This window comes from Plectropomus leopardus, chromosome 15 (genome assembly GCF_026936395.1).
Source record: "Plectropomus leopardus strain MGB_pleo_1.0 chromosome 15, ASM2693639v1, whole genome shotgun sequence".
Taxonomy (NCBI): domain Eukaryota; kingdom Metazoa; phylum Chordata; class Actinopteri; order Perciformes; family Serranidae; genus Plectropomus; species Plectropomus leopardus.
In genome coordinates this window covers 14,043,942-14,182,594 of record NC_142190.1, presented here as the reverse complement: position 1 = coordinate 14,182,594, position 138,653 = coordinate 14,043,942, and the positions used below count along the sequence as shown (strand labels likewise).

Sequence of the window (138,653 nt, the reverse complement as noted above, 5' to 3'; positions counted from 1 at the left end):
AAATAGGTACAGTGCATTTTTAGTTTATATCAACACTTACACCAATATAATGAAATGTCAAAAATGTTTAATATGGAGGCTGTGATTGTCTAAATTGGCATGACAACGTTTTTGGGTTGTTTTTGTTTTTAAAACAAAGAAATGTGAAAACTAAGAAAAAAGCGCCCATATCTCCATTACCTTCCCTTCCACTTTGTTTCACAGTTCATTTTTTGAAATGCCAAAAGACTCATGGGACATGTAGTTATTACTGACATGGGTGACATCTAAACCCTGTGTGTTCATATGCAATGCATATACACACATACATTTACACAATTTCTACAGTACTGTATTCACTTTGTAGCAGGTGTTGGAGCCAACGCACAAAAAATACCGGGTTAAAGTTCTTTGGTTTGGGTTATTTTCATAACCCAGTGCTGGGTCAAAAGGGAACCAGGGAGGTTTGGTTACAGGTTTGAATAGGCATTTTGGATTATGTTTGCTACCCAAATTGGGTAAAAATTACTTAATTGTTGAGTTACATTAAGTGTTTGCATTAAGAAATACACTGATGCAATTAAATCATAATGAAATGATGAAACAATAATGTCCCAGGAATTATTGTATTGCCAAGAGTAAAAAAAAAAAAAAAACTAGTCATAATTATAACTAATTGAATTCCTCCATACATAAAATGAACAAAATTGTATAAAAATGTTTAATTTTACTTTCATATTCATTTTCAAAATCTTAAAAATCTACCAATTTATAATTTCAAAGTTTGTTTTTAATTTTAAAGTTTGAACATGATTTAAAATTATGTTCACAAACTAATTACTCATCAGTAAAAATATTTTTGCACTTTGCACTTTGGTGTCTATATTTTATTTTTATTTAACAAGTAATTTGACCTGCAGACCAAATCTACCCAAATCATTAAATAAGTCTGGGCCCTGTGTAAACTTTTCCATCCTATTTATTTTTACTTACAAACATCCTAACTAAATCCAGAAACAGCCCTCTTCTTAAAAAAAAAAATCCACTTAATTTATAAGGCATGTTTTTCAAGGCAGTTTTCTAAAAACAGTGAAACGACAAAAGCATTAAGTAAATGATAAAACATTTATGCAAACAGAGTTACAGTATATAAGAATATATTACTCTTTCTAATGTTTTCCCAAGGCAAAAAAACCCCTTTTTTTAAATCAAGATGGTTTCATATATCACAGCGCAGCTTTAATTACATGTTATGGCAGACTTAATTCATACAGTCACATCTCCATTCAGTCAGGCTTCGTTAGCTGTGATGAAGTACATTATTATCTTTCAGCTCAGTCAATGAGAAAAGACCAGCTCTGTTTTTCCTTCATCCCACTGACTTTATTTCAAATGTTGCAACCTCAAACCTCAGTTACTCTTCCCAGACAAATACATTTTGTCAATCACAAAAAGCTATACTCACCAAAACCCCAAATAAAGGTTTGACACAAAAATGTTAAAACCCTCAACAGCTATACATCACCAAATTAGTGCCATATCAGCCGAATCTCACCAGAAGCCATGCAACAAGAAATGTTTCCGATTGTTTTCTGTGTGTGTTTATAACGACCGAGAGGCAGAGCCGATGTTGAGATATGTGCGGTGACACATTTGTCGCCATCGCAATAAGGGCCCTATAATCTTCCCAATCAGGAAAACCAGAACAAATTAGGTTGTGCAGTGCTTCCAGTGTGCCATCACTATAAATCATCATCATGACCCCGAACATGTACAAGTACACTCCATAACAACAGGGCCTGGGAGAATAATGTTTGTTCCCAAGATTGGTCCACAAGTATTGGATGATATACTGTGAGAAGAGTCCCATTCGCATCTATTTCTCACACACTTATTGTATGGTGGAGTGAAAGTATGTCACAACCATAGGTTACAGGATCTGCTGGGTTTGGGTTTGGCTCTTGTCCTTTTTCATTACAGGGTTTGTTGGCTGTGAACAAGCATCAGGGAAGTCAATGTGATTGTTTACTGTCACAGCGAAAAGGCATGGAGCCACGAAAAACAATTAAAGTTGTGTAAACAACAAATAATATTCCGTTTTTTGTTTATGAAAATTTCTCAGAGGTTAAACAAGACGAAGAGTTTAGAGCCATAGCTGCTGTGAGGCTGTACTTTGTGGCAGTGATTCTAGCATGACAACATGCTCACAATGGCAATGCTAACATGTAGATGTTTTCCACCAATGAGATTTACCTAGTTCACCATTTTCAGCCTGATCTCACTTCCAGGGCGTCAAAATACATCAGTGGGACAGTGCCCTTTTAGCGTTTGTTTGAGAAGCACCAGACTTTCCACAGACTTCATTGTAAACACATCTTTGTCACTATTAGAAGCTCAGAGAAGAGAGCTCAGTTAAAACAGTGTTAAAGTTTGCTTAGAGTTGAGTGAAGAGTGGAAGGATGGGTCCAAAAAGCACAGGACTTAGACCCAGGACATCGGTGTTTGAGACAAACAAACAACATCAGTTGTGGCATTTGTGCCACCAAAACTTGATTTTTTGTAGCAACATGCGCATGCATGCATCTTTTCCTTATCATAAACAAGTAGTTTGTTTATGACAAACTACTTGTTTATGACAAGGACCCCTGACCCCTGACGTGAATCACCTCATGTGACTAACGTCCAACACAGTCTTTCCTAATTATGACCAGTTCTGTGCCCAACTCAAATGCCGACCCCTTCTCATCGCTGACCCTTCTGCATCAAGATATAACGCAATAGGCTGCACTTGTCTTTAACATAGTAATTCTGTGGCATCTGCCCAAGCACCAAAATATGAAGAGTAGAAGTAAGGTTGCATTGCCATTTCAGTCTAGCCTGTTAGCATGCTAACAGTAGATAATAATTGGCACATAACACAAATTACAGCTGAGGCTGAAATGAATGACTTGAGTTTTGCAGATATTTGGTCAAAAAAACATAAGTTTTCACCTGATGGTGGCGCTAGAGGAAAAGTTAAGGGGTCATCAAAGTAATAACCAGAGTAAGTACAGTTAATCCTGAGGGGGTGTGATTATGTGAACCAAGTTTCATGGCAGTCTGTTTCATAGCTTTTAAGCCATTTTGCTCAAAACTATAAATGTCAACCTCATGGAGACACTAAAGGAAATGTGATCAACAAAATCATTGGGATACAACCTCTGGGAACCATGAATGTCTGTACAAAATGAAGTGCCAATCCATTTAGCAAATGTCAGGATATTTCTTAGTGTAAGTGAAAACACAAACTTGTCGGTGGTGCTACAGGAAATGTCAGGTGATCACCAAAGTCATAAGGATTCAACTTCTAGGAAGCACAAAAGTCTGTACGAAATGTCATGGCAATTAATCCAATATTTGTCATGACATTTTATTATAAACCAAAAAATGTCAACCTGCTGGTGAAAGTGGCAGAAAAGTGAGGTGATCACAAAGTAAAAAGATTCACCCTCTGGGGATCAAATGAAAAAATACAAATTAATGTGTGTTCATGGCAATCATACCAATACTTGTTGTCGAGACATTTCACTCAAAACCACAAATGTCAACCTCATGGAGACTCAAGAGGAAATGTGAGAGGATCATCAAACTCTTTAGGATTTATCTTCAGGAGACCACAAATGTCTTTTCATACTGTTGTCGCTATCGAATCATCAGCTGGCAAGACATTTCACTATAAACTAAAAATTTCAACCTGTTGGTGGCATTGGCAGAATAGTAAAGAGATCACCAAAGTAAAAAGGATTCATCCTCAGGGGATTAAATGAATAAAAACAGACGAATGTGTGTTCATGGCAACCTGTCCAATAATCACTGAGATACTTTGGTGTAAACCAAAGAAGTGGGCCGAATGACATTTCCTCCTCCTTGATCTTTTTAAGAGTCTGATTCTGCTTATGTAAACTTCTGGTGTTAAGATGAACAATTGTTTTAAAGTTGTTTTAAACAATCAAAAATATTGTTGAAAGCAAGTAGGTAGGAGGATATTTTATTGGTAATTAAGAACAAAGTTGTGTTAATATGCACCACTGTAAAGGTTTAGGAGAGTTAAGGATTACGGACAACAATAAACAAAATAAAAGAAAATTCACATCAGTTCTAGGTCTGTTTTTGGTAAAAGGCACATTTTATTAAGGCACTCAAAAGCAACAAAAATAAAATCCAATTCATTGCAGCTGATGTTGTTTTCAGTCATTTGTTTATACCAAGTTTTGTAAAGAAAATTTGTGAACTTCGATAGAGAAAGAAGTTATACCACAGAGAAAGAGATAAAACATGAAAGAGAAAAAAGGTCAGAGGAAGTAGTAAAAGGAATAAAAGAGAAAAGGCAAGAGAGTGAGGAAGAAAGGAAAGAAAATACTGAGGAAGACAGACGTTAAAAAGCAGAGAGAGAGCCAGAGAGGACCAGCTCAGTTCCAGTTGGATATCCAATCTGTGTTCTCAGTCTCCGAGTTAAGTCAAAACCATCAAAGCTTGAGGTTTGGGGACTCAAAAGTCGGTTCAATCTCCAACCATTTCCCACAGCCTTTCAAGGGCTGCCAAACGTTTATTTGTTTTGGATTAATGTAATTAACCCCCCCGTTCCCAGTGTCGCACACAAGAAGCAAGTCAGTGAAAAGATTACAAGGCCTCTGCTTCTCATACATCGAGCCTGGCCAACCCGGCACAGTGGCTCAGAGATTTCATATCAGTGGATTATATTTTGCTTCAGCTTGACGTGTAAATCGCCCACTGACAGTTCTCACGAGCACATCAGCAAACACTTTGCAGTCCGGGCAGTAAAAGGAATGAAGAATATTCTGCTTTTTAGCCACACCAGTCACTTATACATATCCTTCCAGTTCTTTTGATATGTTTGCGGCAGTTATTTGAAATGTGTAAATATTTATTTGAGCATTGTTTGCCCTGTCTTACAACTCATATGACTTTACTGCAGCTTTTCAATAATTTACATAATTTTCTTAAAGTAAAAGTTTGATATTAAATTTTAAGAATGAAACACTTGTAAAATTAAGTTGACTCATGTTTAGAGATTAGCCTATTTCCTCCAGAAAGAAGTACAAGAAGTAAGACACCATTAGCTTGTACCCCAAATTATAATATGAAGATTATTACTATATTATATTTTTTTTAAAAAAACTCAACATACCTCTGAGGAATCTATGTAAAGACCAATTCCTTGTGTCTTAAAAAATGATTTCTCAAATATAAATAAGATTCCTAATCTTATGTTTCACCTTAAACCAGTTCATTGTGAGTCAGTCTTAAATCTCTAAATATTCTATTAAAAAAATAAGTCCCTGCCAACTTTTGTCATTGAAAATATAATTCATATTATAAAATCATGCAGTGTGTTTTAAGTGGGTTTTAAAGATCCTTTACTTGGATTAAAAAATGAGCTCAGTCAATAATAGTCTGTATAAATTTTCATGTATAAACCAGGTTTTCACAAACCAACTCATCAGCCTTTTCCAAAGCAGCCCAGAGCCATAACTCTTCAGGCGTCGATATTTTTTCATGTGACAGAAGTCACAGTAAAAATGATGTGTGAGTATGTAAGACATTAGTGTTCCAGCCATAGTAAAACGTCCCATAAATCCTCAAGGTTTTCTGTTTCATATGCAACATGTCCGTTCATGAGCAGAGGAAGAAGAAAATAAATCTGAAAAGTATTGTGAAGATTTGGCGATCAAACCCAGATGGGACCAAATCATTTTTCAAAGCCTGGTACGATGAATAATGTGCTTTCTTGATTTTGCATTTGTGAGAATAATGAGAGGTTTTTCTTAAGGCTGAGAGATGCAAGTTATGGTTTAACCATTTTAACAACAATTCACATGATGGAATTCAGACAGTACATTTATTTTTACTGTTTAAAAAAATACATCTAAAAAAAAGTATCTTGTGATTAAGACAAATGCTTTTTGAGAGTTTTGCCAGGACCAGAGGGAAAATAAGGTTTTTCATTTTCAGTGAGCTACATTTAAAGTCAAGGAGCAACTTAAACCTGCAACTGCAGAGTCTCCCCTCATCTCTCCATCTCATCGCTGTATTGATGTGGTGGAGCTCACACCTTCCACTGAGAGCCTTCATTCAGATTAATTTCCATTTTGTACCTCCAGAGGTCAGTCTCGCTCACCGTGCAGCTGACCGTCTGAACTGATGACCAGCAGAGACAGTCAACAGAAGCAGAAACCTAAAACTCTTTCTCACAAACATACTTATGTGACAAGGCAAGGAAACAGAAACATGTATCATTGGAAGTGTGTGTCATTCAAAGACTGTACCTCTTCTTTGCTAAATAAGTTGCTGTACAGCACAAAATGATAATAGGTAAGCCTACTGATCTCTTTTCCTTTATTGTTATGTTTGAGGTTTTTTCAGCAGGTGAGTTACTGTACAAATGGAGGCCTTAATCATTTTATTTTGACAAACTGTCTGACTCACTAACCAGCACAACTGTGTCAAGGGTACACAAACCTTTGACCCTTAAAAAACATAATTAAAAAAAATAAATATATAACACTTTGATGCTGTTAAAAATTAATATATACTTAATTTTCTGTACGTAATGTTGTTTGATGTGTTTAATTATATTCCTGGCCAAATTAAGACAATATCAAATCCCATTTAAAATATTTTTCTCAATGCATCTTTAATTGAATATGATAACGAAACATTTTTCATCATTTAAAACATCAGTAAGTAGAACTATGTTTTGAAAAGAAGTTTCCTCTGATGTCCAACAAATGTACAGGGAGGAATCCATCAAAGACGAAGCCGAGACAAACAAATTTCCACCCACAGCATCTTTGAAGACCTAAAAGCGATGCAGCCCAAAGACATGTGACAGTTGGGGATGAAAGCTGCATGTTTGTGTATAAAAACGTGCTGTTCTTTTGCCTCAATTGTGCAGCGCCGTCACCAGAATAAAATGTTGGCATGGCCAGTTTCTGTAAATCAGGAATACTTTTCATGTGTACATTTTATATGTATCATATCAATGTTACTAAGGGGACATTGTTGAGATTATATGAGAGTCATCAGAAGTAGAAGGGGATGGTGGATGGCAAACAGCAGACCATGGTTCAAAATTGACAAATAGCAAAAGCGGGTATTTTTTTAAGTTATGTCAGGATATTGTTAGTCGTATTTATCACTAAAAAGCAGGTATCCTAATTCTAACAAAGTCATTTTTGTGCCTAAACCTAATCACATGTTAACCACAGCTTATTTGTTACAACACATAATTTAACAATTAAATGACAGAAATCTAAAGTTTCAACATATCTGCTACATATGAGAAGCTGAAATGTAACAAATGTTGACATTTATTCTGGCGATTGGGTTGACTATGCTTTATTTAATCTTCAGGCCCACTCTATGCAGGCATTCTGGGATATGTAGGAAACCAGGCATGTTAAATTATGTGAGGGTGGAAGCTTCCTTTAATTTAGAGAATTTCAGCATTTGTAAAGTTCTGATCAGTAATTTTAATCACTGCATTTCTACTTGAAAATTTGATGCTTAACATTGAAGAGAAGTTTCTTAGGGATGCAAAATGCATGAAACCACTTAAAGAGTAATTTCCCAAATAAATCAAAAGTGACCGAAAAGGTGTTCCCTGTAAGCTTTCACTGTTTTCTTAAGGCAAACCAGTTAGCAGAGGTCCTCACTTTGAGTCTTTCCATTTCTGCTGCCAGTTTGCTGAAGAGAAAAAAAATTGCCAGGATGTTTTCTTTGTCCTGCACGACACTCCCTGCATTTGACCTTGGCTTCAGATGAGGCTGTTATGGGCTCTCTGAGATGCTAAGGAAATATAACAACATCACAGAGAGCCGGAGGATAAACTGTTTTTTTGATTAGTGCTCTCTGTCTATTACGCCTTTGAGTTCTGTCACTCCTTTCTCGTTCATTCTTTATAGTAAACATCTCATTGCTGCAAAATGGTTTTTAGCTGTTTCGTCAGCAGAAAAAAAAACCCCTAAAGATTAAAGCATTATTCAGCATCTGTTTCCTGCAAATCAAACATTATTTAAAACTTTTATTATATGTAGAAAGCATTACCTTATCAGAAAACACAAACACAGAAAAAAGAGAAAAGATGCAAAACTGTATGCATATAACAGCTTAGAAAACAAAGTCTCACATTGTTGTAAGCTTGAATTTACAGTCACTCTCACCAACAGTACAATCGTCCTCTAACCTCTAACCAGATTTACAGAATTTGGAGCCTCTTGTAAGCCGCACCAGTGGCAGCTCCAGCTCCTCTCTCAGTTTGATGTAAGCATCATATTTTCCTTATTTCAGTCTAGGCTTCATCCTGTTGCATGTTTTACATGTTTTCCTGATCAGGAGGATCAGCTCTTTAATTGGTTTCCCCGTTCATATAAACACTCTGCACAGTGTTTTCATTCTCTGCTCAAAGCTTTTACTTGAATCATCACAGTCCTGAAGAATCCTTTGCATCTGCAAATATCAGCAAGGGATTTTCCCTTTTGACTTCTGTGGATCTTGACATTTTGCAAGTTTTGTCAGTGGTCTAGAATATTTTCTGCATGTAGGAGACAGTGTGAAGTGTAAGTCACTGCATTTCTACAACTTACTATACTTATATATCTAATATAATATATCTGTGCAATGATTTCATGAAAGACACACATTTTTTAGGGATTGGTTAACTAAAGAAGGTGTGACTGGGAACACTAGGCTGGAGCATACAAGACTTGAACAAAAACAGCTGTGCAGGGGAGACTGACAGGGAAGGACACACAAGACTGATAACACTGGTGAACCAAATCAGGGAAACAGAGACAGAGGGACACAGAATCAGGGAAACATAGAGACAGGGAAAGACACACAGAGAGAAAGGGAGACACAGAGAGACAGAGAAAAGGCACAGGTGGTACACAAGGGGTAAAAATACAAAATAAAATAAGAAAAAGAACATCAGTAATAGAAACAAGGAAAAACTAGAAACAAAACCCCAAAACAAAGTCCACAGTATAACAGAACCCCCAAACCATGACACTGTTTGACTGACACATTTTACCGCAATTTTACACACCTTCTTAGCACTGTCATGTATATCCTCAACATCAAGAATAAACATTCATGAAATACGTTTAGAAATCATACTAAAACATTTGGCCTTATAAGTTTAGATCTTGTCTCATGATCATACACATTGTCATGGCACATGTCATTTTAGGCCAGATTGATGTGCACTGATGTTGTATAGACATGATCTTCACGTTCATTATTGAAGTCAGGCATCTTATTTAACTTGACAGACAGGAAATGAGCTGAAGTTAGGGGCCGTCTTAAAAGTGCATGCAAAATGAAAAAGAGTTTTTCAGCTTTTGTGAACAGCTTTCTCCTTTTTTCCCTGGCACTCAAAGAAAACCAAAAGGACAATCAAATTTGTCATTAACTCTTATTTTTCATCATAGACACTTCAGATAAACTTTATTTCCCACACACTTAAGGTAGAAATGTAAATTCAGATAAAAAAAAATAGATAAATTTTTTTGTGAGAAAACAGATACAGAGGGTAGTTTTGCCCTACACCAGAACAGGTCATATTAAATGAAAAGCATTTATCTCCAAAATGTCAACTCATTTCATAGATAATTTAAATGGTTTTGCAGAGTAATTCTTCAATGAGTTCAAACCTTATTGTTAGGTTGTGTAATAGACTATTTCACTTCATGCACCACCTCCAAATGACTGCAAACTGAAAGGAAAATCCTGCAAAACTTTGATGCTGTTTAAATTATGCTTATTAGTAACATATTTCTTTGGTTTGTGTTGTTGTTTGATGTATTTTTGTGTGTTTCTGATATTGATTTCCTGATATCAGATCACACTGCAGCTTTAATTGTGCAAAGGAAGATTACCTCTTCTAGTTTATCTGAAAACTTAAAAATGAACTAAGTTCTCCACTAATTACTACTTCATCCTTGTATCTAAGTTATATTTAAGCATGTGTGTATGTGTTCGCGCTTGTATGTACATGTACATGCACATACGTGTAGCGTGTACACCAGTACATGTGTTTGCTGCTTCCATACAGATGTTTGTCTGCACACATGTATGCACATACTGTGGGGCCAATCCTGAATCCTTGATCTTCAGCTGCATGAACTGGCATGGAAACACACACACACACACACACACACACACACACACACACACACACACACACACACACACACACACACACACACGCACACACACACACACACACACACACAAGCTCACACACCCACTCCCCAAACCTAAACAATGATCCATCATAGGAATCCACATCCTCCTCTGGGCCACATCAGTCCCTTTGCTGCGGAAAAACTGATCCCAGAATCGGCTGCTAACTGTCAACTGCAGGACTCTGAGCCGCCCACTCACCACTAGAAAGAGACCACTGTGGACGCTCGCATTTAATAGGCCTGCCATCAGAGTAAATGGAGGCTTAGTTTGAGAGCGCTCTGATCTCTCTCTGGATTTGTGACGCTCCTCTTTTTTGAAAAACCCCAAGGAGAGCGAACACAATGGTGGATTTGTCGAGGCTGTAATTGTGATTTTAGTTTTAATTTTTGCCCCTTGTCATTGTAGGTGAATTGTCTGGCGTGTCCCAGCTGTCATTGCGGTTTGTGTGCGGTGTGTGTTTGCATGTGTGTGTGCTTGCATACATGTAGATCTCTGCTCAGCGCACATACAGCCGTCACAAGGTGGCTGTCAACAAATATTAAGTAAGTTTTGATCCATATTGAGATGCAATGATTTGAGAAAACACAGTATCTTGTTTCTCATTAAATTCTTAAAATTAAAAAAAATTAATTCAGCGATGAAAAAATGCTCAAGACTCAAACATAAAATTAGATGTTAGAAAACATTAAAGAGCGTGTGTGTGTATGTGGTTATCACTACCCTTGAGCTGCCCATTGCTTCAGTATGGACATGGCCACCCACTCTCTCTGCTCTGTTCGACCATTTATATCTAACTCCACACATAATGGACCATCTGGGGACTTTGTATGGCTAACTCATTAGCATCACCACAAGTTCCTCTTTGTGCCAGTTACAAAGTGATTTCTTTTTTTTCCAGCCTCTTGGCAGCCGAGTCAACCAACATGTAAAGGTGGACGCAGCTAACATAAATGTTGAGATTTGGTTCAGTGGCAATTTTAAACAACATGGTTTTCATGGGAAGAGGCGAACAGGGAATGAGTGTGAAGCCTGGTAGTGAGTTTATTCTAAGAGCATTATAAATCTGTTGCAACTTTACAACTCTTGCAAAGCGGGTAAAGGACAATAAAAGGAACAAAAGGAATGAAAAATAAATCAGCTGTTCTTGATGACTAGTGTAGCTAAAAGCCACTGTTTTTATTGCAGCTTGGAAATACATTTTTTACCCTGCAAAGTAATTTTTCTATTTCACTAAAGACAACAGAGCCAAACAGTTGCTTTATATCACAGCTGAAGAGGACGGGTGTGTCAGAAGAGAGCAATCAGATTGTAAACTGCACCACCACTATCAAATATTTTGTAAATTTCATTGTGGTCTTACCATTGAAAGCAGATGACTGTGTGCTTTGTGTCTTTTTTTTTCCTAAATCCATTAGAGACCAAAACCAACAAGGAAAGATTATGCAAAAGCAATGCAAGACAGAAAAAGTAAAATATCACATTTAAAAACTAAGCAGATCTCTGACATCAAACAGTGAGACCAAAGCAGAGAAGTCTAATCAGATTCAGATTTTGATTATTGACGTCGTGTTTCGGGCAGCGTGTTGTGTTCTGGTGGATGAAGCTCTGGGCAGAACCTTCATCACAGACGGAGTCGGGCCTCTCTGGCTGTGGCCAGCACACTAACCACTAATATCAGGTTGGTTCAGCAGAGGAGAACAACAGCACGGCCACACTAACCAGACAGCTGCAGCTTCCTGCATCACAATATGCTAGAAGAGGGATTACCCACTCAGCTAGCATAATAACAACAACAACAACAACAATACTGATGGCACGAGGACAAATCATTTGCATAATTATACAAAGGTCACTAAACAGCAACAGCTGATACCATGAAAATAATGTATATTATATATAGAATAGGTGAAAGTCACAAATAGTTGACCACAATACATTTTATTTTTACATTTATTTTTAGATGTTATTTTTGGTGTTACACAGATCTATACAAATAGATATATAGATATTCAAATAAAACTGATTTTTATTACAACACAGCAGTGCTTTGAATTAAATACTAACATCAGCATGCCAACGCACAAGTGCAGAGGCTTCGTTTGTGGGGGGACGCATATGAAACAGGGGGTCCTTTGCCAGAAAGTTTTTAGTGTCAGACTCTTGATTTCCTGCAATCTTGTAAATTTTTTTGTACCAATTTGTGTCTTTTCTACATCAAGTTATGGTGTAATTGTCTGCGTATTGTCTGAAATCTACATTTATGCAAACGCACTTATATTGATAATGCTAATAGTGTAATGTTTAGCAGGTAATATTTACCATGTTTACCCTTTAAATTTGATTAATACAGTTGAGTTTGAGGGAAATGTCTTTACTTTTGTCTGTAAAAAGCACTAGTCAAATTTAAATTTTAAAAAAAAGTTTGGGTATTACAAAAATTATAACCACTTGTCATTGAGGGACTGAATATCTGCAGCAAATGTCAACATGATCCATCCATGGTTTCCAAGATAACCTTGTGTCAACCTCCTGGTGGCACTACAACCAGGAGGTTGTGGGCAAGTCGTACACCAAACATTACCATCCCATTTGTGTGACTTGTAAAATACAATGGATATAACAAGACACATTGCTTGTTCTTCTATCAAGATTTCTCCTTTTATCACTATTTTTAAAACCACAAATACCACCATAACTGCATCTCCATTGATGTTACTATGAGTACCACTTATAGTCCTTAATTTCAGGAAGATTGTTCCTATCACAGGGCATATCCACTTCATGATTGTCTCCATATAAAATGTTTAAAACTGGTCCTGCAGCTTTAAATGGACAGAAGAAGACTTAAACAGTGATATATGGCATTAAATCACATAAAAAAACTGAACCAGGACTGGCCTCCTGTATGGCATCATGCATCTTGTGTGGCTTTAACAAACTTCATATTTGGTTGTAATTTTATGTGGAAGGAAATTAAATTCATGAAATAAACCACTTTAGAGTCGGCCTCTTGAAGTTGTTAGAGTTATGTGAGTATTTTTGAAGGATAGTATTTTCTGGAGGACTTTTTCAGGAGTGGGCTTTGAGCTTTGTGGAGGTCGTGGGATCTAACGGCCCCACTGTGGCTAATTTAATGCCTCATGGACTCCCTTTATTATACTGGACATTAGATGCTCAATGTACTGTATCTCAGCCATGAAATTACTGTCCTTAACGTCAGATACTACCACAACTGCATCTACTGCAACAAGCCTCTTCTACTACTGCAACTAGGGTAAATACAATGGAAATGTGACATGAGGTATCAGTACGAATCGAACACAAAGTAGCATAAAATGAAAATATGTTCATTTTATGCTACTTTGTAAATAGGAAAATATTGTACTTTACTGCATTTTTTTGACATGTGCTTTTAACATTAAAAAGTATGTGAAGTGTTTATATGATGCAGTACTGAACTATTAATTTTCCCAGTAATATACTATACAATGGCTCTGTACTCTATAATAATACAACACTTCAAAAGGAGACATAAAGACTTTCACTTTTGATACATTAGGTCAATTTTGCTGATGATACTTTAACATTCTGAATTCACAACTTTTACTTGTATTGGACTATTTTTAGATGGTATTTCTCCTTTTATTTGAGTGAAGGATCTTTCATCTTCCAGAAGTACTTCGGACAGAATAAATGACATTTGTATGAGCAGTAAATTATACATCCACTATTAAATTCAACTCTTTATTAACTGACTGTGCTAGCTAACGTTAGTACAGTACATTACGGCACCTCATCACTTTATTATATGTGATAAGCAAATTAAATAATGTAGAGATTGCTGTGTTTGCTCACCGGGCTTTCAGCAGCAGCCCAACCGGTGACACCTGATGAGCCCGGCTAACTACGACAGTCTTCCATATAATGTACGTTCATCGGTAACTGGGGGAAGGAGCCAAGTGGGTTGATGCTTGAATGGATCATCCGGAGAGAGGTGGGCGTTCTCCACTGTACATCATCGAATGCTCACAGCGGAGCCAACCAATGACAACAGCGTGTAGTTTCTGGCAGATTTTTTAACTTGGGGGACTTCAAGCTTTTTCTAACTGCAAGATTCATAAAGTAACCAGTGTTGCCATCTTGGAGACTTTGTCGCTATATCTAGCGAGTTTTCAGACCCCCTTGGCGACTTGATTAGTCAAAAGCGACCAGCAACAAATCTAGTGACTTTTTCTGGTCATTTGGGGAATGACTGTGTTGACAAAGCTCTGCAAAAAGTATCTAACATATCCTGTTCTGCATTTCACGTTACAACTGAGCTCATGAGAGCCGAGTACAGCGAGGGTGGCTGCCGTCTCCTCCTCCTTTCCATTCATACAGCACTCATGCAGCCAGTCTGACCAGCAGCCCGGCAGTCCAAACCTGCAGCAGACTCTGAGACCGCTTCGAGAGCTGCCTGCCCTGCAAATGAATCATGCGCATGCAGCTCACCACCAATCACAATGATTTTGTATGGTTACAGCAGAGACGTTATGTTTTTGTTTAAATATTTACTTTTTTTTAGTTTCACACCCCAAAATCCCTCACAGTTCACTGTCTCCGTCAGTCTCACTCACACACTCAGTTCTTTGTTCCTCTCCTCGTTCCTCTGGCCAAGAATAAGCGACAAGACCACGTTTTTCTTTTGGTCTACATTCATATATAGTTATATGGCAACAAAAAAGTTTGTTAATACATAAATAGTTACAGTAGTTTGTAAACCATCTGGTCAGTCTTTTCTATTAATTTTGCTTCTCTCAGAATTTCATATAATGCAACTTAGTTGATTACATCATCGAGGTACTTCTAGTTACTTTTGGAAGAACCAATAGCTATTTCCCTTACAGAGGAGTCGGCAACACTGATAGTAACTACATAGACTGCACCCTGCTAATCAAATGTTTAAAGTTTCAGCCTGAATGTCCAGACCTCTTTTTAAAGCAACTCAAATGTGGTTACAACATCTTTTCACAAAACATATATTTGTTTAACCACTTCAGTCATTTGTTAAGTTGAAGCTGAAAGAGAAATGTTATGAAGAGTTTAGTGTGCTGCGTGTAAGAGGAGTTACTCATGGCATAATGATGAGCATTGCTGCCTCATAAATGAATGATACTGGTCGATATTTACTCAGGTAACCTAGCTTGTTAGTTACAATTTGAGGTAGCTTTATGTGGATAATTCCATTGAACTGCTTTATACTTGTATTTTATTATATTTCAGAGGGAAATATTGTACTTTTCACGACAATAGGTTTATTTGACATTAATTTAATCACTTTTCATGGAGACTTAACTCAGCAATTATAAAATTTCTGAAAGAGAGAGCAGTCAGATAACCTTAAATTAACCTCCAGCACTGTAGCTAACGTGACGTTATCCGGCTTTTATCTAACATTAGCTAGAAATCATATATTCACTGTTGATTTCTTCACCTTTGTCAGTGTGATGCCACTTCACACTGTGTGTATTAAACTCTTTCTCCACCTCTTTAAGAAAAGAATCTAACTCGGCTGAGTTATAAACAGTCTTCTAGCTGTATCCAAATTCAGGGTCTGCATCCTTCGGAGGACGCAGCCTAAACGGTCTACGGAGGAGACTCCACACGGAGGCCACATCAACAGTTGTTAAACTGGACAGTCGAGCCTTCAGAGGATTTCCTGGTTGCATCACCAGAAGGTCCTGCCCTTACCCCCCAAGTCACAAATGATTTTTGCTGTCAAGGCCTGCCAGAGAGAGAGAGAGAGAGGGAAAAAAGTACTAAAACAAATAAAAGAAAGAAATGATGGAGCCAGAACTGTTACTTTTAATTTTATTTATGTATATTTTGCTGGAGGAGGAGAAGCGCCTCTGTCAGCGTCGGCAGCTGATTTATCTCCGGACAGCACAGCAGGGCTACAGGGCCGAGCTGGCTCTACATTTCCATACTACTATGCTAGGTGGCTACATGTTTTCATTTCTAACGTCACATATTATAAAAGAAATGATGACGTTTTAATGTCCCTATGTCTCTATGCTAAGTGAAATGTGCCATCCCCGTGTTTAAATGGCTGACTACATCTTCTGAGAAGGAGTCAATCAAACACATGGAATGGCACATTGTAATTAGCATAAAGAGAGAGCTATAACTGATTCCTTTAGCTCTTATTTTAACCCTTTGCAACCGGGCCAAACTGGCCTGATGTCTCTGAAAAACATAATAAGAAGGCAGTGAGCAACAAAAGAAGAAAATAAGTAAAAAGAACAAGTAGATTGCCCGAAAATTAGCAAATAAATAAATAAATGAAATAAAATATGCAAAGTTAAAAAAATATATAATTTTCAATATATTATTATGATGATTATTTGGGTCCTCACTCTGACTTTTTTTCCAGTGTGCTAACATGCCTCAGTAGCACCCCCTCTAATGTTTCATACATGTATACCTCCATGTATAAAATCTGATAGACGTGTCTGTCATGTCCAGATGTACAAAAAAGCCCCTTGGACCCGACACCCAAACCCTACAAGAAGTCTACCATTTTTAATTTCTGGCTTATTTTTGGCAAATTCCACCCCACCTACTTTTGCGAATTCGGCCTACAGGATTAATCAGATTGACTTCAAATTTTGTATTTGGTACAATTGATAACTTTTCATCATGAAGGGGCTACCTTTATGATGAAAAGTTATCAATTATTTCCTTTCGCTAACAAGATAATATTTTTAATCTGTTAACGTCACTTCATTTTTATTACAGCAAAATGTATCAATTGGACTGAAAAAGCAACTAAATTTATCAATCTAGTAGGCTGCCAAAAGTTTAATTTGGATTTGCAACAATAATCATTTATAGAATACAAAGATAAATGCTTTGCATCGGTACAATTTTGCTACATAGAATATTGCGATACCATGTGGAATCAATTTTTTGCATCCCTACTAAACTATGAAATATTCTGGTGTTCAGATGGTCAAAGACTGACTTTTGATGTGTTTAAGTTTGATAACTTTGCATCAAAAGTTTGAAAAGGGAGGCTGGAAAAGCACATGCATCAACAAATCTGATGTCGTGCTAATTTTTCATGCACTTTCTTATTTCTCTTACCACAACTACTGCTAATGTTGCTACTACTTATAATTACAGTTTTCTGTCCCCATCAGAGGTCTTAATTTCTTGATTTTACAAGCTGATAATTTTTTCCTCACTTAAATACAATGTGGGAATTGATCTCACCACACGGGGGTGAAAAAGTGCAGTGATAAAAAAAAAGTTTGTTTCCATTGAGCCAAGCTGCAGCTTTGTGGTTCATCAGTGTATAAGTGTGTGTAGTGCTGGCTGATTCAAATCTAATGTATCAAGCTTTAAATAGCAAGCACATCTCCTCGACTCAGAGAGATTACACTCTTTTCAGCGTTTTTTCTTTTCTTGTGTGTTTGAAGCGTTCTGCAGTGAGAGACTGCATGTGCACGTCCCTGTGTGTGTCTCTGCGTACACAAATGCAAGTGTCTGTCTTTTTGTAAATGTGTGTGTGTGTGTGTGTGTGTGTGCATGCGTGTCTGTGTGTGTGTGTGTTTGTGTGTGTGTGTGAGGAGCGAGGAGTGAATGGCTTGGCTCCACATCAAAGGCCCCTGCGAGTCTCTGCATTAACGAGGCCCTTTGTTCCCTGCCTCCCAGATTACAGCACGTCTCTCCCGTGCTGCCAGTGAGCACAGTGTGTGTGTGTGTGTGTGTGTGAGAGAGAGAGAGAGAGAGAGAGAGAGAGAGTGTGTGTGTGAAGGGCATGGTAACCTGTAGACCAAAGGCCAAGGTCTGATCCTCCTCCTCATCATTATTCTTATCTAATGTAACCAAAAAGAAACCTGATCCATAGAAACTGCAGTTTTTCAGTCAACTTCATGAGATACACAATTTTTGCAAATTTTTTATTGTCATGTTATTATTCACAACACTGTATTATGTAATTATCTGTCTTTGCATCTTATTTCTGCTTCCCTCTCACAGAAAATGCTCTTGTTGGCACTGTAGATCTTATGGTTTACATGCAAAGAGACGTATTACGACATGCAAAAGCATCTTCAAACAAGCAGATGTATGATATAAAAAAGGTTTATTTTGTGAATTTGAAGAAATTAAACCTCAAGACAAAACTTCAAATTCCTACCTGCAAATCACCTCACCTCACCTCAATCAGCTCAGCGATGCACTGTTTTTGTGTGTGTGTGTGTGTGCTTTCGTGGTGACACTGCGTGACGCAGAAGCTCTTTTTGCTGCTATTTCCAGTCACTATCGACACTGTTTTTCATAAGCCGGGCATGATTTGTTAATGCACGTCTTTAAAAAGTTCATGAACTGCAGCGGGGCCTGAGCAGAGATGGAGCTGTTCCAACCACAGCTTGCTTGCTCACTCTTTCCTCTGAGCACACAGGGACAAGAGAGAGGGCTGCATGCAGGCATTTGAAGGGTTATGTTCCAACAGAGAAAAAGACGGTTGAAGACAACAAAAAAACGGGGGTATCTCCTCTTACATGGTGATGGAGGATGGCACTTTAGTAGACAAGCAGATTGTTGGAGCAGATTCAGTGAAACTAGGCAAACAAGTCCTTAGTTGCTAAAGAAAAGAAGAGTTTTATAGATCTGATGAGCATGGTACATTGGTATTTTTTCATGATGCATTGGAAATTGATCTCTAGCTTTTATTTTTGTTATGTGATCTAATGCTGAACTTACTGCTTGTTTTGTTTCAAGTTGCAGTTAAAATGTACATTAATTACATTTCAGATCCTTAGATCTTGAAGTCACAAAAAAAGAGTTTGCATCTCCGTCCACTGATCCTCCACTGAAGACCAGCTATGTGTTTTCAAAGCTCTTTTCCTCCACTGTTTATGTTTGTTGATTTCACCCCCAAAGCCCTACACAGATCTGTGATATCAGCTCATAAATGTTTGATAAGGAGCTAACGAAGAGGTAAAGGGACTGAACTCTGCTGAATCAAAAGAGACAGACACATTCAAATCAGCAAACACTCAGCAAACTTTAACAAGCCTCATTATCTGGCACCAGTTTCTTTTATTATTATTTTTTGCTGAGCCTCCATTTTCAGACAGGAGAGCTGAAACAAGCTCGACCAGTGAGTGCTGTCATAAATGAAGGCGCAGGTTGAGTGCCTTGCTCAAGGACATTTTGATGGTAAGAGTTGTTTTCTCCTTCACTTTCAAGCTGATCAGCTTCTTGGTCTCAAGATGTAACCTTTATTCTTGGTGGTAAACTGTATTTCCACCTCCGCATGCCACTTCTTAAATAAGTGTTTGAAATTCTGAAGTGATTCAAAGGTTTTTCAGCCTCCTGCAGACATCAAACCCACCTTCACAAGAGGTGCGTGGCATCCCGTAAATGTACCACTTAAGTCAACATCTTTCAAATACAGCCTGTCTCTAAAGACATGTCTCAGATAGGGTAAATACTGGTAAAATGCGTCACTTTCTGAAAATGTACCATCTGTGTCATTTTAAATTAAGATCCAAATGCCATATTCCTTTTTATGATACTATTCTAAATAGCTAAAGAGCTCTTCTTTACTGTACATAAGAATAGGAAAGATAGAATAAACACAGGATGGATGACTCTTCCTCAAACACACAGTGACCCACAACCACATTTTTCAAGTGCTACTGGCAAACTGGAACACCGTTATTGGTAACAGACGTGTCTGGAGACATTAGTTTTTTGGGTTGTCAGTCCGTCCCATTCTCATGAATGCAATAAAAATCTAATAAAATAAAACTGGCATTGCAAACACACTCAATATTGGCAGTTTAAGTAAATCTTTTTTGAAGAAAGCTGGCTAACTAAATTGATGAGGGACATATAAAAAGAGAAGTCAATTCTCTTGTTAAAATAATGTGTAAAGTCTCTCTCTCACTCAAACACACAATATGCTATTGGCAAACTGGAATAGTGTTTAAATCACATTTTTTAAAAAAGGTTGAATTGAACATGACTTTTTAAAATTCTGATTCACAATTACATATATATATATATATATATTACACATAATAGAATATGATATAAAATAGAAGTTTATACACGTGAAGATGTAAAGATAAAAATGGTTAAGCTTAACTGTCCCACTTTACCCTTTGTCCCACTTTTTTCACCAAATAAATAAGAGCAAAAAAAGAACAAAATATCTGCTTAATAATTTGACTTTAAAACGAAACCTTGTTCCACTGCACGGAACCAAAACTTCATCTTCTTGAACCTTTTAATGTGTTTTGCATGCAGTCTGGTGGTGGTCCACTTCACATTTAAAAACAATTAAACATTAGTCAGTCATGATCTCACTAAAACCACTTGGAATATTTGATGTTGGAGTAGATTAGTTCACTGTCTCATAGCAGAAACGTAGACACAAAATAAAACTGTTGAAAAGATTTGTTGAAGTTCCACATTGCCGGTTGGATGCTGCCTTAAAGGACATGGTTTTGATTGTAGGAAAACTACCAATAAAAAGCACACAAGTGGTTCCAGTTAAGAGCTGTTCGCTTGGATGTGGCTTAACCCCAATGAAAGGACATGATTTAATTACTCTGCAGCTTTAATGCGCCTGATGTTTCTTTAGAAAGCACAGTATATAATCTTTTTTTGAACCAACTGTGATTCATCTTTGAAAGGGAAAAAAAAACATGTTATAGAACGAACATTTCTCCAACCGGTGTTTGAGCAATGGAAGGGTTTTGTAGAAATAATCTACTTGTATTAAATAAGTTCTTTACGCACTGACAGTAGAGTTGATTTTCAGGTATTTTGCACTCAGTGGCATCATTCATTTTCTTTTTTTCTTTCTTTTTTTTAACAAATGTTTGGGTTCAAGATGGCAAGGTATCCCCCAGTTGGGAACCACTGCTCGAATACAACATGTTAATTTTACTTTAACACTTTTCCAGTTGATATTTAATTCTTGCTCTGCATTTTTAACTACATGTTATGGTAGATTTTTTCATAACCCCAAACTAATTACCGGGATTTTTTCCATTTACACTGTATATTTTTAGCTACCCCTAACTGCTTATCCCATATATTACCCATTGTGCATGTGCACATTACTCTGCATTTTACTGCTTTTTTTACTTCTGGTTCGAAGGCTTCTGTCGGCATTTTATTGTCTCAGTACTTGCACTGTGATGACAACAACGTATAATTTATAATTTGCTTGTGTCTTTAAAGGTTCAGTGTGCAGGATTTAGGGGCATGTATTGGCAGAAACAGTATATAATATTAATAATTGAGTTTTCATTAGTTTATAATCACCTAAAAGAATTGCTGAGTTTTCGTTACCTTAATGAGCCGTTTATATCTATATTGGGAGTGGGTCCTCTTCCACAGCAACACACTCTCAACCAAACTCGTCAGATACCGCAGCTTGGTCAGTGGACGTTCATGTTTACATATGACGCACTAGGTATCCTGCTGCACCTGTTGTTGATGTTCCAGGGTGCCGTGTCAATTTACACCTGTTATATGCACTGTGTCTTTTCAAAATACACTTCTGTTTTCACAGGAAATGTAGTTTCTGCTCATTAGTTGCATATAGTCTTTTTAAAAATAAACTTGTGGCATATCATATCGCCGCAAAAGATGCCTTTTTGCATTGGTGTCTGAGAACACTTATACTTTTATTGCACTCCTGTCATTATCATCATTGTCAGTGTGTACAATATGCATATTTTTGCACAAGTGTTATCGTTATCTTCTCATAACATTATCATTAGCAGAACAGCTTTTCTGCATTTACTTATTATCCTTGTATAGTAATGTTTACAGCTTTCCTTGCATTTTACTTTTTTATGTTCCTCTATTGTGTTATCTACTTTACATGCCTCTGCAAATTGTTCCCAGCAGACAAATAGTGTAGTGAATTTGAACTGAATAAGCTTCTGATATATAAAAGCATAAATATCTTTGCATCAATCACACTTCCTTTATCAGAACAGCCACAGTATTTGTTTTTTTTTTTTCAGATGTATCACTCGTATCTGTGTATGAATGTGAAAAGCTCGCTTTGTGGGGGTCACAGCAGCACTGCATCCTTTTTGTTTTCTGTGTGGGCTGCTTATCTTTTCTATCTGCTCATGTTTCCTTCTATGACTTTTCCTGCCAACATATGATGTGTGATGTCACAACAGTCATTAGGAGTTTGAGATAAAAGATGATGAGAAAGTACGCTCGGGATGTGTGTGTGTGTCACAAAAACTCTGGACTGATAAGGCAGGGTTGTGTGAACTTAAAATACGACTCTGATCTGACAAGAATAATCAAACCGCTCGTAGCAAAACACAGAGTGTATGTGTGTGTGAGAGAGAGAGAGAGAGAGAAACAGATAAAAAAAAAAAGAGAGAGTGTTTGTAGGTCAGGGTGCCTCAAAGTATTTCAAAAGAGACAGCATGTGTACAGAGAGTGTGTTCATTTCTGGATCTGCGTTTTGTCTATCTGTCTGTGAGAGAGACAGACAGGCTATAGCCTATAGCCTTAGGTGAACCTGTGAACCCATGTGACGAATGTGCGTAACTATCAGCACAGATATTCATGGGAAACCGTGTTAAGATCAGAGCGCGGCAAGCTCACGAGGCAGTGTGGCCCGCGTAGGAGAGGTGCTGTCTCTCTGGAAAAACAGCTGTCTATATTTAATCAAGGCGAATAAACAAGGAGTTTAAACAACTCATTTATAATTTAGATTTGCATACATTAAAACTGCTCATTTTAATCTTTTTATTAATATGCATCGACGATATTGTATAAATATGCAGTTTTATGCAAATACTGGGCCCATTTTCTGTTTGTATTTAATTCTGTTTCCCAGCTGTGGATCATCATTTTCATTCAAGGCAACCGACTCAGATTAAGTCAAGTATTAAGTCACAGCATGGGAGTGTATAAATATTTCTCAATTAAAAACTCTGAAGACCAGCTCTGCTACTGTATCAGCATTAAAAATGCATTGGCATTGGGGAGGAAAATGGGGGAAGGCAAGTTACGAGTTTGATAAGACATCAGAACTTCAAGTATACATCTTTGAACTATGTTTTTTTTCTTCGTCTTCCCCTCCTCAAATCAAGTAGTTGCAACAGCTAACACTTTTTTTCTGTTTTGGAGACTGTTACAAAATCTGGGGGATGTAAGGACCAGTCAAAAACATGCAGTGCATCTGTTATTGATGAGCATGCCGTGCCTTCTGATGTTTTTCACAGAATGTCCTACATTTTGCAGTTTCTTGCCTGAGCTGCCACTTTTGCGTCCATGCAAATGAGGAGTTTTTGTTCCAAAAATGAGAAAACTAACCAACTGAACAGTGTGACAACAGCCGCTACAAAAGGACAGCTGGGATAGGAGTACAACTCACAGTGCATAATTACCAAGTTATTAACTTGATGATGATAACAGCACCCCCCCCCCCAAAAAAAAAATTGATATAATTTGATATCAGTATAGTTGCATTTTTCTTAATAGAGCTGTATGGCACTTAGGAATCAATAAAAGTATCTTCATTAATGAGAAAAGGTCAACATTTAAATCAAGTGCTCATGACAAGACAGTTGTTAAATGTGAACCAATCATGAAAGAGAGAGGGCAGGGTTTTACACACAAGCGGTAGCTGATAGGATCCACTGTCTTCATCACCTCAGCCTACACAGACAGCCCTATCTTTGGTAAAACACAACACACAAAGTGAAAGTCAAGTCTCTGCATCACCTTTATACAGTAGCAGAAATGTAGCATGTTGTCAAATGAAAACCTTTTATGCAAATGCTAATGCACAATGCATAGATTTGCGGTTTATTGCCTCACATGTTTATTGCAAGACACAGGTCACCAAACAATCTTCCATGCAGCATACTTAATATTTATATTTATAAATATTTCATGTACGTGTGCTTATATTACACTGGCAATGTATGATTATGAAATAAAAGCATTAAAATGCAGGTTGTAAAGGTAAAAAAAGTTTTATTTTTTACGTTTATTTATTGTTTATCTGTATAAGGACAAGTATGGACCGGTGCTGCATACCAAAGAGTTTAGTTTGTATTAGCAGTCTCTACATGGATCTTGCAAACTGAGGATGCATTTGATTTGAGTGTATTTGATAAAAAGGAATCCATGATTTGCCAATTTAATCTTTTAACAATAAATAATTTTGCATCTTTAAATCACAGTGTAGGTTCTGGAGTATGTGACCAGATTCAGATGGAGAAGCATGCAGGGAAACCTGGACATGGAAACAACATAGAAAATACTGAACTGGCTCCCCATTAGAGGAGAACAATCTCCTCCCCACATCTAAATGTGTTAAAAAAAAAAAGTTTTATCTCCTCAAAGTGGAGATAATTTGATTTTAAACTAGTTGATGACAAAAAAGGTACAGATTCTGTGCAAACTTTGCTTTAGAATTATTGCTGTGCTCCAGAATAATGAGATAGTGATCATCATTTCAGTATTGTAAATAAGACATTTTATCAGAGTAAAACAGAATAAACAAGAAAAATGAGAAATAATCCACAGTGGAGGACTCACTTCCTTTATTTAAAATAACAAAGTTCAAATAAAGTTGGCTTGGAAACCAGAAGGTCACCAGTCCATGTCCCCTTATGTACTAAGTATAGAGTGTGGACTGACACCTGCAGGGGTGCCAGGTCACACCCTAGGTACTGCCAAGATGCCCTTAAGCAAGGCAACCCCCAAACTACTTCAGGGGCGTAATATTATGACTCACCTTGCGTTACCCCTCTGCCGTAATTGCATGTGTGTGTTCTGTGGAATTAGAGGGATATATTTCATTTCAATTTTATTTATTTATTCATTATTTTTAACATGTAAAAGAAAATAGAGAAATATTTATACAAACAAGCAGACAAACAAAAAAAAGTAATATTTACAGACAATGAAAACATAAAGGAAAATGAAATGGTCAAACACGATGATTTCAATGAATTCAATAAGGAGTGAGAAGTAATTGCTTATATAAACACATTAATTTAAACCTATTCTCTAATTAACACACACACACACGCGCGCACACACACACACACACACACACACACACACACATATATATATCCAAATTTTAATATCTACAGTTTACATTATTTTTGACACAAAAAAGAGGAAGATGAACAAGGGGGAAAAAATCAAGTAGGGTTGCAACAATACATAGGTTAATTTATGCTGTGACATGGAAGGTGACAATTATCATACCATTAACATTTGCTTGTCTTGGGGAAAAAATGCAACTGGACAGAAAATTTCAAATTTATTTTTCTTATATATTTTTCAGAAGGTAGAAGGTAAAAGGTAAAATTATTTTAAGTCTTAATTAAAGTGATAAAACTACGGTCAGTTCTGACTGATAATAATAATAACAATTCTGTAACACCATGATACTGTGAAACTGTGACATTTTATGGGATGGTTATCATATTGTAAATATCTCATACCATTACTAATCTTATTTTTACATGCAGGTTTTATTATGTTCATATGTCTTCTATGTCTTTTCATGTGAGGCACTAATTTATTTGTTGTAAAGCACATTGGGCTGCATTTCTTGTATGAAAGGTGCTATACAAATAAAGGTATTATTATTATTATTATTATTATTATTATCATCATCATTATTATTATTACCATTGCAACCTTATGTGAAAGTCACATTTCATCTGCTGACTGCATTAAGTGGATTTTGTAGATTGTCAAATAAAGAAATTCATATCAAACTAAAATCAACACATTAATAAATGCACTTAGTTACTGTCCACCACTGGATAAAATAATTGTTTCTTGAAACCAGAACACACAAATGTAATCAGCTGTCCTGATCACAATATATTGAGTAAAACTACATTTTACCTGCAGCAACTTCATCTGCACTGCTGCCTTATTTGAGAAAATTTATTTGACTAAAGTGAAGTTTTTTCGGTGGCAAAACGCAGCAGCTCTCTGCAGTCAGGGGACCGTGGATGGTGTGAACACGCCCCTGGAAGTCATGAATAATGCCCCGTTCAGCTGAGCTCAGGGAGGTGATGTCTCTTTAAGAGGCTCAGCCCTCTTGCCGAAACAATCGTTACAACCCCCCAACAAGTCATCGGACCTGTCAATCATCCGGTCGGCGCTCTTTGATGTCGGTACTCCTCGCCTTGTCTTGGGCTCAAATGAGCTGTTTGCTGTTGTAGGGAAACATTAGTCCTCTACCAACCAGCCAGCCGGGGGACGACACATCTCAACTTTTTCCCTGTATGTGGTGGGGCTTTCTACACTTTGAAGGCGCCCCACAGCGAGGAGTTTTAACAGAAAACTCTCTAAATTATTTTCTTTATTTTTACTTTTTTTGGTTATTTGTAAGTGTACAACATCGCAAAGGGAGGTGGGAGACATGCCTCAGCTCAGCAGCGGCGGCGGGGACGACCTGGGAGCGAATGATGAGATGATAGCGTTCAAAGACGAAGGGGAGCAAGAGGAGAAAATTCAAGAAAACGCATTCACGGAGAGAGACCTGGCCGACCTTAAGTCCTCCCTGGTGAACGAGTCGGAAATAAATCAAAGTCCGAGCGCAGCGGTAGGTGGCACGGAGTGTGTGAGTGGATACAACACGGAAAAGAGAGTGTGGGAACGCTTGTTTTATGTTGCACGCTGCTGACAAGCTGTTGAATGAAACAAAAAAAGGGTTTCAGTAAAAATGTCCAGGCTGCTAGAGGTTTGTTACAGGGACAGAGACATCGTAGTAGAACAAAAACACACCTGAAAGTATGCTAAGGTTGTTGTTAAGCCTTCCTTGACACTCTTAAACACTTGTTTGCTCGTTTTCGTGACTTTTTTGGGAGTGTGTGACCCTGTGTTGTCCCTTCCAGGCGGTCAGACGGGGACATCAGGGCGAGCAGAGAGGCTTCCCAGAAAAACACCGGGAGCATCTCGACGGAGGTAAGTAAGAAACATTTACACAGTCATGCGGTTTGAGTGACCACTAATATCCTAGAAAACAGCTGAGAAGCCCCCCCCCCGAAAAACTGTGTCAAAGTGAGGAGTATTTTGGTCACGAGGACACGTGTTGCAGCATTAAAACCAACTTCAAAGAGTTGTGTTCAGGTGTACGCTGCAAAAGATGTCCATCATGTCTGCAACTCTACTTTATCTGTCAGATCTATCACTTTGGTGGTGGTGTTAGGGGGTTTCTTTTGTTTTTGCATAGGAAGACATTCAATTAGAGACTTTAAATGTCCATTTTATTAAATTTTTAGTGAAATTTAGACTCTGGAAGTCTCTTGGCTTCAAATGCAATGTCATTAGGATGAGATAATTTAACTCTTTTCTCAGCTTGAAACCAACATTTTCAAGATATCCAGAGTGATCTTACCTGTGCTCATTTATAGCCTATTTATACATTTTATGACTGCAACTGTATGAGATTTTAACGGTATGATAACTGTCTCTAATGATATCGTGGCATTACAGTAATATTCGCTATTATCAGTTACAGTGACCCTTAAATAAGTGTAACAGAGGGTTTTTTGTTCTTGAATAAACATTTTATTACTACAATTAAATTTGTAAACCTTTGTAAAAATGGAAAAGTTTTCCTATTTAAAATAGCTATAATAAATGTGAGATTCTCTGTTTAGATGTGTTTTTTCCCCTCCAATACTGCAGATAAGTGAACGTGTATATATATATCATGATGTACCTTGAAACCGGTATACAGTTTTCCCCCATAAAGGGTTGTTTTTGGGGAGGTTTTCTATCGGCTGTGAGTGTCCAAGGACAGAGGGATGTCGTATGCTTAGAGCCATCTGATGTAAATTGTGATAATGGGCTTTATGAATAGAATTTACTTGATTTCACCCTAATACATTTTTAGATTTACAGCATCTTTTAGACTCAACCCTTGACATTTTTTGCAGTGTAGCTTTTGCCAGACAAAAGTGGGGTCAACCAGGGTCCTTGAGAGGTTTATTTTTTCTTCTTACCACCCAAAAAGAACAGAGCAATTTCACTTTCCCTCCCTGGTAGAGGGCACATTTAGAGTATGTATACATGGTCGTTTTAATTACAGGCGTCACTGTAGGCTGTACTCAAGTTAAGCAACTCACTCCAGTCGTTTCTAAAAGAAAAAAAACGTCCTCATATTGTGCTCCTTTGTGCACAATGTTCATCTAATGTGGATTTGCGGTTTCAGATGTTTGGAAAAAGTGAAACCCACAGAAGATGATTTAAGCGCTCTGAATAATTATGCTTGCGCGATTGGATTATTTCATTTTCTGTTACCTTTGGTTACAGCCACGTTGAAAGTTTTGTCTCCGCCAATGACAAGGGATTAGTCTGTAACAGGAAAAAAAGAGTTAAGTGTTTGTGTCTGTGTTTAATACAGGCCGGGTTGTTACAGCTGACCCACAAAGAGGTCTGTGATGCTTAATATGGCTGGTGGTGAGAGATAAATTAACACATAGGCTACAGGAGTTCACGCCTCTCAGGCTAGGTGACGCTTGTAACGCTTTTGTCTCGAGTATTGTAGTCTGTGCTCACACGAGGATACAACATGTAGTAACTAGAACACTTGTAAAGTTGACCTACTTTGTATGCACGTTTATTTTGGATGTCAGGGTTTTCTTTTTATTTCGGGTTACAGGGTTAGATCTTATAAGAGCATTTTGGGAGTAAGTACTAGTACTATTATTTTAGTCTTTATAGGGTGTGTATGTTGTTTTATCAAAGCAGCTTTTATAATAATTTAACATTTAAACTGATACCACACTGATATCCATACACATAGAGAGCAAATCAAAATATTTTACTCAGAAAATTAAGATAACAACTTCTACAAACTGGTATTATAAAAAGTGCAATTTAAACATTCCTGAATTTACTGAGTGTGTAACTTTTGTTTGTGTTTCTTCATGTCAGTGTCGAAGCAGCAAGATGGAGGCATGTACAAGTCGCCGACGTATCCGGGGTATCCGTTCCTAATGCTGCCTGACCCCTACCTCCCCAACAGCTCCGTTTCTCCATCCGTAAGTCCATCTCTGTTTTGATTCTCCTGCTGGCTTCAGTGCACTGGCCACTGTTGTTATACCAATGGTTTCTTTTGTCAGTAGCTGAGGGCAGTCTGACATTCTCATGTTTACAGACTCCACTGCAAGTTTGTGCACTGCAGCTACTATTTGTATTTTTTTGGTATCAAGTCCAAACACTGAGGGGCACATGGCTTTGTGCTTTCGGGGGGCACTTTTTAATAATATTCAACGTTGGTGATCATACCCTTCCCATAGAATTGCAGACAAAAAAAGAAGAAACACAGAAACATACACCAAGGGATGGAAATGTTCTGAATCTGGTGGTCACTGGCTAGTATTTACAGTTTTTTGGCTGAAGCAAATAGTTCCTCAGTAACCAGAATTTAATGGTGTCAAACAGGGATGGTATGGTGATTTTTTTTAGTCCTTTTAGATATAGGCATAGACACGTCTTTTGGGAATTTCTGCATAATTTGCATGTAATTTGTTGTGCATCTGGTCTTGCAAATTTGTAAACGTTCACTTATATCGCCCTGAAATCAGTGGTGTCAATCCCTGTGAGATGCATTTGCAAACTATTGCGTCAAATATATTTTACACCATTTTCTTCTCACAAGTATATTATTTTTTAAGTTATTATATATTTTTATTATGTAGGATTATTTTTTAATTTATTGTATATATTTTTTAACTCAATGTGCAGATTTTTTAATGACTCCTTTGTGAAGAAATCAACTTTTCTGAGAAGTTTGAATTATTAGCAGATTTAAGTTATGCTTCTTTAAGCCATTTGTGATTGAAATTTAGAATGACCACATGATGCGCACCTCTGTCAATTAAGCCCAGAAAACACCTCCCAAAACTGCTGTTTTATTTCAGTGCTTGAATGTGCCTCTAGTTTATTATAGCGTAGGTCGTTCTAGGTTTAAAAGAGGTACCGTCAGATCACAGTCACAGCACTGCAAATCAGTCACAAACTTATGAGCTCTGATTTGCCTTTGAACTGTGATGTTTTCCGCCTAACTGCCTTATGAAATAAAACGCTACTTAAAACATGCTCTCCCCGATGAGTGCTGCAGCCTCGTGAGGGAGAGCAGAAAAAGAGCTTGTTTTTGTTTACGCCTGTGCTGAACTTGGAATCTGATTGATGTCGTCATCGTGAAGCGTTTCACATGACGCTTCCCATCTGTTTGTGCTGTGCGTGAATGACAAGAGGTTTGTTGCTGCCTTAATAGCTGTTCTGAGTATTAAACCACTAAAACAAACATCAGAAAGACTTGTGGAAGGATTTCAAGTATGCAGTATCACTCATCCAGCCAGACAGCCCTAAAAAATTAATCATAAAATCCCTTCAAGACACCCATAAGAACCAATATCCATGGATAGGCTGACTAATTGCACCAAACATGAGCGGTTGTGCCTAATTCATTTTTCACGTGCTGTGTAATCCTGTTGTCTGAATTAACCCCCTGCTCTTGCAGACAAGACGTTGCTAAACAGCAGAGACGCATGTTTGCATGAGATCACAAGTACTTCAGGCTGATCTGACACGAGGCACATTGAATTAGGAATCTGCTGTATCACAAAATCTACTTCATGGCCAGAAAATGTGATTTTCTAGAGTGTTTTGCCCCCTTGTCTCTTTCAACGTATGGGTCAAGATCCAGTCACGGGAAAATTTAAATGGGTCATTGAAGGGTCAACAAAAAAGATGACAGACTGTCTTCTTATAAAATAATCCTCTAAAATAAAAATACCTCAAGCTCCAAACGCTAAAAAAAGATTTTTCAAGCACTAGTTTATGGGAAAATGAACTTTCATTTTTTACATCATGGCATCTTTGAAAGTTACTTGATTGCTCCACCACAGTTGTACAGCATAAGGTGTAATAATTGTTGTCAAAAGAAGCATCAGTGTAAATTTAGGGAACCCTATTTAAGCCCTCACTTTGACTTAAAATTTCTTACTGCTCCACCTCTAGCTTGACTTTGAACTGCCAGATATGAACTGTTGGTATCATCTTACAGTCTTTTTACTGTGTTTTTATCATTTGAAGGAAGTTCTTTACAATATAGTGGCTTTCTATTGTTTTGGTCTCAGTTCTTCACTTAAAAGTTTGTTAATCACAACCGGATGCTGTGATTGACAATATAATTTGAATGAACTCCTGGTAAGACAGAGCATATTTGTATTTCCTTAAACATCTTCATACTCTTCTTTGCATAACACGGCACATCCGGCATCGTGCTAGACAAACACGGTGAGCAAGCGTGATGGTATGTGTCGCTCACTGATGTGTCTTGCCTTCTCTCACCGTCCTCTCGCGATCTTCTCTTCTCTTTCTCCAACCCTGAGTGCCAACCGCAAAGCCTTGCAGAGATTGTTTTTGTTGAGGGGTGGGGTAGGGGGGATTATTGGTGGCATGATAAAGAGCACTTTCTTTCCGTGTGTCTTCGAGACTCCACACAATGCTCACTTGTTGCTGCTTCCCTTGTAATTAGCCCGCTGGTTGCGAGGCGGTAGCGGCGTATCAGGCCCCGTCTACCTGCCACTTGAAAGGGCTGAGCATAGTGGTTTAGAGGGGTTGGGGGGTTCGGGGGGAGGTGATGATTATGGATGGAAGAGATGGATCGGAAACTATAGGTCTGCTGTGAGAAAAAAGGGCTGTTTGGTGTTTTCTTTGCGTTGTGGTGTTAATGTAGAACAAAAGGCACGTAACGTCTCTGTCTGTGTGTTACCATGTTGGACTGCTGTCCTTCTGTCTCTGTCTTAACATTTCACCTCTCATGCTAGTTTCTTATTATGTTGGCAATTCTAGGAAGTGAAGTAGCTCGCCAATTATGTTTTTGAGTAATCGTTTACTTTGTTAAATGTCAGATATTATTAATGATTTCCCAGAGCCCAAGGCGACGCCTTCAGATTAGTTTTTTTATCAGTCAAGCAGTAGAAAACCCAAAGATATTCCATGTAATGATGATGTAAAAAGCAGCAAAACCTCACATTCATGGAGGTCAAAGCAGATTTATCAGAATTTGTCAGTCAATCCATCAATCGACAAATTGTTACAACATTAACAGTAAGTTTTATTGGGCCTCCTTGTTCAATTTACCTGTCCCGTGACGAGAACATGTGCTCCAACACTCAAACTGATATTTTACTACCTGCCATTCAGATTAATAAAAGTGAAAAAAATAAATATAGATTTAATTTGGCCAGTCATGTCTGGATTTGATTTGAAGCTATTATGTATTTTTATTAGATATTTTTATTCTGTTTCCAGCTGAAATAATAAGTTTGTGAATTTATGAATGGTAGAAACACTTTTTAAAGAAAAATCACTAAACATTCTGTGATTCCAGCATCTCCTGTGTGAGGATTTGCTAATTTTCTTTGTTTCATATCATTGTAAATTAAAATATCTTTGTGTTTTGGACTTTTGCACAAAGCAAGACAACTGAAATGTACTTTTGGCTCTGAGAATTTATTTTATTATCCAAGAAAACAACCTGTAGATTAATTGATGGTAAAATTAGTTGCAGCCCTAATTCTGTTGCTTCCTCTTCCTTTGGAAACAAGGAAAATCATCCTTTGTAGTCCAAAATTGTAAATTATTTTTGCAGCCAGTTTGCTGAGAAGCAGTGACGGTAATCTTCTATAAATCAGTGGGAGGCTGACTGCATTTACCAGCTAAGATGAACAAAGAACAATTCTCAAAACCTTTGTGTGTTCCTGTAAACTGCTTTAAACTGTTGAACTCATTGTGAGAGCATCAGCTGAATGACTGAAAGTCAGATATAAATTGTATTATTTGTCTGTGTGTATCTTCCCCTTCCCTCCCTTGGGTACACCATGTGGGTTTATCTCTGCTTGTACAAGACTAATCTAATAATTCCATATTTCTTTCAAATTATTCTATATTTGCTTCTTCACGCCTTTTGAATAAGAACCAAGGACGTAAAACGTTTGTCTCGACCGTCAGGGGTCACATTGCATCTCACAGAACAGGAGCACAAAGAAAAAAAAATTCCCAGGGCTGTTTTGTTCTGAAAAGATTAACATATTATTGTCTGTGTTCACCCGAACCAGATTGTTGGAAACAGACAAAAAGACGGATAAATCACACTCCTTATTATTCTGGTATTAATGTTAACATCTCATGTAAAAGCTTCTAATCTCTGCAGCTGTAAAGCGTATTCTGTCCTTATCCCATTCAGCAATAATACTGCTATTACAGCATTTCATGGGACATTTCACTGTTGTTACATTAATGTAGATATCAGCTGTCCTTTCAGAGGAAGTGGCCAAAGAAGGAGATTTGTGGGAATCAGAGATATGACTAAACTCCCTCAGCTTGTTGTCTTTGGATAAAGCTTTATCTCTAGCGAGTAAGACGGTGCACTTTATGTGTGTTGGCTGTTTAAGTTCATTACACTAAATAATTTGTATGTATATAATGTTTTGGCATGTTTTCTGTGTGTCTTCATCTGCATGTTTTCTCCTCAAGTTTGTTGCCGCAGGCTGGTGTTTGTATCCAGGGTTCATGGTGTGTTTTGTGTGCTAATGTTTGCTGTATGGTGTTTGTGTGTGTAGCCAGATTTTGTGGATGCAGTTAGTGTGTGTTAGACATTCGCTGGCTGTGTGTATAATGCTGTGGATTACCAACAGACAGTGTTTTTCAAGGGATCATAAGTCTTTTGTCGTCTCGAGGAGTCAAACCCCAGCGGAAGGGAGATTGTCAATAAAAACGGAGAATTTTCCTCTCTTCAGCATTCTCCCATCTTTCCCCTAACTCACTTTAATATTTGTCTTTTCCACCTACACATCTCTTTTCTTTCATGTGCTGCCTTCATCATCAGCTGGTTTTCAGGATCTGTTTCCCAAATTCAACTGTCACTCTTTGAGATAACTTTGTGGTGTCTATAAAAAAGGATCTAGATGGAAAGGCAGTTTTAATTTGAGTTAAATGCGTGATGAGTTTAAAAAAAATCACACTTAACCTGGAGGACCTGGTTGTCGGGAAGGATCCACTCCTGAAGTGTTTTTGAGCAACTTGCTGAATCTCTTCTAGCTCAGGAAGAGCTGCTGTGACACAGAGCAATTAAATATGTCATTGCTTGATTATTGTTGTAAAGCAGTTTTCATAGAACATGGACAGAGAATTAGTAAATACAAGAAGGAGTAGAGAAAATTAATGATTTGCTGGGAGAGGAGAGATGGACAACAGAGCCTGTAATAGCTCTGCATGACACAGGAGTTTGGTTATGTGTTGTTTCTGTGTTGTGGTCTGTTTGCATAGATAACCACTTAATATCAATCTTTTGGCCATGCCTTTGAATAAAGGTCTTTGCACTTACTCAGATGAGTAAGAGCAGTGTTTCCCCTAAAATGTCTGATATTAGTGTGCGGTGTTGGTCATTAACAGAGATGGAGGGGGCACTACTGCGTTTGTGTGCAAAGGCTCAGGCTGCACATCGCCGCGCATCGACTGTGTGACTACAGCCAGTGGACATCTAGCACAAACATTCTGCTCCTGTGTGAGAGGAAATAACTCTTTATTACAGCAGGTGGCGGTAGTCTATATTTATCATTAAAAAAAGACAATCACATCCCAAAGCTGAATTAATAATAACAACACCAAGTTACGAATCCATTTCTGCGAAAGAGCTCAATGACTAAAAAATACTAATACCTAATACAGAAGGTTTATTCAGTCTCAGGGCTTCTTTGCTTTTCCATTTCTCTTCTCATGCACTGAGCTGAACTACCAATCAGAGTGATTTTATTCACCGACAGGCTCCCTTCAACATGCTAAATTGACCAGATAAAAGCCAACCAAGGCAGACTAGTGCTAGTGGTCACCGACAGCCAACATAGAACGACCGCTGGCCGTCAGCTTGTTGCGTCAGGGCCCTAACAGGCTAAATTTGATAAAATAATAATTCTTGTAACATTCCTCTCTTGCAGTATTTGAAGCTGATAGAAAAGTGCATAAAAATATACTGATGTACCAGAGAAACGTACCAACAGAGTTGAAAGTTGGCAGCTGGCTTCCATAACTTAAGCTCGACCTCCTGTAGCTGCTTCACAGTAAAAGCGTTGGTAGAACACTTTTTATGCAAAGCATCACATTGACTCTACTGTTGCTGCAGTGGCCTTCAGCTCTGGTTGCAGTACAAATGACAGTGGGTAAGAAACCAGCCAGGGTCCAGTATGTTCGATTAAATTAAGAGCAGAAATAAAGAAATAAAAGAAGTCACATTGCGTGACTGTTTATGGAGATTGGTGGGTGCTTGGTCGAAAGTGGTGGGTGGCCAGCCCCTTAGACCAAAAGAAGGGGCTGTTTTTATTAAGTGGCCAGTGAGTCACACATAAGGCGTGGTGGGTGGTTATATTTTGAGTATTAAGACAAGATTTTAATCAATGATCTGTACCAACTATCCTTTTATGAGCTCAGCTATATGTCCACTAGTAATTGTGAAAGAAGCACAAATTTTTGTTTGTAGAGTGAAGTTTTCATTTAGAGCAGCGCAACATATTTTATTGAATGCAGATTTTGACTGTGAAAGTCTTAAAGAGACAATAACTGTAGGTTTTTTATTTTTATTTTTTGGACACTTTCTTGTTGAACTGAGAGATGGTCAGCTGTTTGGAGATCATTGTCAGAAAATTGATTAACAATTAAACGTAGCATCTGATATTTGGCTACATGCAGTTTTCTGTCACTGTCAGAGAGGCTGTGAAACTCTCTGTGATGTGGAAGCTGTGGTCACACGAAGACGTCAACAAGCTCAGAAGACAGCACGCCGCTCTGAAACACTTTCCCGCTCACTGTACCTGGACACTGACTGGATTATAAGGGCTTACTGTATTAACCCGTTGGGTAAACAGTATTTTGTTTGTTTTAATGCTGTTTGACAGTGAGTAAATGTAGTCACTGGAATTTACAAGCTGGTGTTTAACAGCTCAGCGTGCAGTGTCATTGTCTTGTTTGGGGGAATTTCCTGCTCATTTGACATTTCATTTCACAGACTAAAATTGAAAATTGACAGGAAGACTTGCAGAGAGGCAGTTTACATGTTTGGGAAAGGTGGGGTGAAACTTCGTCATTTCTTGGACTCACAGCTGCAGCGTGTTTTAGAAATTTAGAAGTATCTTAGTTTTCAAAATGTCCCTCATTGCTTTCTCTAAGCCAAACCAGAATTTCCAAATCACACAAAGAAATACCAGTTTGATTATATTCACCTACTTTAAGTAACAGCTTCTTTGTCTTCTTTAAGTTATTATTTGGGGGGGTTGTAAAGTTTCATGTCTGTAAACTTTTTCATACACCGCCTCCTCATATGTGTATCCATTCAGAAATCAGCTGCTGTTTCTAACAAGCTCCCCTCCCCGTCCTCTTCTCCTCCTCCTTGTATCTCCCAAATAATACAAAGTCGATCCTCCAAGATCAAGGGAATGGCATGTGTGTGTGCAAGTCTCTAGGATCTTGCCACTTCCTTGTTTCCTATTGTATCGTGGTGCTGACAGGGGGGTTGTTCAGCCAGCCCCTAGTCCCTTGGTAAACAATGGCAGCAACACAGGCTGAGGCCTCCCTAATCCCCCCTTCATACAGACCCAGGGGCTGGGATGAGCGGCGCAGGGCCTCCCTGCCTCTGACTGGCTACGATAAGGACCCCGCTGCTCAGATTTAAGAGGCCTAAAAGAAAAGCAGCTTTCACTAGAAGGCAGCAAAAGCTCGGGTTGGATGCAAATCTTGCATTTCCTAATGTTTTTTTGAGGACCTTTTAAATAAATACTGATACATATATCAAGACCTCAGAAGTTTAAACTTACATCTATGTCACCTTTTGTGTGTTGTTGTCAAAGTGAAAATTATTTTACAAGCTTTTAATGTTGGATGTTTCAGATGTGCAGGGCTGCTATGGGATGGAATAACTGGCAGAGTCTTAACTTGTCATTGTTGCGATGTATGTAAGTGCAAGATTATGGTTGTATGAAGTTTAAGATTATTGAGTGCAATAAGGTTGGTGATTGGACAGCAAATCTCCATGACTGCTCTCAGCCAAAAAAAATCCCTTTTCTTTGTATTAAGATTATAGAGAACTTTCCCCACTCACACCACATATAATATTTTAATTTCTGTCTCCTTTTGTGTTTATTATATTAATAGAGAAAACTATTAGGCCACAATAGGCTTTTTAAACCTGCAGAAATAAAAGCAATGTTCAGTAATTTTATGAGGTGTAGGTCTGCACCCAAGGCAGTAATTATAATATATATTGAGAAGGGGGTGAGTGCCCCCGTTAATATTCAGATATGCTTAACACCCCACCCAAACACACTCACATACACATGTTGATTTAAAAAATGCTATGCTACACCAGGCAACCATGCGGCGTTGTCTGAAACAATCATTTGAAAATGTTGTCAGGATCCAAAAATAAACTTTACAAATTGCTATTGTACTATATAGCCTTACTTGCGTATTATAAACAATACCAAAATATTTTGTGGGGCCCCAAGACCCTATGTCTGACCTGACAGCAAGCAGATTTTGTTTCAATATTGATTCCACGGCTTTAGCCTTGGCTGCAGCAACAAATACAGTCCATAATTCATTTAGTTATTATCTTGATTATATGACATTTTTTTGGTCTATAAAATATCATAGAATTAGGGTCAGATATTAATTTCAGTTTCCTAGAAGCAAGGTGGCATCTTCAAATGTCTTGTTCTGTTGGATCACTAGCAGTCAAAAACCAAGTTTTAGATATTCAGCTCACTATCTAGAATACAAATAACATCCACAAATATTCACAGTTGAGAAGAAGTAAGCAGTAACTGTTTTTCTCTCATTTTGCTTAAAAAATAACATAAACCATTAATAAACAAGCAAGTCTGTTGAAGAATCGATTAATGGACAAATTTCAGCTCTTACCAGGAGTAAAAAGCCAATCCTCTGATGTCTACATTTAACCAACATTGTGTCAATGAGAAAAGACATGAAAAGTCACTGAACTGTTATTATTATATGTCTGTGTGTGTGTGTGTGTGTGTGTGTGTGTGTGTGTGTGTGTGTGTGTGTGTGTGTGTGTGTGTGTGTGTGTGTGTGTGTGTGTGTGTGTGTGTGTGTGTGTGTGTGTGTGTGTGTGTGTGGAGACAGTCTCAGGTAGACTGAGGCCCCACGCTGCTTCAAAGAGGCACCGGAAATATGAGCACGAGATCAAAATAGATGTGGATGAAGACAGATAAATAGACTGTAAAGAAGGGGGGGTAGAGAGGTAAAGAGAGCATTATAGAGGGAGGGGAAAGGGATGGGGGAAGATTAAAATACAAATGACCATAAGAGCGTCCTCATCGGCCTGTTGGCTTTGAAGTAGTGGGCTGTGAAGGCACCTAAAGAGAAACTGTTCAGAGGACTATTTCAAGAGGCGGAAATGTTTAAAAGAATATCAGAAGAAGGGGAAAAAAACCCCTTCAGATGGCCCCGAGGTGTTTATACCTGTAATTATTCATCCACTTATTTCTTTCCGGCGCAGAGGGAAGGTGGGACGGGGGAAAACTGAAGAGCAGTAAAAGACAGGTGTTGGCGAAGGAAGTGTGGCTTTGTTTGATTGATATTATGTTTGTTTTTCTTCTTTTTTTAAAAAAATATAAATTCAGACACATTCGTACAAACAAAATCTTTTGTGTTTGACCCTTTTAGTTACACAAACTGTCTCTGAGGAGAACATCAGACTAATTGTGATGCCTTGCTGCAGTTGGTGTGGAAAATAAGAGAAAAAGTGGTTGAGACGGTTGGTAACCTCATGTGGTGTTTAGTGGAAGTGTCTCTCTAAATTAAGACCACATTTCCCATAATTCCTCCCACGCTTCCTGTCACCAAGAGGATGCTAGAGGTCAAACATGTTGGAGGAAGGTTTTTTTCCGTCTGCCTTTCACTTTTGTCACCATAGGCTTTTGAAATACACTTTTGAGATTTGAGCGTGATTTTAGTGGCCATATTCCATTTTCATGCTGTAAAGGAATATCCTGTTGTGTTGTAAAGCAACATGGCAAACCTGGTGTTAAGGTACATGCAGTTGAGACACAATTCAAACTATGATTTTAGATAAATATTCAAAGGAATACTTAACCCCTAAATAACCATTTGAATATTGATTACTCACCCTGTGTTAGTTACAATTTCACATGCCTAGAAGGTGACAAAAACAACACAAAAACTACAAAGAATAATTGAAGTCTTAGAGGTTTCAAATTAAACACCAGAAGAACTATATCAAATCAGCCATTTGAAAACTCATACACAACCCATGCAGTATAATCCAAGTCTAATTTATCTCATTTATTATTTTTCCATGCTCAGAATCTCCCAAACAGACAGCCCTGCCCGTTGGGAAAGTGAACAGAAAGTGAAATTTACGGCTTCCTTGAAAATCAGATTCCATTGACAAAAACAGTAATTTTGCCTCACTGAACATGGGAGATCTGCTAACTGATTGAGGTCAACTGCTGCCTCAATCAGTTAGTTTGTTTGTGCTATTGTGTAACTTTGGTGAATCCGAACTAACTCTTAAAATTACCAAATTCACGCAATAACACAAACAAACAAACAATCAAGGCAGTGGTAGACCAGCAACTCCTATGTTCGGTAAGGTAAAATTACTGTTTATGACAATGGAGTCCGACTTTAAAAATGGCATAGGAAAGTTTTTTTCCTTCAGTTTCCCCATTGTAAATATCTTTAGTTTTGGGAAGTTTTACCATACTACTTCATAAATAGGACTTGGATTATTCTGCACAAGTTGTGCGAGAGTTTGTAAATGGATGTTTTGATTGATTTCTGCTGCTGTTAAATGTGGACCCCTATGACTTAAGTTTATCAACACTTTTTCTCAATTTTTGTTTTCTTTATTGACTAAAGGCATGTGAGAGTTGTCTTCACAAATTCAACATGGGGTGAGTAATTGATATACAAATAGTCATTTGGGGCGTGAAGCATTCCTTTACCTCATTAATGAAGTAGGATTACTAAATTTTCTGGCTCCAGTTTTCAGATGTTATGATTTGCTGCTCTACAGCACAACCTGAGGTAACTGGAAAACAAACATTTTCCACTGCCTTTCACTGAAACACAGAGGTGAAGGTCACAGGGATTTTTTAAATCTTGTTTTACTTTCATGAAAGTAAAAGGGAGAGACAGAAACAGAGGAAGACAGAGGACAAGTTTCGACTCTTTGTTTAGGCTCCAATGTTTGTCTGTTAGGTCTTCATAAGGAGTGTGTGTGTGTGTGTGTGTTTGTGTGTGTGTGAGGGAGAGGGAGAGAGAGAGAGTTGTGATGTTGCACCCAGGTGAGTCATTGGCCTGTGGAGCGAAACCATACTGAGTTTCTCCTGTGTTGCTGTTTACAGAGCGAACTGTCTGGGCCTCCCAGATGTTTCAGCTTGTAGTTAATCAATGACAGCATTGTCTTCTTTCACACACCAGTGGGGAAACAAAATACCCACAGATATATACTCGTTGATACTGCACAGATCGTCTGGTGATCATTTTAAAATATTAAAACAATGGCAACGTAATCACTCGGAGATCGTCTGGGTTTCTGGATTGAATGGCTGCCAGATTATGAGACCTAGAGATCTTATCCGTGCTGTTTTTCAACTCCTGATGGCCAGGTTTAGACTTACAGATCTCTATCTTATGCTTGGCGCAAGGCGGCGCACAGCGTAGAGCAAGTCATTGTAAGTGTCAGACCGGCGCCCAAGTCCTTGAAATAACAACTGTACCTGCGCCCATATGTGCGCCCCTGGGCGTGTCCGTTTTCAAGTGAGTCGTGGTCGGATTGCTATTTTGAGGCAACGGGAAGCAAATGCGCCATTAACCAAATAAAAGCTGGTCTGAAGACAAAGGCACAGTTTGTTTCCTGCTACTTTAAGGGCGGATTATTCGGATAACAAGATGCGCCTGCATGCGGTTCAGATGTTTAGATAAATCAGGTGGAACATCACAATACAGCCCTCAAAGTTGGAGCATTCTTTGTGGCATGTTGTGTGTTGCACAACATTGATATGCGTCATGGATGTCTCATGGATATAAATGAGGGCAAATTACAGGATGTATGAAGGCGTGAGGCCAGTTAACCCAAATATGCCAGCAGCAACACGCGCACTGAGAGATCAGATGGCTCCTCCCGTTTCTGCTTGATTTTTACGCTTAGCGGCGAGCTTCGTTTACCCCTCCTCTTCACATCACTGCACACGTTTCTGCATTGTAAGGCCACTCTGGAGGTTCCAAAAAAAAATGGAACCTGCACCGCCACGCCTTCTCATGCCTGCTTTACCTCTGCTGCTTTGGGTGGATATCTGCTACCTGGCAAACTGTATCTCCTCGCACGCCTTCACCTCACGCACAAGCAGATCGGTTTCTTCAGCAGAACACCTCTCACATCTGTAATTCGCCAAATCCGTCATTTAGATCTCAGTCCACAAATTCCTGGTGCACCTGGCTTTTAAAGGGAATGGGAGCAACCCCTCTGCACCATGCCCATTAGACAATGCCCTTTAGATCATCTAAACAGGTCCCATACTTTCTTTGTTTGTGATGCTGCCTTAACAAAAAATGAAAACTAAGGTGAAGCTTCATGCAGAAAGTTTGCTGAACATTTACTGCAGCATAGTAATAGCACCTCAACATAACTGATCTCTTTTGTGTACAACTTTAGTTAAAACAAGTGCAAAACAGAGAACTTTATACTTGCACATGGCAATATAGAGAATATATAGTGCGGAGCATGCAGTACCACAAACTATAAGCAGATCCCATTTAATTATTATTGAAAGAGGGACTTTTTGATATATCATATGGCCTTTGGTATTTCCAAGTTAAATTCAATTGATTTGGACCGTAATGTGTCTGTTTTTAATATAAAGAATATACTGTATGCATTCTAAAGTTATCTTTTCTTATCTTAAAACTTTACAGAGTGTTAAGAAACACCTCATCATTCATAATAAATGGGTGTTTACAACTGCATAAATCTGCTTAAAAAGAACCAGCACGTAACTGGACATTTAAAAATGACTTGTGCACATACAGACACACATCACAAAGTTTGAAATTTAGTGGGCCTCAACCTGTAAACATGTTAAATATCTCCTCCCTCTTGTGACCGTGTGCAGTGAGGAGTTTTAAAGTACATTTTGAATTAACGTCTGCAACCATCAGCCTGTCAGCTCGCCTGTAAAAAGCCTCAGTGAGCCTCAATTGGGAAGCATTTACTGACATGGTAAACAACAATTTCCCACTACTTTTTATCATGCATTGGTCTTTTTTTTTTTAGAGGTGTGTAAATAGATTAACACAAAAGATTCTCATGTATGCGCCTGCAGATGTACTGAGTTTTGTTAATGAAGAGTAAGGAACATTTACAATAGAAAAAAAAATGAGGAAAAAAACCCCAATATATTGACATAGTCGTCACACCATGCCCGGATGCATTGAGCACCTGTCTGCATAAACTGAGACTAAATCCATGCAGCACTCTTCTCTGTTTTCCCCCTTATTACACACAGCACTTTCATTTGCAGTTAAATCTAAAGTTTATCTCTGTTTAATCCCTTCTCTGAAACTGCACTCATGCAGTTAGAAACCTGCAGCATCTGTATTTGTTTTCTTTCAAACACTGATGTCAGTGGGGAATCCAACTCCAGACAGGTTTGCAGTTGGTTTCACGTTAAATTGGGTGATATTGAGGTGAGTTCTCTGCTGGTTTCAGTTAGAGTGAGAGAGAGTTATGGGGTTTTTTTTTTAGAAATCATGTGACCTATGGGAATTAAAGTGTTGTTTCATTTCCTCTTCATTACTGTCAATAATCAGACTGTTGAGCAGTTTCACAAAACAGTCACTACCTCTCTAGATTATTAGAGGTTTACACTCTAAATATAATTTAAAAAATCTCAGTTTAAGTAACCAGGAATTGTCCTTGATGAGCTGTGTATTACATAATTAAACTGATTTGCACTTAATTGAATCTACAGATCTACATAAACATTAGATAATTTGATAAATATCCAAGATTTAATTAAAAAAAACCTTTGCCAAATTCTCTGCTATGCAGAGTCAAAGCTATAAAATGACCCCATTTGAGGTCAGCACAGAGACAGAGTTCAGATTTAGCTTCACACTGGGTGAAAATTCAAAAATGTAACTTTGGTCATGAGGCCTTATCTCTGCTTATACATTCAGCAAGCTGTTATGACTTGCATAATGCAAGGCTGCTCTGGAGGAAGTTAAGAAAACATGTGAGATGGCAGAGACGCTAAATATATTTCTTATAACCAAACATGCACTTTATTCGCTTTAACATGTCACTTCAAACTGTACCTGACATATTTGTCTGCTAAATCAGCTCATATTAAATGTTTGCATAAGTCAGTTACCTCGACTCATGTTGACTCTCCCACACACGATGTGCTAGCGTTTCTACTGTTTGCAAACACAGTCAGTGTGACGACCATATGTGATCATACATGACAGTTTGCCATGTGTTCTCCCTCTTTCATCTGTCCCTGTAAGGAAATTTACAACCTGTTTACACTCTCCCACTGAGAGATGGTGTGTGTGTGTGTGTGTGTGTGTGTGTGTGTGTGTGTGTGTGTGTGTGTGTGTGTGTGTGTGTGTGTGTGTGTGTGTGTGTGTGTGTGTGCGTTCGTTCCTAGAGTGAGTGTAACTAACTCCACATCTTGTTGTGTGTGTTTTGAGTGAGGATGTGGTACAGGATGGTACTTTGATACTTGCAAGTGCTTGTCTACGTGTGTTGTTGGTGGGTACTTCTTGTTCTTATTCCTGTTCCAACAGTGAGATGTGACATAAGCAGTGTTTCCAATAACTTTTTATATGCACATTTTGAAGTATTGCATTAGAAAATCAAAAAGGGAACGGCAAAATTTTAAAACGTTTCAATTGTGCAAGAAAGTTTTTATACCTACTTGATGTGTTTTTTTGCCTTATTTGAGAAAGAATTAATGATGAGCAGGTGACCCATGTACAAAGGCCACGTCCTTGCTGCAGCGGCCGCAGGTTTGATTTGATTCCAACCTGTGGCTCTTTGCTGCATGTCATCCCTTCTCTTGCTCCCTTTTTCATGCTATCAGCTGTCTTATCACAAAGGCAAAAGCCAAACAAAAAAATAATCTTTAAAAAAGAACTTGCACCGTTGAAACAAAAGTCCTGAAGACCTTTTCCTACTTTTCACCCAAAAGAAGAGTTGAGACTGTTCAGTGATTTTCTAACCTGCGGCTATGTTCTAAGTCATTCCTAAATTGTTAAACTACTGCTTCAATCCATGCAAATGAATACAAACACACCTAGCACCAGGAAGAATGCTTAATAACTTAACTACTAGGGATGTAACAATGCATCATGAGGCAGTTAAAAGCTTCCTCAAGTAAGAAAGAAATAAAGGCGAGAAGACAACAGAAACATTGCATATATTGCAAAAGGGTGTTGAACTACACAAATAGTTACTAACATGATGACAACTAACATGATGCAGCATGAGAGCCGACACCATATTAATGACCTCCAGTCGGCCCCGCCTATGCACGTTACTCCTTACCTACAACTACACAGCCAACCCACAGTGACAAGCGCATTTGCAAACCTGTTAGCCCAAATGAGTACAAGAGCCAAAGAGAGTGCCCAACTTAAAACTCACGAGTGGAAAACGGCTCACTTAGTTCTTCAAACTCGCCCTCTCTGCTTTCCCCTCTAGCAAAAGCAAACCTTTCCACACCAGCCACTTCTTATGAAAGGGTTTTTTTTGAAACCCTTTCAAACATTGTGAATGTCCAGAAATGCATTAATTGCATAGTTTGTGTTTTGCGTTCATACCCTACCTGAGAAATAATAAGGGATTCTTTAATTTGATATAGAAGAGAGATAATAGAGATATTAAGTATCTCAGTATTTAAGTATCAGTATCTTCTATATATTTTTGTTTGAAATAATTACTAATATGATATAACATTTTTCTGTAATCTAATTTTGTATAAGAAAAAATTTCGAGAAATCAGATTGTGAGCCCAGTATCGTGAATCGTATCGAATTGTGAGTTGAGTGAATCGTTACATACCTATTAATTACATTAATCATTTTTTAGATAAATGCAAGATCTTCATATCATCTAGCCCTGCAGTGACATTTGGTGTGCTTATGGGTCTTGTTGTTAAACTTTTACCATGTTTCATTCGACTGGCTTGTTAGTTAATGATCTGAGTGACGCGGTAACCAACTGAGTGGTTTACCTGACCGCTGACTCAACAGAAAAGAAAAATATTTGCAATTACCATCATCATGTGTTTTTTAGTGTAAATAAACATCCACATTCTCTGTGTTGATGTTAGTAATTGATAATGTCCTGTGATGACTTTTCCTTCCACTACCAAATCATCTCAGCCTCCAGACCTCAGCCTCTACAGCCGACCTTTATTATCATTTTAATACGCACTTTATTAAAATAGTGTTCATAAAAATAGTCGACAAAATGAAACTCAAACCCCGTCCTCCTCCTCCGCCCCTCTCCACCCCGTGCCCGTGGCTCTGCCCAGACCAGCTGGAGCCTCCGCAGCCGCATGAAGCAGCCCAGCACACATGGCTGTGATCACACGCGTGCGCACACACACACACACACACACACACACACACACACACACACACACACACACACACACACACACACACGCAGGAACAGAAGTCTAATCCTCCCTCATATGATACTCATCTGCTGAGGGAAGGAAGCAACCTCCGCCTTCATGCGCTATATATGCACATTTGACATGTAAATACACACACAAAAGTCCAGCAGACCACTAATACCGTGCTTACAAACATAAACTGAAATGACACACTCACGTTAACTACACAGAAGAAATGTAGAGCACATACCCTCATCCTCACTCACACACAGTAGTATAAGCTGTCTTCACCTCCTTCCCCTTCATGCTCACTGACACACTAACATATATCATGTGCTCACAAAACACAGCAGCAGTTTAACACTCAGTGTGCACTGTCAAAAAAAGAGGCAGGGACAATGAATCATGTTTTATTCTTTTTCTTGTTTCTCTGGTGTAGTTAATTGATTAATTTATTTTGTATGCATATTTAATGTCGCAAAGGTTTCTTATCAATGATGTTCTTTTTTCACAATACATTTAGCAGGCAAAGTACTTGTAATGCATTGGTATAAGATATGTAACAAGTGAGACAGGAAATGCAGCAATGTCTCAGCAAAAAAACTACTGCTTTTCATGACATTATCCCTGGTAGAAACACAGTGACGGGTCTGGTATTAATAGCTGAGACACATTGATTTAAAAGTCCTGTATGTCCAATACTGCAACACTAGCTACAACAACCTAATACAACTGGAGACATCAGACCGTTACACCCAACTTTAACCCTATCAGTGGTGGTTTTAGAAACCTTAATCTTGGAAAACCTTAACCTTTTTGCAAAATTGTGTCATCTAATTCTATGTGTCTCTTGTTTGTTCTTCTTACCTAAAAATAACACAAACCTACATCTTATCATCAGCTTCCCTATTTGTCCCATTTTCAGTATTTAGTATTTTGTTTTTCCCTTCATCATCTCCTAAAGTTTTTTAGCCAGCGCTCTCTTCCTGTTTCATGCTGTAAAGCAGATTTCCCACAAGAGTCGTTTATGCCAAGCGTGTCAGTGACTGTGACATTAGTTTTAAAGCCGTTTATATTACTGATGTTAAAATGACTACGCTTTGCCATCAATGGACAGCACAGAAGGAGTGAAATGAGTCCCAGGTGAATGGGCCAGAGGCGTGTCTGCTGTGATTTCTTCAGTCTGTGTATGCTCATGTTTTGGCGCTCTGTCCGTGTGTTAATGTCATTTTTGAGCCAGAAACGGGAGCGGGAGGAATTCCCTCTTCAACAGGTTTCCTCAGAAGGAGCTCAGCCATGCGTCAAATTGATTTCCTACCTTTGTTTTGCCCTGTTTTGTAGAGTATGGAAAGACACCCATGCCCACGTGTAGTGACCATGGGAACCTTTTCTGTTCATCTGCAAAGAGACAACACACAGGAGATGCAACACTCACACACAAACACAGACAGACACGCGATGAGATTGTATTTTTCCAATCGTTCTACAGTGGAGAGAGAAAATGTTGATTGTGCATCCAATAATTGCGTCAGGATTTCAGAATTGATGGGAACAAGAGGCTAGGAAGAAGACCTTGAGAAAAAGAGGAGGGGTGATGTTGTCTTGAAAAAGAAAAGGAAGGGTTGAGGGAGCAGAAGGAGGAGTGAAATGCTGAAAGGAGGATAAACAAGATAAAAACAAGGTGCTTTAAAGACAAATTCTGACACCAAGTCATTGTCATTGATAGCCAGAACTTAATATGATAATTTTCAAGAAGTAATTGAGCTCATAAAGCATTTTTTATCCGTGTTTTGAGTGTGTGTGGGTGTGTGAGAATGTATAGTGGTAAATCGTCTTGTGTGAGCATTTTTTCAGGGCCAAACAAAAAAACTAGAGCAGCTGCGATTTGCTCTGCACTGTGGTCGGTGTGTGTATGAGCGTGTGTGTGTATTACAGTGTGGGCGTGTGTGACGGTGTAGGTGTTGCACATAGTACAGGACATATATGTAGGAAACACTGTATGCACACTCAGGACAGATGAAAGGGAGGAGGTGGGTGGGCAGGAAGTGAAGAACAAACGAAACACATCATCTGATTTATCAGATGGATACAGATTGGGCTCATCAGATGAAAGAAAAAGAGGATGGAGAAAAAAGAGAAAGTGGTTGCAAAACGAGTTTGAGAGAAATTTAAAAGATGTCAAAGATGACAAGAGGCTGATAGATTGAAAGAGAACAATGAAGGAGGAGAAGATAACTGCAGTAGCGGAAGGGAGGTAGCAGTAAACAATGAGAAGCGGCAACCGCGTTGTGCACCTGGTAAAACTAAACCACAGCCCCAGTTGAAACAGACTCTGACACCTTAAGAACACCTTTAACCGTTTCACCACCGCACTCAAGGAAAAGCAACACAAATCCAGGGCTAATTCAAATCTCGAAAGTCGGTTTCTTATATTCAACAATAGGAAGTGAAGAAACCAAAGTGGGCAGCAGAGTTGCCACAGCAGAAATGATCGAGACTGAATCATTTTTACTGTTTGTCTGTGTTTGTCTTTTTCCTCTTGGCCTGAGTGAAAGCGATGTCTCTGTGATTACACAGATAATAGACTTTTATTAAATATCCGATGACAAACCATGCCAATTGCGACAAGGAGGATGTTCCCCTCGCCACTGCAGAACAACAATCAGCAATGACATTAAATCGATTTAATGATGTTTCTTTTAAAATTTCAGATTTCCTTTGTCATTTTTATGATGCACTTCCATACTTGAAGAAAAACAAAATTATCTTTTTGCCTAAAGGACAAAAACAGTGCAAATCAGTGTAAGTCAAAAATAAAAATCAGAATAAAAACAAGCAGATGAAAGTCATACATAAATAGATGAAAGCCATAAAGAAGTTATAAGCATTCTTAACTATTCTTCACAAAGAGTTGGATCTCCCTTTGATTAAAGGACTGATTAAATGCCTGAGTCTTTGTACAGATACCAGGGTAACTACGTATCCTTAAAAAGTCTTAAAGCATTTAATTCATTTATCTAAAAATAAAGCCTTAATTCTTTGTTTATTCTTTGTCATTCAGGAGCCTCATTAGTTGTTACTACTGTAATGAATGCTCTTCCTAGGTTTCACCCAAAATGCAAAACAAGACAAGGCATTAAACCATTTATAATAATTTAAAAAAAATAACAACACTGGTATTAAAATGTTTCAAATAAATCTTCCAAAAGTCCTAAAAATGCTAAGACATAGGATTTAGGTTTTTGTGAATCATTCCTCTCTGATGTTGCATTGTAAAATCTCAAAATAATTTAAAACATCCTCTTTTATGAAATAATGTACCAAATGCCTCTTGCATTAACATCACACAGATTAGGACAGTTGAACCAGCAACCAGCATTTTGTTTTAGGCCAGGATGCCCAAAGCCGTGGATCCATTGTCTGCTAGCTAGTTGTCTTTTTACCCTGGACTATATGTGCAAATTCAAAGAAAATTGTCCATTTTAACAAGATATCTTGGCATGTCTGACAACCAGTAGTAGGCAGTGCATTCTAGGCTTGGGTTATTTTATGCAAAAAGTTTTTTCTATTGACTCTGGGAATCACGGCAGTGGAACATGCAGAGTAAGAGCAAAAATGGCAAGAAAACTTGCCAACAAACGCCAGATATTTCCAAGTTCTGTTCTGCTCCGGTTCCTGTCATACAATGAAAAAGTTAATGTTCTATGTTACATTTGGACAATCTTTTTCCCGAAACCTACATAATTTATGTTGGTTCACAGTTTTTCTCTTTTATTTTGGTTATAGTAAAGTTGGTCTTAAATTTAATTCTAAGTGGCTGTAAAAAAAAAAAAGCCTTAAGCTGCAGTACCCTTGATACCACAATTGTAATTTCTTTTTCCTCCCAAGGACTCTAAACACTTAATATTCGAAAAAGTACAAGGCTTGCAGCTCGAACTACATTTCTATGTAAGAGTCAATATGGCCTTAAAATGTCCTTCAGAGAAATCTTAAGGAGAGTGTTTTATAGTGCTGTGAGTCCTTGGGAGGCAGAATCACAAATACAATGCTTTGGACTCCTGGGCAAGAGAGAAGTGTGCAGGTTTTACACACTCAAATGTTCTGCAGTAACACTGTAATATTAGAAACCAAGGTCTGAATAAATACTAGCAATGATTATATTGATCAAATCCCAGGTTTCCAATTTCTGTACAGAGGAAGACGTAAACTCAGTTTTTACGTGTCCCTCTGGGTTATGAGACACGAGGGGAAAGTACAGTATGAAAAGCAGATTGATGGGGAATTTAACAGTTGAATGAAGGTTTAGCCCTTTTAAAACCTGAACAGATTGATTTGGCTTCTTTCAAAAACATGAATAGGAAACCACAAGGAACTAAAAAAGACATTGCTCCAAAATTAAAAGGAAATTAGTAAAAAAAAAAAAAAAAAAAAAAACTGAAAATGAGAGAAAAAAATGACCCACAATTTGAAATAAATGGTTAAAATAATAAAATTAAAATTAAAATAACCATTTAGTTTTTAATATTTTACCTAAGATTTTTAAATTTTACTTTTTTTTCCACAATTTTTTTAGGTCATTTTCGTGGGACCTTTCACTAATTTATTGCAATTTGCGTGACATTTCTTGCCAAGTCAAGTCAGTCTTACCAAGCCTCATTGCCAAAGAAAACTAATGTCAGTCCAGGTTTCAGGGGTTAATGTCACATATTACTCAACTGCATAGTAATCAGCGATCAAAACCCTGAAAAAAAATTAGTGGAATACTTAATATATGAGCTAAAAAGAGGTGCAATAGTTTGGAATGAATATTGAGCCCGGAGCATTTACCATGTATTTGCAAGCTGCCATATCGGCTTTTAGCACGTCTCTGTAACATTTCTCAAACATTTTTCAGTTCACATCTGGATGAATTAACTCTGATGCTGATTGTTTAAAAAATTTAAATAAGTTTCAGGGAAAGTTGTTGATGAAGAAAAAAACATTATGCATAGATGATTTATGTTGATGACAGTATGTCCTCATCATCACCATCAAGCTGCAGATGTCACACTGTCTGTCATTCTTGTGGAATAGGCGCCATTGATTAGGTTTTCTTTCATTCAGAGGGAATGAGACACAGACAGACAGACAGACATGCAGTCAGTCAGTCAGACAGACTCCATCGACGATGTTTTTATGGTCCCCTTGCCGAATCTCCCTCCAGACAGAAGCAGATTTACAGCAGGCACAGTCAGTCCATTGTCAGGACCCCAGAGGACTTATTTGCTCCCCCACTGTGCTGCAGAGCGAGGCGGCCGTCACTCCTCCACGACTATACTCCTTCTTTCTCGCATTTTGCCCTTGGTCCCCCTCCTTCACCTCATCTCCAGCTCTAATTTATTTTCTGTTTGCCTTTAAAAATGCGCCCGGGGTCTTAATGCTGCCAATTAAAGACAGCCATAACTCTGACACTGTCACAAACAAGCAGCGCAGCGTGAGTGCCATCCAGGCTCCAGTTGATCCCCCCGCAGAGTCGCATTAATCCAAGGCCAGCTGAAAGAATACTGGTTTCAATTAAGCATCCATTAGCTAAACATCAAGTCAGTGGTATGCTGTTTTGATTAGAGGAAGCGAGGGAGAAGACTGTTGATTTTAGTTTTCTCCTTCTCCTTTTTTTTTTCTTTTGTGAATTTCACCACAGGGAGAAAAAGTCCCCAAATGTCCCTAGAGACTCCCCACTGCCACTTAACTTTATTTAGAAAAGTCTGATTCCAGATGTGGCATCCGCATTCAAGAAAAGTGGGACCTTCGGTGATTATTAAAATTAGAAATAAATTAATTAAAAATAACTTAATTGATAATTTCAAGATTAAGGCAAAATTGTTCATTATAGAATGAAAACTGTTGTCATTTAAAAACATAAAAACACTTTTGCATAAAGGCTTTATATTTTTTGTTTTGGCATGGATGAATAAATAAAAAAACAGAGAAAAATACATAATAATAATAATAATAATAATAATAATAATAATAATACCATATGATATAAATAATTGTAACTGCAGATGTGAATTTGCTCTAAGCTATAATCTGGTATGGTGCATCAGATGATAACATTCATGTTTAATCTGTGCATGGTCCCTTTTAAATAGAATATAAATAAAAATAAATAAGACATGAGCATACATACACAAGTGCAGATATACATGCATATGTATTAATATATTTACATTAATTTGCATTAATATAGAAAAATGTGTTGTTTCTTTCCTGAAAAGGTTTGCCACTATGATAACAAAGGTTATATTAAAGTCAGATTTCTGTCTTCCTTTTTTGGTTGGCAGGAGAAAATGTTAGCATTGTACATTTCTTTGGACCACAAATACGTTACATTTGCAACTTTAATATGCATCATATCAACTTTTCTAAAGTGACAAAATTTATGAGCTGACTTTGTCATCGTCAGGTAGAGAGGATGATGGATGGCATGTCACCATATGAGACGGCTGCCAAGCTGCAGACAACAGCAGACCACTGTAAAAGACCAACAAACAACATAACATGTTGTTTTTTAAAGAGTAATTGCTGTTTCCTGCAGCTTTTTAGCCCCAGAACATGGGTGTTTTTAAGGATAGTGCCATGAAAGCAGGTATTTTAAGCCAAAACATGATCATGACCTTAACAAAGTGTTTTTTTGTGCCTAAACCTAACCACATTAACCACAGTGTCATTGAAATGTAAAGTTTCAATGTATTAGCTACATAATAATGTGCTAATGTATTCGTGGTTTTCAGAAAACTACACAATGTGAACTTTTTTTCTGGCAATCGCATTGTCATTTTTATTCATCCAAAAACCCTCCCTTGACTTCCATTCACCTTATCTACAAATGTCCCCCTTCCCACTTCGCCTTCCCCAACATCTGAGAAATGTTTTCATGCAAACCGCTATTTTACAGTAATTATAGCCATTCTTGTTTTTTTTTTATTTCATTTTATTTCTTAAAGGTTCTTATAAGCTCTTATGATTACTCAAAAGTTGAACAGAGGAACCAGTGAATACTAATGTGCATTACAACATTAAGTTTTATTTAACCACAGATGATGGTCTGGTTTCTAAGGGTGTTGCATAAGATATAATCTGAATATTACAATCATCACTGTTCTGTTGCGAAAGGGCAGAGAAACATCCACTATCAGTCGGGCCACAGAGTGTGTAAAAGTGAATATTTAAAGAAGTGTCAGTAAGAAGAGTGAGACCTCCATTTCATATTTGCAATACAAAAAAAACTTACTGAGGGCAGAATTTATGCTCCCTTTGACAATAAGGGTCTCTCTCTCTTTCTGTGTGTGCATGTGTTCGTTGTGTACAGTTAGGCGAGGTTAAGCCTGTTGTGGTTTGCCATGGAAAATAAAGGCCCCGTGTCTTATTGTCACCTGAACGACACACACAGACACACACACACTGCTGCTCCCTAAATGTGTGCCTCTCTTGTGTTGGTGGAAAATTTTAAAGCTTAACTTGCTCAACTGCATCTCCTTTTATTTTTTCCTTTCACCGCTTTAAACGAAGGAGAAGTTGCAAAAGCATCTGACCGGCAATGGAAAATAATTTGTAACTGAAAAAAACATAAATAGAAACAATACAGTTGTAGAAGGTGATGTGTTTTAGAGAAATTGTAAGAGAAATTATTATTTCAGTATACAACAGCAATATAAAAAGACTTTTGAAAGGGGGACATCAAATCCAAGATGGTTTATTTATTGCCTCAGTGCTATAATTAATAACAATCTCTGCTTATCAACCAGACAAAGGAAACCAAAATAAACACACTCATCACCTGTCGTCATGGAAAAACATCATGTTTGGTTGCATTTCCCAGGTGTTGAAGTGTTGCATATAAGAACAGATAAGCAGTAGAGCAGAGCAGAAGTCTTGGAAATTCAGAAACCTTGTTGCATGACATGAAATTATCCTATATTATGTTGGCAGCGAATGAGGTGCTTCATTATAAACCAGTCATGGAAAAGTCATGGGGTTTGATCAATGAAGTAATGGGTCGAAGGCCTGTTTGTGCCTCGCAGCGGCATCATATGCAGTAGCTGGAGGGAGGAGAGCAGGAAAGGAGTCCAGGATGGGAGCAGTGATCTCTGGTTTTGGCCTCTGCCGAGCTGCTTGGCGTTTTGGTTTCCCACCATGTTTCTCTTGGACTGAGATTAAACAAGTGAGGGAGCGAAAGAGAGGGAGATAGGAAGGAACTTTTTGACTAAGAACCAGATTAGTGCAGATAGAGGAAGAGAGAGACGTCAGAGTAAAGAAAAGGAGTAGAAGTTTGAGGATCTGAGGGAAGAGAGGGGAGGCCAGACAGTTATTTTAGTTGGTTTTTTGAGCGTAACTGGATTAATGTCTAAAAAGTATTGGCTTGTTTACTTAGCATTACTTATCACTGACTAACTTCAATGTGTAAGTTTTTCATTTTTGCACTTTCAAACAACCAAACAAAAACATTTTAACTAAAACATATTTTAACTAAGAAAACCTGTTAAGTTTTACTCGACCTATTGGAGGCAGGAGTGCTGCTCACCGCTCTTTATCAAAGGTATGACGGTGTGATAGGGGGACTGCGTTGTCTCGCATTAAGCCAGCTGTGAGGGCAGTAACGGCGCCAAATCAACCTTTGTGCAAAATGTGCAACAGGCGGGATAGAACCATGGATGGGATGGGCTTGATGATTTGATGAAGTTGTGAACAATGAGGTCCAACAGCTCCTTAGCCTCCGAGCAGAGCACAGGCTTAGCAGTAATTGATTGTCATTGTTTGTAAACAGGGCCGAAGTGTATGTTATAGACCAAAGTCACACTAGAGGCCGACTCTAAGGTGTCACACGTCACGCCTCTCATGCCTCTTTTGCTTCTGGTATGTATAATGATGATTTATATATACACATATATAAACTAAAACTCAAACCTTAAGCTTACCTGGTAGATTCTGCGCCCCATATAGGCTGAATCATTGGCAGAGGCTGGGGGTTTGATCCCCCCCCCACCCCCCACCCCTCCCTCCACCTCTCTAGCAAGCCGTCTAGTCCTGTCCTAGGTTGTCCTATCAGTAAAGGTATAAATGCCATAAAAATAACCTTTAAAAAAAGGCTAGTATTTCCACTAATCCCCTCAAATACCACTGATTTGCAGATGTTTACAAGACAATCTAATGTCAAGGTCCATTTAGTAGCTGTGATGGAGCTTCTGATCCTTAAGTCCTACAATCTCTGGGAAAAAAAAAACTTTCCCATAACCGCTGGGCAAACTTCATCTGCTGATGAAGATCATGAGATATTAATGAAAGCTCCAGGACAGCTGTGTCCTTGAGGCAAGATTGTTTTGTCAACTGCTGTTTCCAAAGTCAGGTGTGGATTACTAAACTCAAAATATCAGTAAAAGCTTTACAGCTGAGTCACCTTGGTCTTCAGGAGCTCTTTATCATTAGGTGTTCTTATATTTTGATAATTATGGATTAAATGATCAATTGAGATAAAAAAAAAAAACACCCAATACATAAACCAATAACAATTCTTTGTTAAAGTCCTACAATTAGACAGCAAAGTTTCACAGGGAGAAGTGTGATCAAATGTGTTAGGTGTGTTAGGTGTGTTAGGTCACCTGAAAGCTCCCCCATCTGCTAACGACTAAATCATGTAAAAATGGAACATGCATCCCTAGTTTCAAGTGCTGGCCATGCTGCGTGCTGTATCTTGTGCGGAGACTATCGGCTCCATCATGGGGCGGTTGGAGCCTGGAGGCGAAGTGAGCCATAAGGGCTGCTGATGGTTAGCCGCTTGGCTCGGATGGACCGGCGCTGAGAGAGCAGAGGCCCGGGAACAATTATGGCTTAGTAGGAGTAACGGAGCCGAGCCAGGCAGCTGCTGGTTGTTCTCTGAATATGCTGTGTGTGTGTGTGTGTGTGTGTGTGTGTGTGTGTTTGTGTGTGTGTGTGCGTGTGCGTGTGCGTGCGTGTGTGTTAAGGGGGCGTCCAGAGGGAGCGGTGCTCTCACACGCAGCCACATATTTACATTACAAATCACAACTAAACAATTCAGCCAACCACAGACGCAAACATCAGACGTTTTTATATAGACGGGATGGATAAGAGTGATGGAGGGATGGGTGGAAGAATGCAGGGATGAGAGCGTGAAGAACAAGGGATGGATGGATGGGTGGATGAGTGATGAGAATAAAGTAGTAGACTTAAAAAGACCATAGCAGTGTTTTTTTGCTTCTTTTGTGGGACGGTTTCAAATGAAAAACAAATAATATTTTAGTTTTTTGTTTGTTTGTATCTTTACAGGAAGCCATTGGTTTGATTAATTTTGTACAATATGACAATCAAAAAGAGACTTTGGACACTTAAACGATGAATGCAAAGTCTTCATCGTTTTTTTGATTAATCTTGTGATTATTTATTAATCAGTTAACTGTCCTTTGTGCAGGATGTAGGGGGATATATACATTAACTGTGTTTTCTTTAGTAATCACATGAAAGAAAGAATTGTTGTGTTTTTGTTAACTTGAAATGAGTCATTTGTATCTACACATGACACAGACATGGATGTATTAAGAGACTTGGATACAGTATTGGTGCAGTATTAAAGTACCCGCAGTACCCAAAGTAAAAGTACCCACAGACTACAGACCCCACAGTACCCTACAGCCTTAACAGCAGCTGAGTGTGCCTGAGTGGCTAGCTTCTGCTGCCTAAACAGCTAACTTTGGGTTTAGGGCTCCATTAACCTGAATGGAGATGAAATGATTTAATCTTGCAGCTTTTTTAGACTTTCCAGATGTTTGATCTTGGACCAAATGTGTTAAATCCTGATAATAAAATAAGTTGTTTCCTGGGGGTTTTGACGCTCATCAAAACGTATCCACTGATTTACAGACATCTCTTTCCCAGTGTAAGTTTATGGGAAGAAGTCTTTCTGGGCCCCATGGCATCACATAACGGACCTGGACGGTGTAATTCCAAGTTTGGCTACTACGTAAAATTGGTTTCAAAGCCTGGTGCCCTTCCTGGGGGCATGGCAGCAGGCCCTCTTCCAAAGTGTCCATCATGTTGTTTCCACGGCAGTCCAGAATGGTCAAACCATGCACTTGCCACAGATAGGGTCATTCCCATTTTTGTGTCAGCCTCCTGCACGCTTGGCACACGGGACAAATTTTAGTGCAACCTCACAGATAGAGGCTACTAAATCGTACTCACTAGACCTTTAATTGTCTGGTCTATACATGTCAGAAAAGAAGGAAATGCCCATTACAGTTTAATGTAATGTCTGACTAATAGACCTGAAACTCGTGCATATACAATTGACTTGAAAAGCATGTTCAAATATCTAAAACACAGCCACATGGTTTTTAAAATCATAAACTGGAGATACGTCTTCTTTATGGTTAGTTTGACACAGAACGGGTGGGATAGATGGATATGGTGAGACAGGAAAAACAGAGCACTACATAACACTTTCACGCCTTTAACATTGCTGGCTTGAATGATCCAGGTATGGAAGTGGTTTTTGACAGTCATAGGTGCCCACATAACTTCTGCTGCGTTTGTTACCTCCACAGCTGTGGAGGAAGCTTTACAGAAATCTTACAAGGTCCTGAGATGGAAAAGATTGCGGGAGCGTTTGACACAGAAATTTCCCACGTGACGCCCACAGGGAAAATTGTGTGAGGATTTACAGTTTCAGGTGCACAGTGAACTCTGACACGAGGGGCTGGAGATGGAGAAAAGAGCGAAAGAGTGAGCAGATGACAAAAGCTGATTTAAAGGCACAGGGCCCTAAGCGGAGCCAGTCACTTTATTTTGGGGTGATAATTACACGTTGTGGGCAAGTCACCATGTTATTAGTTTAGATGATCGATAGCAGAATATCAACCCCCTCTGTTAACCAACCGGGCAGTTTGGCAGGCGCTCTGTAAACCACAGGCCTGCCCTGCTCGCTAGCGGACTCCTATCCACACACACATGCACGCAAAAACACACAAACACATGGCGCGACACGCATACTGAATTTTCCTATAATATCATATATGCACACATTCCTAAATAGACTAAAGAACATAAATGGATGCACATATAAACACATGAACATGCAGTTCAAACACATAAATACATCCACACACACACAGAACACTGCACCCCAGAGATGGCGAGTGGTGACAGGCGGTCTCTCTGATGCTGCTGCACAGCGAGGCCCCCTGGGCCTGTGCATGCAGCTCTGTGGTGGAACGCACCAGCACTGGCTCTCACTCGGTTTTGGACAAGCTTCACATGTGGTCAGCTGGATGGCAGCGCCCTCGCTTCACTCTCCCAACGTACACAGATGACTCCAGCAGAGTTGTGCCATTTCAAAACCCTCAACACAGTTTATTGCCCCAAACTGAAAGAAGTCTTTTCTTTTTACTCTTAAAAATATGAGATTCAAGCAGACAAAATGTTGGGGGTCACACGGGGTTGCAGATCGACAGAGGTTTTTTTTTTCATTCATGCACATTTTAAATATATATTCTCCTCTATAAGGCTAACCTACACACCAGAGTCTGCACAGTTAAACTTGGCGAGGAGTGCATCTCTTCTCTCCAGCACCTTTTTGAGTTCCTGGAGATAAAAGCAGCTGGTGCAAACATCAAATCAATAGGCCCTTCACTGGGAACATCTCCTGAAGATTAAAGAGAAAGAGAAGGCAGGGTGCTAATATAGTACAAGACGTGGCCAATGGAAAGAGATTTAATTGATGTGTAGAGAGGAGATGGATGAAAAGGTGAGGGCTCACGATGTTGTAATGGGGTGGTGTGAGTGTTTGTGTGTGTGGACTTTTCTTTGTATTCGTCCATTAGTGAGAGTCCATTTGTCTAAATATTTGTCAACTCTAAAGTCTCAATTATTTATCCGCCTTTTTAAACATGCATTCAGCGCTGTATTTACCTGTGCATCAGTGTCGTCCTAAACCTCTGTCTTTCTTTTGTAGTTTCTGGTTTTTGCTCCTTCCACACGCATTTCTTTCCCGATGGCCTCCCTGCTTTCATTATCCTGTTTATCTGCTTTTCAAATGTTCTATGTTTGATCTATTAAAAGGCATTAAGAACAGGTCTGCTCAGCAACATTTTCACCCCTTCAATGATAACTACGTCTGTGAATTCTCTCCACAGTCTGTATATCACTGAGGAGATTCAGATTAATTTATTCCTTGTAGTTTTTGACTTGTCCAAACACGTATGTAAAACTAATAATATTAATAATGGTTGAGCTCCATGTAGATATTCCAGCACCAGTGCTCTGATAATGTGTATTGTGGCTCACTGGCACACCTAATTGGAATTGAGCCATTGCTAATGTTATTGGTTCCAGCTGTGCTTTTCCTGCCTTGACAAAACAAAATGTTTGTAGAAACAGAAGCACATTACGCATATTAACACAACATGTTATCATGAATCAGAAAGAGAAGAGAATCAGAGAATTTTGGAAAAAAAATACTCAAATTGATTAAAACTTTATACAATTAGGTGAAGAATAATTTAATTGTCAACAGCTAATCATTTAATCATTGCAGCTCTAATGCAGTGCAACAGAACTTACTTTCTTTTTAAACTGGACATCAACTCAAAAAGTTCTAAATTTAATGCTTTATTTGATATGATTTTATTCTCATATAGCAGAGTTCATTTGTAAAATGAAATATTTCTTGAGGTCTATTATAGAGCTGCAACAATTTGTTGATTATCGATAAAAAGCAAATTTTTTTTTGCAGAAATATCCAAGCCAGTTAGTAGTTCCAGCTTCTCCAATTCAAGATTATGATGCTTTTCTTTGGACTTTTGGATGAAAACAACACCGTTGGCTGAGGGACATTAGAAGGGTCATTATTCACTGTTGTCTCACTTTTTATACACTAACAATAATTGATTATAAGAGGAAAATAATTGGCAGATCATTGACATCAGCTATTGTCTGTAACAACAAAATTAAATTAAACAGTAGGATTTACACAAATCAGTTGTCTCTTTTCTAAGTATAGAATTATACCTGTCTGTACCTGCGATCCTCAGTCTTTGTTACATAAAATGAAGTTTGGTGACATCTTGAGTGAGCTTCTGTCCATAAAGGCTTTGTATCTCCACCAATTTCATCATTCTTGCATTAAAAAAAAAAAAACTAAACTAAAAGTACAATCTGCTCACCACCCTCAGCTCTGACATTGTTCAGTTATTCTCGGTTATGCCTGACTCTTACCAGAACACACCAGAACCTTCTGTTCACAAGTGAAACCCGATGAAGCGCTTTGTGCATCCCTTCAGAACAACTTGTCACAGCCACCAGCGTACTTTGCACTCCCCTCCCTATAAATCCCCCTCTAAATTAGAGCAGCATGTCGGGGGGTGGGGGGGTATAGTTAGGGAATGTACAAGGCATTCAAAAATGTTCTTTCATAGTTAGGACACCACAGGACGGGGCCTGCGCTGAGCTGGTCTGTGTGGTTGTGGGCCGGGGTTTGTACGCTCTCTATCTGAAGCCACATCAGAGCCCTGAGCCCTGTGTAATGTGATCTGGACGGGCAGAGGAGGGTTCCCCCTTGGATTCAGAAGAACCGCCGCTGAGGTGCAGTGCAGGGACGGGCGGTCAATGATGTAAGGCAGCGCTCGGTAACAAACAATTATGGCTGCGGCATGGTGACTTTTTAACGTGATGTTTTGCCACCATGACGGCAGCGTGTGTGTCACTGCATCGTTTACTTCTCTTTTATTTCTCTATTACTTTTTGTCTTTCTCAATTGCTTCTTCTTTTTTGTCTTGCATATGGGATTAGCTTTTTTTCATCTACAAGCACATGATGGGTATTTCATCATCAGCCTCAAAACCTTCTCAAATATTACTCCAACAAACTAAAATAAAGTAAAAAGACTGTCTAAAGACTAAAGACTGAACTAGACTGAAGTCTGACAGCCTCTCACATCTAAAGACAATGTGACTTTAAAGTTAAACACTATGAGATTTTGCAAAGACTGGGGATCTTTTAGGGTCACTGTTTGCAAGACTAGGACAATGTCCACACTGAGACGAGTTTAGGTGTATCTGCAAAAGTTTTTATCGTATGGACATTTCGTCCACACGGAACCAGCATTTTGGTTTCTATGCATGCTTTCACATCAGCTGTTCAATATCAGAATGTTTCCTCACTTTTAAACCGACACCATAAACGTTTTCATCAACACTGGGAGTTTCAATTTGAAAAATGATATTCTCAACAATCTGGATTCGGTTCCTCTCCTTTTCTTTTGCTGTCCAACTGTCTCTCCATCTCTTTTTTCATCCCTTTCTGTTTTTTGGTTCCCTATTCAGCCATGCTCTATCTCTTTTCTCTTTCTTCTTCTCTTTTTTATTCATCCTCCCCTCTATCTCCCTCTGCACTCTCCTTCCCATTTCATCTCGCTCTCTCTCACTCTCGCTCCTCTTGCGTTCCCTCTGCTTACTCAAAGTCTTGAACAAACAAACAAGCAGTGGGTGGCTCGCGTCTCCTATCTATAATTCAAGCCAGTCAAACTACAGCGAGGATGTTTGCCAAACACACGAAGTGCATCTCTTGGCATCGAGAGAGAGAAAAAGAATATGTTTTACCATCTTGAACTCAGTGAGAATCCCAACATTAAACTGAAAGATTACAACTATGTTTATGGCATTTCTGCTTTGTTTTGATAGAAAGCACACTAGAGAAGAACACGGATGACGGCATAGGGAGGATATTATGTGAGCAAATTTGTGGGAGAAATGCACTTAAATCTACTGTAAAAAGAAAAGAGATTTACTCCTTCACAGATTGCATGAAAACCCAATAAAAATGTTCTTGCAGTCAGACATTATTACAGTCAGTCAGTACTTAAAAATCACTGAGACCTGTAAAATCATTAAGACCATAAGAAATTAATTGAACATATAAGAATCTGCCCTTTTATAAGAAGAGAATATTTTTTTAAAAAAAAAAACAAAAAACTTAAGAGCTTCTGTGTCTCAAGGACGCCGATGCAGCTGCGTAACAGTAACCGACTTCAGGCGTTATCCATCATACAGAAAAGCATCATATCCCCCCTGAGACCGAGCCAAACCACTTGTGGTAACAACCACTTATAACCATAAATGAGAGCCGGGAGGAAAACTGAAGCTGTTTTTCCAGGTGTTTGGACGAAACTCCCGAGTATAGTTTTCAAGTCCATCTGATGTTCTCTGGCTGAAACCATTCACTTCTGGTCAAAGGAGTCTTGTAACATTCAATTTTGTTTTTTGAGGTTTTCAAATACATGACTGCATACACTCACAGGAGCAGTAAAGTGTGTGTCCTCCTTTAAAAGTTTAGTGGGTTTAACGGTGAAATAAATTTATTTTGGCTGAGTTTATGCAGTGTAACATTATAGAGGCAGTTTTGTGGTTGAAGTAACGCCTGTTTGGAAGGTCACCATGGTCACAGATGATCCTTGAACTGTGTCTTGTTCAACACACTTACCCTCCTGTCCTCTGGTCTTTACAGTTAGGGTCACATTGAGTTTGATTTTTATCATTTGAGGTTAATGTCTCTGAGGATACAGACAGACATCTCAATCTGCCGATTGTTTCCTTGATTGATCGATCAATCGTTTGGTCTAGAAAGCCTTTGAAAACCGTGAAAGATGCGTGTTATTATTGGTTTGGTAGCTGTCAAGGTTACATCAGTAAATCAGAATTAAAAACTGTAAGTGTAGGTCTGGAAAGTCATTGAATTTTGCACATAATGTAACCGAAATTAATTCTGTTAAGCTGTCGTGACATAACTTTAATATGCATTGATTTATTACTATGTTTTGTTTGACCATCACGTACATTTCTTTGTTTTCTCCCTACGATCCATCTCTCACTTGGTCATGTCATGAAAGTCGTGGATTTTTAAAAAAATTTTGTCCTTGAAAATTTGTAGGAAACTTCTTAATTTTTTATTTATTCATTAGAAAACCAAACGCGGTTATCAAATTCAAGTAGTCTGTGTGTATAAAGGGCTGTTTACCCCCCATCCCGAAACAAAGGGAAAAAAAAGCTGTGTATAATCACTAAATCCAACCAATTATGGACAAATAAAAACAAAAAAACCCACAGCTATTTCCATGGTTAAACATTGTTTCTGTGTATGTTTTAGATGAACTGACCCGATCTTAAACTCTGCATCCATGTCACATTTTGCATTGTTTTTCTTCTGCCTGTACAAATGAAACAAGTGGAGCAACAGATCATAGATCAAGAGCTGGGACTTTTTGCGGCCTGTGGTTGAAGCGGTGCCATGGTTGCCATGGTTACAGCATGTCTGCTCTGTTTCCTTGTTGCTCTACACGGGCATGTAGAGAGGGGACCAGCCCAGCAGGTGGGCCAAGTGAGAGATAGAGGAGAAGAAGAAGAAAGATACAGTAGAAAGTGAGAGAGAGGAGTACAGGTGCTGCACTCCTCACATCCAGAGGAATCGCTCCAGCCGCTGGGGTAAAAGGAATTAATCACATAGAATAAATTAGGACATGAAAGGAGAAAGGGGGAGACAGAGCAGCAACCACCATCGTCCTCTACTTTTCCATCTTCTATCCTTTCCTCTATCTGCACATCTATCCATCCATCCCTTCTTCTTTCTCTGGTCATGTACACTGGACACAAAAATGTGTCTTCTGGTGTGAACGGCTAGGTGATTGCTGACGTGGAGCTTTTTCCATGGAAAGGCAACAAATATTATTACTATTACTAATAATACTATTGCTATTACAGTTAATCATTACAGCCATTTTTTAAGGATGAATGGCAAACACTTGCTGTTTCCAGCTTCCATTTAGGTTCCAGATTTTAATTTTTAGCTGGTTTTCTTTTTCTTTGATGATAAGAATTTGGATATTTTGGTGGGTTTAGGGACTGTTTGTCAAACAAAACAAGCATCTCTCAATCAGTTTGCAACAGGGGCAGTTGAACATCAGAAACATTTGAATTAGAATTAAAAGACCAAAGTCAACGTGTCACAGAGGCTGCTCTCTGTTCTCAAGAGGCCTTGAATCTCTCTAAACCTTTCATGGATTTAAGAGAAATGTTTTATCTTAATTCAGTTTTTCAGAATAAAAAATCTTCTCTTTTCTGCTGTGTAGGAATGCATTGAATGACTGTTACAGAAAGTCACATTCTCTGTGAAGAATAAATGAAAAGTAGATTTTAAAAAAGTAGGTGAACAAGTGTCAAGTAGTGTCAGTACAATTCTATAGATAGAATTAAAACTAGAACTCCACTGATTGTCGTGAAAGTTGGTCTTCATTCAGTTTGAAGTTTGTGAAGGTCAGATGTTGTCATTTTGGGCCTTTGGTCTCCTGAAGATGAAGAACAACAGTGTCAGCATGCACTGGGACTTCTGAGACGACCCTTTTAAGTGTTTAGTGTCAGCCCCTGGTGCGGACACTGGTCATCAGTGCTGATAAATAACTGGTTCTCAGAGGGGTTTGTTGGGACGACTGTAATCTTTGGTGAAGGATGTTTTTTTTTAAAACAGTCCTGAGCTGACTTGCTTGATCTCTCTGAGAGACGATGAAAGGACTGAGCTGATTGGACAGCGGCCTCAGGGCTCTGGTTCCTCTTGCCATCTGATGACTCTCCTCTTCCAGACAGTTTGTAGGTCTGTGTTAGTTGGTTTGTGTGTCCTCTGGCTGGGTTTTATTTTTTCCTCCTTTCCTCCCGAAATGATTAGTTCATTAGTTGAATGTCGGAAAAATAATCTGCAATTATCTCAGTAATCAATAAATCATTCACAAACGTTCTCTGATTCCAACTTCTCGAACACAAGTATTTGCTGCATTTTCAGTGTTTTACATCATTGTAAATAGGATATTTGTGAGTTTTGGGCTATTTGTCAGACAAAAAAAAGATACGGAAACTCCAGCAACACTTGTACCATTTAGAACAACTTAATTAAAGTATTTTTTCTTATATGCCTTAATGAGTTGAGGACTTAATGCTATTTGTAATGTGTTTTATGATGACCCTGATGAAGGCCACAAGCTGAAATGTGTCTTTTAATAAAGTTTCCATTTCTTTGATTCATCGGCCTTCACCACGCACCTTGGAAGAGGGTGAAGTTGCTCCAGAAACCCTCGCCCTGTTTCTGTCAGACAAAACAAGACTTCTGAAGGTGTTACGCTGGGCTTTGGAAATTAGGCTTAATGATTAATTTGAAAATAATTGAAAAATTAGTCAATAATTGTAATGCTGAATCCGAACATACAGTGCATTCACAACTATAACTTCTCTCCAGTAACAGTCTGGAAACCTCCCTTAGGTTATGGAAACTGGAAGTTAACAGTCACCACCAGATTGCTGCAAAATGCTGAAAATGATTAACCAATTAATCAACTGCCAGAAAATCCATCTGCAACTATTTTGATTATCATTTTTCATGTTTCAAGCAAAAATTGTTAAGTGGTTCCATAAACAAGCCGGTAGAACTTAACAAGCAATCGATTTGGTACAGCTGGAGTGGGCATGTTTTTTGTTGTTGTTGTTGAGTTTTTTAGTATTATCAGGCAAAAATTCAATAATAATCTTCCAGCGTTTTGTAACTGAAGTGGACTGAGAGGACATTAGACTTCTGCATTTCCTCTTGGCTCTGTTTTCAGGCTTTAGAAAATCCCGCCTGTGATCGGAAAATTTGGCCAATCACTGATAATTTCAGAGAGAGGCCATTCCTATTGGCTATTCTACAGACGCACATGTGCCTGCACTTCTCTTTAGAGGTGAAAACCTGATACATAACGGAGAGTGCTGCTGAGAAAGTTGCTATTCCAGCATTAGCAACACCTGCCTGCTCTACAAAGCAACCCAAAATGGAAAACAGACTTATAACAAGAGAGTCTTAAAGAGAGGTAGACACTAAACAAAATAAAACAGGTGTCAGTATTTCAGAGACGGAGAGGAAATAATAGTTAACAGTTTAGCCATTGTTGTTGTTAACTGTTGCCAAAGGCTCACAGCTGTGGCTAATTAATGACGGTACAGATAAAAACACCATGAGCACATCAGTTGGGCTTCACAGATTCACAGGTTTGCAAAGAAAACAGTACAGTAATTCTCAAAGAATTGCCACATAATTAATTACTAGTATCAAGCAGGTTAATGTGTGATGCTTGTGCATATGCCCATGTTTGTCTGGTGGGAGGGGCTTTGGACAAAGAGAGGAGAGCTGCAGGAGGAGGGTGAATTTTAAAATTCTTTTTTGCATTTTTTTAGAAAACTGCCTTCCCCACCTTTTTTTGGTAATGAAAACAAGTATGAGTTGCAGCCCAGGTATTTTTTCATTCAAACATAGAATTAAATGTAGAGCAGTAGCTTCTACAGTAAGTAAAGCAGGATAATCTAATGAAGATGGTTTTCACAGTCGTTGGATGTCACAGCTGTCAATGCACAGTGGCGCTGTTGTTGTTCTCCAACACACAAAGTCAAAGGTCAACATGCTGAATAAAGTCTACATGGCAGCTTTCAAATAGCATGGAAAAAAATTCAGTCATTGGAATACAGTGACCTTATGACCTTATGACTTGCATTAGTGTCAGGACTTTCGAGGTTCAATATACCAATTTAAAAATGTCTATTTTTGCATTTCCTAAGTGATGCAACATTTAAGTAATAAGAAATTTGAGACAACGGTTACTTTATGTCAGTGTTTAAGTTGGTTGTGTTTATTCTCCAAAATTTATATAAAAAAGTTTAAAAAGTACGCAGATAGATGCAAATTTGTGCAAAAAAGCATCTTGCGTTTCAAAAAAAAAAAAAGAAAAAAAACATTGCCTTGAATATTTTCTATTCCAGAATAGTGTGTGTGTGTTTGTGAATAAAAAAGTAGGTGTATCCAAAAAATATAACTGTTTGGGTTTGGGGATGTTAAGGCCATTCAGCCCTCTCTGCCCCCTGGGTATTTCCTTTGCATGGCCTTCAATGCTCCCACAACACCCAGACGCCCAGGGATGAGATTATTTTGATACAAACATCAAAGCGGCAGATCAGACAGAAGGCACCGTGCACATGACGTGAACCGGTGGCCCAGAGGCCACAAAGCATGTAAGCTGATTTGTCTGCTTCCCCAAAACTTGACTCAACAACAGTTTACTTACATGAAGAGTCAGCCATGTACGACTGCCTCGTCAACGCCCTGATAGTTACAAACACACGCGTGAGAGTCACATGCACTGCTAGTTTTTTTGTTTTTAATTTTTTTTTTCTGGCTGAAAGTGAGGACTTTTTTCATCATCAATTATTTTTTTAATTAAAAGATTGATTATTCATACTGCAATCACATGGAGAATAGGAGACTGTAAACTAGCAGATAATTTCAGTGGACAAGAGCAGGACAGTGAAATTAGGTGGGACCGGCAGCAGTAACAGTAGACGGCTGTTTGGTATAAGTTAATATTTTTTCTGCTGCTAAGTTTCTGCTGTCTTCTGCCAAAAAAATTACAATTGGATGTTATGTCTGTCCTTCTAACAAGGCATACATACGAGCAGTCTGGACAATTACTGAACATTACTAGATAAAATAAAATTAAAAAAACACAAAATAGTTTTATTTAATGTATTTTATTCCTTTTTTTTTTAAAAAAAAAAAATACAGTATCATAATTGCCACATGTCGCCATGCATGTTTTATTTAACCATCCTGCCATTCTTTCAGACTTTTGTTTGTTTCCAAAAGCAAACAAAAGCTGTTTTTGGTCTGTCTGATTCTATGTGAATGCAGCATAAGCATTAGAGAAGTCTACAAAATGTGGAAAAATGGCCAGCTCAAATTCTGAGCACCCAGATGTTGTCTTCAAACGTCTTGTTTTGTCCAATGAATAACCCAAGCATTCACCTCTTATTGACATAAATCCTCAAAATAGTTGCAGATTCATTTTCTTTCAAACCACTAATTGGTCCATTTAGTTGTTTTAGCTCTGACTGTATTTTTTTTCGGTGGCATTGTGGAACAGTTGTGTCTCAGTAGAAAAATGTGCTTGCATGCTAACATCTTTAAAATGTTGTCAAAACCAAAAGGAAGGAAGACCTTAAATGGATTAAATATTATCTCTGTATATCTCTATCACAAAGGGAAAAGAAACCATGCTTTCACATGACCTGTGCAATTCTTTTATTGTGGTATTTAGTGGCCATATTTGTGTAATAAATAGAAAGTGGCACACAGGAAACACGTCAGAGTATGGGGTTTTTTAATGTGTTTGCGGCATTTCCCATTTGGGCACATGGTGTAGTATTCAGGCAGAGCTGGTGAGTGAAAGCTGTCATCAACAGCCGTAGGGGAAAGGTTTCACAATAAGTGAGCGATAGACGTGCTCAGTCATCTCAGCAGGGGACGGGACCGCATAACCTCTGGACAAGATGGCAATCACCCTGGGGATGTTTAAAAAACAGAAAAAAAAAGCAAAGCTCTAAAGCCCGGCGTTTCCTTCGCTCACTCAGAAGGTAGGAGGAGATTCACCAAAAGGTTGCTTGTGAGGCTAAAATGTTCATCCCAAACCACAGCCACCAGATAAATCAGGTCAGATAAACACGGTTGTGAAAGTTTGACATTTCACACTGGAAACAGTCCCGGCTGGATTGTGAGAATAAATGCAAGCACAGACGCCTTTCCGCCACGACAAGCCCTCTGTGATTTTTCAACAATACTGTTATCAAACCACTGCATATTTTTTTCTACTTCTGCTAACCGGTTCCCACAAGTCAGACAAATATGGCTGTGGCCTGAAGGAGTTGTAGTATCTATTGTTTGAGTTAACCAAACTCTGGAGGAAGTGTGTCTCAAAGAGGATTTATGTCCTCAGTGGTCGCCTTATTTCCTCCCGGCTCCCTGCGTCAATATTTTTGTTGCGGATAATTGCCCAAATGTCACAAACAAGTTGTTAATTGTGGAACTCTCTGATCGAAATAAACAAGTACACCATTAATTAGCTCCCTTCAGGGCCGATCATTAGAGGTCATTTCTGCAGAGTGAAACCGTCACCGCAGTCTAGAAGAGAAAGTTGCCTGCTTGTCTGTCTGCGTCCACTCATTAAGAGAGCGATAACTCATCTCTAAATGCCAGTGCGCTGGTTGGATTCATATCCATGGCCTCGAGCCAGCTGAAGCCAAGCAGAGTGTCGTCTCTCATAGAGAGGTTCCCTCACCACGTCGAGCCTGAGCTGTGATGTCGATTAAGCGTGAAAAGTAAATCTGAACTCTTTCCTGTATCTCTTCTCTTTTTCTCTCAAGTATTACAACTACTGCTACTACTTTTCTGCATCTTTTTACTGCTGCAACTTGGTGTGATGAAGGGATCAAGTAAAGATGGTATCATATATACCATCTGTGCAGGAGAGCTCGGAAGCTGAAGGCTTATACAAAGATGTCTCAAAAAGAAATCACATTGTCATGATTAAGAAATGATGGAAAAGTAAGTCATGCAAAAAATAAACAAATACAATGCAAAAAGGTCAGCTTAAGTCTTTCATCTGCAAGTCTGTAAAACAAATGATGTTTTGACTGTAGTGCGACTGATAATAATTGTAGTATTACCACTACTGCTACCATGCTTTATAACTAGGGAAGGTAATCAAGAACTGGTTCAAGTTGAGAACTGGTTCCAAAGTGTCCCATGATTAGGAATTGTATGCCTCAGAGCTGATCAGTTACTTTCATCAATGCTGGCATGTTTGTCTGACAGTTGCACATTTGCAAAGCAATGATATTAACCTCATACATCTATGCTTCTGGAAACAAGGCGTCAAAGTAGAGCCAAAGAAAGAAGACCCACAGTGTGGCCGAATTTCACGAAGAAGATAATAGTGCTGCTTGTAATGTCTGCAAATTGATCGCCTAAGTAAGGTCGGAAACACCACCAATGTGCTGAAACATTTTTCTACACAACATGCGCTTAAATTTCAGAAATGCCATACATCCGTTACTGAATTGTCTGTGCTATAATAACATTAATAGCATGCAGGCAGGTTTAGCAGAAATTGAAACGGATGCTGTACAATTATTCAAATACCACACATAAAATTGACCGGATTCCTGGTCAATTAGAGAATTGTTAAAACATCAAACAGATAATCAGAATTGATTATGACATTGATATCAATAAAACTTATCAAATTCTAACCCTACTTATAACTCTGATCCTCTTGTGTAAAAATCATCATATGTAGTAGTAGCTGTTTCAGTAGCAGCAGCAGTAGTTTTAGTTGTCGTACTTACTTGTTTGAAGTTTTTTCATATGTTTTCTATGAATGTATTAAATTTGGATTTCTTTACAAAGCCTTCTTCATACTCCAAGGAACCAAATTCTAGATGGGAAATGTTGAATATAATATTTATTTTTTTGTTATTGCTCCTAAAAAAGTGAATAAATTAACTTTAAAGAATATATATACTGGAGTCAGCTTATAAAAAATCTAGCAAATGGAAATGTAAACTTTCCTGAGATTGATGAAACCCCTAAATTCACCCCAAAAACGTGTACGTGACCTCATGTGGTAAAACTTATTAAAAAAAAGGTTGCAAATAATGATCATATTAGATGCATCTCTCCTGTCTTTATCCAAACAAATACAGTTTCATTTATCTAAAGTGAGTAAAAACTAGAATCATTTTCTCTGTCAGCGATACATTTGGGTGTAGTATGCATAGTAATACACACACGCACACACACAGTATTTGTTGTAAGTGTTTCTGTCTGTTAGTAACACGCAGTGGTTACTGATTCATCATGGCCACAGCCCAGATGTTCCAGTGGTGTGTGGCAGCAGTGGACGATGGTGCGTGTGTGTGCATGTGTTTGTGTGTGTATTTGCATGCACACCACTGGGCGTGTTCTTGCATACATGCACTCATGCATGCATAAGAGCATTTGTGTACGTGTGTGTGTGTGTGTGTGTGTGTGTGTGTGTAAGTGTGTGTGTGAGTGAGTGAGACAGTGTGTAATTGGGGAGTGGGCGGGCTTGTTGGGGGGGTGTTTGGCCCTTTTTTAAACATAGCTACGTTGTTATGGTTGCTCAGGCTTTGATGTTGCCCAAACCTCCAACTAAGAGGCTCTCATTTTGGGCTCCTGACTCTGGAGAAGGCAATGACTTCCAGATTGGGAGACCTACTCACTACTCAAGATGACGGCTGGGGTGGGACGGGCTGTGGGGGGTCATGATGGGCAGAGCAGGTCACCCTGCTGGTCCTAGGGGTGTGTGTTAAGAGTGAAGGGTTTGCATCCTATGCGTTCAGTTGAAACACTCGGTTACAATATGGAAAAGATCATGATTTTGGTTAAATATTGAAAACATTAATCTGTCTTGCTTCATGCATCAAGTCTGCATTGGCTGTATTTTACCAAAGCCACAATCTTTTCCTAAACTTAACCAAGTGCTTTGAGTAGTCTGAACACAACTATCAAAACTTTTCCATGTATATATTCTGCATTGGCAGTTTGCAGATGCATTCAATATAAACATTTCCTCCCTTTGTTAGTGTAAAGGAGCAACATTACATTTCCTAAAAAAAAAAAAAAAATTATGCAAAATGTTAGCATATGAATATAAAGTGGCAACAATAAATTGATAAGTGGATCAGCTGTCAAATATTAGATTAACTGCCAACTAATCTGATGGTTGATTAATCTGTTTTAATAATTTAAAAAAAAATTAGCTCCTAAAATGTGAATATTTTCTAATATAATATTTAATACTTCTTTACTCCTCTGTGACAGTTGACTAAATATTTTTGGGTTGGGGTGAAAATGAGACATTTGAGGACATCATCTTTGGGTGACATTTTTCACCATTTTTGAACATTTTATAGACCAAAAAACTGATTGAATAATTGAGAAAATAGTGGTCAGTTGCAGCCCTGATGGATGTAGTGTCTCTGAGTTATACTGAGAATTAAATTGAGCAGACAAGAAGCAGCAATGTAGGGGAAATTTAGAAATATCATGAAAGTACTATGGTTGAAGAGTTACGGTGTGAGACTTGTCCATCTAGTACAGAGCTGCCTAACTTGGGGCCTGTGGGCCATATTAAGGTTCAGTTTGGCCCACCAGAAGTTTCTAGTGAAGAAAAAACAAATGTAATTTTAAGAAAACTATAATATTAATCTCTTTTTTATGCTGTTTTATTCTTTGTGAGGTAAAAATGCTCTTTTAAATATGTTGCATCTCCAGTAATTATTTGTCATATTCTGAGCGTGGCAGGCCGAGTGACACCTTGTGCAGGGAGTCAGTCAGAAAGAGACAATTGCACACAGACAAAAGGCATTTCAATTTTCAATTATTTTGCATCTTAATTACACAATTCAATAGATGTTTGCTTTTGGTCCGTAGCCTATATTAATTTTCAGTGTTTGCCCACCAAGGGAAAAGTTGGGGCACCCCTGTTTTAGTAATCATTCCAAGTAAAACATGCTGAAATATTTGACAAGTGAAAGTAAAATAACTGTTTAAAATAACAGGTGTTTTATTTATTAAGGGATAAAGGACAGACAATTCAAGTTAAAGGAATTACTTTACTGGTTGAATTAAATGTTTTAATATTATAATATTTACATAAGCATGCGGTATTTATGCTGTCACTGTAAAGCAAGGAAGGTTTTCAGGCAAATAATCATGATCCTTTTGAATCAAATGACACTCTGTTTAGCCCATTTCCTCTCAGCAAAGAATATAGCTTTTTCTTTTCAGTATAATGTTAATCATTTCTAATTGTCAACCCAATGTCAGGCACTTCAGTTCTTTTTCACAGCTCTACCTCTTAAATTCATATACATTAATCTTGTTGATAAGTTGATAAAATTAAATTTAATAATTTGATATTAAATTTAATATCCCTAAAATCTTAGAAAAATCGCACTCAGGTCAAGAGTTTTCATTGGATCAAATGCTATGTCAGATTCTCAGGACTTTTTTGTGACGTGTTGCCGCCTCATGTTCTCCTCTTGTTCACTTTTTTTTTCACTTTCTCTTTCTGCACATCCTGTCTTGTTTTTCTCTCATTCTCTCTTTTGCACTTTCTCCTTGCGTGCAGGTGTGGGGAATTTTACCGCAGTGTTAGAGGGTTTTTTTCACCCCACAAATCCCAACATTCGTGTGTGTGTGCGTGTGCGTGTGTGCGGTGCCCTATGACCCTTGAGATGAAGCATTATTGTGTTTAGAGCATGACATTTGTGTCTTTTAAAGAACACTGAAGAGGTGCAGCAAAAGATTTCCACATCCAACTACCTTGACATTTGACATGCGCGGCTTTTCCGAAGACAGAATAAAGCATCTACTTTGTGTGAAATAATCAGTGATGAAAAAGGTTTTCTTTACTGAATAGCTCCTGAAATCCATGTTCTGCCACAGTGGAGTGATGGCACTCAAGACCACATTGACTGGCAGGCTTTAGACACTGCTGTGGCTTTCTGTTTTTATCTATTTGCAATCAAAGGCTCCACTTTTTGGTGCATGTTTAGATTAACTGTGAGTTTTTGACCTGTCACATCTCTGGGTCGCTCCATCTGGTCAGCAGGGTTCGTGTCTGTAATTCAATGTGGCTGCAAACAAACTGAGCAGATGTTTATTAGAGACGATCTCATGAGAATTAAAACTGTCAAAGTGAAAAAGTATGCTTCATTTCAGAAGTTTTTGTCTGATTTTGTATTTTTTCATTTTAGACAGAAAAAAAAGAAGAAGATGGAAACCTTTTAAGAAACACCCAAATTGTGAAGTGGTTAATAATCATTATGTATGACAAGTGTAGTGCTCAAAAATACAAAGTAGAAATGTCATTGAAAGCATACTGGCAATATTTTAAAAGAAAAAATCTTACTGGCTCATAAATTCAAAATACTTTTTGGAGTTGCAGCACAATAAAAGCAATTACTCTATAAAAGGAGCCACCAGCTTCTCATTTTGTGAGTGGCTCATTTGTTGTAACAGTTAATTCACAGATCTGGTTTGATTCACACACTAAAAACATGATTAATAAATGGTTGTTTTCATTTGTGTTTGACAGACGGTTTATTAAGTGCAACCTGAATTCATTTGATGACAAAACATGACGCCGTGGTGCTCAGATCTCTTTGTGGGAAAGCTCTTTCCCGCAAAGCAGTTGATTGCAGCCATTTGAAAGGATCGCGGAAAGCAAGGTGAACACACCATTAATTCCCAGCAACTGTGTGTAGTATTATTATTTCTTTTATTATTTCCTCCACACCAGGGCAAGGATGACCGTGAAAGAAAGAGACTGAATGAGTGTTTTGAATGCGCCATCTCCGTGAAATTTGAGATTAAAGACATTAGACTCAAAAGCACTCTGGAGGGCGCGAACAAAAGGGAGGACGCTTTAATTTCCGCTTCAAATATAAAAAGAGACGGATCTACTTAGTGTGTCAATTGAAAACTAAAGAATACATTAGAGGTGTTTTATCAGCATAAGGTCCTCTAAATGAAGGCGCGCGTGTGTGTGTGTGCAACTGCGTTTCTTTGCACACATGTGTATGTGAAATGCATACATATGAGTGTGTGCTTGTGTCAGGGTCAAGGTGGAGGGCTGTCATTACAAACAAGTGATATCTGAGATCCCATTAACTCTTGTATTCAGCGGCAGATTTCTGTTCAAATAGAGTGGAGATAAAAGGCAGCAACAATATGCTGATAAATCAAAGGCCTTTCAAGTGAAATTAGACTACAGAGAGACTGAGGGCTACATGTGCGATTTCCTGACGCACTTAAAAAATTTCAATTAGATATCAACACCTTTTTAAGTAATCGTGTCTTTGAAGTAATTACATCTTTGATGTAATCAACAAACAGGAGTTTTATTATTCAGTGCTGCTGGAGTTGGTGTTTGGCGCCGAGTTTCTTCATGTGTATGGCAGCTTACATGATTGATGTATGTACAGTGATACACAGTATGACTCTTTCAATGCATTTGGTGTTTGAATGTGTCAACCACCAGTATGCACCAACTACTGTTTCTTTTAAAGACCTCGTGTAATTTAGATTGAAGGTACCTTGTGTTTTCCTATAAAGAAGGTTGATTTTACATTTAATGATTCTTACTAAAATGTATTGTGCATATCAAAAGTGCTGAATGCATTTCTTTCCACCTGAAACATTTTAATGTGCATTGTTTAAATTAGATAAACCTCGTTGCCCGTCACATAACAGCAGAAATTCTCCTTTGATAAGCTAACAACGCATATTTAAAACACATTTAAAACAATACACACACACACACACACACACACACACACACACACACACACACACACATATCCATCTTCGCTATCTTGCAGTATTCATTACTGGCTTTGTTGGAAAATGTTAGATTTCCTTGCACTATACCACTGGCAAATGTCCATCAGCAGAATAGCATTAAACAGGCGGCACTGATGTGTGTCTTGTGATCTTAGGAGATTGCAAATCTCTGCCAACAATTAAAACAGCCAAAAAAACCCACAAACATTTAGCTGCATAGCCTACTAACTATCTTATATAAGAAGCACAAATATCAAGGAAAAATGACCAAATCAACAAAATCTGCAAGTCTACAGAATCAGGAAGGGTAAAATGCTCTGCTTCCCTGGTGCAGCATGATGCCGTGCAGAGAACCAAACAAAATAGGGTCGCAGGCAGACTTCAGAGAGCCAGGGCAGAGAATGGGGATTTATTCATCTCATATTGTGCCTAATTTAAGAGGATCATAACATATCGTGTATTGAAGTTATCTGCTGCGTCAAAGTCAGACTAAAACTTTTCTTGGATGTCAGTATTTGAGCCACAAAGAAAGCCACAATATGGCTCTCAACAGACTACGCAAGGCTTTTTTTTTTTTTTAGCCAAAACAATTTCCGGAAAACTTGCAGCTCTTGGCACACTATACAACCACAAGAAGTCCTTGAACATACAGTTAGAAATGGGCAAACAAAATATGAGGCTGATTGGTCTAATAGTTAGCGAGATCAGCCGCTTGGGAGAGATTAAAAACAGGGACCCAATACTGCTTGATAGTGGTTATAGTGGTTAAAACTCCATGGAGCACCTTGAAGTCAAGGCATGAGATTGATGCTATCAAGAAATGTATTTAATACAGAAAGGAAAGAAAGAGGCTGTCATTCTGCTCATTGTCAATTGCACACAGCCAAAACATCACGACAGCAGCGATAATTTGAAAATATCACATTATATGTGTCAAAATAACTAAACAGGATGAAAGACTGGCAAATAATGCTGGTTGTTGAAAACAGAATTCAAATTACTAACAAGATGAACGTTACTACAGTGCAGTGTTTGTGTGTGTCGTCGTCCTATTCATAGCATCAACGCGCATTCACACTCCAGTAATTTGCTCTCCAGCACATCAGTTTTGTCTTACCTTGACTGTTTTTTGTGTCTCTACAGTGTGTTCAGTCTGTTCCAAAATAACAGAATTTCTGCAGAGAACACAGACAGTGGGAATATCAGGAATTTGACAAAATTTAGTTAGAAGCAATTTCAGGTAGGCACACCAGAAAACTCATATTTCTCATATCAGAAACCTAAAACTGTGTGAAGCAGATACTCCAGCTGAACGTTTTGAAATATGTTTAGATTATCAGAACACTTACAGAAGAGTATAAGAGTATAATCAGTGCTTCCTACAGACAGATGGGCTTAAATGCATATTATGTTCCTATGAAAATAAATAAAAACATCAAAGTTCAATCGGTCACAAAAAAAACCCCATATTTACAATTGATTTGTGCTGTGAATTTATTCCTTGATGATTTATGTCTGAGTGCAAGGGTGGGTAACTCTACTCCTGTAAATTAAAGGGTGAGTGAACTTTTCCCTTCATTGCATCTTTGTGTGTGTGTGTGTGTGTGTGTGTGTGTGTGTGTGCGTGTGCGTGCATGTCTATGTGTGTGTGCGTGCACCTGAACATATGTGTTACTCCTCTGTTACCAAAAACATAGCTACAAGTTTCCGTTTCAAAGATGCCAACGTGTTATTTGATCTTTTGCAAGTGTGTGTGTGTGTGTCCTTCACATGCATGCACACACTCGTTTGTTTCAGCTAAGGTAATTATGTGTAAGTTGTGTGAGTGTATGTGTGTGGTGGGGTGAGGAGGGAAGGGAGAGGGGGATTTTTTTTAAATACAGAGGGGTTGATAATTATGGGTTAAATGAGTGCTCTCAGTCAGCCTCCCTGAGTGTGTGTAAAAAAAGGAAGGCGCAGCGAAAGCCACTTCAAGGCCGGCTAATTATCCCGAGGAAGAGAGGAAACATAAATGGACGATTTTGCGGCTATAATGTTACAGCAAAACGGCTACATCGACCTCAGCACGTGAAATGGAGCCACAACTACTTTTGAAGGCTCCTTGCAGCCCTGCACAGATGTGTGAGCGTGTGTGCATACATATGTGCGAAATCTATTGAGAAGCACAGTATATGTGTGTCTGTGTGTGTGTGTGTGTGTGTGTGTGTGTGTGTGTGTGTGTGTGTGTTAACATAATTGTAGGTGAGGTGTGATTTGCCTGCAGTAATTCACACTTGCATATTCTATAGATGTGTTATATTCACATGTGCTGGATTGTGTGTGTGTGTGTGTGTGTGTGTGTGTGTGTGTGTGTGTGTGTGTGTGTGTGTGTGTGCGCGCGCGTGTGTGCGTGTGTGCGCGCGTGTGTGCGCGTGTGTGCGTGTGTGTGTGTGTGTGTGTTGCTGAATTCTGCTGTTTCTGCATGTATACTGGTTTCCAGTGGTGTACACCGTGGTTTTCAGTTTGTAATCTATCTTTTTATGTAACATGCAAAAATTGTTTTACAATTTTTATTGCAGTCATGAACTCTGACTCCTTACAGTCAAGGCCCAGTCAGATTTTTGTGCCTCCAAACGAGCAATAGTTGTGGCTTGAGGCATTTTTTTTTGTTTTCGTTTTGTTCATTCCTCCATATGCCCCTTCTGTCACATACACCCCATGAGGGAATTTCGGCATAAATGTCCACTTGGACTCAACGATAAACTGATACGATTTTGGTGGTCAAAGGTCAAGGTTTCTGTGACCTCATCATAAACTGAGTAGTATTTGGTGTTAAACGTAAAGGTAACTGTGACTTTGCATCCTGCTCATATTCATGAACGTGATATCTCAAGGTGTTCTTGAGATATCACGTTCATTTAGATTTAGATTTTGGTGGTCAAAGGTCACTGTGACCTCACAAAACATGTTTTTGGCGATTATTCAAGAATTCATACACTAATTATCGCAAAATATCTCTCAAATGTCTAATAGGATAAAATAAAGTGGTGCCATATCCCAAAGGTTCACGGTCAGCGCCATAATGTTCCTCAAAAAAACTTCACTGGCCATGACTCAGCATCATATCTCAGAAACAGAAGGGGAGACATTTGGTCAGATACTCAATTGGTGATTCTAATCTTGGGTGCCCACTTTGAAATTGTGCTGATTGTATAGATCTTCTGTGCTGCCGGGGAGAAGATGTGTGTGAAGGATGTTTACACAGACAGGGATATTAACTGTAAGTGTAACTTGAGTGGTTCGCAGAGGCATACAACCGCAAGGTGGTAATTCAAGTTATGTCATATAACCTAAATACACATACATTCCAGTGCCACTCGCTGCTGATGCTACCCAGTTTGGGATTTTTTTTCTTGCAAAATGTCATTGCTACTGCTGAAAATGTAAAGCTGAACCATGTCATATTAAACAATGGTTATACTGCATTGGTGTTTTGTGGGAGATGCCTAAACTACCAGTTTGTGACTTCTAAATACCTCTCAATGTCAACATCCTCATTCGGATTTTGGTGAAAGTAGCAGCACATACAACATAGTGCTGCTCCTAATATCACAAATAGATTCTAATTCTGTGTCAAACACTGAATGCTTCTCACAATAAACTTAGAATCCATGACAGCATCACAACTCATTTTACCAATTTTTCTTGGCCCTACAACATTCATTGCAATTTTTCAGAACAGCTGCCATGAAATCAAGTATGTCAGGTCACAACAATCATAAAGACAGCCCGAGAAATCCTGGAGGGACTGATAAACTGTTTTACCATGACAACATGATGATTTTGTTGTCATCCTGTAAGGTGACTGATGGTCAATTACTTAACCTACAATGCTCTGTCTCCATCTCTGAGGACTTCAGGTTGTAATGAATGCAGACCATCTTATCTTAAGCCTCACCACCACCTCCACCCTGCTCCCAGACTACCTCCTCCTCCCACACCCTCAAACCTCCCAGCCTTCGGCTCTCCGGTACAGAGGTTGTGCGTTTTGTTTTCATGTGTCTCGACATTAAAAGCGGTTTAGCAGTTTGATCTTAGCTCCACAGCTAGCTGTGTAGCATACACATGAGGGTCCGTTTGTGTATGTGTGTGTGTGTGTTTGGCCAGTGAAAGAGAGTTTAAGATGTTGATGGATAGGAAAGGAGCCGTTGGAAGTGTGTGTGTGTGTGTGCGTGTGTGTGTGTGTGTGTGTGTCTGTGTGTGTGTGTGTGTGTGTGTGTGTGTGTGTGTGTGTGTGTGTGCATGCACGTGTGGTAATGTGCAGTGTAGCGTGTGGAAGCTCTGCCTTTAAGTGATAAGGTATTCACTTTGTAACTCAGCAGGAGGCCCAGCAAGTAGCACCAGATCTGCCCCTCTGTAGTTCTGATGTTACACACTACATGCACGCGCGCACATGCACACACACATGCACACACACACACACACACACACACACACACACACACACTCTCACACACACACTCAAACACACAGGCTTGTCCATCTCAGTGTACAAAATAAAACTACTTAAAAACTTTTCTCAGATATATTCATATACATGAAAATCGACACCTCTGCAAAGCTTTCAGAGACACACACACACTTAGAAATATATCCATCCGTACACATCCACCCACTCACAAACACACTATCACAATCGCACAAAAAGACACATTTTTATACTCGCCTCCCACAGAAACTGTTGCACTGCCCAGTCCACACACACACACACACACACACACACATATGGCGTGGTTCAAACATACGCAGTCCAAGGCTGCCTGGTTAGCTGCCTCCAACATTGCAAACCGCTGTGACGTATCGTATGTCAGCCAGCATGCTGTGAGCATTAGCAATAACTAGATTTCACGTAAGTTATTGAAAGCCATTTGTAAACAGAAACATGAAAGCAAACAAGCTTGCACGCAGCCCCACTTGATCATCAAAGGCTTATCGATCAAATGGGCCTCCTCCTCCTCCTCCTCTTCCTCCTCCTCCTCCCTGCTCCACTGAAGACCAATGGGAGCAAAGTACAGCCCACACGTTTGTTCCAAACCAGGTTTAAGATGTCCAGTTTTCTTCCCTTCCATCTTTCGGTCTTGTACATGCAAGTTTATCTGTTCAGTTGTAGCCAATGCAAATGTCCCCGCAAGTGTAGATAAAAGCAGAACATATTCTGAGAGAAGGACGCTGGCATCTTTGTGTGTCTCTGTAATCTTGCATCTTTGAACATCAGTGATTTGGTTAAAAAAAGAAAAGAGATATAAATGAGATTTGTCTAAATCATTTCATGTTGGTTGCTGGCTGACTGTGATATCTTCTTTTAGAAAATGGAAGCAAGGAGAATGTGCATCACTGTGATGCTGCCCGATCACATTCATCAGTCTTTGGCTAAATGACTTGATATTATATATTGAATACAGTTGCCATCATTAGCAATTACAATTATACAGATTTATTAGTTTGTTTGTTGAATTTCTGATCCTTTATGTGTCAGACACTAAAATAACAATTCAAGTTATGATAATAAATATTTCACCCTGGATTTTGTCTTAACAAATTAATCAGCAAAAATTATTTTAAAAAAAAGAAAGAAAGAAATGTATTTAATTTCATTTCATTTAAATATTGTTATCAGTCCTGTTGCTCCAGACCGTTTATTTGTTATTTTATCTATTATTTTTTTCACGTAAACCATTTCACTCAACAGTTTAATTGCAAATTATGGGATTATGGGAAATTATGGGAAATGGATGCCTCTTTAAGTGGAATTATTGCCCAAATTTAAAAGTTTAAATATTGATGCTTTAGGCTTGGGTGCTATTTATTTTTCATACCTTCATACCCTCCTGGAATTTTAACACGGTATACAGGATTTTTTTTTTTATATATGGGCGCGGCATCTCTCTAGTATGAGGTTAATAGAAAGATGAGTGGTTCATCATTGTTATTTAAACTAATCTTTGTGTCATTGTGTCCCATCAACAGTCCAACAAAGTGTCGGTGGTGCAGCAGTCTCACGGGATGCACCCCCTTACGTCCCTCCTGCCCTACAGTAACGAGCACTTCAGCCCAAGTCCTCCACACCTGCCCACAGACATGAGCCAGAAAACAGGTGAGAATTCATATACATTTATAGACATATACCTGCACACACACACGGAGTGTAGGCTGCATTCTTGTTTAAATACTGAATTACACGCATTGAAGAGGACACACACTCAAGTAAACACAGACATACTCCAGACAGCTGCGGAAGTGTTGCTGAAATTCTCGTCCATATACACACTGCGATCAGTTTGTGCTGTCGACATGTCAGTCATCACATTGACTCACAACACACACACACACACGTCGTATTTTATCGGAAACACTTGAGAAATGTTATAAAACAAATGTAATACATATTCCCCTTTTCTATCTCTTACACACACACGTAGACACACACAAGCAATAAATTCATGTCATCAGCTCGACGCCCCTTCTCTCCTCACACATGGACACACACACGTATTCAAGCACGCACACAGTGTGTGAAGTGGCAGCTTCGGCTCCGTCAGCCCGTGGCGGTTCCATGGCTGCTCTGAAGTGGCCTGCTCCTCTGAAGGGACCGCCAGCCACACACACACACACACACACACACACACACACACACACACACACAAAGATGGAAACAATTAGAGTGACAATCGCACAAGCCATCACTGCAGCACACACAAGGTTCTCCTTAGCAAGCACTGTACATACAAACACACACTGTGCTCTGTTTGAAAGTCACAAACAAACACACCCTGACATTTAAACACTGCAGGATTTTAGCCTTTCAGGAGGCGGGGCTGAACGGGTGGCAGTGTCGGCTGGTCCATCTGTCTCTCTGTACTGTACGTCTCACACTTTGAGACGTAGGATATCTTAACGGCTGACCACATTACTGTTGATGAATATATCTATGATCCCCAGAGGATTTTGGCAACCCCATCATCTTTTATCATCAATCATCCTGTCACCGTCGAAGTTTTAAAAATGCAAGAGGCAGATTGTCATAGAATCTGCCGAGCACATTCACGCTCCCCAGATGACTAACCATACATGTTTTAAAGGGGTGATCCACCAATTTTACACATCAAAGTCTGTTTTTAGACCTTGGAATGCACTACTGCATGTGTAAAAACAAGCTGCATGAAGCCTTATGGGGCTCCAAAGGGAGCTGTGCAGAATCTGATAAACTGGTTGGTTGGAGTTGATGACTATAACTTTTAAGATTTATTTTTTTTAAATCTGGAGGTGTGGAGTTAGAAAGTTGTGAACTTAACAAACCTCTGTAGCTCGCTCCTCATCTCTGCCTGAGGCAAATGGTGCAAGGCTACATTAGCCGCTACTTGCAGAGCATACTCAAATTTTAATCTCAGTCACACTGTTGGCAGTCAAGTTGCATTGTGGGAAATGTTGGAATCAGGTTTTGTGGGTACCAGGTTTTGACAAGAAAGAAAAAGGTGTGGAATCATATGTTTATATCATATAATCATATATAAATCTCTGTTTTTTTCTGTATCAATTTTGATTTTTTTATGTCCATTTTGAGTTGGACAATGTCACTGCTGAGTACACTGCTACATCTGTGGAGAGAATGGGTGGTTTAGAGGCAATTGTTATGGCTGAGCACTGAAAGTCAAAGATTTAAATCATCAGTCGTAGAGCTCGCAGTCAACTGAGATTCTTAAAGTTGAGTAGTCTGTTTTTTGGGGGCTTTTATTACCTTTATTAGAGACTAGGACAGATACAGCATGAAAGGGGGAGAGAGAGAGGGGATGACATGCAGCAAAGGGCCGAGGCCGGACTCAAACCCGCGGCCGCTGCTGCGAGGACACAACCTATAAAACACAAAAAAGGGGCGCCCGGTGGCTCAGTTGGTAGAGCAGGCACCCCTTTTTTGTGGGACGAGAGGCTTAGGAGTGGTAAATTTACAGTTTACAGCAACTTAATACGATTCAGTCTCTGGCTTTGTTTATCTAAAAAAATCTGTTGCACATTTCTGACCTATCATTAGCATAGTTAGCATGCATTAGCTCAGAGGGCTAACTTGGTTTGTTTACTATATAAGGTGACTGTAGCTGTGACCCTGAACATGCCGCCAAACCACATTCACACTATGGTAAAAAGGGAATGAAAGGTCGAACAGTTATATTGAACAGCTAAATCTGACTCCACTTATGTAATTCTGAGTCAGGAGCCTGAATCATCTCAATGTACAGTCTTTGGTACGAGCTTGTAAAGTATAGGTTCAGGTAAAAAACACAGTAGTGCATGTGAGCTGTGGGCTGCAGGATGGGGAAGAGAAAAAACTTTTTATGCTGAGTGAGTAACTTTTATTGGAGAGAATGGCCGCCATCCTGGAGCATGTCATCCAGTTCTCTGTATACATTAATGAGACTAAACATTTTTATTTTGGACAGGAGCTTTTCCATGAGCACATTTATTTGAAATTATTGGATGTAATTCAGTTTAATTCTCCAGTTTACAAGCAAAGTTTATGCACTTCAGATGCAGTTGGCAGTCTTTGCTAACAGTGACAGTGTGCTGAGTACATCATCATATGCTCATCTCCTGTATGATACCAGATAATGATTTGTGTGCTGTTTTTTGCACACAACATTTTTATGTAATTTTGAGTGATAAAAATTTCAAAATGTTTGCACCAGACACATTTTACCAGTTGTAAGCTTGTGAGACAAAAATCTAACATCATCAGAAATTGCAGCCCATTTAACAAGATAGACTATAAACAGAATGACATAAAAACAATATCACTTATTAATTGATATTGATTATTAATTTCTCTTAATCATTAAACACAAGACGCAGAATACAACCACAAATTCTAAAAAGACTTGTTAAATCAGAGTGCAGGCAGAGGTCAGCAGCATATAACTCACAATTTAGTACATCTGACAGCCATGAAATCGCTCCCTGATAGTTGAGGTGAAATTCACTGGTCTCCTAATGCTGCTCAGGTTTTACTCAGAAACTTCAGAGAGTTTATACCGCGCTGACTCTGAACAATCACTGAGGGACTTTGACAGTGATGATGACAGCAAAAGCTGGTACCTTTTTTTTTTCAGAGAGAAGTGAGGAAGAAGGAGGAGAGGAAGAGGTTGATAGCAACAGACAAAAAAACAAACCTCAGCTGAACAAAAGTCTTTTCTTGGCTCTGATTAGATATTGGAGTGTGACCTCAGGCAAAATTCTGCCTGCTCCGTCTGGAAACCCCCTTATCCAACAAAAACACTCCCCTTGTCTGGTCTAGACTCTTTGTGTGTGTGTGTGTGTGTATGTGTGTGTGTGTGTGTGTGTGTGTGTGTGTGTGTGTGTGTGTGTGTGTCCATGACTGACGCTAGTACAGTGACTCAGCCCTTAATGACAGACTGAACCACCTGCTTCAAACTCCTTACACACACACACACACACACACACACACACACACACACACACACACACACAGCTGTACCTAACCTTTCTCACACTATCTCACTTGAATTCTTACTATGTTTCCAGTCAGTAACATCATACAGTACGCACACACACACCACCTTACCTCACTCTTCATACCATTCGTCAGCTCCTTACAGGTAGGGGTTACCTCATCAGTGATATCATTCTTCTTCTGTCCTCAAACTGTTCTCCTGCATCACTGAGCTCAACGCTGATCAATAGAGTTTTATACCTGTTGGCAGAAACCCAGGGCATTAAAGCTGAGGTGTGATGTGTGAAAATACATCAAAGAAAAAAAAAACAGGGGCGATTTAAAGATGTTTTAGATATGTAGGGTACTGCATAACTGGAAATCTGATATTTTCAACCATATCTCTCATAATTCAAATACAATTTTGATGGAAATATTTGATATTCAATAGAAATGGTCACAGGTTTTAGCAGGGTCAGATCACCAGTTCCCAGACTTTTTGGACTGTGCCCATCAACAGTGGCTGCACGTTGTGAACAGTTCACAACTTGCAAAGACTGATTTTCCTTACTATCTATTATGTGTACAAAAGTGTAGTAAATTACCCCTCATGAAAACACATTAAATGTGTAAAAACAGGGAAAACAGTACATGAAACAAAGCATTACTTCACATTTTAAATTAGTTACACAGAATGGTCACATTTTTGATTGTCTTTCAGCCAAAACTTTATTTGTTGAATTAAAGTCTGAGCATTTTAGTCGAATCTTTGTCAATTTTTTTTAGCCATCAGATTATATTGAACATTTCAGTCAATTTTCGAGCCAAAACAAATAGTTTTGTCACATCAGTCAAACATATTTAACGTAAGATTTTTTGTCTTATCATTATTTAATAAAAAACAGAGGTTAATTAAATCATCTCTCTCACACACATCTCTCTTACTCTCTCTCTCTCTCTCACACACACACACACACACACACACACACACACACACACACAAATGTGATGACTAGTCTATGTTTTTTATTGCATTTTAAAGGCACATTGATGATTTATTCTGCATGTTTAGTGTTATCTTATTGGCCCTTCTTTTAGAAAAACTGCAGATCCATCTTTTTAGAATAAATATTTGACGATTATGATCAATGGTGGATCAGTTTGAACACCCTTAGTTTAGATACTACTGGTCTATGGAGAGCAGCTTTGATTTGATTGTCCCAAGGCACAAGAGAGCATATGGTGGCCAGCGGGGAAAAACACTCAGCTGCGACATTCAGAAGCCTCATTCATGCTCTCTGTGGGGCTATCCAGCTAAAGGCAGGTTTGACATTCATGTACACTGGTTAAAACACTCACTTCTGGTCTTTCTAATGCAAAGAATGAGTCTCTCAAAAGCCCCCAGTGTGTTTATTTTGTTTGCTGTATGACATTTTTACCACAGATGACTAAAAGTATGTGCACATGTGTAAGTCAGTGCAGGCCAAATAATATATAAACTACATTCATTCCTATTAACACATGTAGATTTGTAATATCAGTGCTTTCCTGCCAACATTTGTCATCTGATTTCCTAAAAATATATAAAAACACCACCATATCTGTTTGTAAAAGAAGCATGGATCAGGCTTTTGACTATTAAAGTAAAATGCCATAACATGATCCCTTTTTGTCACCTGATTCACATGTCTTATTGTCAGGTGAAGGCTCTTGTGTCTTTTTAAATAGCATCTCAAACCTTCTCTCAGTGCTGTCACCATCTAATCACTCCATCTTCATACTTAATGTTTGTGTAGAAAAATATCACCAGACTTGTTGAATTTTGGTATTTCTTTATTTTTTTAAATTTTGTTTTACCTTTGCGGTCATATCTGGCTGTAGCTTTTGTCAAGCAACCAGCAACCAAAATGCTGAATTTGCTGGGATGGTTTGAAGTCACAAATTCTGAAATTGGAAACTGTTTTAAACTATTGTTTCTGTCTTTAACATTATCTAACAAATAATATAATTGAGTCTGAGTTATGTGCTGTACTGCTTCTGCTTATAAAGGTCTCTGTTCACTTCTCAGCCACTGTTACAAAAATTTTAGTGTGATGTTTTAACAGATGCACATTATTTCCGAGCTGAAACGCTTTTGATTGTTCATTGTTTGAACAATTGTGAAATTATAGTTAAACATATCCTCAGGGTTAACCTGTATGTATCTTATAATCATTTCTTCACTCTGCCAGTTCCTTTATGTCATTCTCCGGGCCTATAATTATCACAGCTTACATAAGAGACATGATTACATTTTCTCTCTTCCTGCATTACTTTACCAATGATAAGTGATATACCAGGATTAACCATTTGTATAGAAGTTCATCATTTAACTCCTGTTACTCTGCATTCAGAGGTTTCATGTTGTCGTCATGTTGGTGACAGCCAATACGATGTTACAGCTAATTATAGATGACAGCCGCTTAGTGTAACATAAGTGAACTGGTCTTTAGTTATATTTCTGCCCCCAGTTGAAACCTCAGTCTCCTTCAACCTCTTTAAGGTTGTACGTTGAGTTCACAGCTTTCACTTTTTCACTGCAGTTTACTTCCTGTGGTGTTTCCATCAGCGCCCACTGTCTGTTTTCACTGCTGCTAAAAAAAACGTTCCTGGAGGACCTTTAGTAATACTTCAGCTTTATAGCCCCAAACTTTCTTTTCATAGCTAAAATGAAAGCAAAACTTTATGTCTCGTGCCTTGCTCTATCATTGTATTGCAACACTGCCCTCTAAGCACCCGATTTATGTGAAATGAAATATCTTCTTCCACCTAAAATTTGCTGTGCAGATCAGTTTCACCTTTTCAGGCACCAGAATAAACACAATAACCCAGCCCAGTGAAAATGTATTTGTAAAACTGTGTTTAAACAAAATGTTTTCTTAATCCCAGTTCTAAAATTAGTTGCAGCTCAGTTTCAAAGTCACTACAGAGGGAGTACAGACTCTGTCACAAGTAAGCCTCCCCCCACTCAACGTCATCACCCCACAACAATACTGCAAGAGACTTTAAATTAGAAACTTTCAGTGACAATGACAGGGATGCAAGGATGCCAGTTTCCGTGGTAACCAGAGAGTGTGTTCTGTTTTTATGTTATCTTGAAAGAATGCATGTTTGATCGTATTAAAGTAAAAGGTCACTCTGATGCTGCTGTTTTTATCTGATAAAAAAGCAGGACAACAGAGAGGAAAAAATAGCATGGAGATTGAATTTCTAAAAAATATATATATTTGCAACAATGTTGTTTTTATCTGTAGGATTAAAACATGTTAGAACTTTATAGATGTATGTATGTTTGACTCAGTTATTTAAAAAATTGTTTTTACTTTTTCTCACTTTATCATTCTCCTTTTTATCTCACCCAAATCTTGTTTGCTTGTTTTTGTTAACATAACACTGTGAAATATACATTTTTAATTGGTTAAGCATAAAACAAATAAAAAGTTCAAAACTTTGAACTTTGGGTTTCTCATAAACGGAATATGGCGTTTACATGCTCAAACACGTAACGGGCTACTCCGAACACATTATTCATGTCCTTGTAAACACACTCATAGATTTGGCATACTAGGTAAAAAAAAAGATGTGCTAATTTAAATTTTTTAGGATAATTGTAGTCATGAAACGATCACAAATTTAAGTACCCTTTGGTCGGTTCATCTTTGACATTGTGTGAGCCAGCTGCTCAGTCCACTCAGTTCAGTCCTTTCTCCACTCAACCATAACACCACATTCAACATATGATTCAAAAGTATTCATTTCCATTCGATCCAGCGCTGCCACATTGCTTTGACTGTTTCTAAATGACTGTTGGCTCGGATTGAGTGTGGAATACAGAGAGAAAAAGCAGAAATGAAACATGTCTGCTTGCTGTCACACTTCTATGTGCAAAATGAACACCGATCAACACTTACTGTATAGTCTCATGTGGTCTCAAGATATTACTGTGTGTGTGTACAGAAGTGTGAAGTAGCAAGCTGCAAACAGCATGCTTCAGTCACCTGAGCAGAACTTTAGGTTTTTGCTGCGTTTGAAGCATTACAAGAGCAAAGGATGGAGATCTTTTCTGTTTTTCCTGTTTTTGCAGCAAATCCATGAAAAGATCAAAACAACAATGAATTTATCACAATAATAAGTAGTGTCTGTTTAAAGCCGGGTATATCTTAAGCCTCTGTGCTACTGATATCTATTGTTGTTCCAATACGATTAACGGCAAACTATGTAGGATTTTCCCAAAAACCAAACAAATAATAACAACAATGTACCGACTCATACAGAAATCTCTCCCCATTATCACTTATGACCTACAAGAAGTGTGGGACAGTATGTGTTTTCTGCAGAAAGTCTGCCCTCTACCGTTTTTTTTTTTTTTTTTTGTTTTCTATGCTTGGGTCGTTTACGGGCATGTACCCCCACAGCATTCAGGTGAGGTTCGGAGCTTTATAGAAAGGTAACAATAGGTGACAGACTGTAAGCAGCAGGCATCAAGAGATATAGCGCCAAAAAAGCGAGGCTAAACGCCAAACGAGAATTAAGATGGGATTGGATTTTAGTTTCACTTTCACTTGTGACCCTGTTTACAAACAGTAACCGACAGTCCTGCATAGTACACCTTTTAAAAGCACACATCAGTAGGCCACGCCATTCATTCATATTAATGAAGACTCACACCATCCTGCTTCTCACGAGAGCGCCTGATGTATATCGGTCCACATCTGAAAATTGTCCCCAAAAAACGCACTTTATATTCCTGTTTGAATTATGTTTGGGCCAATGTTTGTCTTTATATTGACCTATATGTTAACAAACTTTTTATTCTTACCGACGCTTTTTTTCGGTAATTGGTCGTAAAATTATGTTAGCTGTAGCTTTTGAGTCAATTCTGTAATCTCTTAAATACATTTTTCTGAGTTAAGTTTAGAATATCACGTTTCAGTTTTGTTTCTAAGTTTGATATCTTTCATAACATTAGCTCTTGCAATTACTATTGCTTTAAAGTGACTTACTTTTGAATTCATTTGTTGCCTTCTGATAAAAAAAGTACCCTATTGTCACTCTTCGGATGACTGATGGCGAGAGTGATTCACTCTGCTCAAAAACAGCATTGAAGACAAAGGGAAACTGAATTGGAAATGAAATGTGCTGAATAATAAGATAAAAATGAGGAGTCATATTAGACATGGCTTTAATACCCTGTAGTTTTACACTGTAGAGTAAAAGGACTTCTGGTATTACTGTGATTTCTGATGTTTGCTCTTGACAAAGTATCTGTTTCTTCACTTGAGTAAAATTTGTCAGCACTCATTACCGCCCTTACTGTAACATAATGCTACAAACTTAAGTCTGGTCTCGGGCTCTTTTATGTACACCACACAGGCTGCTTGTCAAGTCATTTAAAGGCTCGGATGCTGCAGCACTTTCACTGTGGTGGTTATAACCACCACAGCACATTATCAGTGCAGGAATACTATTTTCAGCTCCTCGAGTCTCAGTTTAACACACACACGTTCTGATACCGAGCTCAGAGCCAGGTTTGACTCAAATGGTTTCCCTTTCTAAGTTGTTTCCCAAGACGCTGACATGGAGGCCGTGAGATAGTTGCTTTAGCTGTCATTAAGACGGCTGCTTTAAAAGGGGCATTCCAAAGAAAACTGCCCCATTACTGCTGCTAATTTCCCCCTGCAGGTTTCCCAACAATAAACAGGGCTGCAAAAACATGACTTACAGAAACAGGCCTCATGTTTCCATCACATTCAAGTGTGACAGATCAACAGTCAAAGGATGTTAAGTTTACCATCTCAGTATTAAAAGATGTATTAACACTGGTTGTTGTTAATGTTGTTATTCACCAGTATCCACTAACATTTAAAATTTATTGTAAATGGTTTATTAGGGCAATCTGCTGAGTTTAGCAGATGTAATCAAAAGCAATTTATCGATTCACTTTTATCTTCTACAATATTAACACAGACAGAAATCTATACCAGCCTCAGGGCACATTCAGCCTGATGAAAGCCCTCTGGCAAAACAAGATGCTGTGTTGGATTTGTTCTTGTCCAGTTTGAAGGAAGAATGCAAAGATACTGCAGCTGTTTATACTTCATCTTTCTTGCAGGACTATAACTTTTAAGTGCTAATGGCACAAATCTGTGTATTTGTTCTTAATTTTGTTTTCCCGGTTCAGTTCTGGGTAAAAAAAGAACATGTGGGTTGGGTCGCAGGTGTTGGTTGGCAGAAATATCAAAATAAAATGAGAATAATAGTAATATAATTAAATGATTTAAGGTTCAATGTTACACATTATGTTGAGCAAAAAATATTAATCTAAACTGTATTTCCTAAACATTTTTTTAAAAAATTGTCTTACTTTCACATGTATGAAATGAGTAATTATCGTAGGATTTAAAGTTTAGGATTGGGATGTGACTCTTGCATCATTGGGTTGTGAAACCAATTGGTCATAAGTGCAGGTGGCAGATCGGGCGCAGTATTACAGGTTGCAGTTTCGGTCCGGGAGCAGTTTCTGAAAATTGACCCATTATTCATATTTTAATGAATTTAAGATGCAGTTTCTGTTTTCCTTTTTCTCAACAGAATAACCTCTAGTTTCGCCCGCTGTAAGTGGTGCGTGTAAAAAAAAAAAAAATTTTCTTATCTGTCTTGTTATGGTAGAGAAACCAGGAGAGGGCAGAGATGAAAGCTAGAATGGATGTGGAGGAGATCATAAACGTAATATAGGGGGATGGATAAATCCTGGGAATGGATAAAGGGAAAGAAAATGTGTGCAATGAATGAGGAAGAACAGGAAAAGATCGAGAAGGAGAGAAACAAGAGGTGAGAAGGAGGACAAAAACGTGGAGTAAAAAGTCTGGGCAGCTGACGGGCGGAGGGCAGTAAGAAAGGATGAGGAGAAGGGAGGAAGGGCGTGGCGGGACAGACAGAGGGAGGGGAGGGAGGATCGGAGTGGTGAGACAGGTCGACTGACTCAGTCACATTCCTGTCGTCCAGATTTATAGTGGCTCGGGGTCTTGAAACAGGCCCGGAGCCGCGGCCAAATTACAGTCATCTAGAGCATTCCTCTGCTGCAAACACAGGTTAGCAGCCGGGCCGCGCTAAGTGCTAGGTGCTGCCTGTTGACAAATGACTTCCTTTGAAGGGCACAAAGAGAGAGACTGGATATTTACTGTGTGAGGGCACAGAGTCGAGCTGTCTGTGTTTCTTTTGTTGGAAAACATTTTTGGCTAAAAGTAGAGATGAAGAATGCGCGATGGTTTGTTTGTGTGCGTGTTTGGGTGTGTGTCTATCAGTGTCTGTGTAGTATGTTTTTAAAATGTGGGGACTTTAACTTGTGTAGAATAAACCAGTGAAACCAACTGGCGACATCGGCTCCCAGTGGAGGGTCCAAAACACACAGACACACAAAGTATCACGTCACACTCTCAGCGACACACTGTAACAGGATGGGAACAGAAGTGTGTGATCTGTGTTGAGGGTATCTTTGTGTTTAATAGCAGGTTCCCAGACTACTAATAGCGCTAATAGCCTATCAGACTCGGAGGCAGGTTCGGGGGCCGCCGACCTGACCTGACCATGAGAGTGTGTGTGTGTGTGTTTAAAGGGGGGGGGATGGCAACATTCATTTAGTGTGTGTATTTATTATCACTTCAGTGACAAAATACAAGAGAGGAAAGAGTGATTAAGATGATGTTAATGTGTGTGTGTGTGTGTGTGTGTGTGTGTGTGTGTGCGTGTGTGCGTGCGTGCGTGTGCGCCTGCCTCCAGGCATTCACAGGCATCAGTCCCAGGACCTCTCAGGGTACTACTCCCTCCCTCCAGGCGGTGTCGGCCAGATCTCTCCCTCCATGGGCTGGTGAGTCTCACACATGCGCGCGCACACACACACACACACACACACACACACACACACACATCTGTACATGCTGTGACTCACTCAGTCTTTTGTGTTTTGTGCACTTGTGATGACCTTGTTACTGTGTAACTTAACAATCCTTCCCTAACGTAAAGGAATAGAATAAGTCTGTCTCTTACATGATGACATAGAAGGCGAGCTTACAAAATCAGTCGAAAAATGTATCGGTTTATAGGTAAAAAAAATTAATCAGTAGCTATTTGATAATTAATGAAACATTTAAAGGATTCGTGTTTAGGATATAGTGGCATCTAGTTGTTAGGACTGCAGATAACAACCAGCTGAAATCTCCTCTGTGTTTGAAACATAAACTCCTGGTTACACTTCCTTCAATGTTCATTGTTCTTATGCGGAGCTCTCCTAAACAAATTATAAACTGGTACAAACACTGAAAAAAGGTAGTTTCACATCAAAAATCAGTGTTTTTCCAATTCTGTTTGGTGTGTCGTGGAGAGGCTGTTAAATACGGAGGCCGATGTGAAAATGCAAAAGGCCCTATCTGAAGCCAGTGTTTGGTTTATCCGTTTTGGGCGACTTAGAGACGTGGTGATGCAACACGGCAGAGTCCGTGGACGAGGACCCGCTCTTGATTTAGATATAAAAGGCTTATTCTGAGGCAACAAAAACAAAGGATTCTTATTTTCAGGTGATTATACACTGAAGAAAATGTTCTTATTAGATTATATACAATTTCTGCCAATATATCCCCCTTAATCCTACACACTGTACCATAAATGAATTAATTTAAATGTAAAGATTTTCCTGGTTTTCTGAGCCTTCTGTGACAGTAAACTGTATATATTTGCATTTTGTGTTGTTGGTCAGACAACGAAAACGTGCTTCTGCTGTTTAGTCCATTCATAACAGAATTTAAACCATTAACCTGTATCTAGTTTATCTTCTAACCCCCAAACATTCATTGGCACCCCAAAAAAGTCACCTGCTAATCTTCATAACTCACCTCTACCTTCCCAAACATCTTCATCATCATTATCATCATCACATATACACACATCCTCACAAACACACTCTGACCCAAGTCAGTGTTACATACATCACTGTCTCACCTGGTGTCATAGCAGCTAACCTGAGGCCTCCGTTGGCATGGAAACCACTTCCTTTGATCCTCTGTGTTTTGTACTTCAACTTGTGGCCTCTAAACAAAAGGAATATGGACGACTGACTACCAAAATAGTGTTGAGTAGCAAACAATTCCCAACAGTGTTACGGATGTTAAAAATCTCTATCTGTGTAGTCGTAAGAGAGTCTTCTGAGTGCATGTTTTTACTAACTAATATAAATTATCATAACAGAATGTGGTTACGTCTACTTGCCAGCAAAGTCACCTGGAAATGTTAAGTACCCCAAAGTTTTATGTTATAAATGTATATTAAGGGTCACCAGCATTAAGAATCTGGCAGATGCTAACTTGCATATGTTGCATTGCATAATATAAAATTAATTCATATTTTGATCTGAGTTTATCAGCTGTTATAACATGTGTAACTAGTGTACATTTGTAATTTGTGGTAGAAAAACTGTTTCAGGACTTGTGTGTCCCACATGTTAAACATGACTTTATTATACTTCCTTTGCTATGATAGGTGCCTTTCTTAACATTTACAAATTGTGCATCAACTCAGTGTGGTGATGTGAAATGTAAACTTCCTGCATTGTTCTATTCATGTGTTTATTAATATTGTACAATTTCTAATTGATGTGAAGTTATTTCAGTTACTTCAGAAACATAAAAGAGAAAGAATAAAATACATGTCTAATCGACTTAGTTCAGTGTCCTCTAAAATGTCTAAATTGAATAAAATTTAATCAAAATCAGCCCAACTGCAGTTAAAATATGCAGACTTCTTGTTTAAAAAATCCATTTTGAATTTCAAAAATATAAGAAATTGATTCAGCATCCTCAATAACCCCTAAACCACCCCAACAATGTCCAAATTGGCCAAGCAGTTGCTGAAGTACTGTCAAGATATGCAATAATGCAAAATTTCCCAACATATGGAAGTTAGCATCTGGCAGTTTCTTAATGTTAGGGATGCATACTATACTTTAATAGCATAAAACTTTGGGGTACTTAACATTTCCGGGTTCACACTAAGGATCTATAAGCTGGCATATAGACTATTAATGGCTTAATGTGATTTAAAACTGGATGTTATTGCCAAGAGATCATCTTAGTAGGAGAAAAAGTCATTTAATTGTTTTGGACTCGTTAAATATACTATCTTATTGCAAATGTGTGTGTCAGTCTTCATCAAGGTAGGAAAATTTGGAGCAATTTTGGCAAGTTCAGGTAGAGTTTGCCTTTGAATAAACTAGCAAAAACCCCCAAAATTAGATTGCGAAAAATTGATTCTTTGGTTTTTATCCTCTACATTGTGCTTTGGTTTCTTAGTCTGTTTCTCGATTTTGCCAATAGTTCCCAATGGGGATGAAGCAGCAGCAGCATGGGAAGCTGTGTAGTGTGGGGCGTCTGCAGCAGCCACATCTGCTCCATATTTAGTCGTTTCTCTTAAGAGTTTCAATTCTGAGTCGATTGTGAGCTTGCGATGTCATGCTGGTTGATTGTGAACTTATAATGTCAGACTTCCATTGATTTATGGATCAACACAAATCCATTTATTACAACCTACAGCATCTGTGCCTGGACAAAATCCCCTGCAGGAACAGTTAAAGGCTTACATCAAATGTCACGGAGATTTGGAACGGAAGCTTAAAACTTTGTGCATTTGTACACATACGTGTGTGTTTATGTCTGTTTTTCATGTTTCTGTAGGACCAGCTCTCTGTCCCCAGACATTTCTCAAGTCTGTGATTTACAGGCGTTTTATCTTTTTCAGACACTTCACTATGGATTTTCACAAATATTATTAACAGCTAATCTCCTTTAACCCAGATTATCTGCTTGTTTTGGCCCCTTGTAGTGTGCTTCTTTGTTGGAGGAGTAGGGGGGAACATAGACAACGAGCGGTTAAATGTCAATCTGTTGTTTCCACTATTAGCGTGGTCTCCCCTCCTGTCCCTCCATGACCACCTCCGCACGTCCCCCGGGCCTGTTGACTTGTCTGTTGGTTGCCTCGGAGCAGGAGGGGGTCAAGAATTATTCGAGATGTGTTTTGTTGTTTGTAAGGATGCAGCTTTGCGGTGGCGACTGCTGTGTTGAGAGAATGAGTCTCACAAACATGTTGCATTATTAAATACAGTATGAAATGAGAGCTGATGAGGATGTTAAAAAACCTCTTTGCAGATTGAGAGTGTAGTGCAGCCTCCTCCTGTTCCACCTTAAAGGGACAGTTTACCCTCCCATGTTTTTCCCTCTTACCTGCAGTGCTGTTCATCAGTCTCAGACTTTTTGAATGTGAGTTACCTAGTGTTTGGGGCCTGTTCATTCCTGTGAGAGCTGCTCAGTAGTGCATGAAGCAAAAAATGCTCTATTTCCGCAGTTGGAAAGTATCTGGATCTTCCTCATTATCGGGCTCATATAGCAGGCGCAATACAGACTAACGCCAGCTGACTTCCAGTTTAGAGCTCTGCTAGCTTAAATGATAATCAAATAATTTAATCTTGCGGCTCTTTTAGACTTTCTACATTTTATACAACTAAATGAATGAAATCTTGAAAATGAAATGAGTAATTTCCAGCTGAGGTTTTGATGCTCACAAAAAACTGTATACACAGATTTTTAGATGTCTCTTTTCCAGTGTAAATCAATAGGGAAAAAGTCTTTCTGGGCCCTAAGGCATCACGTGACTGACCTGGACAGTCAAATTCCACTTTTGGACACGATGTAAAATTTGCTTCAGAGAGAAGATATTCATAGTGTTGCACTTTTTGGTTCACGCAAAAAGTGACAAAAATAATTCTGTACTAAATACAAATGGAGAGCTACAGAGAGAGGTTCAATCCCTGCCCCCCACTCTGGAAATTGTGTTGGAGGTTGAAAATAGAATTTGCCGAAATGGCCAGAAAAGCAAACCTTTTCTGGCTTTACTTTATGTCACATTTTATGACCACCTTTGTACTTCGAGTAAGTTGAAACCTGCTTATTGGTCCTTGCCTGAGGTAATACCTGGAGAACAGGAGAGCATTCAGAGGTCTTTTTGAAGCCGTAAGTGTCAGAAAAAACAGTTACTGTAATCATGAAAGCTTATTCCCTTTGCTGTCATTCTCAAAGACACAGACGCTGACTGACATTTTCAAGCTCATTACCTTTGACTGAACCGATCAGTTTGGAGGGATGTAATTACTTGTAGTCAAAGTGCAACAAAGAAAATTCACAAGGCGCTTGTGAGAGCACAATAGAGCAGGTCGCCTGGTTTTTAATTTCATTCCCAGCATACCTCTGTCCAACCATGCCTGTCACATGGGAGGTATTTTTCTGTTGGATTGTGGCTTCACCGTCACTCAGGAGCTGCTGTTTGTAAGGATTTTGATGTGTGTGAGCTGTATAACGGTGTATACAATGGGCTGGTGTTTGAACCTTTAATACATCAAATTGATTGATGGATGTATTGATGGATTTATGGATTCTGAGACCTAATGTGTGCAGCTTCCTTGTGAGATAAAAAGCACACCGGTTGTTCAGCTTGCTTGTTATTTGAACAACACTTGACCTGTGTTGTAGTGTGACCTCGCTTTTAACAGGATTACAGCATGAATGGTCCTCCAGGAGCTGAGCCCAGCGATCTCTGGATCTCTTCCCAGCCAAAGGCCTCTGCCGCTGGGCTTTACTGTATGTGTAGCGCTCCCTCTACCTGGGGCTAAAGGATGAGAGGAGGAAATGTGGGATGATTGTAAAAAAAGGGGTTTAAAGGTTAGATGTGTATTGGAGTTTGTGTATTTGCATACGTTGAAACGTAAGGATAAATCAGCTAAAGTGTGGGGGTTGTGTTGGCTCTCAGGAGGTAGAAGTGTGGTTTTCTACATATCAAAGGCTCTTGCTTACATCCCATCCCCACCCTCGACCTCCCGCGGTGTGTGAGTGTGTGTGTTTCTGTTCCCGGTAAGCCAAGTATTGACACACAGCTGTCAACAGAGCTGATCCAGACTCTCCGGGGGGGGGGATCACCATGCATCACACCATCACAAGAGCTCCCTTCAAAAGCAAGAGATGCTTCTGTAGAAGCAAAGGAGCATTAAAGCACTAGATTTCACTTTATTGATAGATGAGAATATTTAAATATACTGGTGCTGAAATCAATTTGGCATAGTTATTCATTTGTATATTACACAATGTAGCAATATAAAAGTGAATACATGCATACATTAAAACACATTTCCTCATATCATTTTAATGCATATGCTTCAAAAAGAAACTGTTCAGGAAAGATGGGAAGCTGACGGCTTCTCCAAAAATCTCTCCTAAAACTCAAAGCAAGTGACTTATATTAATTATAAATAATAATGTATAAATTACAGGATCTCAAATGATAGAGAAAAAAGATAACTATTATTTATCATTCCAGCTAGCTCAGAATCAACATTACAATTAAAAAAGAAAGTTTTTCCAGATGCAAACGATAAATTGTTGACAATGTGCAAGTTTAAATATCTTAAAACAGCAACTGAATATTATGTTTATAGAAACTGACACACATAGACATGATTTATAGACATTTTTTTTTAGGTGTATCTGATTTTTACTGAATACAATGATGAACTTAAATAAAGATAACAGTAGAATTAAACTGACCTCAGAGCTACAGAAAGGTAACTAAAATACGTATGTCATATTTGCCAAAACTATCATTATATCCTGACAATAGAACAGGATACAGATCATTTTTGAAAAAATCATGTTCCTCCACCGCCACCTCATGCTCCTAATTACATTTGCAAGACTCCTTCATACCTGAATGAAAACAACCAATCAGAGCTAAGAAGCGTCTCTGGTGCAGTGTCAATATCGAGCAAACAGCGCACACGGCAAAGACAAGCAAACAGAAAAGACAACGATGAAATGCTTTCACTTTCACAGAAGAATGCCATTTTGTTCACTTGTCTTTACCGTGTGTTGAAGGCTCCTAAGCAGATTCAATTAGGAGCACAAGGAGGAGACGGAGATCATGATGTTTTTGCAGATTATCTGTTTGATGTATTACTGTCAGGATACAGTACCAGTTTTAGCCTCTTCTTTTTTTAATAGAAGTTATCTAAGGGCTAAACGTCCTAACGGGGATCAATAATCTTTTACCTGATAAGCTAAACGGCACCAACTGTTGCCGTCTCTCCCCCTCTGCTGTGCCGTGATAGGCAGAGCCAGCCAGTCTATCCTGCCCTGTCCCCCTGTGGATTCAGGCAGCCCTACTCCTCCAACCTCTCCAGCGCCTCCTCCTACTCCAGGTATCGTAAGCCTGCTGGACGGACTGAGCCAGACTGAGCCAAGAAAGTAAAAGCAAAAAACAACCAGCAAACGCTCTGCATTATCATCAACTCCTGTTTACAGCACATCCAAAAAGCCTGAGCAGGAGTTTTCCATTCAGCTTCTGTGTCAGCCTTCATTGGACAGCTGCTGTAAAAGTCCCATTGGAGCCAGTGTGCTGTAAACAGGACGAGTTCTGTCTTTCGCCAAAACAAGCCGAGTCGAGGCAAACTGAGCCAAGCCAAGCTAGTCCCTGCTGCAGAGTACCAACAACTGACATACACACACACACACACACACACACACACACACACACACACACACACAGAAACACACGGAAACACACTCAGGACGTTTACTGCTTTTCCCTTTCTATCTTTAACTTCAGTTTATTTGTGTTTGTTCCTAATCCATGACACTCATTATTAAATCTGCATTCTAAAAAACACAAATGTTGTGTGAGACCCTGCCACATTGTCCCATGCAGCAAGATTTTTTTTTTTTTTTGCACCATAAAAATATGAATACAAGCCAGGTGAAAGTTTGTGTGAGCTACTATGTCCCCGTGTTGTTCAGCCAGGGTTTTTCATGCGCTTATTTAAGCTGTGACTTAAATTTGACACATTTGATAATAAGCAATCTCGTAAGTCTTGAGTGCAACAGACAGATGCTTCCTCGCTACAGCGCTTTGCCAGTTCGTCAGCTTGTCTCTTTCATTCACAAAGCCGAACCAAAGATCAGCCAGCCTTTCATATTGTTTGTTTTAGACCTGCATCGGGCCACATTGCATCAGTGATATGTCATTTTTTGGGGGAAAATCACAATAACATGAAAACCAGATCATTTATCATATTACCTGGATTTTTTATATCATACCTTTAACTTGTTGCTCAGTTGGGAAATATATCTTTTTTTCCAAGCTGTAAGCATTAACTAACTTGCAACTTTTTATTTATGCATGTTCTTTGTAAAGTATTTCTGTTGCTGTTACCTGAATTTGCCAATTGTGGTAAACCATGCCCAACTATGGGCTGTTACTCCAAGCAGGTTAAGAACAAACAATATGAATATTTTTTTGCTTATTATTTGACCCCGACGCCCACTCTGCTCCAGGAGCTGATGCTTATTGCTGCTTCATTGTCAATCGGACTCTATTATTGCCCCTTTTATCTCATCAGTATGTGAAGGTGCAGAAACAACCTTGGGTTTTCTTTTTGGAAACAGAATTCCCAAAATGGCCTTCTTTTACACTTAAATTAATATACTTTGATCATATTTTAGATGGTAAAAATATTTTTTTAAGATGTTAAGAAGTGCACTGACTGAGTTCAGACCTCTCACAGATGGCAATAAAGATGTGAGTATTTTTTGCCTTCAAACCTCTCACTCAGTAATGCTTGGACGCCCTCTAGTGGTGACAAATGCTTACATCATTGCAGAGTAGATTAAATAGAACCAAATCACACAATTTAAGTGCCATGCTCATTTAAAAAGCTTCAGTGTGAGCCAATCGACTGATATGTTCATACAGGCAGAAATCCCGTGTTCACTAAATTCAGCACTCAAACGATCAATCCTAGAAGCTTTTCATGCTTTCAAGCTCACCGCTTACCAAAGCTGACGCTGTTGCTCTGATGCTGTCCGTCCCCTTGGCCCCAGACTCAAAGCATTTCTCTGAACTAACTAAAGCTTTTTTATGTCACTCTCTGTCTCTCTGCCTGTCTTCCTCCACCTTTTTCTTTCATCTCCACCAGGTTCCCTCACTCTCTGATGCTTGGCCCATCAGGCATGCATCCTACAGGGATCCCCCACCCAGCCATAGTGCCCCCTTCAGGCAAACAGGAGCACGATCAGTATGACAGGGGCATGTACGTGTAAGTATTGCCTGCACTTCATGCCACACTTGCTTTGTCATTTTTCTCCACTGTTTCTCCTCCTCTCAGTCACACTACTCTCCTTTAAACTGTTCATCATATTCATCTCTTTTCATTTTTATCCAGCCTTTTAATTTTGCATTTTGTGCTTATTCATTCTCTGTTATATCACTACTCTTAATTAGTTTTCCCTTGCAGGTTTTGACTATAATTTCAGACTGGAATCTTAACCCGACTCATAGCTCATGTTACTAATTTCATGCTTATTAATTATTAAGCTCTCAAGTATTTATCTCTCTCAAAGTATCAATTATTAAATCAATCAAGCCACATGGATATTGATGGATATTGTCTTGTGTGTATTGCAAGTTACCCGAAACATCGACTTTTCCCTTTTTATTTCTTCCTAAAGGAAAAGTTCAACATGTTGGGAATTTTTATTTTATTTTATTTTAAAATATTCAGAAATATTCACAAAATTTAAAAGATCGATAAAAAACATGTATCTTTTTATAAAATATTAACGTACAGTCTGAAGAAAGTTACATATTTTGTTAACTATTGAGCTTTAGAGTTGCTGGTTGGCTGATTTATTTTTTTACCTTAGAAAACAGCCAGGCTAGCTGTTTCTCCCCATTTCCAGTCTTTGTGCTGAGCTAAGCTAACCATCCCCCGGGTTGTAGCTTAATGTTATCGTACAGATATGACAGTGCAATCGATCTTCTCAGCTAAGGCTTGCCGTGTTTGACGGTTGTATTTCATGATATCTTCTGCATATAAGTAACACAGCAAAAGCTGGCTCTGATTGTCCCCTTATAAATCCTTCACCATTCCTTAACCCCTTTTACCTCCTCTTCCTCCTGCCACTCTCCTCCTCTTCCTCTCTGCCTTCAGGAAACCACACGTAGAGGCCAAGCGGGAGAAGGAGCCCAAGAAGCCGGTCATCAAGAAACCCCTGAACGCCTTCATGCTCTACATGAAGGAGATGAGGGCGAAGGTCATCGCCGAGTGCACATTAAAGGAGAGCGCCGCCATCAACCAGATTCTGGGACGAAGGGTGAGGGATGCGCACGTACACACACATGCACACAAGTGCAGACTAATCCTGTTTCCAGGTCAGTTTGTAATTTCACACATGAGGAACATGAGAGGACTTTAGTAACGTGAACTCTGTTTCCCCCACATACTGATGATACTGAGATCATAACAACACTGACTGGTGGTACTGGGATCCTGATAAAACAGTGAAGTTTGTCATACCATTCATGCAGTTCAGATGCAGAACACACTGTATTATACACCTGGGAACTGTGAGAAGAGCTTTTTTTTACCAACTGAAGTTGAGATTTGCAAGAGGACAACCCAGCATTTGCTGTCGTGGCGCCTAAACTGTGGGATTATTTCATGTATACAATCTGCACCAGTATTTCTGTTAAATGTCAGCCAAAAACAAACCTTTTATTTAACTGACTTTTGATTTTCTATCAAATGGGCTGTAATTATTTTACTTACTATTATTTGTTTTGTTTTGTTTTTTGTTTCTATTTTATCTCATTCATCTGGTTTTACTTCCAGCTGTTATTATTTTATTACTGTCTCAAATGTCCTTTGTTAAAGCACTTTGTCACTATGCTCACACAAATGGTATACATATGAAGTCATTATTATTTTTATTATTAATATGATCATGATCAAAGCTCTCAAATGCAAAAAGATAACTTACGCATTGTCTATAATGTAAAATTGAATTTAAATTTTTAATTTTTTTTTACTCTTTCTTTCTGTCCTCTCTAATGTCTTTAGGATTGAAATATAAAAAGAAAATAATGAAATACATTAAAAGTATACAGCAGTATTTGTCACTTTTTAACAGTACTGTCAATGAAAGTGAAAGCCAACTTTAGATTCACACTTGTTTTTAAATGAGCTTTGAGCACTTGGTGCATTGCGTTGCTAAATTTGTGTTTTTTCAGTGCTGTGTTTGAAATTTCTGGTTGGTCATAAATGATTCTTTGATAGTATAACTGCAATGCATTGTTTTTTTGTTAGGAAAACCCTGCATAGTTTACCTTTTAAAAAAAGCCTTGTTTTTAGTATGAAGACTAAAAAGTCTTCATACTAAAAACAAGGCATGGTGACTTTATTACCCACCATACTGTAAAATACCAACTGTAAAATACCCAGTACGGACAAATAACTAATGTCTGATGATTATAAAAATCAAAACACTAATAGTTTCTTTGTTGATTTTTGTTTGTTTTTGTGTGTTTCCAGTGGCATGCACTGACCCGGGAGGAACAAGCCAAGTACTACGAGTTGGCCAGGAAAGAGAGACAACTCCACATGCAGCTCTACCCGACCTGGTCTGCCAGAGACAACTACGTAAGTACTTCTCTTCTTTCATCTCAGCTTTTTTGCCTCCTCCACCTCCGTCATACTCCATACAAGTTTTCAGAGCTCATTTAAAAACAAAAAACGTAACCAGGGGGATGTGAAGTGTAAAGGCAAGGAGACACTCCAGCATATTTTTGGAAAAGGCATGACGTTTATACCTGACATGATGTTTATATGACTTCTATTCTATCTGGTTTGATATCCTGTACATGAAACCAAAATGACAAAAAATAAATAAATAAATAGAACAAGATCAATTCAATAACCAGAACTTGTTGAACTGGGTTTGATTTTTAATCATTGTTTTCACATTAGAGCTGAAGAAATGACTCAATTTACTTCCATTACTGGCTACTGTCTCAACAACCTGCATGATTATTGGCTCCCAGGCCTGTCAGTGAAAAGTCTTAAGGCATAACAACAGACTTTCATGGCATGAAAAGTTAAGTAGGTTTCCCAGAATACCAGAGGAAGTCAAACCTGTGTGGTGCATGTGTTGCAGTGTAATGTTGTGGGGATGTGCTGTATCTGGGCTGCTGTGTGCCTCTGATCTGTCAGTTTGCTGTTGAACTCTTGCAGGAGGCGGGCCTTAGCGGGGTCGCAGGGGAAAAGAGTAAAGCTGATTGGGTAGGGACACATCTTATGGTGGATTTATGCCTCTGTGGTGGGAAAATATGAGTATGTGAAGAGCTGCATGAAAAGGGGTTGTGGGTATTCCTGTGCAGAGTTTGCATGTACCTTCCAAGAAAACCTTAATGACTCACACACATCAGCCCTCACAAAGAAACACACAAGCTGCAAAAGCAGATCTGATTGGTCGGTTTGGATACAATTCACCAAGTCTTGCACGTTGCCATGGTTATGACCACTGAAGCACACAGAGGTATAAATCAACCCGTTTTGCTCAACTAACAGAGAGCAGGGCCGCATGGCTGGCCTCGCTGCTTTAGTTTTTATTTTGTTATTTTTGGGTATCCCTTTAAAATACGGCACCTTCATTCTTAATGATAGTGCAGCTAAGAAAACACTTAATGGTTATACAGAAACACAACCTGTATATCATTTGTTTTATCTAACAATTACAGGTTGAAGTACTACTCTGATCAGCTGGGACACTGTGAAATGGAAATTAATAACAGAATGCAATTATTTGCAAATCCTCTTTGAAGTACAGTGGGGAAAATGAATACTTAACATTTAGATATTCACTTTAAAACGGACACAAGTATTAACTCAATAAAATTTGAAGTTGGAACATTTCAGTCTAAAAAATGATGGATGTGCAATAAAGTGGAATGACACCACCACCACTGCAGTGCTGCATCAAGAAGCTTCCCGAATGAAGAAACTAATTTCTCAGAGATTCATAGGGGATTCTTGCTCATCCTTTCACACAGACAGTCTATAAATGTTGAAGATTTTTGGGGCCTGGCTTGTAAATCTTGAGAAAGAAATTTAATTTTCAAAATTTCAACAGTCAGTGTCCTCAGTTCCCAAACACTAATTGAGTGTTGTAAAAGGGAGAAGTGATGTGACACAGTTGTAAACATGCCCCTGTCACAACTTTTTGGAAATTTGTTGCAGGCGTCAAATTTAGAATGAGTGTATATTTCCAAAAAACAATTAAATTTATCAGACTGAATATTAACTTATTGTATTTGTCTATATATATGTCAAAGGATTTACAAATCATTACATTCTGTTTTTATTTACGTTTTACTCGGTGTCCCAACTTTTAAGAAATCGGGGCTGTAAATCCTGTAATGTATAAGTGTTTTCTACTGGAAAACAATGAGCAAAATGTGTCATAATCAGGTGAAGTAAAGGCTTTGGTTGTAACAGAAGCTGCTTTTCAGTGACGTTCGATTCTTGTCAGAGTGGTAGCCTGTTTGCGCTTTTCTCTGCTGTACTGTCTTGTTCCTCTATACCTGACTGAGCTGAGCTCTGTAGATAGGCAGGCATGGCACACAAGTTATGGTGACACTTTATTTGGGCTGTGGTTTGTAACACGTTTTATAACATCTAACATGACGCTTCATGTCACAGAACTACACACTGATTTAATTCTTCTTGATTCTTCATTAGGTTTACATCTCTTATAAATTCTGTGGCTGACAGAGCAGCACAAGGCAATGTCAGTGTATTGAGCAGATTTTTCAAAATAAAAACCCTGTTTTATGAAACCTCACTGTTAAAAAAAAAAAAAAAAACATCCTCGTGATGTCCTGAATGTTATAAACCAGAGCTCTTGTAAACTGTGATCATGCATGGAGCTTTGAGAATTATCAAAGCTGCTCAGCGAGGCATAACACAGTGGATGCTGTTTGTTCAGTTTATATGGACCCCTGTTATGACTAAGTAATGCTTTGTATATTAACATTGTTCACAAATGGTGACTTACTGCCAGGTGCAGTGCTCATTCTGAAGCTTTAGGCTGAACATACTGTTGCACCATCTTATCTCCACAAGCTTAAAGAAAGCAAAAAATAATTCATCTTATATATTTATTTACTGAGTTTACTAAATTAGAACAGTGAACATTGATCAACATATCAGCAGTAACCATCAATAAATACACCGGAATTAGTGCAATTGCTAAATTACATCCGTAGTCCTAAGGCAGGTACCATATAATACAGAAATACAGACATTTCATAGGACAGTCCACAGGACATCACACAAATAGTTCACAGGCAATACATAATAAATGGACACACTACATTAAAATAATAGGACTGCCTACAATAAACAGTAAAAACGTATGTTAAGCCAAAAATGCCCCCGGGAACGGGCATCAGAGGAGAAAGCGGTTTATGTATGGGTACATGAATGGTTTGTTTTCAACCATTGTTGGAGGGTTTTAGGTTTTTTTTTAAAGTTAAGAAGTCACAGTCCCTAAAATGTACTGGTAGTTTATTCCATGAATGTTTGCCTCTAACGGACAACATCATTTGACTAAATACAATCTAAAATATTCCTTTTGGGCAACAGAGTCTGATCAGCTCATACATAGAGAGCAACTTGTGAATTGACGACACACATACAAGCAGTCAGGGCTTCGTGCATCACCCTCCACACTCTGACTGTTAAAAAACAGTCACTGGACCCCCTTGCGCAACAGGAAGTGAAGTTCCATATCGCCCCCACAGCTGTGAAGGGTTTCTCCTCCGAGTCCTAAAAAATCCTACACATTGTATATGTACACACACACACACACACACACAAGCACGCCCACAGATATAAAGTTTCAGAGAGGTGCATTTGCAGAAGGAGTTGTTGTAACCACATAGACAGTGCTGACAGCGAGCTGAGGAGGGCAGACATTGAAGCGTAGGCGGTAGATCTCTGTACCCACATCCTCCATCTCACCCAAATATGAGGCCTAACTTCACCATCACCGGATCTGCGTAGACACCTCTGATGTTTACCTCAACAGTCATACATTACAATCAGATTTGAGACAGTAAAGAATGACTGCAAATATGAAAACAAGATTGATGGATCTTTATTAAGATTGTTTAAGTGTTGATTTGTGCTTTTTGGCAATGACACGTCAGGTTTTGCATGAGTAATGTTTACAGTGACATAATTGATGGAACAGATTTTCTTATGAAGATTTCTTTATCTTTCTTGCTTCTTTCTTGCTTTTTTAGAGCATTAAATATGATCGCTTGATCTGGTTGCTGCTTTTAACTTTGCTCTTTTTCATTTAAAACTGATTTAAATGTCACATAAGAAACCTAGTGCTACAGATTTCTGTGGATAAAAGAAAAGGATAATTTATCAAAAACTGTGAATATGACTCTCAAAGAGGGATTGACGATGGTGAACAAACATTAAGGGGAGGAATGAAGGAATTCTTTATGGAGGACAAAATCATATAGATATAAGCAAAGTGCTACTCTTATGCTCAATCCCATTATCTTTAAAAATACTGTCTGATCACTAATCTGAGTACAAACCAAAAGAAATGGATTCATAAGCTTCGCTTAAAAGTCTAATGATGGTGAATTTACGGCAATGTGGTCATTTCAACATCTGAGCCAGTCTCATTTCATTGGGGGGGTTGTGTGTTTTTTCTCCCACAGGGCAAAAAGAAGAGGAGAAAAAGGGAGAAGCTTCAGGACTCCAACACAGGTAAACACACAAATATCTTTCCTTTCCTTTGTCAGACAAGAAAACAAATGCCCAGTGTTAACTCCACAGTATTTGAGTGAATTCAGTTGAGCTTAAAATTGCGTTGGCGCTCTGTAGCACAACATCTTGTGTCTTTGAGGCAGGATGTGTCTCTAACGTCAAACCACCCACCCACTCTGCTTTCCATGTAACCTGAATTATAAACATTTTAATCCCCGGTGGTGTTCACAAAGTTATATCCTGCTCTTAGATGTCCAAGTTGAAAATGTCAGATATCATGGTGTTTTCCTTTTTCCCTTTTCCTTTAGAGTTTGCAAGCAATCAAAAATATTTTCCTATTTCATATCTTAACAAAATAAAAGATAGAATTCCTCCATGTGTCCCCAGTAGTTTGAGCGAGTGCTGACGCTGTTGTAGGAACAAACATCAGCAGGTAGCATAAGAAAAGAGAAGGTAACAATATTTAGCAGTTCCATTGCAAAAGTGTAAAATATTAAATGTCCTGCTGGTGACTCTGGTATTTTATGTAAGACATTGGTAGCAAAATATGGATGATGATAGATATTAGCAGTGACGATCCTAGACTCTGTGGGTCCCGGGCAAATAAGCCCATTGAGTCCCCCTGCCCCCCATACTCACATTGCACTGCAACAGATAACTTCATACTCTCTTCTTCAGTCGCTGCTGCGTCACTGTCACTCATGCACTCTCGCGCTCTCTCGCTCTCTTATGGAAGGTTTAAGGAGTTTTAGAAATGTCATTAGAAAATACGCCAATATGAGGACCATGAGGGGCCACTTTTTCCCTAATTCTGTGCCCCTCCAAACATGCCTGTTCTGCCTCTTCTAACATTGTGCCTCTGAATGTAGTAGTAGTCAGCCGGTAGCCAAGCAGCAGATAAATGAGCAACTGATGGCGAAGCATGAATGATGCTATTATCTAATGTGAGGGTGAATGTAGTACCTCTCCTGAACTAAAACTCTGTTTCAAAGATACTCTGAAGCTTTTGAAAATAAGGATTTTTTTTTCCCAATGTAAGGCCCAATTTCAGTCTGACACTTGATTATGCTCCCATGAATATGTAATATAATTACCACCAAGGTGACGTTTGGAGCTACATGCTCTTCATGGGACAAGTTATCAATACAGACACACACCTTCAAAAACTACACCAGGTCACCTGACAAACAGGTCACCTAGTACCCAGCAGGCTCCCTGTCATAAAAATAGAAAGAAAAAACATTGATAGATAACAATTTATTACATTGTGGATTAATCATGTGATGACAGAAAAAAAAGATGAAATTGCAAAAATGTGAATATACAGATGAATAGAAATATCAGTGTATGTACACACAGCCCTGTCGTACAAAATCACCAGAAAGATTACGTGGATAGCTCTAGATTCAGATAAAAACCTAGTCTACGGTATCTAGAGTCAGTCAGAGAAACCTGATTATCTTGTGAAAAAATGTATTTTTTCTTCTCTTGTATCATCTTTTGTCCAGCACCTAGCCTTTTTGTCACCTGGATGTGCGTGCTTTTGTGAACTTTTCGTTTTAACTTCAGCCTCAAACAGAGAAAACAAAGAGTATATCTGGATTTTAAGAGTGCTGACCTGTTGAGTTAAAGCAGTTTATGACTGTGATTTTGCCAGAAAGTGAAAACCTTTTAAAATCCTGTACTAACAGAGTATCTCAGCACGGCTGCCCTCTCTGAGTCTCTCTCTGTGCGTCTTAACAGCCTGTTTCCAGGATGTCCTATTTGCTTAACGAAGTTGTGTGTTTTGTGTGGTTATTCTGGTGGTTGTTGATGTTTTGCTGTGCTGTAACCGGCTACTAACAGTTTGACTTAATGGGTTTCTCTGAACGGACAGCCAGGTTGGTGCTTCTTCCCACCCTGACATGCTCTCGTGTCTCTTCCTTTATTCCTCTTCTCTCCGTATGTCTTTATCTCTCCTCCCTCTGTCCTTTCCAACCTTTTTCCCTTCTTCCTCCGCTCTTCTCTATTTTTGCTTTTCCTCCTTGTTATGTGCATGCTGTGCATTGTGCTCAGACCCGGGCTCTCCTAAGAAATGCCGGGCTCGCTTCGGCCTCAACCAACAAACGGACTGGTGCGGTCCTTGCAGGTGTGTACCAAACATCCAGCCCTACCCACTCCATAGCACCACTCCGCTGTCGTCCGACAACTCCTCATCTCTCCTCCCATTTAACCATCTGTTCATCAGTGCATGACTCCCATCTGATGAGGTTTTACTTTTTCAAACATTTCTCAAAGGTGGAGCTGCTCTTGGGGTAGTTACAATCTCTATCTGACCAACTGTAATTTTAGTTTCCTCCTCTCTCACCCCTCTTCCTTTTTATGATGTTACTAAGCGCCACTCACTGACACTTAACCAATGAGATTAAGTCTGCCTCAAGACGAGCTCCGCCTCCAACGAATGTTTGAGAATCCAGCCTGAGCTCCGCATGCAGTTTGTCACTAACTTGCTTTTCTGAAAATTGAATTATTGTGTGCTGTAATATAGTGACAAATGCAAATACCGTCACGCATTTGACATGTTGAAGTCAGAAACATCAGGCTCCACATTATACCGGTTTACTGTTCGGCTTATTTCCAGGAACAGTCATGTTATTCAAATTTCTTTTTTCCTTGACATTAGGCGAGGCATCACAAGTGAAAAAAAAAACCCTTGAACCGGATGTATTTATTGAGAGAGAACTAATTAGAAGCACATCACATACATGAGGAATAAAAGTGACACCTGCACATTTACGGCACACAAATTTACTAAGGACAGTCCCAGTTGGATCTCCGTCAGGTTTTACCTGAGTTAGTGTGCAAGCTTTACTTTTTTCCTCATGTACGTCGGATTTATTTATTACAAAATAAATCATTGTCTGGTGTTCATGCATCACACTGTAAAGTTAATGTGGTTAAAGGGGAATACCACTCAATAACAAGCTGTAAGAGACATGCTTGCAAAGAGGTGAGCTGCTTGTTGGTGGAGTGATATAACAAATATTTCTCTGCCAACTCACGAATGTTTTTTGGGGTTTTTTTGCTTTTCATTACGGAATTTAAATCAGGGCAGCACAAAAATGACACCCAACATGCTCTGACGGATTTCTGATTTGACATTAGTTTGTGTCAAAAAATGCCCAAAAGTCTGACATTCCTACAAGGAAAAATGTTCAACTGGTTATACAACTTGCAAATTTAGGCCAGAGGTCTGTATCACCTTTGTGGTAAAAAAAAAAAAAATCCAACATTTTAACAAAATCTTTTCAACTCGTAAGTTTTTTTGACGTAAGTTGTGATTAAGTTCAGTGGCAAAGCTTGATTTCATTAGATTGTGCTAACAATGATGTTTCTTTCTTGTTTGTAATTATGAATCAAAGCTGGGAATTTCCCAGTTTTACCACTCTAAGCCAGCTGGAGTGATATTTTTGAATAGTCACAGAGTCATAAAAGTAAAATGGGAAACTTGGTTTTGTATAGTTTGTCAAATATCTTGACAACGTCGATTTTTTTTTTTGCGTACCAGAGCTCTTTATCCAAACTTATATGAGGTTTATTTACTACAACAGCAATAACATTGATTACAGTTGGGGGTTTTTTGGACATTTTCTCAAAATTGCAACAATCAGATTATTTGTGATTAATCATAAACCCAGAGATAGTACAATATAAATCACCAGAAGCCTGCCTGTCACCTTCTCAGACTGCTCTGTTTTAGTTCACAGCAGGATTTACAGTAGAAACACAGTCGACCGCTTCACTGCCGGAGTCAGGAATCTGTGTGGTTCTGCAGAAAAAGCTCCTTCCACCACAGCACTGTAGCAACCCCGTCGTCTTCCCCACCATCACGTCATGGAAATTTAAGTGTGTGTGTGTGTTTCGGTTTGAGAGAACAAAGGGGGGTAAATGCGGTTAGAGCAAATCCTTATCACCACAGCCCAACACACACACACGCTCCCTGCAGCTTTGCATTTTGACGGCATTCTCATGCCCATCTGCTTTCAACTCTCTCCATTCATGCGATGTGGTAACAGGCGCCTTTTGATGGTGAACTCTGACATTTAGAAATCACTTTCTATTGCACTCTTCCTCCCTGTCTCCCTCTCTAAATATGGCCCAGCGCCTTTCCTTGTGGTTAAACCTGGTGACTCATATCATATTCTGGTAATGATCATGGGATCCTGTTAACTGCTTTGATGCTGTGCTCAGCGGTACACAAGTCTTCTTTTAAGTATAACACCTCACAAAGCACAGCACTTCACTTCTGTGCGCCTGTTACATTACAGGCAGTGGGTTTGGTGCAGACCAGGAAATTAGAGGTCAATTATGTTATTGCAAGAGGAGTTCCATGTTTAACTAATAATACCAAATAAAAACAGAATGAAGTAAATTAACTATATATTTGAGTGGTATTCCCTGCTCTCAAATAACGTTTATTTATAATTATTTATCAACTATCTAAACATTAAGACTGAAAGCAGAAGGAAAGAGCTTGCCCTACTCTCTCCAAACCTCAAAAATACAACTCCTAACACCTTTAAAGCTCAGAAATTAAAATGCTATTATCTTGTGTTTTTAACTGGAACACAAACAGAATTGTATAACACCATTTGTGGTATTAGAGCGAGTAATGTAGTGTGTTTATTTATTAACAATCATTTATCTATCCATTCAGCACTTCTGTGCAGCATCTCTGCCGGAAGTCGTAATATTGTTCACCAAGAACTATTTTCAGCACGTAACTACCCTTTAAACCAAACATTATTGCTTTTACATTTCTGTTTGTGTACCAGATTAAACATAGTTTTTTTTAATTTTTCATTAATATTTATTATGTATTTAGTTTTTTGTTGTTGTTGTTTAGCTTTAGTTAGTTTCCAGAGTGGGTTTGCTCATTTCAGTTTAGTTTTTACTTTATTCATTTTTATTATCCAATTATATTGAATATTATTATATCCAATTTATTTGTTTTTCTGTTTCATTATTAATATTATTTTCAGAATTTTTTTTATTATTATCATTGTTTTCTGTTGCTATGTGGGGCTTTTGTCAGGAGCAAATTTAAAAGGAAACACCAGCTAAAATAAGCATTCTAATTTGTTATTTCCATGGCCTTATTAAGTTCAATCTATGTTTGGGAAACGCAAGAACATCTTTCCTAATTCATTGTCCAAGGCCCTACCCTATGACATCCCAAATCTTAGTGTTTGCGTTCAAACTTTTGGATATGGGAGAGAATTGTTCATTTTTACCAATTATTTTGGACTGTCTTACACCATAGGAATAGCATGTATAAATTTTCAAAAAAGGCGAACTTCCCCTTTAAATTAAGAAGTTTAAAGTAGGCGTTACAAACACATGACACACAGTCAGACATCCCAGTCTCAAACATCTGCACCAACAGACCTTTTGCACAGAAGACATTTGGACTCGTCGCAGTAGGAAAAGCACAGATGTAAATAATAAATTAACGATTGAGCTGCTTTGATTTCAGAGTCCTGGTAAACTGGGACTCTTGACTGGAACAGAGCCATCGTTCGTGTCGTTAATAACACCTGTGCTTTTAGTACTTTAACAGCCTGTCTGTGTCTGGTGTGAAAACAATGTTCTGTGCCTCCTCAGGCTTGTTGTGTTTTCAAATTTGACCAAATTGACAAAAAATAAAACTTAAGACATTTCCTGAATATTTTACTTTTATTTTAGTTAGTTTTTTAGGTCTATGTCAGTTAGTTTTCATTTGTTTTAAGTTTTTATTTTTATTTCAGCTGGGTAAAAAAAAAAATTTCACGCCTAGTTTTACTATAATAACCTTGTTGTGTACAGATCAAGCGACCACGATACATGTTAACTAGTGACTTTTAGAGGTGTTGATGGGTGTAACTGAACTTCGGACAGAGGCGAGCTTTTCCTCCCTGCTTCCAGTCTGTAAGCTAAGCGAAGCACCTCCTGGCTCTAGTTCCTCAACACAAATCTAGCACAGATGTGAGAACATTATCGATTTTTTTCTTCTGATTTGTGTCAAGAAAGCCAAAAAGCGCATTTCCCAAATTTTGAAATGTTCCTTTTACCCTTTGAACCCTTAGCAAATTGACCAGATTTTTTTTCAAAAACATTAGAAGAAAGCAATGAGCAACAAAGGAAGAAATGACCCAAAATTAAAAAAAAAAAAAAACCAATAAAAATAGAAAGTAAAAAAGGAAATCACCTGAAAATGTGTTTCAAATAAATACACAAATCAAAAGAAAGAAAAAAAAAAGGATATGACCTGGGAAAAGTGCTTAACATTTATGATAATTAATGATAATGAATTCATTATTCATAATATAATTATGATTCTAGTACAGTTTTCCCTTGCTTCTCTGAAGTTTCCCCTAGATATTTTTTGTTTTTTTCTTGCAATTTGTGGAACATTTCGTACCAAGTTGATCTTTGCCTTTTTTCACAGTGTTTTTTTTTTTTAATGAAGCCATTTTGCTCTGAAAGCAGCAAAAGAAAAGTGATGTAACTCCAGGTTTCAAAGGGTTAAAGGAATACTTCATACTTAACCATAAATTGACACCAATATTACAGTTTTTCCGATAACAGACTGACATAGAAAACCAATAATTTGACACAGCAATATTTTCAAAAACCAAGTTCTTTTATATCTAGAAAATAATTCCAGAAATGTATTTTCCTAAAATGGATTTGTGATGTTTTGGACATCAACTCTTCATTTACAGATGCACATAGAGTGACACTAATACTTTTCGTTGTTCATTATGATCATGTGTGTCCCTGTTCATTGACGTCAGTGTGAATGATGCATCTTCATTAAAGCCTGCTGACGTTTACCATCCACACTTTATTCACAGATAACTCTCTCTGACTGTCCCTAGGAGGAAAAAGAAGTGCATTCGCTACCTTCAAGGAGGAGGCTGCCCCAGCCCAACTTCTTCAGATTTAAGTGCTATAGACTCTCCCCCCTCCCCTTCCCCCACCCGCCACCTCCGCCTGTACCAGCACCAGCTCCCCATCCCGGGCTGCTCCCCACCACCCACCTCTCCATCAACACACCTCCCCTTGTCTCCGCAGACACACACTCACGCACACACACGCTTACCCCTGCAGCAGTCTGCCAGCAAGCGCGGTGACATCCGTCCGCCTGCGACCAAACACACCCACACACACCTGGAACTGACCGGCAAGCAGACACACAGCTCAACGACGGCACTGTCGGCCGCCAAGGCCGCAGGACTTTCTCTCAAAGTGCTAACGGAGTCTCAGTGATCGCTCTGCTCTGCTCACATCCCCGTTCACCTCAGCTTCCTCCAGAGCCATGAAGATCCCCTTCCTCCACTGCATTCATCCTCACATTTATCTCAATCCCTGTGGGCCTTTTGTTTGGTTAAAATAAGAGTGACTGAGGGTGACAGCCAGCATTTGCCCCAGAGTTAGATAGTAGCTTTGTCTCAGTTCAGAGGCTGGATCCTCCACAGTCTGCGTTTCCAAACAGAGTCCATCATCAAAATGTCAGCCTCCATCACATGCTCAAATCCTTAATCAAGCCTTCGGGCAAACCTTGGTAACCTGAAAGTCTGGAAATATTTGATAGATATGTAGGTCAGGTGGTTACCAATCACTGATGAATTGTTACCAGCCTGGACATTTTAATAAAAGAAGGCAATGAGCAACAAAAGAAGAAATGACCCAAAAATTTGCAAGTAATTGTAAAAAAAAAAAAAAAAAAAAAAAAGTACAAGGAAATAACTTGAAAATTTGAAAAAAAAAAAAATCAAATAAAAAGATTTTTTTTAAATAATTTAGAAAAATGAAAATGGCCAGGAAAAAGACATTTTCCCCTAACTTTAAAATAATTTCCTGAATCTACTAATTTCTTGCAATTTCTGGAACATTTCTCTCAAAATTGCTAATTACATGTTTCCCATGTTTCTGATAGAAATTGCACCAATTTGCTCAGGGTTCAAAGGTTTAAATACTTGTGAAAGGTGTTTGAAAGCAGCACAAGTAAAGTGATGCCGCTCCAGGTTTCAAAGGGTGAATCATACTGTAAGTTTGGTGATCATTAAGAGCATGAATTTAGATTTTTTTTTTTTAAGAAGTTGACAAGGAACACCCAAACGATCTTCACACCAAACATTTTGACTGAGCAGGAAAAGCACAGGTGAAAGTGATAACGTTAACGGTGGCTCAGTCATTAATTCCAGCGTCCGCAATGTGAGGGCCTCACCAAAGTGGATTGCAGCTATCATTAATGTCATAAATACACCTGTGCGTTTCCTACTTTGCTTGAAAATATCCTGAAAAAAGAGCCATGTAGCAGAGTCTGTGGCCTCTGACTGGTCCCGATGGATCCAGCTCCTGAACTGGTGACTGAACCCTGCCAGTTGAACAGAGGCAGACCTGTGCTGAAAGCAGAATTAATCTGCTGCAGTTTATCTTAACTAAAGCAATACGTTTTTTTTTCCTTTAGGGCGGTTCTGCTCTCCCAAAGCTCCCAACCCCCACACTATGTGCTCATTTTTAAAGCTGACCCTTTGCTTTGACCTCTATGACAATCACAACCACAATTAATTGTAATGAGCTTTTTGGTCAACTAACCACATCAACGCGTTCACAGTTTCCTTCAAATTTAAGGGTTTACATATCATCCTATGAGCTATCACTCAGACCAAACCTGAGGGGAGGAGAGACCAACAAACAGCCAGCCTGACCAGCAGAACCTCAGCTCGAAAGAGAGGGACAGAATCACTTTTTTAGCTGCCAGTTTGTGAACCGTTTGACTTCAGTTTCATTCCATTTCCACACATTTCCACAGCGACCTGTGCAGTCAGAGAACTGCTGGTTAAAAAAAAGTCTCATACATGACAGAGTATCACCAACTGCAAGTTACATTTTTTCTTTTCAGCACTTTCAGTCTCTCACTATAGCCGCTGTTACATTTTTGTTCTGTTTTCTCCAAATGTTGGGGGTATTTTTAATGACTTTTTTATGATTTTTAAGGTCAGATGTGTTGCTGGCGGGGAAACCCTCAGAGAAAGACGAGAGCGTTTTTTATTTTTTTCTCTCCTGGCTGTTTTCCTTTGACTGAACATTTTGCAGCTCCGTAAACTTATGAGACCAAATGGGTACTGTTATATTGCATTGTGTTGTAAAGTTTTATAAATGTTGGAACTCCCTATTCTAATGAAACTTTTATATGTTTTTATGTAAAAAAAAAGAAAAAAAGGAATAACTGAAAAAAAATGTTCTTTTAGTTTCTACCATTTCTAAAAGCAATGCATTTTGTGTTCGTCCTCTTGTGCAGAATTTTACTTTTTTTGTTTCGGTCAAGTGTTACTGCAGCAGCGTTCAAACGATATCTTGTGTTCTCAATCTGTGCATGATCCAACTTCAATGTAACAAAAATAGATTTCGACTTTAAAAAGGCTTTAATTTACCATTTTGCTTGCAGCTTCAAACTCAGTTTACAAAGCTGTGGAGCAAAAAAAAAAAAACCTGTAAACTGAGCTTTTGTACAGCAAAACTGTTTTCCTCCAGCAGAGGGAGCTCTTGTGCTAGAAATAGCTTGTTTTATTTTGAGGATGTTCACGTCAGTAGTGGGAACACCTCCAAGATGTCTTTTGTATTTTTTACCCCTCAAACGCCTCTGATGTATTACTTGTCTTTATTTGATGTATTAAAGTGTTTTGAATATCTTGTTCGTATCTACTGTTGTTAAAACACAAGGATATTTCAAGAACAATCATTTCAGGGAGACAAAAGCCCTGCAGCACCCAGTACCTTCAAAACAAAAAATGACCAGACCACACCTGCTTTTATTTTTTTTATGTGTTTTATTTACTCCTTCAATAAATGTTTCATCATCCCAAAACCCAGCATCAGAGCATTATCTGAGAAAAGTTTCCAATTCAAAACAACATGAATTAGGAATGAGTTACTCGATGCTGTGCAACAACACACAAGTACTTCCGAGTCCAGAGCAACTTAAGCAACAAAACATCTTTTCCACCTAAAACTTTCTTTTCAACAGCCTGTCAACAGATGCATTTACAGAGCAAAAAATAAAATATTCACCCCTTCATCTCCATTGTCAAAAAACCCATTTTATTTAATCAATTAACCTAAAAGAAAACATGTCCAGTAAAAAAGACAACCATAGCGATTAATAATAGGGAAACGTCCTCTAATCTTTAAGGGTACAAAGCCATGAAACCAGGACTATTTACTTTATGTGGATACGCAATGTGTATGTGTGTGTTTGTGTGTGTGTATGGAAACAGAAAAGAGCTTCTTTGTTTTAAATTAATGACAACACACAGGCAAGTTAAAATAGTCATGCTATCAGTATACAGAAATTGAGGAGGAGGGGGGCTGGGGATGGTGTGGGTCTAAATATACTAAATGTAAATATTGACAAGTATGAACAACGCCAGTGCAACCAGTTAGCAGGGACAATTCCTTTTCAGTGTGGTAGTGTTGGCAGGATTTCCCCTTTACTTCTCTTCACACCACTGGTTCTCTTTGCGTACCTGTGGACGAGACAGAGGAGGGACACAGGCTGAGTTTCCAAAAATACACAGAAGATACAAAAAATAATGTGTCATTTCGAGTATCTTGAGCGAACTATTAATTTCTTAAAATGTATTCAAGACCCTTTTGCTTCCTAACAGACTGATGATGGATGGAATAGCTACCTGGGCTTCCTCTTCCTCTGTAAAATCATTTTTGATGTTGAAAGTCTTCCTGATCTCCTCCGGGGTTTTGCCTTTAATCATGTTGGCCACCGTCTTGCAGGTGACATCTAACAGGCCTTTGATGTCCAAATAGTTGGCGGCCTAAAAAGGAAACACAACAGTGACACGAAGATTAGCGGGGAGGGTGGCAGTGAGGGGAAAAAAAGCTACAAGGATGGACTGACACCTTTAGCATTTCAATAAAAATATCAACACTTAAACAGTCAGCCTGATGTTATGATGTTATGCAAAGTGAAATACAATGCTTTTCAATGTATGCAATAATCATTCATTGTGCAAAATAAGAAAAACACTGAAACTTAAGGTTGATGTTTTGTACATTTTCACTTTGTCAATTAAAAAATAATCTGTTTGTGATATTGGACGTCACACTGGAGACGCTGTAATGAGTTATTTTGCACGCCGTGTGCATCACGTGCCACCAGAGGTCAGTGTGGTGCATCAGGCAGCTGAGATGACCGCGAGAGCAACAGAAGAGCGAGAGTTTATTTTCACATCTAACCCCGTGAATTTAGGGATTATTCCGACCAAACCTGAGTGGCTGAATGACACAACAGTGCCGTAACTAACTAAACGACGAACAAGACTGACCAAGACGGTTTGGGTGAGTTTTGTTTTGTTTGTGTGGAGTTTGAAGTATGTTTTAAATTGTGTTAACAAGCCAATTAAACTAACGTCTTCGTCCGGTAAAAGAGAGAAACATGAATTCACAATGTGTATAGCTGTCTTTCTCTGTTAAATAAGATAAACACGTGTAAGAATACTACCTTTTGTTTACATCTCGTGACTGTACCGTGTATTGAGGAGACTAAAAATGACAAGACAGCCTTCAGAAGGTAGCAAACTCGCCAGCGCAGCACACTGATACCGTAATATACCGTGTAGGTGTATTACGGTATCAGCTTCAAATTGTTATTAAAAAAACGAGGCTATACAATGAAACCCAACGACTTCTCTTTTCGTGGTTAGCAACTTTGAACAGCAAAACGACTGTTGTAAACATTAAAAACAGGCCATTTACACAGACGACATTTTTACATCACGGTAGGAAACGCGCAGGTGTAAATAATGAAATTAATGAGGGCTGAATTCCATTTAGCTGCTCTGAGTTCAGGGTCTTATTATTTTTCATGCTTGTTCGCTCACTCTCGGTGGGAATACAACCAAGCCATCATTAGTGTCATTCAGGGTTTATTCAACTTTAGGCAAGCTAGATTTTTAATGTTAATTTGGAATGAAGTTTAAGACTAATTTTAAATTAACCAAAATTAAAGACAGATAATATTATTTTGTCCAAATGTTTATTGTAACATAAAAAGTTAAAAAGTTAAATTATCTATGTAAAACATTGAAAAATATTAAAATAAAAATTGAGTGAACACATGAAAGACGATGAACATATTATATTGTTATAGAAGTATATTTGGTTTACTACCAGAAGTGGGGCATATCTGGCTTTTCCGGACGTTTTTCTTTGCAGTTATTTGTTTCTCACTCTGCAGGTGAAATTCCACTGCTTGGATTCCCATCATGACAATTTGAAGAAGAGGAATTTAGGAAATTATTAACAAAAAAAAAAAAAAAATAGATGTTACCAATTACTTTGAGATTTTACAATACAACGACCAAAAATGTAAAATAAATGTTTGGGCAAAATTATTCTTAACTCTATTTTTAAAATGTTGTTTTTTGGTTCAAGCTTTTTTTTTTTTTTAACATTATTTATTTTTTCAGTTTTTATTACTGTAAAATCTTTTTTAAATTTTATCCCATGTGTCATTAAAAATGTCTTTAAAAGTATTAAATTTAACTTGCCTTAAGTTTTAGGTACCCTGTGCAAAAATACAGCAGTTTATATCACCAAGAGGCAGGATTTTATGACTGTTTCCCCTCCATCTACGGTCTTATGATTATTGTAATATTGATTTCAACCATACCTCAGTGCCCTACTTCTGAGTCAGGTTTTATTTTAAAGCCATCAGCTCACAAAATAAACTGAGATAACTAAACAAATCAACTCCACTTCTGCTCTGTTCCAGTAAACTTAAATCCCTTAATACCTGTTCAACTTCACATAGACCATTTGTCGGTGACGTATGAAAATGAATGCAAATTCGTTTTCATACGGCGCAGGAGCAACCACTGAGCTACTCTGTCACTTTATCCTTTTCAGCATCAACTAGCTTTGTGCATATAAACACACTAAGGGGGGCAAATCAGCTCAAGTGACAGACTCTCCCAATTTATGTTTCACTTCCTGGAAGCCCACAGCTTGTCCAACACATATTTCATCACTGCCAGCATCAGCTTAGGTTACCTTTCACGTGCTCTGCCTGGTTTGCCTTCACATGCTGCCCAGAGAGAATCCATTTGAGTCCCTGTGTTTTTTCTCCTCATAACTGTCCTATCAAATCCCTACAGCAGCAAACCACCAATCTTCCAGCTGTTGCTAAGCAACTTTTGTATCTCTGTTCACCAAATGAAAACGCTCAGCACTCTGCCACAGCAGTGAATGAAAGGGAGCATCGCAAAAGAAGCAAACATATTCATTTCTACGTGTAGATGTCAAAAAGAGACACCAAAACAAAATACTATATCTGCAATGACAAAAAAAATGTGTCAAAGTAAAGTTCTTTAGAAATTAAATGACAGAATACCAAATGATTTTCAGGAGTGTCACATGAGTTACTGACTGTAAGTGTGTGTTGTGGGGCTAAAAAATATTTTACATTAAAATTGTGCGTCCTCACTTCCCATCTAAGGCAAAAACATAAAAAAGTTGGTGGGGTTTGGTGAGTAATGGTAGTAAGTAAGATTAAGCCACCATCCAAAGAATAAATGTAATGCATTTAAATATAATGTAACCTGTATTTACCAGAATTAGTTCAAACAAGGTGCCTTGGTCCACTTTGAGGAACTCCTGGTCCCATACAGGAATGTCATCTGTCCTCTTCTCCTTGTTCTCATCGTCCTCAGGAGGAGGGGGATCATCTTTGTGATGAGTGCACCACTGAATCACCTGAAGGGAAACAACACATACTTCTCATGTTAACCAAGGTAATGCACTACAGTACTCATAACTATTTAAATATGCAGGGCATTGCTCAACACTGCACTTCAAACTGGAGCATGGGTGTTTAAACACCACACCACAATTGTTGTGCTCCATTTCTCTCATGAAAATGATCACTAATCCAGTTCATCTACAACTGAGTTATGACTAAAAGGATCTTGGAACATTTTTGTTAGACATAATTGCAGCTCTAAAGCACAAGCATGAACTTGTAGAGGAGGGAAATGGCAACAGGGTGCTCCCACAGATTTCATTAGTTGACTGGCAACATTTTAACAAGGACAAAAAGTGAACAAATGGGCTGCGCTTCATGGGTGTGACGGATGAACAGTAAATATGTGGTTATCATCTTAACAGCATGTGAATTACACTCAGTTGACTTTTTTTTTGGGGGGGGGTCCACCTAACTGAAATCAAAGTAACTTTAATACAACATATTATTAAAACTAAAATGTGTTTGATATTTTATCCACATCATTTGTATTAATGAGGGTAGTTAACAAATATTAAAAAACACGTTTTCTTAAAACACATAATTCAACAACATAACAGTCTTCTTCTGTCTCCAAAATGAGTTCAATTAACATCTAAAACAGTTTTAAAAAATAAACTGGCAACTGAGTAAACAATATATAGGCCACACATTTTAGTGTAGTAAGCAGCATAAAGATAAAACTTAAAAACACAGATGGCAATCTAACCTATACTTGTTTGCTGAGCAGAGAAAAACACCCAACTTAAGTTGAAAGATTTAAGGAGACCACGTTTCATCAAACATGGCAATTGACAATATTAATTATTGTGACATTATTAACAACATAAAAACTGTCAACCCATTCAATGTGCATGAGACCAATTCCAATCTTAACATATCTTCCTAGGAAAACAAAGTGAAAATCTGTCTCACAACACATAAGAAACCTTGAAAAATACCACACAAACTTGCTGAACATTGACCATCAATAAACACTGTGTGTGTGTGTGTGTGTGTGTGTGTGTGTGTGTGTGTGTGTGTGTGTGTGTGTGTGTGTGTTCTGTACCTTCTTGAGGATGGCAGCGTTTACATTAGGGAGAGGAACAGGGTCATCATCTCCTTCATCATCCATTCCCAAATCTGTCAAAGAATTGATGAATGTCATACACCAGTCTGTAATATCTCTACAAAATATGATTTTTCAGTAATAAAAAAACAGACCTTTATAAGATGCAAAGGGAAAAAAACATCATACAAAACTGGTCGTTGACTGACACTATGGACTCCAAAGTAAAGTGATGATTTAGTTATACCTTCTAACATGGTCTTGATGGTGACAGACTGTTTGGCTATCTCCACATCCACCTCGAAGATTTCCCCATCAGAGCTCTGTAATTTTATCGTGGGCATTATCTGTAGAGTAGAACAGAAAGATGATTAAACACATTAGAATGGTAGCTACATGAATAATCCCGTTTATCTGTACAAAAATTGATTAGCCAACAAAGTAAAGCTCTAACAGCTGACACCTCTTTGAATGTCTGGTCACTGCTAACGTTGCGGATAGCTAAGCTAATATTGACGTGATGGCTAGTTAACAACAGGTCTGATAACCCGCTTTATTAGTGAGTATCTAGTTAACGGTAGACCTGGTACATATATAAACACATTGTAGTATTACCTGAGCTGTTATTAGCGTGATCAACTTAAACGTTATGGCGCTCCCTCCAACGATCATCTAGCTAGCCACCTGTAACAGGCTAAATGACGGTAAATGCTAACCAAACACTTAGCTTGCTGTTAGTTTCCTTTATTAATAGACTGAAAAGATTGTCGTTAATGTACAAAATACCAGGTCCTCGTGTCAAACGCTAACTACAATACCCACCCGGGGTGTTTTATGAACCAAAATCTCCAGTGTTTGTTAAAATATCCAGCTAATCAGGCAGCTAGCATTACCATGCACAATGCTAGCATCGTAGCTTTCGCTAGCGCCTTGCTATGTCAACGAGGCCTCATAACAACCACATCGAGGCTATTCAAACAAAGATGTAAACAAAATGTAAAGATCGACTTGACCTCAATTTCCAAAGGTGAACGAAACGCGAAAATACATCTCGCTTTACGAAGCCACGTACCGTAAATGTTTTTAACTCGGATCCAGAGGTGAAATTCCTCTGTAGTCAACAGCAGGGCCTGACAGACGCGGAGGCACCGACAGCGGCTGGAAGTCTCTGGATCGACCTGGTAAGCCGCCCGGAGACCGACGATCGCTTTGTCAGATACAGGAGGAGAAAGAGGGGGTGGCCGCATGCAGCCCGCTTTTCCTGTTTATCTAATCCCGTTTTAAATTTTTATTGATATCAACACACTAAATTATCGTGAGATGTATGTGATCTTTAGTGGGCATGATACATCTTCACACCATTTGTATTTTTTATGACATTTTGGATAGATAATCAAATTTGAAATGTTTATATGGGAGGTTGCTTATCACTACACACATTATATCTATATCTTAATGAGAACGAAAATATGTTTTCAATATATTTTACCACATTCAGCTACATTAATTTAGTTGAACTGATTCGAGTGAAATGCATTATGCAGAGCCTGCTGTAAATTACAATTCCCAGTTATTTGGATAATTTCGGCATACTTTAAATTAACCCTTTCAAACCTGATGAAATTGGCTTAATTTCTTTCTAAAACGTGGGAGTAATGAGCAACATTAGAAGAAATGACCCCAAAATTAGCTACAAAATAGTAAAAAGTTTAATAAAATTATCTGAAAATGAATTTTTAAATTAATTAAAAATAGAAAAAAGTTTTTTTTAAAAAACAACATGAAAATAAACTGGGAAAAGTGCTGTAAAATTTGTGGAATATTTCTTACCAAGTTACTTATTGCCTTTTTCCCCATATTTCTGAAAGAAATCAAACCAATTTGCTCAGAGTTCAAAGGTTAAAATACTTGTGAAAGCATCTGAAAGCAGCACAAGCAAAGTGATGTTGCTCCAGGTTTCAAAGGATTAATGTAACCTTGTGCAGTATTAACTTACTTTTAGAAATTTGGAAAACAGTTATGCCGAAGCAGTGTCAACATCGTGGGGGACTAAATCTGCCAGGTCCCCCATCCAGGAAAAAAATTAAAAATTGAAAACTGATTTCCTGATTTCACTAGTATACTGTAATACTAGAACCGGTAGTAATAATTGTGGCTATTTGTTAGTTTTATTTATGATTATGATTGCATTTGCTAATTATTATTTTAGACAGGACTGTGCGGTTGTAGCAAGCAGCTTTAATATATTTCATTTCAAGCATATCTGAATCTTGGAGGAATGAGTCCCCTCAATATAAATTATAATTACAGCCTTGGAAAAATATGCCTTATGTATTTGGGCACAATGTGTCATTATATTATAACCGATTCTGCGATGTATTAAGGGACTGTTAGTTATTTATAAGCGGGAGGGGGGTGATGCAAAACAGGGGAGGCACAGATCATTTTTTGCCACTGGGGACATTGTTATGTTTTTCAATTTGGCATTTGGGAGGGACAATCAACTTAAAGTTTATATATATATATATATATATATATATATATATATATACATTTTTTTAAAACAAAAAACAGAACCATAAAACCCGTAAGTGGATTTTAAAGACATTTTTTCTTAAAAAAAAATTATAATAAAAAAAAACATTATTTATCATAGTCAGGAACTCTTTAATATAGTTATTTCTGGTGAAGGGAGGGTCATGCCTTTTCCCCTAGTCATTCAGGGAGGCTCAAGGAAAATTATCTGTAACTCCAGGGAGGCCCATGAAAAAAAAACAAAAGAAAGTCACACCCCAGTCAACCTCTACCAGAAGTACAGTCCACAAAAAGGTGGATTTAGTGTTAAATTATTCTCTAAGCTACCATGGGGTGGCGCCTTCACCTTACCACAGATCCTTTTGAGCTGATTGTATGGTGCCTGCATGTGCCCATCGAAGTGTCCCAAAATGAAAGCCTTAGGTTTGAGTGCATCACGTATTTCTAAATGTTGCGTCACATTGATATTTTTTAATGGAAATATTATATAAAAATGTTAAAAGTGGGTGACATAGCTGTCATTTAGTTTACAATGTCAGGCAACACAGACCTTGAACTGCAGTGTCAGAATTATATTGTAATTATATTTTAATTTATATTTAATAATGTGTGTATGACAGCATGAAACAATTGGAAAACACATTCAGTATAGTGGTTGAATAAAATGTCAATCATATAAATTCTGCCATGAAAATTCTGACTTAAGTGTTTTGGGATTTTTTTTATTTGTGTTTCACTCATTATAATATTTATGATAGCACTTAAAAGCCACTGTTCCAAGGTTTAGACTACAAAATCCTATAGTCTAGGCCTTTAATAATTAGCCTTAACAGTAAACAGTTTCCCCCCGTTATAGGGTCTAAGGACAGAGGGATGTCGTATGCTGTAAAGCCCTCTGAGGTAAATTATGATTTGTGATAACGGGTTTTGTGAATAAAACTGACTTGACTTATATCAGATAAAAATGCTACTTATGTGGTGTTGAGGCTCATAATTGTGGTCATGTAGACAATGCTTCCTTTCTGGCAAGATGCAACATAGTGGCAAATGTTGGCTTTGTTGTGTGGGACATACATATCTGCGTCTCTTGATAAAATTTCTTAATCAAAGACCCTTTTGGATATTTACCAAGATGTCCTGATAAACTATGTATCAGTGAAACAGTTCTGTTACCATTACAGTAACACTCTGCCAGAGAAAGAGGTTCACCATCAGTGTGTGCAACCCCTGAACTAATTCCTCTGCTTTCGCACTGCCAGCCAACCTGCAGCCCAGATGGCTGACCTGTTCACTGGTTGGTAACCTGGCTGACTTCCAGGTGGTTCACTTCAAAATTAATCATAAGCCAGACCATAACACCAGTTGCCATTTTATTCAGGGCAATATTTTTTGGTATAATAAAATAGAGAAAAAAGAAAGAAAACAGCACATTCACATCAAGGAGCCACCTTTGTCTTTATTATTCAAATGGTTTGGTTAACAGACTCTGCAGTTCAGAGGGAGTCGGTGAGTTGACGTGGATGAACACTCCATCATCTGTCGATCATATACACCAAGCTGTGTGACTGCATAGGGTTTTCCTTACAAGTTCAACAGGACAAAAGAAACCTTGTGTAAAACTTGCCTGATGGGGGCTTTATTTTTAATTTTTTAAAAATCAAAAAAGGAAAGAAAAAAAATATCTGTAGTGTGAAATAAAATTTCATCTTTTGACATATGTTACATTTGTTTAGATTTACAAAAGTGCAAACAGATCATGTTCAGGTCTCCTAAATATAAGCCATGGCATGTGGGGTTCAAACAGTCGCATCTGAAGTAGCAAATTTGTCGACTTGGACCTCGGTGCCATGAGTCCAGCCACACCAGGTTCAGGATGAGGAACTTAAACATCACTGTTGTTTTACATATTGGGGGAGATTTTCAATACAAGTCTTCAGCAATGAATATTGTAATGATTATGGCACACACCTTTTGGTCCATTCATAGACACACAGACATTGTTTTTGCTAAATGCTTAAATAGGTCTTTGTGTGGATATACAATGTGCACTGCTGTGTAGCCCTCCCCCCAGTCTCCCACCCTCCCTTTCCTCATTCACGTTGGTATCTGTTGAAGGTCGTACATCATGGCAATACTGGACCTGGCTGTACAAAGGTCAGAATTTACAGGAAGTAATCTGGGGTGCGGCGAGTGACGTGAGGCTCCCCTCTGCGAGGCGCGGGATCGAACTGCAAGCTGGTTGGGGAAAAAAAAAAAAAAGAAAGAAAAATTGTTTAGAATGATGCACGTATACACATCGTTTGTTTTTGCAAAGCCTGGAGCAGTTTTACAGATATTAAAGGTTAAAATCTGTTTTAGGGATCCACAGAATTACATGCTTCAGCTCCTATTCTCACTTTTTTGTTATACTTACAATGAGTATTTGAGGGTGTCGTCGAGTTCCATGATAGCTGCCTGGTTGCCGCAGCGGTAGCAGTAGTTGGGAGCACTAAATATTGTCACCACATTCCTTTCATGGCACCAGTTGTAACCCTGGGGGAAGCAGATGCATTATTAACTGGAGATGTATAATTCAGGGAAAAGTGCTACTGTAATGCAAATCTACTCTTTTTGAACTCAGTGTGATATGGCTTGTGTGTGAGAGAACTATCGTTTTCTGTAGCCGTGGTGTTAGGTGGTTATTTAGTTCAGTTTTTGTTTCACATTTCTTGAATGAATAAACACCTCAAAAGTGGGCATTTCTTAACTGTAGCTGGGAGGTGTATGTGCTGTAACAGCCACAGTCCTGAATTATACTTAAATGCATATTTGCCTGGTAAAATGACAGACACGCACCTCCATAACCAGCTGGTGGGCACGGGAGACCAGAGTGAGGCGGTTGGCGTGGTTGAAAGTCTCAGAGATGTCCTGGCCGAAAGTGTAGCCAGCACCTCGTGGGGAGATTCCCCAGCCGCCACGGTCATCGGGGTCTGACCACAGCAGGTCACACATGGGACCCTGTGGACGTCAAATAAAGAGTGAGAGGAGCTCGTTAGCAACATATCACAGACACAGTCCTGCTACCGATTACCTGAACAATAACCTATCACGTACAACTGCAAATACACTGGTTTATGGTTTATTTTTAATGTTCCCAGCCATGAAGCATCTCATAACTTTGGTGTTACACACACATTGAAGTATCATCTTTACCTCATGTGGCACTTCCTGTAAACGATCCAGTGCTCTGATGTGATCCAAAGTATCTATGGACGGTGACAGGCCTCCATGAAGGCAGAAAATCTGGAAGGATAGGAGTAAATTTTCAGAAATCCCATCAGCTTCTGTATCATCAAATCAACATTTTCCAAACTCGTAGTTTTATAGGTTTCATTCTACAATGCAACATTTTAGTTTGTCACAGCATGAAGTCCTTTTCAGCAGTTCCTTAGTGCATATTTATCGTATCTGTGAAACCAAGCCATGCGTGTTCTCACCTGAGAGTCTACCAAGGCAGTGAGAGGGAGATAATCGAACAGGTCTGTGAAGTACTTCCAAACGTTGGCATTACCATATTTCCTTAGGCACTCGTCGTAGAAGCCGTAAACTTGTGTGATCTGTCTGCTCTCATGGTTTCCTCTGAGAATTGTGATGCGCTCCCGGAAGCGTACCTGAAAGACGAGCAAAAAAACAAGGCTGTAAGATAATATTTTCCTAAAACACACAACTAAAATATAGTTCAAATGTGTGCGGGTCTTTGAAATGACTTACCTTAAGTGCTACTAATAAAGTGACAGTTTCTACAGAGTAGTAGCCTCTGTCTACGTAGTCTCCCATGAACAAATAGTTTGTATCTGGAGATTTCCCTCCGATCTTGAACAGCTCCATGAGGTCGTGGAACTGGCCATGCACGTCACCACACACTGTCACCGGACATCTCACCTCCTGGACATTTGACTCTTTGGTCAGGATCTCTTTTGCCTGCAGAAAAAAAATAAACACACATTTAACTTCATAAAGTTAAAAAAAAATGATTAAAAAAAATAGCAGAAAGTGTGAAATACAAAAACTGCAGATTAGGCAAAAACCTGGAAGAGCTTAAAATGCAAAATCAAACAAGTCAGTTTTCCACAATTTATGCATTGTGTGCTGTCTTACTGTGTTTGAAATGCAGGAGAATCCATGTGATCCTCCACTGTAATCACATGTTCTGTACACTGTAATTTTCTGCAATTCTTTGTTCTCCATCTTTATTTCAGGAACAATTTCCTGCCAACTTCTCTGCACAATTTCCACATCAGCCTCCAGTGGGTTCTGCATGAAGATGCTACACAGTGATTACAACACATCCCCCAACATCTCCACCATAATCTCTCCAAGGAAATAAGCCCCTACTCTGTGAGTATATATATATGTGTGTGTGTGTGTGTGTGCCTGGTTTCCTGTGGGCCTGCCTTGCAGCACTTGGAAACACAGCTCTGCAGCCCTCAACATTTCCTAAAATCAATTAGAGTGATGCTCCAAAAGCCAAGAACAGAGTGGAAAACGGCCACTAGTGTCTGTGGATGAAACACTTGGTTTCCTCAAATGATTTGTTAGAGGGGACTCAGTTACAGCTCAGAGGGCTATGGCAACATAACAGTCAGCCACTAGAAGTCTAAAAGTGGAATCGTCAAAAATGTGTTCTCTTGGACACACTTCATTCTACCCAGAATTCATCACAGCGTAGACTGAAACCTTGCTGCGCCATTGTATGACTCAGTACGTTGCGTACAGCTATTTTTAAGAGGAAACACTTGGTCACTGTTATCTGCTGATTCAGTGCATACAGAAGAAAGATTTCACTTGCAGGTCAGCTGGTACATCTGTTGGCATCATCTGGCTTCATTTAAGCAACCACCTCTGTGCGCCTCATGACAGTAGTCCTTATTTAAGTATGAAATTGTAGAGTAAGCTTATGGGAGTTTTGACAACACGATAAAATTATTTTAAAAAGTGCATATTTCTGTCTTTAATTTTTAAAAAGATGAGCAAGCATTCTGTAAATCATTTTCACTAAGCAGGTGCCTTGTGATTAAGCAGCCTATACCGGGACTTTCCCCATTTAAAAAACTAAAAATAATGAGAAAGCTTTAAACAACACCAATACTAAATCTGGAGACCCACAACAAGGCCTATTCCTGGAGTCAATCTAGCTCGGCAGGCTGGTCTGACTAAGGGGTCAGTCAGCTGCATGAGCTCTTTAAAGGAGCTTTAAAGCCAACAAATCCTCAGCCTGAGTGAGAAATGGTCTGAGCTGAATAACTACCAGACATGTCTGACGCACTAAGCTGAATGAGAGATATCGGGCAAGAAAAGAGAGTGAGGCATCTGCAAAATCAAAGCAAAGTGGACAAAGAAACAGTTTGGGGAGGGGATATCTGCTTCCGATTAAATGCCTTTTTTTTTTATCTGTGGCACATTCAGAGCAGCCTCCCATCTTTTTATACTGTTCCCTTTAAACAACAAATGCAACCACGGTGAGATAAAGAGAGAATTGACATTGACACACAGTGCTGAAGTTGGCCTGTCATCCCAGCAGATGGGAGAGAGAGAGAGACAGAGCCAGAGTGACCAGGACGGGAATGCAGTGCTGCACAATGCTGACCTATATTACACCCACAAACACGGCCTCCACGTGCCCATACTACCATGTGGCAGGAGGCATTTCAATGACTGGGCTGCAGATGACAGATTGACCGGGGCATCTGACTTAAAGCTAAACGCCTGTGTTAAAGTGGAACAGGAAAATATTTTTGTCCTCTTTTCCTCCTGATTACTTTGAGTGAGACAAGGTGAAATTTTTTTGCATTACTAAGTTGGCTGGGTCGCCACGTCTTTGATCCTCCTTACTAAACATCTTTTAGTTAACAGTGTTAAATTTAAAAAGTACAACTAGGCATGCACAATACTGGATTTTTGCCGATATCAAATATACCAATAGATAACAACTCATTTGGCCAATAACCGATGATATGTTGTTATTGTGAACTGCTTCCTGGGAGAACATACTAAGGAGACCCTTGATTTAAATAAAAGTATAACTAGACGATATCCTTAAGTGCTATTCCCTCTATCCATAATTCACAAAGACATCCACTACTAATTTGCTCTGCCAGAGCATAACACAATAAATGGCCTACAGCCTACTGAAACCTTACACTGATCTGTCACTGACGCATCAGATATCACCTCTGTCCTAAATTGGCTCAGCTGATTATAACTTGGTTAAATGTGCACTTTGTGTGAAGCCAGAGCACTGACAACTTGGTGTGTCAGCAGATGCAAGTCATACCGTCTCCCTGTATGCTGCATTGGAGTACTGACTCGATTTCTTTGTTGTCGTCTGCTAAAGGTTGCATCAGACACTGCAGAGAAAGTGGGCCAGTGTTTTAATCTTTTTGTATACTCTTGTTTGCCCTCTCAAGAGTCTTTTAATCTTTAGTCAAAATCTTGCAGTTGTAAAAGGACCTCATTATCTGCCGTTATAGCTGGTTGTAGTAGTGGTTACAAATTGTTTATTCTAAACAATTCCACTTCAGTCTGCAGTTGAAGTGACATACCAATTTAAAGGTATACTTTGATGGAAAAGCTGACTGTTATCATGCCGTGTACATTTGCTTTTCTACGGCTTTGGGGAAAAAAAACTCAACCAGACGGAGAATTTTCCCTTTATTTTAGTTATTTTCAAAAGGCAGACTTTTTAAACATCCTTCCATTTAAAAAGTGGTTTCAAGTCTTAATTATTGTGATAAAACATTTGTTCAATCAAAACTAAACCTTGTTTTCAATCTTTTCAGGGTCATTCTGACTTATAACAATAATCATAATAATTCTGTAATACCATGATACCATGGAACTGTGACTCTACTGCAATTGTCAGCAATCAGTCACCTCACTTAAAAAAATATTGAGTATCCTTTTACCCATTAAAAAACATGGCAACAAAAATATGACAAAAAAACTCCAAACCTCGAACAGGATTAAGTTGTATTTGATCAAATATTACATAAAACTGGAGAAAGTAAACTAATTCGATGCAACCTGCAGCTTATGCTACAAGGATAATATTTTCGTTACTCCCCAAATTTAAATTGGATTTAGCGATAATCTCAGAAATTTATATGTGAGAGTCCTGTTTATCCACGAGACGACCTGTCACAGTTTGCAGGGTGGATGCCAATCCAGTTGTGAATGAAATGGATGACGGCAAAGGTTACGTAAGCACCTCTTCCAAAGTACAGACCACACCTGTAGCAGAAATGCCACAGACGGGCTGCAGGGAGGGAACCTTAGCCGAGATTACAGCTATGCCAAAGACGTCAGACACCACCACACAGTCAACAAACTGCTTAGCCGAGTGCTGAGAAGTGAAGTCAGCATTTTAACGTCTGCCGCAATATAATCCCATTAAAGTGAGTTAAACGCGGCCAAAGGTTCTCCTGGAGACATAAAGCTTGACGACTGGGCACAACCACAAACAATGACCTCACTCGCAACGTTTTAATGGTAGTTAAAAGTTAAGCATCTTCCTGACAACAGCACTATAATCAGTGTGGAAATCAGCACCAGCAGCAGCCAAATGATGGCAGAGTGTGTCTGTTTTCTAATGACAGTTTGTGAATTTTGCTGAGATGCATTTAAAAAGCTATGTCAACATCAGTCAGTCTCTTTAGTTGGAGTGTGTTCACAGGAATCACTGTATTGCGTGTTTTTGATATCCTTTTGTACTGTTTTCATCACTATTGGATTTATTCTTTGCTTAATAGGCAGGCGATACAAATATATTTACTATATCAGGCGTTTTTGTAGAAAAACAACCCATCATGTGAAACAGTCTGTCTCACTGACTCATTTTTCTGAGTAAAATCGTGACCTCAGTTGGCAAACACAGCTGTTTTTGCCGCCCTGACAAGCTGCATCAAACTGGTTTCAACATAGAACGAGGTCATACAGAAGACCTGAGCTCCGGGAAGTGGAGCAACCATGGCCACATGACTGTATAATTACATCATTCTGCAAACTCAAGATGATGTCATATGGTATTAATGTTTGAAGCAAAACCAGAACTCAGCATCTTACCATCTTTAATAATCAAATTTCCTTTTTACGCTGTTGTACTGTTGATGTTTTTTGCACCATTTACTGCTTTACATAAAATCTCTTGTGTGTAAAGCATGTTATCTTCACTAGAAGATAATTCACCTACCTCAAGACAACTGAGCTGCATATAGCTTAAATGGTTAGCAAACAGTGCTTTATAAAGAAACAAGTAAAGAACAGTAATGTCTTAATGGTTAAGCAACTCTAAAAGGTTTATTTTTGAACGGAGGGAAAGAAAGGTCATGAATAGGATACGTCTCTGACTGAGATATGCATTTAATTAAATTTACTCTGTGTAGTTGACAGGAACATAAAACCAATTTCCAGTGAGCAGAGCATTGTCTGCACTCACTTAATTTAAAAGTGCTAACTACATTAAGCACAATTAAATGATCAATCAGATGCCATCACTACTCTGGAAACAAACACATCTAGAGCCTCAAGATGGTGGAAATAATACTGCAATGCTGAAAGCTTAAAAATCTGCATTGAGTATAATAATAATAATAATAATAATAAAGATTAAGATTGTAAGTGTTCCCTCCACTAGACACCAAACAGAAACTCTGATGTGTTCAGCCGTTTTTATGAGAATGCAGGAATGAAAAAAGTAAGAGATTACACAGCACATCACATTCCTCCACACCCCCATACATCCCAAAACAGAGACGGCCGCTCTCTGAGTCACAATGAACAGTGTTATCCTGAGTCACACACTCTGATCCCCTTAGCAACAATGGATTTGATAGTGTTAGTGATGCAACTCAAAATCAATCATATCCTCTGTTATTTTTAAATCAGGGAGGAGGTTGTGTGGGTGCGTTTGCTGAATATATTAACAAAAGTCAAGGAGAGGTGGATGGATAGGTGCAGATAGATGGTAGTTTGGAGCAACTGAGCGCATATGCACTGTGACAATGATAAAGCCTCAGGGTGAGGAAACTGTAGGTTTCCTTTTTCCTCTCAACTACCTTTTTGGGAAGCTTTGCTGCATTTGGGAGGAAACAGTGAAGAGAAAGAACAACATTATTTGTGCAGTTCCTGCTACTACATGTTCATGGTCAATCATTTTTCAGCTGGGCCTACAAATCATTCAATCTGATCCAAATCCGCAAGACAGACAAATGCAGCAACATGTCAAAGGATATCAACTGAAAAAAAGCCTATGGGGTCAAATGAAAACTGACAGTTTCCACCACAAGGCACAACAATTATCTATATATGTATATCTTTATACGCTTCCTACATTGACTAGAAGATGGCACAACATACATCTTGGGCCCTCAACCCAAACTGTAAGACACAAGGCATTTTAAACAACTGGAAGTGACCATATCAAAGACAAGAAGAAAAGAAAGCAAATGCTGGGATTAACTTAAATATAGCTGCCATTAACCTCCAGCGCACAGCGCTCCAAACATGGTAGTAAGTAGAGTTTTTAAGGCCTTTTACGAGCAGCGAGGGATAGAGCTGTACTAAAGAATGAGAACAAATTCCACAAATTTAAAAAACATCTTTCCAAATTTAGCTTCTGGTCAGAGGGGTTAAGCTTAACAACATATTTGATATTAAAAAAAAAAAAAAATACCTGGATATCAGAAACATTTAGTGATCCAAACCATCACAAACTGACATTTCTTTTCATGAAATCATAAATCTACAGATAGATAAAAAGATAGCACATAGAAGCAAAAAAAAAATGGTTTTGATAAATGACAACCAACAACTTATTATATAACTTATTTTGATAAAACAAGATTTTGCTGTTTAGCCCAGACACCTAAAGCTGGAGATCAGCAGGTGGTCTGAGCAGAAAGGATGTTGAGGAGAGATTGGGGTTAAGCTCCAGCTCAGACCAAAGCAGTCACCAGCCAAATCAGGAGCAGAGCAAAATCACGTGTGGAACATGAAAACATTGTACATGTTTTGGCCTTTATTGTTTGTTTTTATGAATTACAAGGTAGCAGTTAAAATAAGGTCAAAGTTCTGGCAAAAACTAGTGAAGTGACCAAAAGGTCAAAGCCACACTAAGATGACAACACCTCTGTGACCTCAAAGATGAGTGTCCGAGGGAAGGTCTCATCACCAAAAGAGTGGCTGTTTGGTCAGCCACGTCATTTTTAGTCTCCACGTAATTTGCCTACACTAACATCTATGTTTCCCTGTATAGATCACACGTGAAACAATGTCCACCAACCACCACTTCCATACACTATATGCATTATAATATGCATGGATAACGAGTCCACAAACAAGAGCTAAAGATTAACATGGTTTAGGTGTTAGAGTTCATACTCACATGACACATTTTACCACTTAAGTCATATAATGTCATGTTTGAGTTTAAAAATTGACATTTTGTAGCCTGGTAAACATGAAGTCTCACTACTTATTTACTAGAGACATATAGGGGTGGAGGACACAAATCAATACAGTATAGTATTTCCATACTTTTGTGTGCCAATACTGTATCAATACACTGATGCCAAGAATAGTAATTTTTTGAATATAAATAAGAAATACTCCAACTAGAAATTACACTCTTGTTAAACTACTAGAATAATTACTCAATTGTTTTTTTTCAAGTCCACTTGATACATTTGCTGCAATAATAAACAACTGAAGTGAGATGAACAGACTGAGAACTTGATTTTATTAGATAGAAAATATGCTGACAAAGTTTTCCTTTGGCAACATAATTTGTAGTTGAAAGACAGTAATTAATCACAGTATAATGTATCATTGTATCACAACACTCTGCATATCGCAGTACATTTAAAATCTCAAAATATTGTATCGTGACTCAAGTATCGTGATAATGTCATATTGTGGGGCCTCTTACACAGTACTCCAGGAATGAATCCTAAAAACCCAGAAATGAGTTAGAATTTCAGCACCTCGGCTTCCCTCGTCTTGAAGTCAACGTGTATTTGGATGGGTTTTTGGTTAGATGTCTGAAATAAGGCCTGCGGCTGACACAAGCTGAAGAGACTTTCATATTTTTTTTGACGACATGAAATACATCAGTTAAAACCCTACTTGTGAACTTTGAAGCTTTTGTGTTTTTAAAAAGGCAGTTGCTAAAAAGTGGCTAAATGAGACTACAGAGCGTCACCACACCGAGCTGAACGCTGCCGTAATTTGATGGCAATGTTAAATCACGTGACCGCGGTGTGGAGTGTTTATAGCCTAACATTAGCTTTTTACTTCTGGCAACTGCATTAAGGCTTCAAAAATCCCAAAAGTGGATGATTGTCTTGCTGAACAAATCATATACATATGGTTTGACAGCTGATTTTCTACAGTAATTCAAAATCTAATGGAGAAATCCCTTTCGCTTTTAGCCAAGGGAACCAGGGCGACGCTAACTTCCGTGTCGGCCAACAGAAAGACCGGCAGGAGTAACAAGTTAAATGCAAACTTCTTCACTACCTGAAAAAAAAGCAGAGTGACTGTGTGGCACACATGCGGAGAGGATGGTAAACCAACTTTGTCTTAGTTCAGCTCATGTTGCTTACTGTACATGAAGTGTTTTAAAGGATTTAATGTGCATTAAGATGAAGTCTGTCATTAGGGTCGACCAATATTGGTTTCTCAGGGCCAATACAGACACTGATTATTAATAGTCAAAGACACTGCTACTTGATATTTGAAACCAATACACATTTACACTAAAACTGAAAATCTTTGTCAATATTTAGAATTTGGAATATAACAAACTCCAGCACAAAGCTTGGACAAATGTTAAATCAAAACTTAGCATATACAGCAAGTTCCCAGCAACTTTTAACAGTCAAGTTTAAATGTAAATAAAAACAAATCAATAAAAATAGCTTTCTAAGGTTTTACAAGGTTGAGGTTCCTCCCATGCTGACACTTTCTTTGCACTTTTCAATTAATTTTATCACCAATCATTAAAATAATATGCCGATACAGATAATCGGTAAAATGCCAAATATCTGCCCAGGCCGATAATCTGTCGACCTCTACTCTTTAAAGATAGAAAGGCTCAAAATATAGATTTTACAAGTGTTTGTTTGATACCACAACTCAGCTACCTTTCTTTATTCTACTTAGTACCAGCTTACGCACTGATAACATGAGCCATAATGTGCAGTAATGAAGCAGTCACTTAAAAACTTGGCGTAAACTTTTACGGCCACAGCTAGCTGGCTAAAAGAGATGCTACAGGTCACAGTGACAGTGTGAATGAGGGGGGCTGTAAATGTGGTATGTGACTTGAATCCACAGTACAACTGACACCTTCATTGCGAGTAAACCTATAAGTTAGCGACAACATGTCCTTGTAATTCATTATTTCTCATATATGACAACAGGCAATGATTTTAACGTCCAGAACAAAACGACTTATAATGACTGTCAAATTGAAGCGTAGTTGAAATGTACACTATAGACGCCATTTTAAGAATGTCTGGAAGGCGTCGGTAAGGAGAGAGAAGACAGTAAATTGGGGTTAAGAGAGGGGATTTTTCTTTTTTAAAAAAATAAAAAATAAAATAAATCTCACCTTTTCACATAGTGTCTTCACTTGTCCCTCCGACAGCTGCTTGCACTCGTTTAGCTGCTCGATCCACTGATCGAGTTCTTTCGTAAACACCTTTTCGTCCATTTCTGTGTATTTTCGGGGTCGCCGCTGATCTTCTGCCGCTGTGTTATCGTTAGCTACTTTCGGTTAGGAGACGGTTCCTCCTCCAGATGTTGTCGTCTTTTCCGGAGCTGACAAAAGTGGCCACGGAAGGTGCTAGCTGCTCCCCTGCGAGAAGACGCATGTACCTCTGGCAGCCAGATCGCTATGATTTGACTGAATTGAAACTGAAGAGAGGGAGGGAGAGACGTCAGTTGGTGATCCACCCTGGAAATATGTTCAAGTTGAGCTCTCCGCAATAAAACACTGCAATTCCGGTTGTGGCCTTCAAAATAAAAGTACGGAGAACACGTGGCGCGCAAAACACTTGCATTGGTTGCTTTTGTCTTTTTACTGTTATTTGATTAGATGCAGCAGTTGACTATTTTAGTCAATGTACTGAAGAACCGTACTTTAGTACAGTTTTTTAAGGTACTTGTTCTTTGAGTAATGTCATCCCATGCTATTCAGAATCAGAATTAGCTTTATCGGTCAAATATGTGCACTTTACATGCTTTGCATTTTGCTTCACACTTATGCACTGCAGCACCTCTTTAAAATGTTGTATTTTCCTTAATTTTGCATCCTATATTTTGCTTTATTTTTATTAATATAACTCAATGGGTTTTATATATGTTCAACGTTCTGATGCAATGTATTATGTGCATTATATTTTTATCCTTATTTTTTATTTTACTTTTGTTAGAATTATCAAGTGGGTTTTATCCATGTGATGATGCATTCTATGTACTCTATTCAGATCTTATCTTATTTTCACACGCTGGTTTTTTCATGTCTTTATGTCTTCTATGTCTTTTCCTCTGACTCACTTGATGCATGTAATTTGTTTGTTGTAAAGCCGGTTGGGCTGTATTTCTTGTATGAAAGGTGCTATACAAATAAAGTTTATAATAATAAT

The 138,653-nt window shown here is 38.6% G+C and overlaps 3 protein-coding genes and 1 long non-coding RNA gene across 7 annotated transcripts; 2 read left to right on the top strand and 2 right to left on the bottom strand.

Moving 5' to 3' along the window:
• Positions 1-26,387: 26,387 nt before the first annotated feature.
• Positions 26,388-117,259, top strand: tcf7 (transcription factor 7). Of its 4 annotated transcripts, XM_088088213.1 has the most exons (13): positions 26,388-26,854; positions 27,147-27,216; positions 29,194-29,300; positions 81,321-81,447; positions 92,611-92,698; positions 99,029-99,118; positions 100,892-101,011; positions 101,906-102,068; positions 103,286-103,393; positions 103,985-104,032; positions 107,494-107,542; positions 109,598-109,670; positions 114,442-117,259. In XM_088088213.1, the coding sequence occupies exons 1-13, from the start codon at positions 26,672-26,674 to the stop codon at positions 114,830-114,832; spliced, it is 1,617 nt and encodes a 538-aa protein (XP_087944339.1). In that variant the 5' UTR covers positions 26,388-26,671; the 3' UTR covers positions 114,833-117,259. The 4 variants fall into 4 exon arrangements, with proteins under 4 accessions (XP_087944339.1, XP_087944341.1, XP_087944340.1 ...); XM_088088215.1 differs by lacking the exon at positions 99,029-99,118; XM_088088214.1 differs by lacking the exon at positions 103,985-104,032.
• A 120-nt stretch (positions 117,260-117,379) lies between these two features.
• Positions 117,380-123,665, bottom strand: skp1 (S-phase kinase-associated protein 1). The gene is made up of 6 exons (XM_042499731.2): positions 123,506-123,665; positions 122,681-122,780; positions 122,434-122,507; positions 121,196-121,339; positions 118,261-118,401; positions 117,380-118,095 (listed from the first exon to the last, which is right to left on the bottom strand). The coding sequence occupies exons 2-6, from the start codon at positions 122,775-122,777 to the stop codon at positions 118,060-118,062; spliced, it is 492 nt and encodes a 163-aa protein (XP_042355665.1). The 5' UTR covers positions 122,778-122,780; positions 123,506-123,665; the 3' UTR covers positions 117,380-118,059.
• On the top strand, positions 121,246-131,189 carry LOC121952875 (uncharacterized). Its single transcript, XR_006106467.2, has 3 exons — positions 121,246-121,377; positions 129,207-129,345; positions 130,526-131,189. It is a non-coding gene; the product is annotated as an uncharacterized LOC121952875 (long non-coding RNA).
• Positions 126,405-137,955, bottom strand: ppp2cab (protein phosphatase 2 catalytic subunit alpha b). The gene is made up of 7 exons (XM_042499730.2): positions 137,618-137,955; positions 128,719-128,928; positions 128,445-128,618; positions 128,161-128,250; positions 127,804-127,965; positions 127,382-127,500; positions 126,405-127,203 (listed from the first exon to the last, which is right to left on the bottom strand). Exons 1-7 carry the CDS (start codon positions 137,717-137,719, stop codon positions 127,131-127,133), a joined length of 930 nt encoding a protein of 309 aa, XP_042355664.1. The 5' UTR covers positions 137,720-137,955; the 3' UTR covers positions 126,405-127,130.
• Between the last annotated feature and the right edge of the window lie 698 nt (positions 137,956-138,653).

Coding starts and splice junctions, on each gene's coding strand:
- tcf7 (XM_088088213.1), top strand. CDS start 26,672: ATGCCTCAGCTCAGCAGCGGCGGCGGGGACGACCTGGGAGCGAATGAT. Junction 81,448..92,610: donor AGACATGAGCCAGAAAACAG/GTGAGAATTCAT, acceptor GCCTGCCTCCAG/GCATTCACAGGCATCAGTCC. Junction 109,671..114,441: donor GACTGGTGCGGTCCTTGCAG/GTGTGTACCAAA, acceptor GACTGTCCCTAG/GAGGAAAAAGAAGTGCATTC.
- skp1 (XM_042499731.2), bottom strand. CDS start 122,777: ATGCCCACGATAAAATTACAGAGCTCTGATGGGGAAATCTTCGAGGTG. Junction 121,340..122,433: donor ACGCTGCCATCCTCAAGAAG/GTACAGAACACA, acceptor GTTTCCCTTCAG/GTGATTCAGTGGTGCACTCA. Junction 118,402..121,195: donor CCTTGTTTGAACTAATTCTG/GTAAATACAGGT, acceptor TTTCCTTTTTAG/GCCGCCAACTATTTGGACAT.
- ppp2cab (XM_042499730.2), bottom strand. CDS start 137,719: ATGGACGAAAAGGTGTTTACGAAAGAACTCGATCAGTGGATCGAGCAG. Junction 127,966..128,160: donor TACAGGAAGTGCCACATGAG/GTAAAGATGATA, acceptor TGACGTCCACAG/GGTCCCATGTGTGACCTGCT. Junction 127,204..127,381: donor GACACCCTCAAATACTCATT/GTAAGTATAACA, acceptor TTCCCCAACCAG/CTTGCAGTTCGATCCCGCGC.